Here is a 135,309-nt window from a genome sequence, read left to right as displayed (position 1 = left end):
AAAAACATCACTATGATTTCATCCGTGATGGTATTTTAGATTCACGTATTGACACAGTGGAAAGTTTAGTACTAAGAATAAAATGCAGAGACCATATTGAGGAAATAATTGCGATCCGAGTCCAGCAATAGTCACGAAGGTGGGCATGCGCACTGAATGTACATAAGGGTTAGAATTTAAGGAGTGTAACTTAGTTTCTGAAAAGGAGGTTACCTTATTGTTTACATTGTCATGTGCCGGTCTGCATGGTTTTCGTATCCATTGAAACTCTTTTTTTAACTTTTTGTTTGTAAAGTAGAAACTAAAATAATGTTGCAAAATTTTAAATACTTTACACAAATTCCTCAAATTGTAGAAATGCGACAAAATAATTTCTAACCGAAAACATTATGTTTGAAATTATTTTACATTTTATGCAAATATTCTGTCTAATATTAAATAAAGAAATAGATATGTCAAAGAAGGTGAGAACTTACCAACATTGATAATAATTTTTTTATCCAATAGTAAAAGGATTAAAACCGAAGAGGAAATCGCAAAGAGAAATAAAAACCACACAGGGAAGAATTGCCTGATTCGGAATATTCGCAACTTCCGGCTGTTCATCGTATTGCAACTATGTCGAGATATTCTTTCACCTTTCGTAATAAAAAAAAGAAAAGAATAAAAAAACCAAACTGACTTATGCTTTATCAAGAAAGACACAAGTTAAGATCAAGAGTATAAAGTAATATCTTTACTGCTCCGGATTCCAAACGAGAATTAGTAAATTTATCCCAAAATGTGAAACAATAAAGAAGCAGTGACAAAAGATCCCTTGTAAGTAGAATACGCAAGACCCAGTTACCTCCGGCTTGTTACGGTTTCATAAGGATTCGCAAGACCCAGTTATCTCCGGCTTGTTACGGTTTCATAAGGATTCGCAAGACCCAGTTATCTCCGGCTTGTTACGGTTTCATAAGGATTCGCAAGACCCAGTTAACTCTGGCTTGCTACGGTTTTCAACGGTTAACAGCAAACCGACGATAATTTACTTACATGGACATCCTATGTAAGTTCTTTTGTGAGCAATGTTTGTCTCAATATACAACATGTGCTACTGCAAAACATAAACTTGCACTCTTCAGATAAAACGGAGAAATTAAACAAAATGTCTTCGTGTGAATGTAAAGCCAATCGTAAAATGACCATAATTTGTATTTCTATCAGATTATAAATGAAAGTAACCTTAAAGCCAAATAATATTATTACAATTATGCATTAGGCGACCGCGAATATAAAGGATTGATATATTTTATTATGGTCGTATATTTAAAGTAGTGTAGATTTTGCATGGGGATGGAATACATCGGTACAGGATAGAGTTTACTTCAGCTGAAATCATATTTCCGTTAAAAAAAAATCCACCGTTATTCGTCGCTTTTCATATTGAAATAATAACGCCTTTGCGAATAGATGTATGTCTTTTTTTTCTTATCGATTGTAGATCAGATGGTCTTTATACATGAAAAGTCGAGGAAAACTTACCGTCATCCACAGTCCTTTACGTAGAAAAATACAAAACCAGATTAAACTTGAAATCGTGTATTCAATTCACAAGAGGTTTACATTACCAGCATCGGTCGGCAGTTGCGATGTCAGCAATGTAAATCAAGGAAGGAGAGAACAGGTAAACTACCAAGCAACGTTACAAATATGATGTGGCAAAAACAAATCACCGAATATACAACAGGGTCATTTACAACAGTCATAATATCAAACTCTTCATCCATAACTAAAACAGTTTGCCCTGCGGTAAATTGTGTTTAGATATATGACACTATATGCTTCCTAGTTATTATATACATCTTTCCAGAAGGAAGTGAACAAGATAAATAAAAACCGAGTGTGAACTATTACTAGATATGTGCTGATCGTTTGAATACTTTTGAAAAGAAGTAGTATACACATCCTCGCCCGTTTTAAAAATACTTGAATTAACATTTTTAATTGCAATTACAATAGTGGCAGTGCCGGATTAGCCATTAAGCACACTCACCAGTTAATTGTTGAAATTGTTGAAGATCTGAATGAATGAATTATATAGGACTATTTCGATCTTCGTGTATGAGTATTTTTGATTTGGAATGATGACAACACTGGCATTTCCATACCTCTTTAGCTTTTACTACTTATTTTTAGTTTCACTTCTTTTTGGGGGGGGGGGGGCGACATAGTATTTTCAGTGCTTAAGACCGGAGACATCTTACCTAGCCAAGGTTTTGACATGATAACCCTACCTACACCTTGGCGAATCGAACAGATATACTGGAGCTTTGTCCTAGCGTCATCTATTGGATTTCATGTGTTGCCTCCCTTAGCATGTGATGCCAACTAACAAATAGCATGTGGCATTATGCATTGGCAGAAAATGGTGTGTGTGTGTGTGGGGGGGGGGGGGGCTATTGAAATAAAAGGATACTTTGGAAGTTTAACTCCGAAAGTATGACTATGTACGAGAGGGAAGCCATTACAGGTCTATTTGAGTGAAAGGTATTTGTGGAAGCACGGACCGGCACTGGAAAAGTACTTATTTATCAGTCCATTCAAGTTATGTGCTCCACTTGTCTCGATCATGTAGCAACAGTGTTCAAATTTTACTTAATTTTGATTGGATACGGTGGCTTGTGCTCCACCGCATCCAATACAATTCACAGACCCGAAGCACGTAAATATCTGCTCGATACGCTAACATATGGAGAAGTATTTCACACACAGTAGATTTTTCACTAATGACACAAATGCCAGGCATGATCTATAATTCTATACAACAGGATTCGTTCTATACGTCTTCATAATCTATGCAGGTAGACTGGTTCATATTGTGCAGAAGATATAACAGGAAACCACTCTAATGAGAGATTCAATCTAGAATCATCACAGGATGATTACTAAGTCTGGAGATTCGACGAACACAGTGGGGAGCTTTCTCTTGCTCTATAAGTTTTCATAATCTATGCAGGTAGACTGGTTTGTACGTTGTAGAAGATATAACAGGGATCCACTCTAGTGAGAGATTCAGTCTTGAATCATTACAGAATTAATATTGAAATTTCACATTCTGATGCCGGACATGACCTATAACTTGATAGCAGCAAGAGAATTGTATTCAAACGAAAACCCAGTGAACAATGTACACGGTTTTTAGCTACAACGTCTCCTCCCCTACACAAGATGTTTTTTTTTTTACCATTGCCAGAAATACATGAGGAGTGTACCCGTATTTTATAGGAATATTTAATATAGCTGATATGGTACCTCGACAAGTTCATGTTCAAGAAATTGTTACACTTTTTTCAAATTAAATGGATAACAAGAGATGTAAATATTTGGATATATGTTTTAAAGAATCAATTTCGAGAACTCTCCTAGGAGATTTTTTATAATACATAGAATGAGCTCACCCCACCTCCATAAATCCCCCAACAAAATCCATTAAATTTGTTGAGAAAGAAAGAAAGTAGCAGAATTTTGTAGCATTTTGAAAATGAGCTCATTTCGCAATAAAGTAACCTCATCAAATAATAGACGGGTTCACATGCTACTTCTGCGATTTTCATCATCGTTGAGAGAGAGAGAGAGAGAGAGAGAGAGTACAGAACATTGAAGTTTAGTCAGCAAAAGCACACAAAGTAAACGATTTATTTTAAAAAACCCAGACAAAAACAATCTTTACATAAAACTGAATGTTAAGTAAACAGAGACAGTGAATAAAAGCGACGAATATAAACAATCTTATCGCAGTTTGAATATACCCAGAAGAGGCTGATTACTCGATTTACCTAGATCCCTGCGACATCAGGTAAACACAAATACACAATCGCAATTATAATAATATTTTTTCTCTAGGACAGGAATGGTCATTTCCAATTAATAATTAATTCATAATATTGAAATTAAGCCATATGCGCACGAGAATTCTGATCATCTAGAAAACTGAAGAATTTAATGTTAAGCAAATAGTAGTAAATATGAAAGACTAGCGTTGAACTAAGCGATAATAACAGTAATGGTTTCGGTAAGGTAAACCGTTTATTAATAGGGCCCACTGCTTATGTTGTCTACATATGACAGCCAGAATTACTGCTGGTCTGTGAGGCTGCAGACAATTATAGTTGCCGATTTTAAATATAATGGTCTTCTTTAGTGCTAAAGTTAACACACATAGACCATAAATTACTGTTTATTTTTTATTTTGTAATAAGAAAATAAACAACTAAATTTATAAAGACTGCATTAGTCGTGTGGAGTAACCCCTTCTCCAAACACACAGGAACGCGCGAGCGTATTAACACATACCCCTTCTGGTGACGTCCCAGTTAATTTACTGTTTTTTGTTGTTGTGTTTTTAGTTCTTTAGGGAGGGGTATACACGCAGAGAAATCTGTTTAATTGCTATTATTTCACTCTATAACACCATACAATTTTGTTGTAAATAACAATGGGGGGATTCTCATTTCACTTTAAATAATAACTTCAGAAATAGCTCACCAAGAACAAAGTACAGCACGGAATTCAAGTTATGGTATACCTTAGAACATTTGCTGATCATGTTTCCCTGAGGTGAATGTGATATGTAACATATCAACAATGATTTAAGACACCACTCAAATTAAATTTAGATGTTGAGTAGCATAACAACAGTTCCTGCGCATATAATAATGCAGGAACATAAAACATAAAACAAATTCCGTGTATGAAAAGGAATATATGAAGATACAGATTCTGCATGTCTTGTAGAAATGAAGTATATTTAGTTTACTGTTGTTTTGGGTTTTAACGCCATTTTTCAACGCACGATAAGCTAAACATGACGGTTAGTATAAATGGTGCGAGATAACCAGGAAAAAACCCAAGTAAGAACTATCGATGCTACTGGCAAGCTTTCTTTCATATCGCATTAGCTAAGCCCGAGATTGGAACCAGCACAGACGGAGGCAAGGTTGTACTGATCGGTAAAAGCGAGCAGCAGGGAGGGAAAACAGACCACTTGCTATAAGGGCCATTTATGAAGAAAAAAAACTTCATACGAAAAAAATGAAAAATATAAGGTCAATAACGCCAAACCGAAGCCTCTAACTAAAACCAAGAGTTTCACTAATTGGGTTAGCTCATTTTGTTACTTCATCTTTGTCGTTCGTGTTAGCTCGAAAGCGATTAGAGGCAATTAAAAAATATATTCTAGTCCGTGATTCTGTCAGACAAAATTAACAAGCTCGTCAGGAGTCTCATGTGGAATTTGCAGAAGGTACAAAACAGGTATTTAAACCAACTGTCGAACCAATAAAGAAAACGGTTACAGCAGCCGAGGCGGTTCAAAAAGCTCTTGAAACATATCCTGTTGATATTGCTGGCCGTCTTCACGCAGCTCACCCCCCCCCCCCCCAGCAATCTCCTCAACCACAACCTGAAGTTCAACCCCTTCAAAAAGTTACAACTAACATTATGGATAAAATTACGCCAGAAGGTATTGTCGATATCTTTGACCCAGATCAATTAATTAGTATTGCCGCGTTTGGATCTGGTGATAGAGATAAATATGTAAAACACGAATATGTTGAAACTTTAAAAGCTGCCGATTGGGTCAGGGATATATATCGCGTCGCAGATCAGATCTAAGGACGATATCAATAATTTTACTATTTTTAACCAGACAGTAGATGAGTATATTGAACAAGTAAGACAAGAAAGGAGACAAAAAGAAGAAGAAATGAAGTTGCATCTTAAAAAAACTAAACAAAAGCGGATATTACGCTTAGCAACAGGTAAGATAAAAGCAGACAAAACAACAAGTGAGGAAGAAGAAGCAACTGGAAGTGGTTTTGCTACTCAAGGAAGTGGTCTTATGCCCCATTAATGTTCTTGCAGATGTTGAGCGATTAGAAATTCTGATTAGCGGAAAACGAGCCGGTAATAATTCCCCAGAAAGTATTAATGAAGCAGCTGATATTTGTCAGAGATTATTTACAGGCCGTATTATGGACATTAAAGTTTATCGGTCCCTTATTAATGAAATCATTGATGATTACCACATTGATTGATGGTATGCAGTTAAAGACAATGACTAAAATAAGATAATGATACATAATGCACAGCGTGGACTGATCATGGTTAGGTTGATAAATTCGCGATTACCAACATACAAAGTTACCTACTGTGATGGACTCGGTGATGTTCAGGGTCTATTAGTGGAAGAGCTCCAAAAGCAATACCGATTGCAAAACAATTATCAATGAAAGTTATTGACGTTATTCGTGATAAAGGTATTGGTGCTGTTGGTGATGTTGCTAGTAAGCATTTTCAGAAATCAAGGATAAACTAGCACTATTAATACGACAAAAACCTGAGCCAGTAAAATTACCCAGCACTGAAGTTATGCCTGCAAACGTTAGTAAAATAATCAATCAAGCTGAAAATAAAAAACTAGCATAGCTGGCTCGTGTACCCATATCAGAAAAAGAAAAAAAAATTATAAACACAAGTCTGATAGCGGGAAGTGGTCATCGTTTTAGACGATATCAATTATAATAACATGTTTAAACGTGTATCAGATCCAGCATCTGACATGGATGCACCAGTTCTCTAAGATGAATCTGTGCGGATTATCAGTATTATTCTTGTAAAGCATGACAGCCAAATCAGAGTGGTCGAACTGAGCTGCAAGTTCAAGATACAAGCAGATAGCTCTTACCCGCTGAAGCGTTTATTGAAGTAGAAGGAGAACTTGCAACAGGCGTCGTCGCTAATACACCATGTGGAGGTGATATCAGAGTTAGTTTTGTTAATAATGACATCATGGCGTTATTCGCAAGTGCTATATACATGATTCATGGAAAAGAGATTGAATCAATTCAAGATAATGTTGAGGTTTCCTCAACGATATCGGGTCTAGCAAGATATATAAATGATTATACAAGATCAGCTGGTCCGTCAATGATGTTTTCCAAGGATAATTTTCATCAACCTGATGACAGACCGTATAATATAAGACGACCAAGAAACAATGCCGACAACGCTGACGCTGTTGTGTGACCGTTGGTTCATGGAGCCAACCCAAATTACAGCTTAAGATTCACAGCGCGTCGATTAATGCTGAAAGGTGGTCGTAAAAGATTTTCGTGTGTAATTCCATTGTCACATATCTTTGGATTTTGCAGAAATGTTAGAAAGGTTATTTTCGGAGCCAAGCATAAAATTGTACCTGTGAGAAAGAGTGATGATAATGATGCTATATGGCGGGAAGGTGGCGCTGCCGCTGCTGGTAAAGTAATATTATTTATACTTTCGTTGTGGATGATGGTAATGACTCCATCGCTTGCCGAAGAACACAAATTACTTTCTTTTATGGATTCAGGTGGTAAATCATTTTTTTTATCATGGTTGACGATGACCACAGTGTTCAAAGCGTAGGTGACCGTTTTATTTACATGGCATATATCATCACAGCAAGGTGTTTCTGCACCGCGATATATATTTATTGCCTTTAAAAATATTACACGACTAAACTCTCAGAACACAGTCCAATGATATTTGACAACTTGGAGTTAGTGAAGTTTCTTTAAGGATAAATGGACACTAAGAGCCTGAAGAAGTTTTATTAAATTTTGAGAATAATTATGTTGCACGAGTATTTCATCGTTTGGTGACATTCATGTGACCTGATCAAAATGTTTATTCCGGTTTAGAAATATCACAGCTGGATTTTACAACACTGCATCCGATTTATTACTCTTCGCTGGAACACCAGGATTTAATTAGACAATATGTCGTTGATATACATTTTCGAGCTCGCGTAAACACAGGTGGTGGTGTTAATTACAGAGCAATCGCTGTTATATTCTCAGACAAAACAATGATACTTGAAGGTAATGATGGACGAATGAGAGTTATTAATGCCCCAGTAGAAAACATGTAATTAAATCGCTCATGATATTATAATGTCATATCATCATGTTAGTGTCAGTCAGACTACTGATGAGATTAAAAAGTTACAATCAGTATCAAAAAGGATCTGTGGAATAAAAATATCACTAAAAAAAAGATCAGAGCACAGGTGGTCAAATAAAACTATAATTATCAGAACGTTAACTCAGGCATTTCAATGACGAAAAACAATCGAAAACAGGCATTAGCTAGATCTTACTGCGGGTGCTATTAAAGACACAGTCAAAACGGGTGGTATATTTCCATTTCTTGCAGCTATACCACCGTTAATAGCCGCTGCAGCCCCAGCTGTTGCAAAAGCTGCTGCACTTGGTGCTGTTGGAACTGCTGCTGGAATGGCATTAAAGAAAGCAACAGCAAAAGGAATAAAGACTTCTAAAAAAAAGTCTAAGAATACTAGAAACTCTCCACTCGTGGTACGGAAAAAGTTTGAGACTTCCCAGGAAACTTCGTTAGACGCAAAGCATATCCTTCCCATGTCAAATTTTGATTTAATTGATGATGCTAAATATTAAATATAAAAAACTTCAGACGTGTTTTTATGCGTGACCAATTACCAAAACAACCAAACAGTATTGAAACCGATATCATAAATCTCGATAAATGTTCTGGTCCAGGTACTTATTGGGTTACATATCAGTAAGCTCAACTAATCCAGAATTTAGCGTCAACATTCCAATTGTAATTCCAGTGAAAGAAAGAGCGTTATCACAATTACGAGTATATTACAGCTGGTCAAATATCAGATCAAGATCATTCGACTCATTCGACTGTTTACCAGGAAATAATTCACCAGTATTCGCTTATAAAAATAAACAAGATGGAACTTTCGATTGGCAAATTGTTGGAATTCCCAAGGGTAACTATCAAATTCAACAAAGCAATGATGAATTGCAACGCAGAATTAAATCCATGATAGAAAGAGAATCAAAAATTGACATCACTGTTCACGAACCAACATTATCAGCGTCATAGAAGTGAATTTGCAAGATTACGCTGAATATATATGCTGAATATATATATATATATATATATATATATATATATATATATATATATATATATATATATATATATATATATATATATATATATATATATATATATATATATATAATCGATTACATCCGTATTAGGATGGCCTGTGGTTCCATCAGAATATAATGGACCACCAGAACCAAAACGAGATGATTTTATCACAGACGAGAAAATGTTTATAACAACTCCAGAATCTCAGAATAGGTATCCATGGCGTTACACGGATACTTATTTAAATTTCCTGATGGTAGAACATGTCCTAAAACACCGTTCTCAATAACAGCTGTTACTTGTGATAGTAATAAAGAAGTTGATGTTACTCCTGATAATAATGAAGAAATTGCTTATGAAAAGGAACTTAGATCAATGGCTGAAAAATTAAAAATGAACATAAAACTATGTTCACGACATTAGTACAGTTATTTAAAAATTGAATTCAGGAGTATCCTAATGACGATCTATAAAAAAAACATTGAAAGAATACAACATTTAAATCAAATTGTATCGACCTTGAGTGTTTTAATCGAATTATAGTTGAGATAATAAACGTTAGTACTATTAATATAGGTAGAAAAGGAAAAGAAACCACCATTAGGCGACTATTTGCTTATCATTATAAAATAGCTGAAAAATATGTATTAAACCTTATATTACCAGGATTTTACACCGACGGATTAAAAATGATCACTTAATGATCTTACCAATGAACACTTTCCAAAAATTGTCAAGTCATGGAGAAAAAAAAGCTCCTCCTCCGAATATTCTCAAGCATACCAATGATTTTCGTACGGTGGAGGTCGTCATATTTCGCCAGGAATTGTTAGTACAACATCAACGATCGCTGTCAATCTTGTATGTGACGTAATTGACGGCAGTTATCAAACGGGTCTTGAAAAATCAAATCAGGCTCAGCAAGGATATATTTTATACACATTTACACCTCAAGTACCTCCTGGATATTTGATCGTACAAGAACCAATTTTTTTGGTCTATTTGCGATGTCATGATCCGCTATTATCAAGAATACATTTCAATCGTACTGACCAATCCGGACATTTACTTGATTTACGGCATAAAGTTTTCAGATTATCAAACAATTTCATCAGATTTATGGGTATATTACCCAAACTAAATCAGATTATCAAACAATTTTATCAAATTGATTGGGTAAAAAAAAAAAAAATAATAAAAAGATCTAATCGAAAATCGAAAAAAAAATATTCAATAATAATGTCACCCTTGACTTTATTAAGGAACAAATAAATATATTAAAATATATTTTTTTTACTGATTATCGTCCAGATTTAGGTTAATGGTACTTAAAATCATGAAAATCAGTCAGATTTTTATAATTCGATGGGGTGATTAGTACTAAAAAACTGTGAAAATCCTATTGAAAACAGAAAATTAGGTAATAAATATTATAATTTGAATAAATATTACTCTCAGAATAAATCTCATTATCGGAATGAATATTATAATCTTATTCTTTACTGATTCTCGAATTTGGTGGGGTAAATGATACTCGAAATTGTTAAAATTAGTTAAAATTTTATAATTTGATGAGGTAAATGTTACTCGAAATTGTGAAATCCGACTGAGAAAAACAGAAAATTACAAAATAAACATTATTATCAGAAAAAATATCGTTATGAGAAAGAAATGTTATCAGAATAAATATTATTATCAGAACAATTATCATTATCAGAATAATATTTTTTTATTCTTCACTAATTATTAAATATGCTGTGGTAAATAGTACTCACAGCTGCGAAAATCAATCAGATTTTTTAATTTGATGGGGTAAATGATACTGAAAATAAAATTATAGGACTGAATAAATATTATCAGAATAAAAAATAAATTTGAATTTTAGAATCTGAATAAATATTATCATCAGAATAAATATTATTATCAGAAATTTTTATCTCTTCCCTGATTATTGAATATGCTGCGGTAAATGATATTAAAAATTATAAAAATCGTTCAGATTTTATAATTTGATGGGGTAAATGTTACTAAAAATAATATTATGGGATTGATTTTATAACTTGATGGGGAAAATGATACTAAAAAAAATAGTATAGTACTGATTTCATAATTTGCTGGGGTAAATGATATTAAAAATTATAAAAATCATTCAGATTTTATCATTCGATGGGGTAAACTATGCTATAAAAAATATTATAGGACTGTTTTCATTATTTGTTGGGGTAAAGGCTACAAAAAATAATATTATATGACTGATTTCATAATTTGATGGGGTAAATAGTACTAAAAATAATATTATTGGACTGATTTCGTAATTTTATGGGGGTAAATGATATTAAAAATTTTAAAATTCATTCAGATTTCATAATTTGACGGGATAAACTATACTGAAAATAATATTATGGGATTGATTTCATAATTTGTTACGGTAAATTATGCAAAAAAATATTATAGGACTAATTCTTAATTTGTTGAGGTAAATTATACTAAAAATAATATTATAGAACCGATTTCATAATCTGTTGAGGTAAGGTATACTAAATGATATTACAGGACTGATTTCATAATTTGATGGGATAAATGTTATTATAAATAATATTATAGGACTGTTTTCATAATTTGTTGGGATAATGATATTAAAAATAATATTTTAGGACTGATTTCATAATTTTTTGATGGGTAAATGCTACTAAAATAAAATTATAGGACCGATTTCATAATTTGATGGGGTAAATGATGCCAAAAAATATTGTAGGACTGATTTCATAATTTGATGGGTAAATGATACTAAAAATATTGTAGGACTGATTTCATAATTTGATGGGGTAAATGATGCCAAAAAATATTGTAGGACTGATTTCATAATTTGATGGGTAAATGATACTAAAAATATTATTATAGTACTGAGTCAGAATAAATATTATTATCAGAATTAAAAACATCTGAATCCCTTGTCAAAGTCAAGGATAAATATTATAATCTCAAAAAAAGTCAATCTGAATCCCTTGGCATAGTCATGGATAAATATTATTAACAGAATAAATATTATAAACAGAATAAATATTATAATCAGAATAAATATTATAATCTGTTATTATTCGGTATTAACACTTTCATAATCACTAATAACTTTGTTATTGTTTTAATTTAGAATCCTTTATCCCAGACGAAGCTGAAACGTTTGCAAATGCCATAACTTTCACTTTCACAAACCCTTTTAGTGACATTTTCACAAACACTACGGTCACTGGTGACAGCGCTATTTTTGCGATTTGACATAATCTTTCTCAATTGTCTTACTCGTGTATTAATAATATTTTTGTTTCGTATTCGTGAGATAATTCTCATATAACTTGTTCAAATATGCATGACAGAGATACGAATTTTTCAACTTCTGTATCTTTCACTGTCGCCAAGGATTGAAACAGATTGTTGAATCAGCTTAATGAACGGACATTTTGCTGGTAGTATATATCTTCAAATTTTCGTTGTCGTAATGATTCAAAATCACAAATAATTTTATCAGGATTTAATTCATCACATATTTATATACCGTTATGTTTTAATTCTTAATTGAATACATAATAGCATTAATATTTTCATAGTTCATTATACAATAAATATATATTTAAATTGTATTCCTCAACCAAGACGATATACACTTGGATAGTATAGTGCAAACACAATCCTTCGATTACTAATGAATATTTTACTTACCCGTTGACACCCACGAATGCAATTCCAGAAAGACTGGAAGAAAAACTCTGAGTGTCTTTTATAGTCACGATAACACCTACCCAGAATGTTCCAGAATAATTGACAGAATAACCGACATCATTTCCAGAAAAATTGACTGAGTTTCCAGAATTATGGACAAAATAAAAAACACAATTTCCAGAATAATTGACAGAATAACCAACATAATTTCCACGATAATTGACTGAAATTCCAGAATAATAGAATAATTGACTGAGTTTCCAGAATAACTAACAGAATTTCCAAAAAAATTGAATGAGTTTCCAGAATAATTGACAGAATAACCAACATAATTTCCAGAATAATAGAATAATTGACTGAGTTTCCAGAATAATTGACAGAAAAACCAACATAATTTCCAGAATAATAGAATAATATACTGAATTTCCAGAATAATTAAATCACGTGATTTTCTGGAACATTCTGCGTAGGCGTTATCATGACTATTAAAGACACCCAGAATTTTTCTCCCAGTCAGTCTGGAAGTGAATTGATGGGAGTGAACAGGTAAGTAAAACATTTTTTGAACTGTGTTATGTTAATTGCCACACATACATTTAAATTACTGTATATTAGTTACTGAATGACACAAAAAATAAATAATCGCGTTAATTAGTCATATATTACGCAGTAACAAGCGGGGTAACTACTTAATTACTCTACCGGAGAGAGCTTTACTTGATATAATTATCTCCCTTCATCTGTTTGTATCTAACACATTTGGGAGATATTGAAATATTATTTGTTGTTCATATTTCTTCGAAAACGCCGATCTGGTTATATTATATGCGACACGTTGTATGGAAATGTTTGCCAGCTGGGTTCATTGATTGAAATATTATTTCTTCAACAGTCTCTGTATTTACGGATTTAATAGCTCTCAGAAATTTACTGTGTTTACCAGTGCCACCAGTGGCTCTGTGTAATGACTCGAAATTTATTACTCAAGAAATTATTTTTTGGATCTGAATCAATATTAGTATTAGTTACAGAACCGACTGGTTTATTTAGTAGACAGTGCCTAATTACACCATCACGAGATGCTTCATAATTCTTGATGATAGGAATGTTTTACATATTCATTTTGTTCCATTTATATAGTATTATTAGTCTAAATTGTTATTTTAAAAATCTAGTGAGATAATCTTCAGCATTTTGTATGACTTGTCATTATTGTCGGCGTTATCTTTCAGCTCTCTGTATTTTTTACCACCACGTTGCACACACAACTGCGTTTGCCTCTAACACAAACACCACACTTCAAACACGGCTTTGGTATTAGACTTCTACGGCGCACACGTTGTAGGTGAAGTCCATAAAATTCGTTTTCGCAGGCTTTGTTATAGGGAGTTGCAGAACCTATCATAAGCCATTTGCATTTATTCTTTGTTAGAATCATTATATTTATATAATTATATTTCACTTTAAATTTATATTTGCCTTAATTATAATATGGAAGAATTTGAGAGATTATCTACAATCAAGCCTTCTAATTCTAGATTTGATCTTGACAGGAGAACCCCTGACTTGCTGAGGCGAGCTCTGGTTGATCCGTCAGAAACTCTAATTAAAAGTATTCGTGGCGCTAAGAAAGATTTCCGCGTCGATGGTGCAGCTCATGTGTGATCAAGATTTAGAATCATGCATTATTGTGTTGTCGATGCTACAATGAAGGTGTTGTCGATTATACAATGAATGACCGACGAACAGCGACGATTATTAATTATCTTGACAATCAAAGATATTTCTTTAGAATAAAAATTTTTGAGGAAGTAGAAGATACTTGGATTATTGGTGACAAACGTGACCCTTGTTCGATTACATCACACTGAAAATTTTGTTACGTTAAATAAAAATTCCAAACCAGGAATGTTGACTGGTATTGATAAATCGTATTATGAACGAGTGTATCCTGTAACTGCAGTTATTTATGCAATATACCCAATAAATGATTAACCTAGCGTTGATGATCTGAAACCAATGAATTTTCGAAAATAAATTTTGTAGCCGAGCAAATTACAGAACACTTCAAAAACGCGATACGTGGAAATAAACTAACGGATCTAAGACGTAAAAAAATAAATGATTGGGCAGAAACAGTTAAAGATACCGGAGCGTCTACCAAAGTCGTTACTGAACTGGTAAAAACAATAACCCGATAGATTCTGTACGAATCGAAATATAAATCGAAAGGAGCTCCGATAAATATTATTGATCATAATGAGCATGCATGGGCGGTGACAATATTTCCTCGAGAGAGAACAGTCAAATTTTATCAAGGAAATATTTTTGATTTTACTAATCAGATTAGTAAAAGTGATCCTCTATCAGTGTGGTTGTTCTAAAGCGACTGAAGATGATGGTGATCTGATAAGGCCTGACTGAAGTCTTTGTATCGAAGAAAAATTAAAATTTGATCAGTTTGTAAGACCTAATGGTGATATTTATCGAACAGTCTCTTCATACGAAAATGAAAGATCTTGCATTAAAATATACCATCAACTATGAACAGTTACTTTGTAATTGTTTTATTGTTCCATCTGTCGCAGCTCATTTCGACAGAGAGAAAAATTCGTGGTAGCCGACTCGGTTTGAATTTCTCGTTGATGTAATATCAAGTTGTCTCGAATATGGACATGGTGGAGTATGGACTACGTTATTAGATTTTACAAATATGATATCATATGATATAGCAGCGTGTTATCCTGGAAGTTTTCTTGGAATGGGAGAATGTTTGGAACATTTTAAGAGATTTGGACATCCAACCCATGAAATGATTTCTGTAAACAGACCTCTACCAGATTTTGACAACATAACGGGTTTTGCATGAATTAAATCATTCGAGTTTGCTGAAAATCTTCATCCAATTTGTTATGTCTGGTTTGGCAAACATTTTTCAGAAAAAATTTGGGCTCCAACAGTATTGTTACTATATATGCTTGATGAAGGAATTGTATTGTTGTTAACAGTGAGTGAAATATTAATGTCATATCGTCCACAAAAACAGGTTTGTTTACGAAAAGAAAGAAAAAATCTTTGAATCCATTTGAGGATGAAGGTAAGATTGACTATGCAAATAAACAAACAATGAATCTCGGTAGAAAGATAACTGGAAAGTTTACGCAAAGTGGTTCACATAATTATAGACGAAGATGTTGTAGTTTTTTTTTATTGACGATACTGAATTAGATGTTATCATCGCCGATACACTAAATGAAATACCAGATGGAACTAAATTAGGTACAGTTTTGAGTTAGACTGATGGCGGCTCACCACAGTATACTCATTTAAAATCTTCGATGCTCGCGTATGTTACAATAAATATATTTTCGATGACGAATCGATTCCCTGAATTAGCCATTAGAGTAGCGACGGATTCATTTTATATCGATAAGAAACATGCAGATTTGTTAAAACAACTAAATATCGGTAATGAATCACCATGAAGTGGATGGAGATTGAAAAAAAAGAACAACTACACGGTTATGATGAAACGGCTGATGTCGAATGAAAAATACTTATTGTAAAAATATTCAAGAGACAGTGTCATCCTCACCATCGGTATATGATCATGTTGCCAAACATAAACAGTTTATCTATACGGACCAGTTTGTGATGGAATTATTTCGGGGACTTTTTATGGTTGTATTGACACCTACACATAGACTCGCCAGGGAAATGAAAGAGCGAGGGGTAAAATCTAATATTTATCATAGCTTCTTTGAGTGGAAGGGTGATGAATGGACACCTGAACGAATGGTTGAAAAATATATTCAAGGATTATTATCTGGGATGAAATATGTACCGTTTCATTATAAACGTTAAAAAATATTTCTTGATTGGTTGTTGACGAAAAATACTGCTTCAATAATGTGTGGCGATCATGGTCAGCCGCCACCTTTTGTTGGATTGTCTCCACATGTAGATTATTATGAAGAAATAACTGATGATCATACAGCGCTTGATCCAGAATTAAGAGAGTTTAAGAAATTAATCAGACTACAACCAGATAAGATTCAGTGTGAAATAATGCGTGAAATGATTTCATAAACACCTATGAAATAGTTTTGGAATTTATGGAGACCTGGCGATCTGTCAGTTGCAAGTGGAAAGATAGCGCGTGGTACACCTCAGCAACAATTATTTGTTACATAAATTAAAAGATTCAAATGTACCCGTATCATTGTGTTATCGCCCAGCAGATACTCGACGGCAAAATATCGACGTTGAACTTCTAGGTGGAGGACGACAAAATCTTGTAGTTAATGATATTGTTTTAGTTCCTGTCAGTGTTGTTGAGAGCGCGTTAACGATGGACAAAACTCCGTGGACTCTAGGATATGCTATAATGATTCATTCGTCACAAGGATTAACTGTTTCGGATACAAATAATTGGATTGTTGATAATCGTATCAAATGGTCAAATTTAGTTTATCTCGCCGTGTCTCGAGTCAGAAAAATATGTCAGCTGCGGAGGATTATTATAGACTTCACAGAAAAGAATAATCAACTGCTATCAATAGCGATGATGTAGTAAGAGAAAATTAACAGGTTATAAGCAGTGTGACAACAAAAAAAAAAAATAAAAAAATAAACGCGACTTTGATCTCGAAGCTGAATTTATCATGACATTGAAACAACGACTGAATAATCATTGTGCAAACTGTAACACAGCAATGTTGTGGCATTATTCGAATAATAATTAAGAACAGTTAACAGTAGATAGAATTATTAGTAGTCTTGGTCACACACGCGCAAATGTGATGCTGACCTGTCTTGAATGTAATCGACGTCGAGGAGCTAGTTCACAAAAGTGAATGCGGTGGTAATTGTGTGTCTTCAGGAATTGCTTGTAAGTGTTCACGTACGAATCCAAGTTGAAGAGCAGTTGAATCTAGTCTGCAGATTGCAGGTCTACCTGTGGATCTTACCACACTGGAAATGTATGTGTCCTCACACTCCAGATATGATCAGTCGCTCTTGTTTAAACCATCTTCAAGTTCACCAGGTTCATATTAATACCTCATACTCACATTACCTAGTACTGGTTGTTTTGAAAAGTCATGTTGTTGTATTGGTATATGTTTTGTGATTGCATTGGTAGGTTTCATTGAAATTGCACGAGCAATTTCATTATTTAATGCAACTATCACACTATTGGTAGTCTTGTAACCCATTCACGAGATCTCTCGTCTTTCTGAATTATTTCCTTCGCATACTGATATCTAAACAATCTCTCAACAAGTGTTCGATTAAATCGTTCAACAATAGCCTGATCGCGATGAATTGCGATATGTCCTCGTCTGATTTTGACCTTATGTTTTTTCATCAGAGATGGTACTGCACCAAGAAGTTCTATGCCAGGATCGACCTGTAGTAAATGTGGCCATCGCAAGGGTCCTCGTTGATAAATTCGTTCAAACGCAGATGCAATTTCAGCTGCTGCTTTAGTTGATAGTGGTTCTACTTCCTCATACTTACTTGCAACGTCAACGACAGTAAACGCGTATTTGCATGTACGTGATTGACGTCTACCAGTTTTAAGGGTATCATGAGATAAAAATAAAATATCTGCTTGATGAACTTCATTATGACTGCTGACATCAAATTGTGCATATTGAATTTGTTGAGGTGGTGGTAGTTAAATTTGGCTTATTGCCTGTCGTGCTAACCATTTTGCAGCAACATGAAAGTGTGACATTTGCTGCATCAGCAAGTTTACTAATCGCTGCTCTACATCTCCAATATTTTCTTAGGCTATAATAAATCGATTCCATTATTTTAATAATCGGCTGATTAATTACCGGCCCCTAATACTAGTTTACCTTTCATCGCAGATCTTACTAGCAAGCTATCAAGTTTCTCTCTGAGATATTTATTTCTTATGGAATTTAACGAGTGAATCAACTTGACATCTGCAATATGTCGTTGTTGTAAATCCTTATTTGTATACGCTACATCATGAACGTGACAAGATTGATCAATCGCATTTATTGGATACTCTCCAGGTCTTGGTTGATCTCGTTCATCAAGTCGAGTTCCAGGATCTCACAAATTATTTCCTGGAAGATGTTTTTCTCCTGGGTATTTAGCCCATGGAGCTCCTGGTAATTTTCCAAGTGAAGTAGCGATATCACTATCTGTCTTCATACGAGACGAAATAAATTTGTATTTGCTTGTACCACATTTCACACATTGAACGCTTTTTATTTTTTTTATTATTGATGTTAATCCACGTGTGAAAGTGGGTGCTTTGCATCAAACGCAATATAAATTCATTTTATTTATTATATTTCTACAACATGGATGTCATTGATTTTTCAGCGACACGAAAGCAAGAGATAGTAAAACATCATCCAGCGCTACAAAATTATATCAGTGTAATTATCATAGGTCCATCTGGGCCTGGTAAATACGCAATTATTGCTTAATCTGATAATGAGAAGGCTCAAGTGGGATAAGTTATATTTAGTGGCACCATCTGTAGATGATAAGTGTTGCTACGATGTGCTTAACGATTTTAATGAAAATGCAAATTGTTGAACGAGGATGGTAATGATTTTATTGATTTTATCACTGATATTGATGAAGCTCAATCTGTGGATGATCTTGATGGATTTATTAATAATTTAGTGGTTTATGATGAAGTGATGAGGTGGACAAACAATCAAATCCAGCTCGGATATTTTCTCGAGGCAGGCATGAAAATACAGCTGTGATTTATGCTACTGAACGATATACAAATACCTAAAGTGATCAGAGATAACTACAATATTTTAGTTGTGTTTAATGGAATTAATACACATACTCTGCGAAACATTCATCAGACTTTGTATTCAGGGGACATGGATATGATTAAGTTCAAAAACTTCTTTTAAAAGCGAAAGCTACCCCACACGGATTTATCACAATAAATTTACATGATCCTCGGTCGCGATATCATATAGGTCTTCATAAAATCTTTGGATAAAAAGACAGCAGCAGGGAGTGTGCGACCAGCAATGAGTGTCCGACGGGTAAACAAAAACACGCATAAAAATTTGAAAACACGAGCGACACAAGATGAAGTAACAATGAGCAAACCCAATTAGAGAAACCCTCAGTTTTAGTTAGAGGGATCGGTTTGGCGTTACTGACCTTGTATTTTTCATTTTTTTGTATCAAGTATTATTTTTCATAAATGGCCCTTCTAGCAAGTGGTCTGTTTACCCTCCCTGCTGCTAAGCGACTCAATTCGGCCAATTGTGGTCCCGAAATGCAGTAGAAAATTGTATGCAAAATATTTATAGTTTATGCAAGAATATTGCAAAATCCAGAGTTCGTAAGATCAATAAATTGTATAGCATTATTATTTTTAATGTACATATCTGGAATGCACACGTCTGAAAAAAAGAGAAAACAATATTTACAATGATAATGGAATTCATAATATAAAATCATCCAAGCTACGTTATAAAGATTAGCTCTCTAGCTCTCTTAATGTTAAAAGAATTCCGTATTCAGTATTTAGTATGTGATTGATACACTACATGGCTGGATCATAAGCTATGTGACTGGCATTACAACAATAAAAATATCTCTCAGCTTCCATACGCCCCGGAAGAAACTATCGGCGTGCCAGCAAGCGACGATTCAGGAGAGATAATTAAAAAACCACGGATTACAGAAGTTCATTCAGGAGAGCTACAGGATGGTGTACAGTCAGCAAAAGTCACTACCAAAGCGGTATGACGGACGCAAAAACAAAACCAGGTAGTCATTCTGAAACATTTTTCCAGAGAAAAGAAGAATAAGAGCTGCCTTACAAGTGAATATGTCATATGTAGAAACATGGACGCAAAGCCTAATAATTCTGAAAGAAGCTATTGCAAATGTAAAATTTATTCATGAACTTATAAAAATGTAAGAAAACTTTTTTTTATATTACTTGTTATGACAACCTGTTATAATATAAGACTTTATTGTGATTGAAAACTGTTGGAAGAATATTGCTGTTCATTAAAAGTGTCAGTTCCAATTCAGGTTTTAGAGATAACTTAAAAATAATACCTGAATTCGTAAAGAAGTTGGATGACAATGAACCTTTATATTTAATTTAGTGTACATTGGAATGCATTATTTTTATTAGCTTTGGTTGCCATCTTAGAAATTGCTCATAAGAGAAATATATTTTAAGCTGACATCTCGATTATAATGTGATTGATTAGCTGGTTGATATAGGACACATTACTTTATTCGTTGTGTTCTTTTTGTTTCTCATTGTAAAGAAAATAAATACACTGCTTCATTTTGATATCTTTTCGCATAAATAAATATAAATACTTTTTATATCACTTTCCCTACAGCCTTCAAACGTAAAATTATTCAATAAAATTGGAACATCTGGGCTATTCTCTAACAAGCTAAGCGACAGAAGTTCAGTATTAATCAAAGCACGATAAAGCTATAAAGACAACGACGTTCGATTAATTTATTGGAGATTTAAATGATGAAACTAAAAGGATTCAAGAGGTGTCAATTGCTGAGTTTTGCAACATATTGCATTCTGAGACTGTGCAATCAGAAACAGATAGAAAACTATGCTTATCAAAAGCTGTTTGTATTACCAGTGTAGTATTGACAAAACAGACCGAAAAAGATGCAACGAATGAGAAGATTTAAATAGATTGGTACAAAACTTCACGACTGAAAAGACATAGATTCTACCATTGCGTGATGGGATTCATACAGTTAAAAACAAAACAATAAATAAAACTACAGAGACATTTAAAACGAAATGGAACATGGAACCGGGCATGAAGAATCAAGCATTGGTTAGTGTAATGGATATATTGCAAAATGAAATCTGAAATAACAAAAATAACTTTGAAAAATAATTTTGTTCACCCACCCGAACAAACTATTGTCTGGATATGTATGGCTTAACAGGTTTTATACCACACTATTATGGTGCATCCAAATGGCACTTAACTAACTGTATTATATAAAGAAGAAATTCAAAGTTTTTATAAAAAAAATGCAAATATCATCTTATAGCTTATAGTAGTTATTTAGTCAGTCAAATTGGTTGCTAGACCTTATTAAGTCTGAAGTTAGATCTAAAAGATGATTGAACCTTGAGGAAATAAACACTTACTGAATATAATGGCATATATTATTGGCAAGACATAATTCAAATTATAAAAAATACAATAAAAAAGACAGAATTATATAAATTGTTTTCACCCTGACCGTTGCAAATTATAATGTTCCATTGATGTATTTTATGTTTGGGATTAAAGATAAACAAACAACGCATTAAGTATGAAAGAAATCTACAACAGGAATCTATACTTTTAAAAATGGATTATGGGAGACAAATGTGTGCTATGTGGAAGATACATTCGTAAGTTCTCATAAACAACAGAAATTAACGCAAGGAAACAACTACCTTAATCCAACGCATTGTTTCACATACATTCCGACTAAGATTATACCTGAAAAAATTACTTTACCTACAGCAATTATAAACATAATCTCCTTTACTGATTGTATCAGTTTTTCCATTTTGTTTGATATCTAGGTAAAGGGAGATATTAACGATATATTTTAAAACAGCGCTTGAAAAAAGAGATCACCAGATTCTGCGAGTGCGATGATCATTTATGATTGCAATATTTTCACGATGCACAAAGATCTATGGTATCTCAGTTTTCTGAAAGTAAATACAATCGAACACAGCTTTATGAGAGCTAAATTTAGAATGTTGAGATCAGGATATGTAAATCACAAGATACTGGTACGGAAGTTAGTCCGTTCGTGATCTAGGATAAAAGGTTTAGAAGACCACTCGATATCCAGATACTAACAGATCATTGTCTACTGTATCACTGTTCTTTCACGGTATGTTAGATATAACATAACAACTTGCAAAATCCTCTGAAGTTACAGAAGATGGTAACCAAGAATGAGGACTCGAAAATATTTATCTTCAGTATGATATAATACGTCAGAATCAATTACGCAATAACTTAACCATAATTAAAATAAGGACTTGCTTCCTTTTATTACTCAATTACATGGGAAAGAATTGTTGACATAGGGGCTAATATAGCATTCACAAATATCACGCGTAATTCTTCCAGAATGAATTTAAAGGCTGCTCTGATGCCGTGCAAAAGAAGTGGACAAAGTAATCTGGAAATGTTTAAAACTCACAAATAAAACTACAAATCTTAGTGATATAAAACTTCTGCCAAATATGTTCTCTTCTCAAGGTTTTCGATTCTGGCAATAGTTTGCAGAAGCCACAAAGTAGGCCTTTAAATAACCAGAAAAGAGCTCATAAAATAGTAAAGTGAGCCCACAAAGTAGGCCTTTAAATAACAACAAAATTGCTCATAAAATAGTAATGTGAGCCCACAGAGTATGTCTTTAAATAACAACAAAAGTGCTCATGACATAGGAAAGTGAGCCCACGAAGAAGGCCATTAAATAACAACAAAAGTGCTCATAAAATAGTAAAGTGAGCCCACAAGGTAGGCTTTTAAATAACAACAAAAGTGCTCATGACATAGGAAAGTGAGCCCACAAAGTAGGCCATTAAATAATAACAAAAGCGCTCATAAAATAGTAAAGTGAGCCCACAAGGTAGGCCTTTAAATATCAAAACAAGTGCTCATAAAATAGTAACGTGAGCCCACAAAGTAGGCCTTTAAATAACAACAAAAGTGCTCATAAAATAGTAAAGTGAGCCCCCAAAGTAGGCCTTTAAATAACAACAAAAGTGCTCATAAAATAGTAGCGTGAGCCCACAAAGCATGCCTTTAAATAACAACAAAGTGCTCATAAAATAGTAACGTGAGCCCACAAAGTAGGCCTTTAAATAACAACAAAGTGCTCATAAAGTGAGCCCACAATGTAGACCTTTAAATAACAACAAAAGTGCTCATAAAATAGTAACGTGAGCCCACAAAGTAGGCCTTTAAATAACAACAAAAGTGCTCATAAAACAGTAACGTGAGCCCACAAAGTAGGCCTTTAAATAACAACAAAAGTGCTCATAAAACAGTAACGTGAGCCCACAAAGTAGGCTTTTAAATAACAACAAAGTGCTCATAATATAATAACGGGAGCGCACATAGTAGGCTTTTAAATAACAACAAAGTACTCATAAAAATAACATGGATGTTAACAAATATTACATTGACAGCCAGTGTCTGACATGATTTGAGAAGTACACATGACATGAAATAGCATATTTACGTCATAAACTGGCTAACGTTAAAGCATGTAATCGTTTTCAAATTAACAGAAAATGAAAAGGTAATAATTACACGCATATTCATTTATCTCTGATCGTAAGATAAACATTCTACGTAATCAACTAAAATCAAATATGCTTTGGGCTGGATTACAAGTGTAGTTTTACTTAAGAGAAAATTCATTTGAAAGAGCATCAGAACATGATAGTCTGTGGTGTTGCAAACCGTGGTGAAATATATGTACACTAAATCTGATAAGAGACCGAATACAGGAACTGTTGTATTATATTGGTATCATCTGCTCAAGCTGTGTGTGCAACAAGAGTTACAACTGCTAGTTGTTGCCAATAGATGAAAGGTGATTATTATAGGTCACGAAGATAAAAGAGGTAATGGCTTAGAGTGACTAGTTGATGTCTTTCAATGTACAAATACTTTCTTTGATTTAAATCTTGACAATGTTATAAGAGAAAGCAAGACGCTTAAGCAACAAACGTTCAGTAATAGAGGTTTTTAAATATCCGAATGAGTGATTATAAAAAGTACATTTCTGTGAAGTCTGCCTAATTGTACATTTTTCTTCGGTTGCATACTTTATATTTGTCTTGTCCAATTAAGAATGAATAACGTTTTGACCTTGACCCACAAAACTATCCACCATTTAATTGATCCGTACAATATCTTCAAACGTTCTTATTCATTGGTGGATCATTAAATATGCTGTCCTTTTGGATCATAAGTTTCCTTAGTTTATATCATAATTCTTTTTAATGTAAAATATTTCTGTCGCAACACATATGCCCAATGACTTGATAGAAGTCATGAATAGTCTTACTTAATCACGGATTTTCATAATTTTGTTGGAGTAAACTTTATCCATTTGGTTTCGTTAAATTTCTTGATTTTCAAATTGACCAGCAAAAAGCAAATAATAGATCTTTCTGGTATTTTAATATGTTTGTCATCTATACGTTTATTATCGGTTCTTCTCTTTCTGATATGTTTTATTTTGTCAACTACAACTCTTTGAATCAATTTGAAGAGTTAATTTCACAATGGCTTGCTACTTTTAGTTTCAAGTTTGTATTGAGTTCATTCTTCCATTTTAAAATGAGTCGTATGTAAATCAAGTTTTGTAATTAACGTCATCTCTTTTCTTTAGTTTTCAATGTAAATAACAGTTTAGAAACAGTATTTCACCTTTAAATCATTTATCAACTTCTGCAACATTGATAAATCATTTTCATGAGAAATTAATTTCCATGGATTTATGAGTAGTCCATGAAATAGTCACACAGATGTAATGAACTCTACATATCAATACAATTACAATCATTCTGATCAGGTACTTACAACAAATTTATTGAACTCATCTAATTTGTCCATCAGTTTTACATGTGACTCTTCATGGAGACAGGTATTGACTTACGGCTGGGATATAGGCAAATAATGAACGCTCCTGACCTTGACATTTCGTACTCACCAAGAGGTTTTTTCTCTGTCCATCTTTGTTTCAGTAGCATTCATGATTTGCTTAGGCGTATATGTGCGGCAGCATACTAACTCCACCTCTTATTCCGCTCTGAATCACCGAGAACATATAATTGTCTTTATAAGTTCAAGCTATAAATTTATACTTGCTCCTCGTGTATGATAATTATGGGCGTGTAATTGATCACAGACTTTCCTAAAATCCTCATAAATATAACATAATATGAATCTGGCTTCCTTTACGCAATATTCATATTAGTCTCCAAGTCTTCTTAGGTGAAACTGTTTCGAAATACATAATACCATGAACATTCTGCTGATTGCCATTTGACATGATCGAATCGTTAAGTTATGATTAAAACGTTTGTAGTTATGGTACAGCTGTTTCATTACACGTTTTAAATCTATCAAATTTTTATATTTGTAACTATATTCCTCAGATATTTAGGCGCGGTGTCTTTGTCTTCGAACTTTTTTCATCGCTTAAATATTAATTAGTTGTTAAATAGACTGCCCCATGAATCTAACGCGAACAAATTGTCCTTTTTACCGTCATTTCTTCCCCATCATCATGGATCTATGCTATTATATTATCGAACTATAAACACTGTAACATAGTCTTTTTCTTCTGGTAATTTTGCTAGCGTATTGTTAAAAATCAGGCATATATTTTGTAAAAAGTATTGGTGTGTACGTTTAGAAACTTTGCTCTATAAGAAATAGTTCTGTACTCAACGAGTTTACCTTCGTGAGTGGGTCGTTTCTTAAATTTGATCTTTATGTCTATTTGAGTCTTTGAAGATCCTTCCTAGATTTTTAGAAAGGTAATTTTGTTCAAACTGGTTCAGTGGCATCGCATCGAAACATTCATACAAATTTTGATTTTTGTCACCCAAAACTCTATACACATTTATTTTCCTTTAATGAAATCTAAGTCCTTTCCAATTATCTTTCTGTTTTAGTTCCGTCTATTTCTTCTCCCTAATTAGTTACCTATTTCGCTAGTGTCTTTAACGTATCAGCATCTGGTAATATCATATACCTTACCAGCTATATGTGGATTATGCCCTGGGGTTGGGGCGCTATATAGAGAATGTGCCACTTGCTACCCTCAGGGGATATCCCATCCTTATATCAGCTCTTTATCTACTCATTGTGATTGGACTTTGTGCCCAACGAATTATAATTTCTTTTAGGCCCTTGGGAGAGGATTTCGTAAATATAGTGTCTGGCACGACTCAGAGAGAAACCATTTGATGTGGAATCATGCCGAGACAGAAGGATTTCAGTGACAAAACTCTGTAAAATAAACTATTTAAATTTTCACATATAACGACATTCAGCTAGGACGGTCTCATTCCAATTGTATCTGTTAATAGTTAGAAACCTTTAAGAATTACTTCTAATGGTCAAAATATCCCTTTAAATAACTCATACATGCAAGACTTAGAATTTTCGGTCAGGTTGTAATTGGCTGTTACTTCAACCCATATTACAGGTGACCTAATCATCTGACTGTCCAGGAGCAAATTATTCCAAAAGATTCGGTAATTGGTTCTGTATGGTAGTTAATGACGATTTCTTTTAAAATAATATCATCAAATTTTAATGCCAGCTAACGCACTAATCTTATGTTTGTGTTTTTACACACACACACACACACACACACACACACATATATATATATATATATATATATATATATATATATATATATATATATATATATATATATATATATATATATATATATATATATATATATATATATATATATATATATATATATATATATATATATATATGAGTGTGTTGGTGTGTTCTGCTTGTAATGACGTATTATCATCCGCTTTAATCAGACTGGTCCGCCGAGTTTAGTAAATATATTAGGACAGAACGTTTAAGAAAAAGTATTAAGATTGAAATTTTCTCTAAATTGTATTAAAAGTAATTTTTCAGTAAATTATATCGAAAACAATTTTCCACTAAAATATATTGAAATAATTTTTTTATATTTGTGTAATACAACTGAATATATCTTTATAAAGATAGCGCTTTACGAGCAGGTGCAGAAATCCATAAAATACATTTCACTCGTATCTAAATGTCAGCAATTGTCAGCATAAAATACATTTCGCTCGTATCTAAATGTCAGCAATTTAGATTTGGGGGGAAGTTCCTGAACAGACAAATTATTATATCAATAATGGATGAGTTACGTAGATGGTTCACACGATGGCCCTGGGAAAGTTCAAGAGTCTTGTTCTGACTGGTCTGAGCGAAACCAAAAACTGTATAAATAGAGAAGCGGGCTTACGAAGGATTAGTTCGTTCCTCGAGTCAGAACAGCTGTCTTTTCCTTACAGGTAAGAATAGTCTGTGTTCGCAAAATTCTTTAAAGAATGAGCACTTTTAAAATATTTGAGACTTTAACGGTAAAATTCATAATTTTCCAACATTTTTGTGGTTTCTTTATATTTTATATTATAATGTAATGGAATGTTTAACTGTATTTGTGGTATGTGTTATTGTAAAAGATAAATTCGCTACCAACTTCATATTTAGATTTAATTTGGAAATAAACGATTGTTTAAGTAATAATGAGTAACGTTAAGTAACCTATTCCAAAATGATTGTTGCATTAATTGCAACTATTGATTTTTATACTTATTGACTATCATGAAGTTAATCGAGTTTTAACTATCTGTATTACGTTCTAAAAGGCAGAAATTATACAATGAAGTTGGTAAGCTCGATGGGAAAGTGTTATTTGATATGTATTTCTTGTATTTTAGATATAAAGGCTTTATAAATATATCAATAAAAAGTTCGTTCCTCGCGTCAGAACAACTCTCTTTTCCTTACAGCGATTCCGTACCTCATTCCTCAAGATGTAGCCGTATCTACACGGTTATTGGAGATACCCTTGTTAGAGAGCCTTAACTCCTTCTCTCTCTCTCTCTCTCTCTCTCTCTCTCTCTCTCTCTCTCTCTCTCTCTCTCTCACGATTGGCAAAGACATTTCTTAACTTATGAATAATCTCTTCTCATAGCAAGAGATGAGAAGAAGGTTATGATGCGAACCGTATCATAACAAATATTTAAAATAGCATAGCAGAAAAATATAGGTATACTAAAGAAATGAACAGAAATGATATTCCCGACATTCGAATGTTTCAATTTTTTCCATGCAATGAAAATCCTGTTATTTTCTTTGTCACTCTAGTCGAGTAATTGTCTATTTTTTAATTTTTAATGATACTACACAAAAACATAAGTGGTCTTGCCAATGTAATGATTCTGAGAAAATTTCCAAGTTTAGCTGGTCCATCTTTTTCATATTATTTTTATTTTCTCGTATGTGGGTGTTAAAAGTATCTTTTTAAAAAACAAATTATGATAGTCGTGTTATTTATTAAAGTGCGAACAGCCAACGCTTAACGCAGTCAAAATATCAAAGAAGAGGCAAACTAAATAAAATTAATCCACCAACATTTCACAGGGTGTCTAATCGGTGTCGCGTTTAAGCTATAATGTTTGAATGCCTGTTGAAGGAATACGTATTACTGCCCTCCGTCATGTTATGCCTTTGCCAGGAATTAATTATTCGCATAATTTCAATTTAAATCGACTTGACAAAACCTAATTTTCTGCTGTAAAACTTTGCTCTCCTTTTCAAATATCTTCAGGTCACGAATTCTTATGTTTCTGTCTTGATTCTTGTTTGAAAAAGAAACCGCATACATGCTTCAAAGGACCAGAAACGATCATCCTTTTATGGCCGAAAACAATTATTCTTCAGGTAAAACCTGATTTTTTCATATTTAACCTATACCGTTAGTATTCAAGTTTACTCTGTCGGATAAGGTATCATTAAGTAATTTTGGAAGGATGTAAAAGATGGAAACGTTCCAGAGAGGAAAAGCTGTTAAATGAGATGAACAGAAAGAATCTCAACTCTGTTCGGTACTTCATGTTAATGAACTTAAGCTCTTCAATGATCATTACACAAATTCTAATAAACATGATGGCGTTTTAAGACCAATAAGTCTTGAGAAAAAAGGGTATGACCGATTTCACATAAATCAAATTGGCAGACTTTATTTTAGCTTGTATATTATTTTTCATTTAGACAATACATCATTAGAATAAAAACGATATGGAACTGCACAAAGCTTAAGTGGCACGGCATTTGTCAAACGAAGTTATTATGCATTTTTTAAAGTCATTACGGTCTTATCCCATAGTTCTTTTGCCTGTTACAAACGGAAGAGTCATACAGACCCGTCTATTATATAGATAGTTGGAGAGATATAGAGTCCCGCGCGAGATAATGTTTTTGTCAGCAAGGGACTTAGGCTAAGATCATTCTGTGAAAAAGAATTTACTCCAGTCACATAATATTGTTGGCGTTAAGCCAACTTTAATAGGAAGCGAGATATAAGTCGTATTTTCTGGTCAGCGTCTTAAGAATTAAAAAAAAGGTAGCAGACACAAAACATAGGTAAAAGGTCATTAATTTCTTCTTTATACTTATATTAATATGTGTTTCTGCTCTGTGCAAACATGTAGAATTTTATTCGATGCAAATACAAAGAGTGTGAAATTGTCCATTACGTCATCATCTGGTTTTATTGTTGACTCATATCTAGTCGAAGTTTCTTCTGGCCATCCCCATCCGCAAATTTAGCTGCCCAACTGAAGGTGAGGCTACCGTCCAAACCGATGCGAGAGGTCGTGGGTTCGATCCCCGGCCGAGTCATACCAAAGACTTACAAAAATGGTACTAGCAGATGCCTCGCTTGGCGCTCAGCATTAAGAGGTTAGTGTTAGGACTGGTCGGCCTGGTGTCAGGATAATGTGACTGGGTGGGACAGCATGCTACATGTCTGCGGCATGATGCCCCAGTGCTAGACATCACTATAAACTGTCACACTGCATAAATCGTAGCGATATGACTGAAAAATTGTTAAAGCTACGCTAAAAATCCAAATCACACACACACACACACACACACACCGTCCAAACCGTAGAGAGCTGCATTTCCAATCTGAAGTCTCGTACAAAGAGACGCATTTCCAATGTGAATTCTCATGCAGAGGTGCATTTCCAATGTGAAGTCATGGATGACATGTGATGCCCTTAAACTCACATATTTGGACAACAAGAACAGACTTAAAGATTTAATAATGCTTACTTCCTTAATTATTGTCAGCATGTTTTTGCTTTGTAATTTCATTTAGTTTGTTTTTGTAATTTTGCCATTGCATATGTTTTTTTATATGTTATCTAATATTGAAACACTTCTAAAGATTAGGCGCTGTACTAAGTCCACTTTATTATTATTATTATTATTATTATTACTATTATTATTATTATTATTATAGTATTATCCCATTTTCGATATTTTCACATTTATGTTGGGTGTCAAAATATCAAAACAGGGATGGGAAGGGTAAGAGAATCTCGGATGAACTAATATCCAGTTATCTTGCTTACATCTTATTCGTTAAACATTTAAAAATAACAAACTCGCAGATATATGACATGCGTAACGCACTACAATGTTCAAATGTAAATACGTTTATAAGAAATTCCCTTAAATATAACGACATTATCTGGAATTTTAATAAATTCGAGTACTGTAAATATACTGACAATTTTCCTAAATAGAGCGTAATACGGTATTTGTTTAAATATTCCTATATGCAGCGTTATACGGTATTTATTGATATTCTCCTATATACAACACATATACGGCATTTCTTCTTCTTCTCTTATATACAGCTAATATACAGTGTTTGTTGAAATTTTCCTATATATGGAGTGCATACAGTATTTGTTGTTGGAATTGCCTTATATGTTCCTAGTTTATGTGGTATTTGTTTTTGAAACTTTTACTAGTATTGGTTTGGACCACGATTGCTGTTGTTGTTGGGTTTAACGCCATTTCTCAGCACACGATAGGCTATACATGGCGGCCAGTTTTAATGGTGGAGGAAGAATCCGGGAAAACCCCGGAAAGAACCACCGACCCTCGAGAAGCTACTGGCAAGCTTTCTCACATACCCACATTGGTCGAATCCGAGACTCGAACCCACGCAAACTGAGGTGGGAGCAGTAATCCGTAACGGAGAGCGCTTTAGACTACTCAGCCACTCGGGGCCCTGGTCGGGGCCATGAACTTATGAACATTTTGAATCATTTGTTTGTATTCAATGTTCAGGAACGAGAGAATTTGTTTGCTAGAAATATACCAACTGCAAAGCCTATTGGCCCAAGCTGTGATTTTCTTTCGCTTCCAAAATGTGGCCTAAGTGGTTTGAGCATCCGCCTCAGATGCGGGAGGTCGTGGGTTAGATCCCCGGCCGAGTCATACCAAAGACTTACAAAAATGGTACTAGCAGCTGCCTCGCTTGGCGCTCAGCATTAAGGGGCTAGTGTTAGGACTGGTCGGCCTTGCGTCAGGATATTGTGACTGGGTCGGACATCATGCTACATGTATACGGCATGATGCCAGTGCTATATACCATTCTTAATGAAATCTTCATGAATATTAATGGTTCGCGAAAACGAGGCTAAGCTAGGCAGAGCGAGAAAAATCACGATAAAATGATGTTTTGGTATCCGTTCATATACGTCACTAGGGAGTAATGTAGCATTGCTCCAAGCACTGGCCTAAGGAGACTTACTCTTAAGACATGAATGGTTGTTACACTAAGTTTGATTGGCCATGGAATAAGCATTATGGCGTCGTTTGAACCTTCCATGAAGGAAGTTGTACAAATGCCTGTTTAAAATACGGGCCACCTTGCTTATGCCAAGTTAATAACGGATATAATTCACCGAGTTGGTGAAAATACGTTATTTGAAATACGTGTTTTGAGATATACTCCGCGTATAGTCAAGAGATTATAATGCGTTCTTCCTCTTAACCCATCACTGGATGATGGAGATTCACAATTGTTTACTGCCAGTTATCTGTGCACGAGATGAAAATTTACAAGTGTTTTCAGAGTGGTCTCGTGTGTACAAGTTTTATATTGTCAACCCCTGTCATTAACTAATTTCAATGATTTTATTGTCAGTCTATTTTTGGATGTAAGGAAACTTTTGTTTATTAATGTTGTCCCGTTATCACATTGAGTAGTATAGTTCAATTCCGTAGTAAATATAGTCTTATAAAATTCATCAACTGAGAGTTGTTTTGTTTTTGTGTAGTTTTGGATGCATTACAGTTGTCACGCTGAGTGATTTTCAAGTTTCAATTTGTACAATTTTAGTAATGGAAAAAAATCCTCGCTGTTTTCGAAATGGAAACAATCTGATACAACCAGACGACTGTCTGCAACTTAAGTCAGTATCACAGTGAAAATAAACAGAAATTATTTGTATACCGTACTTTTAGAAAGATTACTGTTAAAAATAAAAAGTACACGGGGCATTGTGGACGATATAAACTTCGTCTCCATTAACATATCAGCCGGTTGAATCTTTTATACTATGTCAAACATGATTGCACGAAGATAGAGTTTAAAACGTGCCTGAGTGACAAAAGACCATTCGTGTTCAGATAAAGTGCCATTGTAAGACAATCATTCGAGCGCATTGTGGATAATAGTACCTTCTCGGTGATAAATGTGGGGCAAATACTAGGACTTCAAATCACTATTCTGTGTCGATGGTAATCGCATTGGTACATAGAACCCTGAGGCCCCTAGTGGCCGAGTGGTCTAAAGCGCTTTCCGTCACGGATCACTGCCATCTCACCTCTGTCTGCGTGGGTTCGAGTCTCGGATTCGGCTAATGTGAGTATGTGAGAAAGCTTGCCAGTAGCTTCTCGTAGGTCGGTGGTTCTTTCCGGGGTTTTCCGGGTTCTTCCTCCACCATTAATACTGGTCGCCATGTAGAGCCTATCGTGTGCTGAAAAATATCGTTAAACCCTACAACAACAACAACATAGAACACTTTGACGAATTTTTGGTCAAGCTTGAAATACCCTCACGAAACAAGAATGGCACTCCGTTATGCCTCAAATGACCTAAACGCAAAACTTAACCAAGGCATAACAACACGTAGATACCCACTCCGGTGTCGTTGATGGCATTTAAAGAAAGCTGTATTAACAAGAAAGAAAACTGTAGTTTGAGCATTTCATCTTTGTAGGTGTGTGTTGGGAGGATTTTCTTTCGAAGTAGGATATTTTTCTTTCACCTCGGCATACTATTTTCCAACCAATATAGTGGATATAATTAGTTCTTTTTCTAAACGTCAGATCAAGAATATTTGTAATGCTATTTGGGGTCTGGAATTATTTTCTTTAGATAACACAGCCCCATCTCCCATTTAACGAGTAATTAAACACAGTTACATGATGTTATAACAAGTTCAAAGAAGTTGCTGTTCGCCTTGCAGTACTGAGATTGTTTGGGGAATATTTTACTACAAGATAAACATTATTCGGTATAAATGCAGAACCTCCACCCCCAGTATGTGGGCTTTGAGTTTGTTTCATAAAAGTCGACCGCTATTGAGCTTATTGGAAGTGTGTGTGTGTGTGTGTGTGTGTATGTTACGTTACGGATCACTGCCATCTCACCTCTGTTTGCGTGGGTTCGAGTCTCGGATTCGACCAATGTGGGTATGTGAGAAAGCTTGCCAGTAGCTTCTCGAGGGTCGGTGGTTCTTTCTGGGTTTTCCCGGATTCTTCCTCCACCATTAAAACTGGCCGCCATGTATAGCCTATCGTGTGCTGAGAAATGGCGTTAAACCCAACAACAACAACAATCATGGTCCAAACCAATACTAGTAAAACAACAAATACCACATAAACTAGGAACATATAAGACAATTCCAACAACAAATACTGTATGCACACCATATATAGGAAAATTTCAACAAACACTGTATATTAGCTGTATATAAGAGAAGAAGAAGAAATGCCGTATATGTGTTGTATATAGGAGAATATCAATAAATACCGTATAACGCTGCATATAGGAATATTTAAACAAATACCGTATTACGCTCTATTTAGGAAAATTGTCAGTATATTTACAGTATTCGAATTTATTAAAATTCCAGATAATGTCGAAGGGAATTTCTTATAGACGTATTTACAGTTGAACAATGTAGTGCGTTACGCATGTCATATATCTGCGAGTTTGTTATTTTTAAATGTTTAACGAATATGATGTAAGCAAGATAACTGGATATGAGTTCATCCGAGTTTCTCTTACCCTTCCCACCCCTGTTTTGATATTTTGACACCCAACATAAATGTGAAAATATCGAAAATGGGATAATACTATAATAATAATAATAATAATAATAATAATAATAATAAAGTGGACTTAGTACAGCGCCTAATCTTTAGAAGTGTTTCAGTATTAGATAACATATAAAAACATATGCAATGGCAAAATTACAAAAACAAACTAAATGAAATTACAAAGCAAAAGCATACTGACAACAATTAAGGAAGTAAGCATTATTAAGTCTTTAAGTCTGTTCTTGTTGTCCAGATATGTGAGTTTTAAGGGCATCACATGTCATCCATGACTTCACATTGGAAATGCACCTCTGCATGAGAATTCACATTGGAAATGCGTCTCTTTGCACGAGACTTCAGATTGGAAATGCAGCTCTCTACGGTTTGAACGGTAGCCTCACCTTCAGTTGGGCAGGTAAATTTGTGGATGGGGATGGCCAGAAGAAACTTCGACTAGATATGAGTCAACAATAAAACCAGATGATGACGTAATGGACAATTTCACACTCTTTGTATCTGCATCGAAATAAAATTCTACATGTTTGCACAGAGCAGAAACACATATTAATATACGTATAAAGAAGAAATTAATGACCTTTTACCTATGTTTTGTGTCTGCTATCTCTTTTTTAATTGTTAGTACGTAAAGAAATATAACTGCTGAAACTGAACCAGACTAAACACTCAACGTCGCATATCAAACACAGGTTTTAAGTCCATTGTCACGTGAGTTGGGTCAGAGTTCAATGCAGCTTTCACTTAAACAGTTCTCTAGAGAGGTCTTACGTTTGTTGTGTACTGTTTTAGTAACTGGCACAGGAAATAATGCACAAAGTTATTCTTTTGCTTCAAACTTCCGATCAAACATAAAAAAAATAGACTTACCTAGGCGTTACTTCAGCAGAGAACGCGCTATTTACTATGATCGTTTCGAGAAAATCGATACTTCATGGAAAGAATGAAGTATTTACAATACAGTGAACTGCAATCAAGTTTCTTCCTTTGCTTATTATGTGTAGCGAGACTGTAAGGCCATGTTGAAATGGGTTTATAGTACGGCACTCATTGTTTGGGCAATGCTGCCATTCGAAGACATTTAAAAATAGTAAACCTGATACTCTGTCTCTGTCTGTCTGTCTGTCTCACACAAAACACACACACACACACACACGCATAAAATTTGTCCCGCGTATGGCAGTACAAATAAGAGGTTTGCATTGCTAATTTTAAAAAAAAATCATGGCTTATGTCTCAAGAATTGAGAGAGAGAGAGAGAGAGGCGACGAGACAATCTTCAATGCAACAAGCAGCAATTTGTTTCCTCCTGAAAAATGATTTCATTGACAGTGTGTTATGAAAGAATTCGTAAATGATGCAATCGGACACATGATTTCACCAACTGTTTGTACCAGGCATCCAGCGTTCTGATTATCGTAAATATCAGCAATTTGTCCTGTTTGAAATGAAATACCTCAAGTAAATACAAGTTGTGAATTGGGGTGGGGGTGACTTCATTGCCATAGGACTACTGTATCAGTATGTGACGTGGAAAAGATCTCATCTTCATATACTGCCTGTTCTAAAAGACCCCAAAATTTAAACTTGATCGTTGAGTTCCGAAAAAACTCCAAAATTTTAACCCGACATGGCACATTCCGATCCATGTGAGTAGGGTAGTACCTCCTCTATGGTAGCTTCTCGTGGGTCGGTGGTTCTTTCCGGGGTTTTCCCGGGTTCTTCCTCCACCATTGATACTGGCCGCCATATATGGCCTATCGTGTGCTGAAAAATGGCGTTAAACCCTACAACAACAACAACAACAACCTCCTATATGTTACACGCATTCAGGCATGAATGATTAAAACAATGCACATGGACGAAATATTCGAGGGATTCATGTAATTTTCATTGCCTTTCCAAGGAATGGAGAAAGGCAAGGTAGATTGTAGTAATGAATATTTACTCACTTTTATGCGGGGACAAAAAGACTGTCCCGCTTATAGTAAACGATTCGAAGTGAAAACTTTGAAAAGGTCATGTTTTATTGTAAGTTACTGCTTGTCATCGATATTCCTTGTTCCCCTTTTACAACATTGCCTGATTCTATATTGGACTCTATTCCGTCATAAATCTTTACTCGACAAGTATAATAAACCCGGATTTATAGCTCTTCTTCCTTACTCACAATGTACAATGTAGCCTTTCGAATGGTGACATTCCACACACTGTACAATGTAGCCTTTCGAATGGTGACATTCCAGCAAGATCTGGAGTGGAGCAATTTTATATGACCAGAGAGGAGAGGTTCTCCATTGGGGGTTAATCCAGCTCAATGAGAGTCAGGGAACCAGACTACGTCAATGACATAATCGTGATGGCACAGTGGTTTGCGTGCAGTTCACGCAACCTGTCTGATTAAAGTCAGATCTCCGCTGTCCGACGTGAAAATATGACAGCGACTGCTTAGGGCCAATGGTCCGATGACCTTATGTTTTTACCATAAACGCCAATTTTGTCAGCCATTTAGATTAAGTCTTATACCTTCGTGTTTTGTAGACTGAGCAGTATGACTGAAGAGCATCGATGTTTGCCAAACGATTTGATTCACTTTAAAAATGTTGGAAAGCTGCATTTCCATTGGGCTAATACAAAGGTCACCAGAACATTACTCATAAGCGGTCGCTGTCAGAGCTTCACGTGGGGCAGTGAAGATCTGATTTTAACCAGATTACACGCAACCTGACTGGTGCGAGTTCAAATCCTACCATCGTATCGGTCAATATCGACAACCATGGTGTGTCACTGGGCAATCCACTTTACATGAATTGATTCGGTACTATATAACTTTCGTGTGTTACTGTACCATAACAACAAACAATACAAGAGACCATGAAGATCATTTATTGAAATTATGTATGCCATTTTTATCAACAGATGACCTAATATAGCCAGCATATGCGTAGTTTGTCCTGTACGTAACATTAAGGAACTTTCACACGTTTCTTGGTCGACCAACAAGAATAACAGCTCACATGTATAATTTTGTCGGGACCTCGACTATTTCCTAGGGGTCATTTACCGCACCATTTCGAAGTAGAACAGACACAGTCAAATAATCTAAGAAATGTTCGGTCTGTAAACACGGTTGTTTTCCTTACTGTGCACGAACGAGGTAATAAGTGTGTGTGTGTGTGTGTGATTTGGATTTTTAACGTAGTTTTACAAAAATTTCAGTCATATCGCTACGATGTTTGCAGTGTGGCAGTTTATAGTGATGTCTAACACTGGGGCACCATGTCGCAGTATGTAGCATGATGTCCCACCCAGTGGCATTTTCCTGACACCAGGCCAACCAGTCCTAGCTCTAACCTCTTAATGCGGAACGCCAAGCGAAGGTAGATGTTAGTGCCATTTTACAAGTCTTTCGTATGACTCGGCCGGGGATCGAACCCACGACCTCTTGCATCCGAGGCGGACGCTCTAACCACTAGGCCACTGGTAGCGGTTGAGGAAAATAATGTGTTATTTACTTACAATAACGTATATCTGACCAAAACTGGATGTTCATTTATTTCACATCAATTTATTTTTGTCGTGTGAACACAGTGAATAAACATATTCGTTGGGAGACCTGGGTTATTTTTAAAACAAACGTTCCAGCCCCCCCCCCCTCCGAATGAAAGAAATATAGTATGCTTATTCGAAAGAAAATTGTAGCCCCCTCCCCTCCGAAAATTAAATTGCCGGTCCATTATATTTGCTGTCGTGCTGTACTATCTCTCGTGCGAGTCTAGGCTAATCAACGAGGATCTAACCAGCAGAATGAGTGGTTAAAGGCAACTCCTTTTTATATATTTGACTGATTCGTTCCTGTCCCAAGGCAGTTTAATAAATCCAGTTGTGACGGATATTTAAACATTAAAATCTTTGTATAAGATTAGACACAAAAGCCCAGAAGTTCAAAATCAATGCGTAGCATATATATGTATTAACATTATATACTGTTTATTGTGGGTGGGGGAATGTACTAAATATTTCGCGTACAGGAAAGCGATAAGATATTCTGTGTTACTAAATGCGGGGTGGGGTGGGATGGGGTGGGCTGGAGTGTAGAAGATAATGTGTCGCTTTAAAACGACCCGGAATAATTTCAGCTGACCTGATCTTCCAAGAAAAGCATAGCGTCAAATCAATCCCAGGAAACAATATGGACCAAACTTTTCACGTATTAAAATGACTCAGCTTCCCTGAACTGGCATGCCGACGCAAGTATACACAAACATACATACACCACATTGCACAAGTTGCTAAAACAAACGGAAATTCAATCAGATCATAGGGCCACTCACTGGTATTAAGTGAATGTTGTTGTGGGGTTTAACGCTATTTTTCAGCACACGATAGGCTTTGCATGGCGGCCAGTATTAAAGGTGGAGGAAGAACCCGGGAAAACCCTGGGAAGAACCACCGACCCACGAGAAGCTACTGGCAAGCTTTCTCACATACCCACATTGGCCGAATCCGAGACTCGAACCCACGCAGACAGAGGTGAGATGGCAGTGATCCGTAACGGAGAGCGCTTTAGACCACTCGGCCACTCGGGGCCCCGTATTAAGTGAATGATTTTTCTTCTTCTTGTAAGTAGTATAAAACACAATGGTTTTATTCAGTGACTATTGCATTATTTGGTGGTTGGGGGCAGTGCGGTTCGTCTGAATTTTACAAGTTTTGAAGTGCACTAGATATCCAGCTAAAATACCATATTTTGAAAGATGTTCTAGCAACGTCGTTTCACTCCGCTGCAACACAAAATACGCTACTCTTCTTTATCACCCGAGACTACTTGTGCTGAGACTTCCTCGTTTTTCATGCACGAATCAACAAATATAAGTCATCAACGACACAATACAACAACAAAAGCTCCCATTTTATATATCGGTCAGTGACTGTGCTTGGAAGAAAAACTATTATTGTCTGATTCAAATTTCGTGAAAGGTTGCGTTGGCCACATTTGCGAAAAAAATTTACTTGCGTTCGCAGTTATTGGTTAAACAGGTTTATGTATATTCATGAGAAACAGGGAATCTTTACATCGGCGGCCACGGGCGATAAAATTGTGTAGCGGATTATCGTCCATGGCTTGCTATGATGGCAAAAGTATAGTTAGGAGCCACTTATGTTAAAGTATTGCTAACAACTATGACATAAATATTATGGCTGAGTCACAAATAAAGAGATATAGCCACTATGTTAGAAATTCGACCGTGGACTAAACGAATCAGAAAATGCTTATGCCACAATTATATTAGGCAATAAACCTACACTAATTAGGTCCTTGGTCAACTACGACACACCTGAGTTAACGAGAAAAAGATCTTATACAGCTCAGACAGACCTGAACTTATGAGAAAGTCCTTAATCAACTCAGACAAACCTGAGCTAATGAAAACGTCCTTAATCAGCTTTGACAAACCTAACTAATACGAAAAAGAGTCCTTACCTTAGACAAGCGTGAATTTAATCAGAAAGTCCTTATGCAGCTCAGAAAAACCTAATGAGAAAGTCATTTTGAGACAAACATGAACCAACCAGAAAGTCCTTTGTCAACTCAGACAAACCTGAACTAATTAAAAAGTCCTTAATCAGTTTAGACAAATATGAACTAATGAGAAAGTCCTAAGGTAAACTCAGAATAACCTGACCCAATAAGAAAGTCATCGAGTCAACTCAGACCAACCCGAGCTAATGAGAAAGTCATCGAGTCAACTCAGACCAACCCGAGCTAATGAGAAAGTCATCGAGTCAACTCAGACCAACCCGAGCTAATGAGAAAGTCATCGAGTCAACTCAGACCAACCCGAGCTAATGAGAAACTTCTTAGTCATCTCAGACAAACATGAAATAATGAGAAAGTCATTTAGTCATCTCAGACAAACATGAAATAATGAGAAAGTCATTTAGTCATCTCAGACAAACATGAAATAATGAGAAAGTCATTTAGTCATCTCAGACAAACATGAAATAATGAGAAAGTCATTTAGTCAACTCGTATAAAGATGAACTAAAGAGAAAGCCATTTAGTCAACTTAGACAAACATAAATTAGTGAGAGTCATTTAGTCAGCTCAAACAAGCATGATCTAATGAGAAAGTCATTTAGTCAACTCAGACAAACACGACTAAGGAGAAAATCATTTAGTCAACTTAGACAAACATAAATGAATGAGTCATTTAGTCAGCTCAGACAAGCATGATCTAATGAGAAAGTCATTTAGTCAACTAAGACGAACATGAACTAAGGAGAAAGTCATTTAGTCAACTAAGACAAATATGAACTAATGAGAAACTTACCATGGTAACAAAAACAAATTATCTTGAGATGAAAGAAATATAGCATGCTTATTCGAAAAAATTTTTTAGCCCCCAACCTCGATTTCTTAAATTAAATTGTCGGTCCATTATAGTTGTTATCGTGCTGTACTATTCTCTCCTGAAAGTATAGGCTAATAAACGAGAATCTAAACGGCAGAATGAATGGTTAATGGAACTCCTTTTGATCGAATTAATTGATTCTTTTCTGCCCCATGGCAGTTTTATAAATCCAGATGTGACAGATACTTATACACCTAAATAATTTTATTAGGTCAGACACAAAAGATCAGAAATTCATAGACAATACGTAGCATAGATACATGTAGAAATAATATATACCGCTAATTTGGGGGATGTACTAAGTGGTTCGCGTACAGGAAAGCGAAAAGAAATTATTAAATGCGAGGGTGGGGGCGGAATGTAGAAGATAATTTGTCGCATTAAAACAATTCGGAGTAATTTAATTGGACCTGATCCTCAAATCAAACCCAGGACGCAAATATGGACCAAGCTTTTCACGCACTAAAATGAGACCCGTGTCAGTTTACCTGTACTGGCAAGCCGACGTACGTACACACAAACATACACACACCACATTGCAGAAGTTGCGAAAACAAACAGAAATCCAGTCGGATCATAAACATAATACACAAGCTTTTATTGTTTTGGATCCACCGATTTAAATGCATGTGCACTTCGCTTATAGTCCTATAGGTAACTTACCGTGCTTCCAAATCTATCTTTGGTAACTTTTTAAACAAATCCGCTGCCTGTTTTAGACTACAATTATCGATTTAATCGAACGTATACACACCCTTTGTTGTTCAAAATGTCTTCATTTACACGTCCTTCTGCAGGGGCATCGGGTGGCCGAGTGGTCTTAAGCGCTCGATTTTACCGATCACAGCAATCTCACCTATTTGCGCGTGGGTTCGAGTCTCGGGCTCGGCCAATGTGGGTATCTGAGAAAGCTGCCAACAGCTTCCCATGGATCTATGGTTCTTACCTTGGCTTTCCAGGGTTCTTTCTCCACCAATTACACTGGCCGTCATGTATCTTTCACTGAGAAATGGCATTAACGCATAACAACAACAACAACAAAAGACCTTCTTCAGGTCAAGGGTAGATGGTAGGTTTGAAAGCAAAGGACACCCTCATTGGTGTTAAGTGAATGGACTATACTTTTCTGGTAAGTTGTATTAAACAGGATGGTTTTATTCAGTCGCTGTTGCATGGGGGGGTGGGGGGCAGTGCGGTCCTACCGATTTTTAAAAGTACAAAGTGCACTAGATAGCCAGCTAAAATGATACAATCTGAAAGATGTAGCAACGTCATTTCACTCCATTGCTACACAAAATATGCAACACTTCTTTATCATCCGTTGTTACTTGTGCTGAGATTTCAAAGTTTTCAGGAACGCATGACCGAAAGTAAGTCATCGACAACACAATGTCACAACAAAAGTGCCCATTTTATCTATCGATTAGTGACTTTGCTTGAAGAAAAACTTATTGTCTCATTCAAATAGCGTGAAAGGTTATGTTGGGCCACATTTGCGAGAAATATTTATTTGCGTTCGCAGTAATTGGTTAAGTATGTTTATGAAAAACGAGAGAATCTTTACATAGGCGGCCACGGGGCCCCGAGTGGCCGAGTGGTCTAAAGCGCTCTCCGTTATGGATCACTGCCATTTCATCTCTGTCTGCGTGGGTTCGAGTCTCGGATTCGGCCAATGTGGGTATGTGAGAAAGCTTGCCAGTAGCTTCTGGTGGGTCGGTGGTTCTTTCCAGGGTTTTCCCGGGTTCTTCCTCCACCATTAATACTGACCGCCATCCATGTATAGCCTATAGTGTGCTCAAAAATGGCGTTAAACCCTACAACAACATAGAGCGTAGCGGATTATCGTCCATGGCTTGCGACGATGGCAAAAGTATAACGAACAATCTATAGTTAAGAACCGCTTATGTTAAAGTATAGCTAACAACTGCCACATAAATATTATGGCTGAGTAACAAATAAAGATATATAGCCACAATGCTAGAAATTCGACTGTGGACTAAACAAATCAGAAAATACTTATGGCACAATTATATCAGGCCTAAACTAACGACAAATCTGAGCGGATGAGAAAGTCCTTAATCAGCTCAGACAGACCTGAGCGGATGAGAAAGTCCTTAATCAGCTCAGACAGACCTGAGCGGATGAGAAAGTCCTTAATCAGCTCAGACAAACCTAACTAGTGAGAAAGAGAGTCTTTAGTCAGCTTAGATAAATGTGACTTTTTGAGCAAGTCCTTAGGCAGCTCAGACAAATTTGAACTAATGAAAAATTCCCTAGTCAACTCAGACAAAATGAACCAATGAAAAAGTCCTTAGTCAGTCGGGACAAGCATGAACTAATGATACAGTTCTTTGGTCAACGCAAGCAAACGTGAACCAATGATAAAGTCCGTTGTCAACTCAAACATGAACAAATAACAAAGTCCTTTCGACAACTCAAACAAACCTGAACTAATCAGAAAGTCCTAAGTCCTCTCTGATAAATGCGAACGAATGAGAAAGTGATTGAATCAACTCAGACAAACATGAATTAATCAGAAAGTCCGCAGTCAACTCTGACAAACGTGATCAAATGAAAAATTCCTTAATCAGCTGAATCAAGCATGGACTAAAGAAAGAGTCCTTTGGTAAACTCAGAATAACCTGACCCAATGAGAAAGTAGTTTCGTCAAGTCAGAGAAACCTGAACTAACGAGAAGCTCTTAGTCATCTCAGATAAATGTAAACTAACCAGAAAGTCATTGAGTCAACTCAGACAAACATGAACTAATGAGAAAGACAAACATGAACTAATGAGAAAGTCATTGAGTCAACTCAGACAAACATGAACTATTGAGAAAGTCATTTAGCCAACTTAGACAAATATGAACTAAATGGAACGTCATTTAGTCAACTCAGACAAACATGAACTAATTGAACGTCATTTAGTCAACTCAGATAAACATGAACGAATGAGAAAGTCATCGAGTCACTTGAGACAAACATGAGGTAATGAGAAAGTCATTTAGTCGTTTCAGACAAACATGAACGAACGAGAAAGTCATTTAGTCAACTCAAACATGAACTAATGAGAAAGGCATTTAGTCAACTCGGACAATCATGAACTAATGGAAAGTCATTTAGTCAACTCAGATAAACATGAACGAATGAGAAAGTCATCGAGTCACTTGAGACAAACATGAGGTAATGAGAAAGTCATTTAGTCGTTTCAGACAAACATGAACGAACGAGAAAGTCATTTAGTCAACTCAAACATGAACTAATGAGAAAGGCATTTAGTCAACTCGGACAAACATGAACGAATGAGAAAGTCATTTAGTCAACCCAGACAAACATGAACTAATGAGAAAGTCATTTAGTCAACTCAGACAAATATGAACGAACGAAAAAGTCATTTGGTCCATTCAGACAGACACGAAGAATGAGAATTATACGGGCACAATTAGCTTTAATAAGTCATCAAATGTAAGTTTCCAGGAAGTTTGAACCTTAAAATCCAAAATATTGTTTAGCAACGCCCTGTATGAAAGGATGAAAACGATAATGAATATGAAGGTACAAAAGTGCACTCTGTCAGTTTTACAATTGATGTAATGGAAAACTGTAGGAGAACAATGTGCATATTTGCAACAAAGACCGTTCTTGTCCCACGTATGCTTTGTAACAAGATTTATACTGAACGATAGATCCTATTAAGAGAAGAGTGAACCATATGAAACTTTCAGCTACTTTTTGTTGACTTGTCTAACAAATATATCATTTCCAGATATCCAATATTTACTTTGGCAGCAATAATCCCATTTCTTGTATGCATTGCTTTGTGCACCGTAGCAATCTTCATTATGCATTGCTTTGTGTACCGCAGCAATCTTCATCAGATGGGGCCTTATCTTTTTTCTGGTAGATTACAAGTTTTAGCGGATCTTTGAACATTATTTGGGTCAAAAAGTATATTATCTAACTTTTCCGCTAATTTGTTGAACAGGTAGAACACTTATGGCATGACCCTGGTGACTACCTTCAGTGGATATGACGGGTTTGTTTTAACTTTCTTTCTTTTTTAAATGTCTGACCTGGAATATTTGAATGGTAATGGAATAATGTTCTGTCTCAAGTTTATGTTGTAAATGTTTCTTGGAACACGCATATTTTTTCAAGCTCTATATATGTGTTTGTCCTTCTGGAACCCTGAAAATTCGTTTATAACTTATCATAATATAAACTTTATTTTGTGAGATGTTGTTCACTCTAAATTTGACAGCTATCAGTCCAACACAACTCCTGAACAACGTGTGCATATATTATACAATTGTATAATATTTATATACGATTTTAAAGATGTTATTAGTTTAAACTGAACTACTTTAAATAGTCGTAAGCTAATGTATTTACAGTTTCAACAAGAATTATTTTATGACTGTACCAAGAGATGGATACTAAGTTCGCTTCTATAGTGTATATGAGACTGTATGATCCTCATAGATGTGTATGTTGATAATTTACCTTTACGACTGAATCACCACTCTTTATGTACGTCCTTCGAGATTGTTTGATCTAGCATGTTTGAAATTCACGTTGTACTCATTATGGGGATGCCCACGATATTCGCCGGTTACGTGATTGAGGTCCCTACTTGTGTAGCTCAAACAGAACGTGTTCACAAAAGTGCCGAATACAGATTCAATAAAAAAATATATCTTTTCTATGTCCGCTAAATCCATTTTTGTTTTGTATTTTCGGTTTTAATTCTTAATTCGTAGGTTCTGATACCATGCTTAAACATTTTTTTTATAAAACCTTTGCAGTCATTAACTTTGTAAATGACTGGCTCGTTATGTTTTGTTTTCAGATAAAGGCAAAATTATGAAAGCACGTGTCTAGATGTTTTGACGGTCCAACTTTCAGATGATGCTGACACGCGCTCATGATCGGCAGTTTTAACCTCAACACTTTCATCATCACATGAACACGTGTAACTTTTAATTGGTGACGTTAATTGTTCTAGTTTACAATAAAACTATCACCAGGCATAATGTCAGCAATATTTCCTACATCATATCATAAAGGTTTGCTTTCATTTAATTCGTTTAGGTATTATTAAATAATTACGGGTACACCACCGATTTTCCGGCAATGGATAGTCCGGCACCTGGACATAGGGCACAATTAATTTTACTATATGTTCTCTACATTTGTTTCTCAGTACTGACTTTTCCACTGTGTGACATTCAATACAAATCATATGTTAATCTAAAATACCTTCAAAGATGACTTCACGGTGAAGTTCTCGTCAAAGGTTGACCTGCTCTTTTTTTTAGATGCTGGACTGTCTACATAGCAGCATGTAAACAGAACACAGATTTCACTTCCGGATCATCACCAAGGCCTTATTACTCACTGTGCACTGTCGCCGAAATACACACAGACAACAACACCCTGAGCTCATATTATCCAGAATAAACAGTTACCTTTAAATCCCTACCAAAAATTCATAAATAAAACTCTTCTATCACCGCCAAAATGAGAGAGGAAAAAATGTTCTAAAATTAGACTAGAACTACATTCGTGGGTACTGAACTGGAAGTATTAATTGTGAACCGATTCCACCTCTTTTAGTCCGGACAAAATTACGAGAGGGCACTTGAAATTCTCGACACAGACAAATTAGATCACTGTGCGCGCACTCAGTTGGATTGTTTACACTGCAGTTGTTGGTGGTGGTACTTGTATTTTGTGTGATTCTTTGCTTATTTTACTTACATTTAACCCTAGCTATGGCTTCTAAGAAAAATTAAAGTGTCAGTGGTGGTGTCAAGCGTAAGCACCAGTCAATATCAATACAAGATAAAGTAGAACAATTGAAAAAACTGGACCGTGGTGTTTCCGTGTTAAAGCACGTGACACATATGGTATTGGTTTATCAACTAATTACAACATAAAGAAGCAGAGGGACATAATATTGAAATTCTATTCAGATAGTGATTCCAAGAAGCGAATGAACATAGAAAAACTATGAAAGATGGTAAGAGTACTGAGCATTACCGAATGATGATGGAATGGTTTCGACGACGTCGGAGTGACGGAGTGGACTTGTAGGGCAGGATGGTAATGGAGCAAGCTCAGCTGTTTCACAAAGAACTTAAATTTGAACATGAGTATGACTATAGTGAATGATGGATTTAGGTTCAAGAAGTGTCATGGAATTTCCATGCATAAAGTGTGTGGAGAAAAACCGTCTGCACACCACGATGGAGCTGCCGAGTACGTGGACAAAATTCTGAAGCTTGTAGTTGATGAGCACCTCAGTCCTGAGCAAGTGTATAATGCAGATGAAATTGCATTATATTGGCGATGCGTGACCTCAGTTGATCCGTCAAAACTGTTAATCCAGCAGGGCTTTGGAACCAAGGGTGCCTGAAAATCGGTGGTTTACCTGCAATATGGCCTGATACAAGTCTTGACAGATCTTTCATATCTACATTATGATGTATGTCTCATTCACGATCAACCAGTTCTGTGTGCTCGATTGTCACTCTGAAATTCTCTTAGGCCTAATATATTTGTCTTCCGCTGTTTTGTTAGGCGATAACTTTTGTTTTCAATCTCCTCTTCAAATTTAGTTATGTCCTGTATTTTAATACAAATTCTATAGAACAAAGGAAATTACTTAATGACGGTGTTTTGGAGGCCTCTGCGGATTTTTCCTTGGTGTGTTTAGAACCGACTCGATTATGCAGAAAAAAGCGCCAGTTCACGTCGAAATTTACATTTATGCAAGATGTTTTGCTCTTAATCTATTATTATGGTAACTTCGTATTACAGCTACTGTGTACAGGGCCGCCCTTAAGCTGATTGGACCGATCTGGCCCAATCAGGACTCGCACTCTCAGGGACCCCGGGCATTAGTAATTGTTAAAATAGAGAAAGTAATTTTAAAGCGATGGTAGAAAATTTTAAGTTCAATATCAGTTAAACTTGTTTAAAGGTTTATTTCCAAATGCCGTGATCACGGGGGGGTGGGGGGTGGCGTAAATTCAGTGGGCCCCGCCAAATAAATCCAAATCGGGGCCCGCGTTTGCGAAAGCCATTACTGACTGGTTAATGGGCCACACTTGTAGACTAACGTAGAAGCTCCTTAATTAAATAGAAAACTCACTTTTTGGTCTCCGAGAATGTTTTGTGCAAACTGAATTATTGGGTCGCCGAACCGTGCATTGAATGCTATATCCATTTTGTGTTCGTTCATTATAGCTCCTATGAGCGACATGAAAAACAGCATAACTATCATATATCATTCGGCAATCCTCCGGCGTGTTGTTAAACATATTTAGGAATATATAAAAATTGGGCCGCCCGACAAACTAACATTTGAAAAACTGTACCAATAGTTTTGTCTGAGTTGAGAATACCTCTGCATGATGAAGTTGGCAATGTGTGCAATTTCATGTCAAGTTAAGTTCCTTAAAACAATATGAAAATATATTTTTCTTAGCCGTGGGGTCGGGTTGGGATGGAAAGCTCGAACCAGCATAAGTTTATAATATGTTATGCATTTTTTTTATTGGACTTTAAGCGGGGACATAATCTCCGCCATATATGGCACATATGACTTTTAAGCAGCCAACATACACCTTGATAGTCCATTGTAAGATTAATTTTGCCTCGTTTTCACTTTTTTTTATTAAAAAAACGTTTTGCCCACTACAAATATTATGTAATCTAGACTACGTAATTTATAACAATTTAGCAATTTTTAGGTTATATATGGACAAATGTACAGACGCAGTAAGTCCGTTATGTACCAAGGCAACATCTGTCTGGAACACTGCTCTATTTGCTGTTTTACATAAGTAGTGAAGAAGAAAGGGTACCAGGCTAAAAATTTATAACGAATTCCATACAATATGTTGGATGGACCGCAATATTCTCCTTCAAGACCTTTGGAAACACTGATCTTACAAAATCAGTGACGTCAAGATTTCTGAAAATGCATGACCAAACCTATATTTCTCGGTCTAGAAGCCAGCTTCTGTGCAGACAAAACCCTATGAGACGTATTTGTTTGATCTATATTTGTTTGAAGCAAGTGTTGTCAATTCCGCACCAAATAACCAGCACTGTCAAATGTTCTGATCGTATTTAAAACAAGACAATTATACAGTTCCCTTTCGGAAAAATCAGGAATCTTGGTCACGTCGTCACTCCATTCATCCAGAGTGTCTGGCTTTGGTAACGTTTCGCCAAGAGGTTTTGTGTATTTTCCTATCTCACACGTCTCTTGTTCTCATCGATCGGAGTTCTTTAAAGTAGTTTCTGATTTGATTTCAAGACGCAGCACTCCAAAGCCACGTTCTCTAAACTCAAGTGCACAGTCTGGCACATTCTGTCCGTGTTCTTTAAGAAATATCTTCAGCCTTTTCACAGTATATCTGTTTATATCCTTCACTATCAAATTTTCTTGATCTACATCTTTTTTGATTGAACAATCCGGAAGTGAGCTGTACCGAGAAGCCCTCTGGTGTTTTCATGGGGGAGATAATAACCGTGAAATGGTCTATAGCAGGGGTCTCAAACTCAAACCACCGTGAGGGCCGCATGAGGGGATTTTCAATGGCCCAAGGGCCGCACCACCTTTGTTATCTCTCATGACACCTTGTGACGCCAATCGTTTTGCGGGCCACAGGATACGGCTTGGCGGGCCGCGTGTTTGAGATCCCTACTCTACAGTCTTATAGCGAAACTTGCTCTTACTGAATCTTCGTTGCACTGACTAACATTGGTAAAGAAACTTCTTTGTTTGCATAATGCTGATTTAAGTTGCATAACTTTATCCTCTCTAATTTTGCCCGCTTAAGGGTCATATTTCTCACGGTGCATTGTTTCGTAGTGCCGACGCACGTTATACTCCTTCGGAACAGCTATCGTTTGTTGACAAACGAGACATTGAATTTTATCACTGACCTCAGTGACAAAATATAAATCCTCCCATTTGACTTGAAAAACTCTTTTCGTCCGCGAGTTTTCTTTTTTTCGAAACAGAAGACATTTATACGGGCTTTTATGTTTATAAAAATGCAGCAAAATCAACTTTATAATTCAACATCAACTCGATCACTTTACTAAAACACCGGAACCGGAAGTCTGCATTAAGAGCGACAATTAATAGAAAGACTACGAATAAATAAGTAAGTCAGAGTTTCTTATGGTTAAAATGGCGCTAACGTTAAAGTTCAAAAGGCGGCGAGAGAAAAAGAAATAAATGAATAGTAAATTTTTTGAAAATCCCAAAATGCGTCGCGGGCCGCACAATATACCCTTGTGGGCCGCATGCGGCCCGCGGGCCGCGTGTTTGAGACCCCTGGTCTATAGGAACCCCAAGCAATCAAGACCCTCCCCCCAGCTGTAATTGTTATGTGTTTCAAGTTTTGCATGATAAGAGTCTTGAGCCACGTGCTTTTAATTGTAAACGCGCATTAATACGAATCTGTTAATGAACGCATGGAGTGCCCAGTCGACTCTACGCATTGGAAAATAGAAACATAATTTTTTTCATATTATATCTGTATCATCACATTTAATCGATGAATGTCATATGAAAATAAAAGAAGCAGTTAATGTATTTTATAATGATACCTTTAACTTTCATCAGTTTTATTTTGGAGAGAAAAAAATGTATATGGTAGGTATCGCTACTATACAGTACAATACTGCGTACAGTTCGAAAGTGTGTAGTGATGAAGGAGAGTTCTAATTCATGATTTTCTTGTAAATTTATCGTTTCCGTCCTGGAAATATGACCAGAGTTTCTATTACTAGTACAATGATACGCTACATCAGAGTTGCCAGATACGGTTTTTTTTTCCGCCCAATTGGGCTCCTTTCGAAATTTGGTTGTGTTAGAAATTTTGAGATTGCGGGTTGCGGTTTTTTGGGCTGGTTTCTGATTTGTGTCGCCGTAATTTGGGCTGCATCAAATTGCTATTAAATTCTCCGCATTCAATTTCAAATTTGCGCTAGTGACGATAATATCTAAAAAATCTTAATGAATCCATTATTCTGGATGTATCTCCATAGATGTTATCTCACATACTTAAATCTTTTTTAAAATTCCTGAACCGGAAGAACGAAGCGCGCTTCTAATTCCAACCACATTTCCTTCGTGGGGGGTTGGGGGGGGGGCAATAATAGCGTTTGATCTAGAGAACAGGTCTAACCATTTACCTTTAGCAGCGATCAACTTTGGCATTGAATTCAACTTGTTGCTGCACGACTCCAAAATTGAGTACTCTTTGGCAGACCAAATAAGAGAGCGCTGTCGTCATTATCTGTTGGAACTACTAAGGGAACTGCGTCAGAGACTGCCGGCAAATGTTGAGCAGCTTGAATCTGTGGCTGATCTCTCACCTTCTGTCGTCCTTGGAGCACAGAAGCCGCAGTTGTCTAAGTTGTCCTTTTTACCTCTGTACAAGGGAAATTTGGGAGACCTGGAGCAGCAGTGGATGCGAATAAGTTTAATCTCTTGGCCACACTATAGTGATAACGAAGTTGAGCAGTTTTGGATAAATGTAGCAAATCATACGGACGCTTGCGGAGTTTTTGACTTTCTACAACTGGGACATTTCGCCTTATGTGTGTTGGCGCTGCCTTACAGTAATGCAGCCGTCGAAAGAACTTTCTCTCAAATGAATCTGATTAAAACGAAAGTAAGAAACAGGATGGGGCAAGGCATGATGGAAGCTTTGTTACGCATTCGAGGCTATATGAAGAGCAACGGGATCTGTTGCAACGGATTTGTCCCATCTACAGCAATGCTGAGTAATTTCAATTCAAAAATGTATGCGACAACTGAATCTGCTGATCACGACGAGGACGTTTTACCTGAGGAATACTTTGAAGTTACAGATGAATAAATGTTTGTAGTGATACTTAATGTATGGCATTTGGTTCTTATTTACTCTTCAGATTTTAATATATAAATTTGGCAGCTTTTGGGCTGTTTTTTAAAGGTACACGTACAGAAATTGAAAAAAGTATCTGGCAACCCTGCGCTACATGGAAATCTTACGGAATAGCGCGTGGACTGATGAACGAACCACTCTGATTGGCAAGTGCAGGAATTTTCATTTGCTTACAGTGTCTGATTCAAATGGGGCTGATTGGGCGGGGGGGTTGGGGGTTGGGTTGAAGAACACACTATGGCATAACACATTTATGGTTGTCGTCTTTGCAGTATCTCATGCGAGAGTTTTTATTTTTGTAGGCAATGATGCGCAGAGTGTATGTTTGGAATAATGTCTTCTGTTATAGTTCGTTCCGCACAGCATTGCGAATTTTATTCCATCTGTAGCTCAGTAAATTTTCAGGTCAGCATCATTAAATGTAGCTAAAAGTATCTAATTCGTTGCACACGGAAGTACTTAAACTAACTAGGTACTTTTAGATACATTTACGGACGTTGACCTGAAATTTTACAAAGTTACAGACTGGGTAAAATTCACCATGCTCTTCATACCATAATACCAAATACTCGACTTCGTGTGCGTGTGTGTGTCTGTCTCATTCAACATGTTTTGTAAGGTGTGTTATCAAAGCTGGAGAGATGTTAATTGCATTATGGGTAATTTATTTTTCTTATTTAACTGTTGTTGCTGTTGTTTGGTTTTATAACAACTCCGTCAGGCACGTAGAAAACAAACACGTGCACGGGTTTCCTCCTTTTGATTCCAGGGTTATATAACGTTTTTGAGTCCAAAGATAGGGACGACTAGAAAAGAAAACATAACATTTAGAGTATGATTAAGGTTTTAACCTACCAAACTAAATGAATGTTGGAAAGATTGTTCAATAAATCGTATTTGGTGTATGAACAGTAACGTTACAAATAGTCAAATACGAGTCTCAGATGGGATTATGCTCGAGAGAATCTGAATTATGTCTTTAGCTTGTACTATCTCTCATCAATATTTACCTTTTAAAAGCAAATACACTGCCTTCATTTCAATAGTAGTATCCTGCTCTCTCGCCGACCGTGACTCAATATGTATGTGCAAAACCAGAGACGCGTTCAAACGCATAACATTAAAGACAAGAATAGAAACTGATTATATTTACCTGGCTGTTTATATCAAGTATAAATTTTAATTTCTCTTTTTCAAAGTTATTCGTGAAATTCGACTCAATCATAACGTGCGGATTCTTACATCAAACAAGCTTTGAAAAACAACATGTTAGGCTTAAAGTGAAATTTGAAAGTACCAACGTAGGTCCTAGCTTAGATTAAATACACATGACAAATCTTTTCGTACAGCGTTTTAATATTGCTAACGCCATATCTAGTGGAATATAATGGAGTTTACGCCATCAACAAATGGCCTCGTACACGCAATACCACGGCCTGCCGAGTTTAAAGTCTTTGGGAAACATTTCCAGAAATCCTGCAAGACGTGGCAAATACAATATCTGGTTCGATAATTCTAGCATGCACAGAGTTTGAGAAATAAACTAATTTCTTCTCAGCAAGTTTCATGATTAAAGTTATATCAGTATGGAAACATGGTGTGACAAGCCTGTAGTCATAAGATCATAAGCTAAGGTGAAAGCAACTATCAAAGTGTAAAATGAAGGCCACATCAACTTTCTTTTGTTACAAGGGCAGGGCGTGGTACTAACGGCTGTAAACCATTGTCTACTTTTGACTTTTCTAGTATGAATAGGTTTTGTTGTTGTTGTGGGCATAACGCCATTTGTCAGCACATGAGACATGGCAGCCAGTATATCTGATGGAGGAAAAGCACGGGAAGAATCACCGATCAACGGGAAGCTACTGACAAGCTATCCCAATAATTATCTTGGCCGAACCCAGAGGTGAGACCTGTGAAGGCGAGCACTTTAGACCACTCGGTCACACGGAGCCCATATAGAGCTTGACCAGTCCTAACACTAACCTGTTAATGCGCAAAGCTTGGCAGCTGCTAGTACCATTTACATAAGTCTTTGGTATGACTCGGCCGGGGTTCGAACCTGCTACCTTCCGCATCCGAGGCGGACACTATAATCAATTAGGCTACCGGAGCGGTGCGGAGGAAGAAATGCAATCTTTAAATAAATCAGCAACGTGTCTGGTAATCAGGCAAACTAATTTTGACACAATCCCTATAAATAAATATACATGAGAGAACACGCACAAAGGTCTCCACACCCCGACTGAGCTGGATACGACGAAATATTTTGTAGCGAGTACACCGCAGTATTTTTAAACATACCGAGATACGTACGACAGAATTTCGCGATTATATTGGGGACCAACAATTTAGTTTTCTCGGGCAGAGGGCCTGTGATTGCTTTGTTAATTTCCGGCTCTCGAACAGCTGGAAAATATCTTGTTCTGTTTCATGTCAAAATAACACCATATTATATTCATTAAATTATCTGACACAAAATTAATTATCTTGAGAAAAAGAAATCAAATGTCTCAGTTGGAACTAAAATCGCAGCCCGTTCCGACAATTAAATGGTCAGTACATTATATAGTACTTGAATTTGCTATATGTATACTAATCGTGGTTTAAGTTGTGATCTGTAAACTTAACTAAAGTGGAATGATAAAGCTTACATTATAGCCGGCACCATGTACAAGACATTGTGGTGACATCTGAGAGCTTGCATATAACAATGGAAAATTTTGACATAGCATACAGTTTACTGGCTACATTACTGATTTAATAGGTAGGGAAACTTTGAGTGGGATGCTGATATCCGGGCAAGATAATCATCAGAGAGGGCAACAAAACTTAAAACACACGAATCATAAAACAAGGAAATAATTGGTTGACTGAGCAAGTTACGTAAAATTCAAACTTAATACAACTGCTCTCAAGAAAATTTTATAATGATTGGCGGTTTTACAAAGGGAAACATTTACTTAACAGATTAATATACGCTTGTAAATAACCAAAAACAATGACATTTTATTTTCTTTCTTTTTTTCTTCGAATTTTTCTCCATTCGACTGCCATATTGATGTACGTAACACTTGTCAAAAATATAATTAAAAGTTCATAAATATAACTATGTCTGTAATATTCGAATTAAATTTGACAAAATTTTGTAAAAGAAATAATTTGCAATTATTTTGTTATGAAAAATTAAAACGTGTTTTTAATATTAAATTCTAGCAAGATTACTTGGTAATTTCCGTATCGGTACTACCGCTCTCTTCTACAATATAGCATTCATCTATTCAAACAATAGTAGTTACTGACGTTTTGGTTTAGTAACCTACAGTGTACAAGCTGCGTTTTTGTTCAAAACCAAAGTGCTTACTTAATTATTAACATCCTATCGGCGACTAGGTAAAACAGATATTGTTTATACAATCGCTGGTTAAAACATGGTCACCATACTTAGTTTTCCACGTACATGTTCACGTGATCAATTGATAACTTTAATATACCACTAGATAACCAATTGATAACTTTAATAAGCCACTAGAATTTGACCAGAGACTGATACACTAACACACCTCAAAATTTGCGTAGGTGAATCTGTATTATCACATAGAAGGTATAGTTTTCCTACAGTATGTGTAGTTTCATATTTGTGATATTATTATATGCTCATTTTTGTCTCCGTTAACTTTACATTGTCAGAATCGTTCAGTATTTTAAGATATTGCACACCTTCATATTGCATTCACGTGCATAAAGGAACTACTTTCTATTGTAAACAAACAATGGACGCAGACGCCAGCACTTTTGATTTGTAAACAAATCATGTACACTCGCGTAGTAGGCGTTTTACGTTGTGGGTGTTTAAATTTGTTTTTGAATGAAGTAAGGCAACTGTTTCGTGGACTACCACATACTAGTTGCTTTGGCACATTCCGCGTTAACTTTTTGATACAATGTTTCGGATTTAGGCTAGCTATACAAGAGACGTAAGAAAGGGTCCTTACAAATAACATACAAGTGTCAAGACATAAACTGTCTTCTTCTTTTTTTTTTTTTTTATTAACCCCGTAATAGGTTGACCATTGGGTCGGGGAACCATCCCAGGACCACCTTACAATCAAACATTTCTGTTTATCAGATAATCTAGGGATAATAAATATAATCTACAGAGAAAGTAAAAAAGAAAACACACACACACACACACGCATATACACATGCATATGGCACACAATCTAGGTGACATGGCCTTTGTGATATTACAATATTTTGTTCCTGTTTACCATCAAGTCAGAGACAAGTTAAATGTTCATTGTTGAGGTCCATTTTTGAAGAAATTGGTCCTCTTTTTTATTTACCTTAGCAGTGTATTTTTCAATGTTCTTATGCATTGCAACTATTGCAAAAATAGAAGGATTTTTTTTTTATATTGAATCTGCAAGTATAAATATAATATTTTGCCAAAATAAGCAGAAAATTACCCAAACTGTCCAGTTGTTCACTTCCTAAAAATGTTTCTTTTTTGGACAGAAGTACAATATTTGGGCAAAAAGGTGCAAAAACTTCAATAAAACGGTACCAAAACTGTGAAGTAATACTGCAGTCATAAAAGAGATGCTCAATACTTTCAGTTTCACTCTTACAGAAAGTACATTTGTTGTCATAAAATATGTTAATTCTTTAAAGAAAATCATTAGTAGCGATTATTCTATGGATTAATTTAAAGTTAAAAGAGATCAACTTGGTGTCCTTGGTACAGCATTTTGCCCGGCTATATATATCAGACCACTCCTCACTACTTATATTTTCATTAAATACTTGCATCCAAGTTTCTTGCTTCGCAGTGTGTTGCATTTTAGTTTCCTGTAAAAGATCTTTGTAAACAAACTTGAGTGAATCTTGTTTTCGCAAGTTCGTTATTTTATCCTCCTGCTTATCAAAATTATTATGTACTAGGTGGTTTTTTATGGCATCTTTCCATGCTTTAGGAATTCTGGATATTAAGGAGAAGTATTTCAAGAAATCATCGCTTCCAGTTTTTTGTTTTATTATCTCAAAAGGTATTAAATTACCGTGATCATCTACTAGATCGTTCAGAATTTCAAAACCAGCTTCTGTCCAGGATTTGTAATGATAAATCATTTTAGGGGGGACAAAATTTAAAATACTCATGGATAGATACTCGTTAGGACTTTGCGGTTCTTCTTTCCATTTAGATACTGCCAAAATTACATCTCTCCAAAAACTGTTTTTAATGAACTTACTAAATTCTTCTAATTTCCTTCTCCCTAAATTCCAAATATCCTTTTTATTTCTGAGTATAGTTGTATTGACTAAGTTCTGCCACGTTCCATTTTCCTTTTCCAGCAATCTTTTAACCCATCTTATCTTAATATACCTAATGAATGAAAATATGTGTATCATGTTTAGTCCTCCCTCGTTTTCTGGGGAAACTAGTATATCACGTTTTATTCTCTCTACTTTTCCACCCCATACAAATTTAAATAACGTGCGATTTAGTTCTGCTTCAACTTTTGCTGATGGGTTAGGAAGTACTGAAAAAAGATGTATGAATATGGGCAGAACAAAAGTCTTTACAACAATTACTTTACCAACTATTGACAGATGTCTTTGACTCCAGCTTGCCAGTATTCGTTTTGCCTTTGTTAGTTTCTTCATATAATTAATTTCCACCATCTGTTGTAAATCTGGAGAAAATTCTATGCCAAGGAGTGTAAAGTTAGAAGAGGACCAAATTAGGCCCATTTCGGGACATATTCTTTCATTAGAAAATTTCCTGTTTCCAATCCAAATAGCTTTTGTTTTTGTTATGTTACATTTAAGTCCCGATAATAGAGAGAAACCTTGCAAGATATTCATAGTTGCTTCAAGAGAAAAACTAGATCCATCAAGAAGAATAAAAGCGTCATCGGCATACTGACCCAATTTATATTCACTGGCATCAAAGATTACTCCCCGTACATCCGCGTTTTGCTTTAAAGTTATAGCTAAAATCTCAACCCCAATGATAAACAAATAAGGTGCAAGGGGATCTCCTTGACGACATTCTCTTTCAAGTCTAAAAAAAGATGACATATGTCCATTATTTATAACACAACTATCAGAGTCATTACAAAACAGTTTAAACCACTTACAAACGGAATCACCAAAATTAAAAGACTGTAGAGCTTCTTCCACAAAGATCCAGTTAATTGAGTCAAAGGCTTTTTCGAAATCTATTAATAATAATAAACCATATCTGTTTTCATTCTCAAGTTGGTCCATGATATCATATAATAGTCTGGTGTTTTCTCCAATGAATCTACCCTTCATATATCCTTTCTGAGTATCGCTGATTATTGATGGAAGAACCTTTTTAATCCTAGCTGCAATTGCTCCCGAAGCAATCTTATAATCAGTATTTAAAAGTAATATATATAGGTCTCCAGTTTTTAAAATATCTTCTGTCTTTTTCCTCCTTTGGTAGACATGTGATGACTCCTTGAGTCTGAAAATCTGAAAGTTTTCCTACAGTATATCCGTAATTTATTGATCTACATATAAATCCCCCCAGAGACTTCCAAAAGAATTTATAGAACTCTACAGTGAATCCATCCGAGCCAGGACTTTTTCCATTTTCCATCCGTTTTAGAGACATACCGAATTCATTAATTGTAAACAGACCTTCGCATGATTCTCTTTCCTCTCGACTAAGTTTAATATTGTGATTAAAAATTCTATTTCGAGTTTCTTGAGTAGCCTCGTCATCAAGCTGAGCAATTCTACTTTTGAACAATTCCATATAAAACTGTTTTTGTGCTTCTAAAAATCTATTTGGTCAGATATATTTGTCCCATCATCTAAAATAATTTCCTTTATTGTCCTATTAACATAGTTTCTTTTTTCAAGATTTAAAAAGTACTTTGTGCTTTTTTCCCCAAATTCATACCATCTAGCTTTAGATCTTAATATAACACCTTCTATGTATTTTTTCCTAGATTCCTCTAATTCTGCTTTTTTTCTCTCTAAATTTTCCAGAATTTCCCCATTTATGTTATTCGACAGTCCCCCCCCCCCAATTTCTATTATTTCCTGCTCAATTTTCTTTAATTTTTCCCGTTTCTCTTTTGATTTCCTGATAGAATAACATATAGTTTCAGATCTTATTTTCATTTTCAAAATTTCAAAGAACATTTGGTCGTTACAGGAAAGAGAAACATGGAGAGAGTCATCTTTATTTCCCCCTACATAATATTCATTTACAGTGTCAGTTATACACTTTTTGACCAAATCAGTATACTCAATGTTCCTCAACAGTTGGGTATTAAATTTCCAATATCCTTTTCCCCTTGGAAACGTTGAAAACGCCACATTCAAAACAATAGCTGAATGATCAGTCTTGTACCCTGGTAAGATACATGCATCAGCTGTATTCATATGAATGTCATCCGATACAAGAAAGTAATCTAGTCTACTTTGTTTCAAGGGAGATTTTTGCCTCCAGGTATACGTCTTTAAGTCTTGGTTGGAATTTCGCCAGGGATCAATTAATTCCAATTCGTTTTTCAGGTCTTGAATCGCTGCCCTACACTGTTGGTGTTTGTCATGTAAAATATTATAAGTATCCAAATCTAAGTCTTAAACAGTATTCCAGTCTCCGCACATTATAATTGATGAGTTCTCAAACAATAAAGTCTCCTACTTTAACTTTCTAAAAAAGCTAGGATTATCATCATTATAACCATACAAATTCACGAGGGTTATTCTGTTGCCATTAATTGTAATATCTAAAATAATAAATCTCGCTTGACTGTCACATCTTTCTCTATGAATTATAAATTCAAAAGTATTTCTAAAAAATATTGCAACCCCAGCACTCTTACTAAAGCAGTGGCTAAATATACATTTGTATCCCCATTCAGCTGCCCAATATATTTCATCGTTCTTTGTACTATGAGTTTCTTGCAAGCATATTATAGATACATTCTTTTGTTTTACCCAGTGGAAGATATCCCTTCGTTTTAAGACTGAACCTTGCAGGCCTCTAACATTAATAGATATAATTTTTATGTTATTATCCATGAAAACAGCAGAAATTTTACACATACATATTCTTGTTCAGGAATGTATGAAGTAATTATCACCTTGAGTTTATCATATGCATGGCTTTCACACTCACACTCACACAGAATACAAACATCCATAATAAAATCATCCATGGTGTTACAGTAAATGCTGTAGCTTTGGCTGCGTTTAACATTGATACAGCATACTATGGACAACAAGTGAAACAACTCCATTTGCGATAACTCTTATGCACCTCTGACAGACCTTTCCGGAGCTAAGACAGTTTTGTAAACCAAACGGCACAGATTAAAAAGAATATAAATTACAACTTAATGAATGAAAGAAGGGGTAAAAGGGAAGAGAAAGAAAGGGTGAAAGAGCGCATACATGGAAGTGGTGGGTGACTGAATGTATAAGCAAAAAATGTGAGACTGAGAGATTTATCGTGGAAGAGTAATGTTGAGAAAAGTGAGTAAACAACTGAGTAAATGTGTATATGAGAGTATAAGAGTGAAAGATGATTTATAAACTAGTGAGAGAATTTATTAGGGAGAGATATAACAGTGGACAAGCGAATAAACAAACATATTAATTAAGGATAAAATTGGTGAGGGAAAGAAATGTCTTATAAACAAAATATTAAAACAAATTAGAGTAGAAAAAGGAGTATAAAAACGAAAGTTCACATACCTATTCGGTCAATTTCATCATAAATGTCAAATTTTATCCTTTTTCCTGATTTGGTTTTACCATACACAGATCCATTAAAGTACCATGCACTGTCAATTTCTTGATGCCTAGATAATTTATTGATAAGTTCAGTATTCAGCCTGGTTACATCCTCTACCAGTCTAATTCCTTTGTACTGCAGAAAATCCTTCCGCTTCTTGATAATTGGAAGTTTACAATCCAGACTCCAAAATTTGACAATCACTGGCCTTGGTTGTCCCTGTCGACCTGGAATCCTATGCACAGCCACTATGTCCCTGTTATCTAAATTAATTTTTGTAACTTCCTTCACCAATTTCGGAATTCTCTCTCTCAGATTTTCATTTTCCTCCTCCTCCAGCCCTAAAGCTTTTATGTTCAGCTTCCTTGAATATTGTTCGAATTGGTTTGAAGCTGCACTTGCTTGCTCTGATCTCCTCTCATAATCTTTCATATCAATCCTCATTTCATCATTTTCCTTCTTTGCTTCCTGTAATTTTTCTAGTAATTGGTGGTTTTCAAATTCCAGTGAATCCACCCTATCCATCAACTCTCCTGTCCTCTCCTTTACTACCCTTTCACTTTCTGCTACTATCTCCTTTCTCAGAGCTTCCTTCACATTCTCTAACAATTTCCTCACAATAGTTGTAACAATTTCTGTTAGGTCATCTTTTTTCACCAAGTCAGCAATAGCAGATGTAAAATCTGCTTTTGAAATGCTCCCTCTGAGAATTTGCTTTATTTCATCCAAGTCCAGCTGAATTGTACTCAAGGTTGATTCACTCATACTTGTGTCAGATGTCTCCATTAGGGTGCCACTTTGTAATCTGGTTTTTATTTGTTGCTTGCCTTGATCTTTCTTTCCACTCATACTTGTCGATAATCTTGTTTGGACTAATTTTTTCTCACTACTCAGTTGTGACACTGACATTTATTACTCACCATGTGCCAAACAATTCTTACAATTGAAGGCAAACTACACTGAAGTAAGTAAATGAGTCAAACAGATCAGGTAGGGAATGTCTCAAAACTGCACCACTAAACTTCCATCTCTATTCCATCATATTTGAATTTTGAGTGGAAAAACACATTTTTTTCCAAATTGATTAAGATCTACCAATAATGTTGTATATCCTGCATTCCTTGAATATTCACACATAATCCCAACAAGTATGAACCATTTCACTGTAAAAATAACCACTTTTAACTGCCAAAATCTACACAGCCCACTTTACTAGCTTCCACCTATAGCCGCCATTACTGAACCCCTAAACTGTCTTCTTTAGCTGGTGATAAGAATGGCAAAATATATACCTACAGTTTTACATCCTGAATTTCCTCAAAATGTGCTTTCTTAGTTCTGCAAATCCGAATTACATGAACCATGTTATAGGTTCTCAATCTTGATTACACATTTCGAAATTATACTGTAATTTCGAAGTGCAATTACATCCTCCTTACTGCACTCAAAATGAAATAAGCATTAAATTCCATAGCGCCTTTTTGATAATTGCAATTGAAAGACTTCATATTTTCACCACATGATGATTTCAAACATTCAATGACAGAAACAGAAACACATATGCAGATGTCAACACGCTTTTCCCTCGCTTCTTCAATCAGATGTATTTCATGTGGAACTGTCACATATAAATCCAGTCCATAATCACGAAATTTCGTAGAATCGAAAAAATAAATAAATACAAAAATCTATTAATTCCAGATCAAATGGAAAAGTTGTTGCAATGCGCATTCATTCACAATATGACTCCAAATTTCAATTTTAACTAGATACGCCATTTTCTTTCGAAAGTTATGTCGAGCGCGCGACTAAGTTCAAATTTATCTGGGCGGAGTTATGTGCGCAGTAATAATGTTGATATTGTGTAACGATGAATCTGCGCTTGTGTATTTAGTTTGGAATACGGCATACATTCAGTTATTTTGTTTCTAGTTGTGTATTTTGTTAATTAAGTATTAGGTTGAATTAAAAAAGTTTTAGCATATAATAAAAAGGTTACTGTATTTGTATGGGAAACTGTGAACTCGTTGTGTCGGATGAATATACCGCACTACCAAGGTCGTTCAGTATTTTGCATCCGAAAAAACTAGTTCATAATTTTCCCATACAAATGCAGTAACCTATAATTATTATATGCTCATTTTTCCCCCGTTAACTTTACATGGTCAGAATCGTTCAATATTACCCGATACTGAACTCGCGCGACAATACACATATAACATTCACGTGCATAAAGGAACTACTTTCTATTGTAAACAAACAATGGACGCAGACGCCAGCACTTTTGATTTTGTACGCAAATCATGTACACTCGCGTAAGAGGCTCTTTACGTTGTGGTTATTTAAATTTGTTTCTGAATGAACTAAAACAGATGCTTCGTGGACTGCCCCATACCAGCTGCTTTGGCACATTCCGCGTTGATACAATGTTACGGATTTAGCCTAGCTACATTATATAACAGACGCAAGATAATGTCCTTACAAAGAACATACAAGTGACAAGTCATATACTGTCTTCTTTAGCTGGTGATAAGAATGGCGGCATATGGTCAGAGTACCGCCGAAATGCCCACTGTGTAAGAAATCCACTTTTAGTAAAACTCATACCATGTTATACTGCGAAAACAGAAAGACCAAACGACAAAAATTAATAAATGAAATTAAAAGTAAAGATACCTACAGGACACAAAACATACTATATTTAGACGGAAACTTCGACAAGATAACGTTATACCAGATTACAAATTACATAACTGACACTATGACAGCATGTGGGCAGGTTATAAAAATTGGACGAGACTAAACTGAAAGACTCTCTACTAAGCATTTATCTTACAAGAATAAATTTAAAGAAAGGGAAGGACAGGGATCTATATGGAGCAAGTACTATCGATGACGCCATGGGGCTATACCACAAGGCGCCACGCGAAGTGAGCAAGGCCCATGGAAGAGACTGGAAAACACTCCATATAGAAAATTGCATTCAACACAAAGGAACCCAAACACACACACATATACATAAACACAAGCATACACAAATACAAAATATTTATTTAACCCCTTCTATAGGATTCTCCTCTCTTCTTCTCACAAATCTCACTTTTATTTCCTCTTATATATATATATATATATATATATATATATATATATATATATATATATATATATATATATATATATATATATATTATTTTGGAACTTTGGCAACTAAATAAATTAAAGATAACCTGCTCGAGATGGGAGAAGTACATTTAAATAAAAACAGTATGGACCCCACTTCGAGCACAGTTAATCTCATGGAAAAGAAAGCGACAGCGAACACAAAAGAGCACACATATAAACCACTAGGGTTTTAATTTATATAACAGTACATCGCTGACTCGCCAAAATTAAAAATTGCTACAAATCTCCTATTGAGATCATTACTCATAGGAAAAGATAGGACAACTGGGTACTGAAATTTGATCAATATTTTGCTGTCCCAACATAAACACATATATAGCAATCATGCCATATAGTATACACATATAGCACACATGTGACATAGGGTGACCCCTAGCAAAGGTCAGCTTTAACGAACTAGGGAAGGAACTCCGAGGAGGTGATATAAACCACTCTCGGATGAACTTCCCTATAGATACACTAGGGACTTTTTAGAAATACCCCAACAAATTTCTAAATTTAAAAATATTTCATTTCAAAATTCTTTTTATAAAAATAACACATACAACACACCTTTGGGGGGAAACAATAACACATAAACAATTTTCACTTCTTTGGCTAGGTGTGTGTGCGTGTGTGTGTGTGTGGGGCATCTGGCTGGTGCCCCCCCCCCCCCAAAAAAAAGTGATAAGAATGGCAAAATAAAATATACTTACAGTTTTACATCCTGAATTTCCTCAAAATGTATTTTCTTAATTCTGCAAATCCGAATTGCATGGGCCATGTCATAGGTTTTCAATCTGGATTACACATTTCGAAACTGTGCTGTAATTTCGATAAGTGCAACTGCATCCTCCTTACTGCACTCAAAATGAAATAAGCATTAAATTCCATAGCGTCTTTTTGATAATTGCAATTGAAAGACTTCATATTTTTCCCACATTATGATTTCGGACATTCAATGACAGAAACAGAAACACATTTGCAGATGTCAACACGCTTTTCCCTAGCATATTAAATTTCATGTATTTCATGTGAAATCGTCACATACAAATCCAGTCAATAATCACGAAATTTCCTATAGTCGAGAAAAATACCAAAATCTATTCATTCCACATCAAATGGAAAAGTTGTTGCAATGCACATTCATTCACAATATGACTCCAAATTTCAATTTTAACTAGATACGCCATTTTCTTTCGAAAGTTATGTCGAGCGCGCGACTAAGTTCAAATTTATCTGGGCGGAGTTATGTGCGCAGTAATAATGTTGACTTGTGTAATGATGAATATGCGCTTGTGTATTTAGTTTGGAATGCGGCATACATTCATTTACGTTGTTTCTTGTAGTGTATTGTGTTTATATACTTAAACCTTAGGTAGAATAAAAAAAATGAGCATATAATAAAAAGGTTACTGCCTTTGTATGGGAAAATATGAACTCGTTTTGTCGGAAGGATACATTTCACTCCTAAGGTCGTGAAGTATTCCATCCCAAAACTCGTTCCTATTTTCCAATACAAATGCAGTAACCTATAATTACCACACGTTAATATATCACTTTATGTGATTCTGATGGTCCAAATAAGCCCATGAAATTATTGTGCAGTATTCTCTTTACTGATTGGCTGGGATCGTGGGAAAACATTTTTAACCCCGCCTTCTGGAATGTTCGGTCTTGAATGAACATTTTTGGCGGCCATTTTTGAACTCGACTCGCGAAAGGAAATTGAGGAAAATTATCTAGGCTGTCTGAATATGGATATGTTACCCACACAGGGGTTTGTTATGTCATGTATAACAATATCATAATGAGAAACAATGGCGTAAAACTGCGAGAAAAGAACAACAATAAGAAGTAAAACTAAAGGTATTTTTATTTGATGGCGGGATAGGGGAAGGGAGCGGTATATTCGTAACATATAGAATCCACCGTATATACAAGCGTGCTTTAAATGTAAACGTACAGAAGTAAATAAACTCACCTCTTTTCATAAAAGAATTTGGACATAAATGGGTCTCCTAAGTGACAGAACTTTATCCAACCACCAGCATCTTTACGCAGTATATATGGGATGCAAATCCAACTAAAAAAGAAATTTGTTTACGTCTTCTGTACAGTCTATTGTTCCAGTCAAATACTGCAAATATCCGGTCACAAATGTATTGCAGTAAATGTGGGAATTTCCGCATCCAGTAATCCTATTTCACATTAAAAATTGCAACAATGTAATGTTTAGTTCTGAAAGTGACAATTTAGGGTAAACATGTTTTCTAGGCCTACTGTTTACCGTATCAAACAATATGGCATCATATCGCAGTGAGCATTCTGTTTTGAAAAAATGATTTTGCCGTTATAAAATGTTATGTTTATTCAGATGGAAGCTTTTTCTTTGATGTATAGTTTGTAAAAAAAAAAAAAGTACAATCTACTTTTACTAGTTAAACCTTTTTTGAGACTATATTTTATGCACAACAAATGAAAGGTGCACCGTCTGTCAGAATGAACGAAATTATTCGTTCTTCTTTCTATCTAAATAATTTTCACTGAAATGAAAGCTATGTGATAAAAAGAATCTCAAATGGGTAATGTTTTAATATTAAATTTATGAAACTCGTTGAATACTGTCCAGCTTTTGCTCGCCAAGGCTCACAAAAGCTGGATATTATTCAACTCGTTTCATAAAATTGATATTAAATCGTTACCCATTCGTTATCCTCTATTTATCCGACTGACTGTATTTTCAATTGATTTTTCGAATTTCCTTTTTTTTAAACAGATTATTTCCGGATTATAAATACAAGTTTTAAAGTAATTTTACACTTTGATCACCGATTTTGATTTCCGGATCCGGAACGCGGATTTCTTGATTAACGGAGCAAATAAACGTTTAGAAATTCCGTTCCCGTTGAATTATGTCCGGATAAACGGAGTCCGGATTAACGAGGCTCCACTGTATATCAGTAATATTCGAGTTAAAGTTGACAAATAACATTTTGTAAAAAAATAATTTGCAATTATTTTGTTATGAAAAATTAAAACGCGCTTTTAATATTAAATTTTAGCAAGATTACTCGGGAATTTCCGTATCGGTCATACCGCTCACTTCTACAATACAGCATTCATCTGTTCAAACAAAAGTGGTTACTGACGTTATGGTTTAATAACCTCTACTGTACAAGCTACGTTTTAGATCAAAGCTAATTCTGGATCTTTTGGATTTCGTCATTTTTTGGTGACGCGTAAAATCCAACAGAGCCAAAGGAACAAACCTTTTATAAAGTATGCAACTTCTCTTATAACTTACCCAACCCGTTCTTAATTTTCATATATTTACGATATTTCTTGCCTGAACCAAATTCTTGCATTGCGGAAGTAAAATAAGCGAAACACATTTTACAACTTCAGTAGTTCTCATAGTTGCAAGCCAAATCATTAGATGTACAATTGATTAGGATTAATATTATGCACTGGAAAATCGTTATACTGCAGGAGTTTACATGGGCCTACAACATGAGCGTCATCCCGTAAAAAAACACTCTTGCCAACGTGTTTATCTCCTCCCCGGGACAATACTCGCATGTATATAGAAACTTTTATAGCTATCGGGTACGTATACCTGTGTAATTGGTTTCTCATTCATGGGACTGTATTGAGAACAAAGAAAATATGCCGTATACATGAGGCCCCAGGTGTATATTAAGGATAACGCTCCCTAGATAATATAAATAAAATCATTTGTTTATTCTATCTCTAAAATGTTGTAAGTTCGTGATGCATCGTTTCTCATCTGTGTTTGTAACCTGCCCTGTTGTACGTCAAGTGTCTAGTTTACCTTTTACAAATAAATGTACCTTTTCTGCCAAACAGGTTTTACTATGCTCCTTTAATTGAGAGTTTTGTAATTAAATAATACAGCAGTTCCATAACTCCTTTTCTTTATAAGATATTTTGCAGTAAAATACGCACCCACCATATGAAGCCTGACGACGTCACCAAAATGCTCGTAACACATTATATTACTATCCGTGGACCAGGTATGGATTAATCCGGATGTGGGGTGGGGCGGGGATCTTAAAGATCTGCAAATTTGCCATGAAAGCAACTTTAAACTGTCCTTTACGTGTGTATACTTATTATAGCTAGACTAGGCGGTTTAGACCAGTGCCGGATCACCAAACAGGCTGAGTATGCACCGGCCTAGGGGCCCCGCGACAACGGATCAAAATAATATTAATAAAACGTATTAGGAGATAATTTGGAGGGGGGGTGGGGTGGCGGGGCAAGATTTCGAGTGCCTAAGGGCCTCCACAGGGTTGAATCCGGCACTGGTTTATACCTATATAAGGTTTATTTAAATACAGGCGTCACTAGGGGGTTGCGGACCGCACCGGCTGACACCAATATGACTGTCTATAAAATGTTTGAATTTTTGTGCAGAAAGGAGGTCCTTGGGGGTGACACCGTGAGTTACCGCACTGGGTGACACCAACCCTAGTGACACCACTGTTTAAACACGTGCAATTTTAACGGGTGGGTGAATGGGTTGTGCCCCACCACCTTAATCCGGTCCTCTGGTCACAAATAATTATTGCAAGATATTGGCAGGTGTTGAAGAAGAGAGAGAGAGAGAGAGCAGTGGCGGGCGGGCACCGTTTGGAAATTTTTATATTTAATTAATAATAATTGATTTTTAGAACATCATCATAGGTTTAAGTGACAGCAGCAACAACCATGCATAAAATACGCTACAGTATGTGTCTCGTAACCGACAAATTTCAGTTCTAGTGTCGTCAGGCTATTGCAACTACGTATCATTGATATTATGAACACTGTAGATAGATCCCTAGGAAAGTGTAAACATACCGCTACGACGAACCATATTCGTGTGGGTTACTTGGTACAAGTTCAGTTTTAAAGTTTTCATCCAGCCCAGCTGAGTATATGCTTGGTTTACCTGGTTGCTTATATGAAGTATAAATTTTAATTTCTTTTTAAAAAAGCTATTCGTGAAATTCAACTCAATCTTAACATGCGAACTCTTACATCAAGCAAGATTTGAAAAAGAACGTTAGACTAAAGTGAAATTCGAAAATACCAAAGTAGGTCCTAGCTTAGTTTAAATGCACATGACATATCTTTTCGTATAGCGTTTTAACATTGCTAATAACCATATCTAGTGGAATAGCAATTTGGTCAAACGGTAATTCTATGGCTGAGTTTCTGTTTTCCCATGAAATATAATGGAGTTTACGCCATCTACAAATGGCCTCGTACACACAATACCACGGCCTGCCGACTTTAAAGTCTTTGGGAAACATTTCCAGAACTCCTGCATGACGTGGCAAATACATTGTATGTGACATCCCAGCACCATGCATTCCAACAAGGATGTCAGTGGTACTAATTATAGAAAGCTGTTCTCCCATCGGATAGACTTCCAACAAAGGGGCACGGATGTAAACATTCGGAATGACACTTTTGATGGCGGACACAATTTCGGCTTCATTCAAAATTTTTCGACCAACATTTCCTTCAATATTTCCCAAATGATAAACTTTATTCCTTCGAAATATGACTGTAACGTGAGGTTGCGTGCAGTTCAAGGGGTAGTTTGGATTTAAGCCATGCTGCTGTATAAAAAAAGATCGAAATTCTTCCAAATAATATACCTCACTCTCCTTGTATTGTGCTATTGGACTGAATGGTTCTGGAATATTCCAAGCCACGTTTTTGAACAGAACTGGACTTTTGAGATGACCAGCATGAATAGTTGGACCATAAGCTCTCTCCCATGCTTGATCAAAAGCGAAAGTTTCCGGCGCGTCATCCACTATCAACAGAGTAATCTCCCTTGGTTGTTTTCTGAGGGCAACCATCAAAAGAAACATATTGAATGTATTCATCGTGTATTGGTGCATATTTGCATAGTCACCACGTCTAAAAGCGATGGTGAAATTCGAAAAGACGGTTATGTTCTGACCATTTGTACCCGACAGCAGCAGTTTGGACCATTCCTCTTTGGAAATAAATGACGTCAGCCCATAGAACGGCACATGAACTGGGTTCCATCCTCCAGGTTGAGCATTACAGTTAATTTTCCAGAGACCTTTACCAGGCTCGTATTTACCAAAATCTGGTTTAATCTGGTTCACTTTTGGAATAAGGTCCTTTAAGGGTATTCCTCCTGTCGCCTCAGGACGGTACATTCCCCTTGGGTCAAAGACGATGTCACGTGCCACTGCATAATGTTCACCATATATCATCAACTTGTCGTCACACACTCGCTTCAAGTTATCAGGTTTCGACCACGTGACAAGTGGCTCTTTGTCTGTTGGATATGCAGAAGTGAAATATACATAGTCTCTTTCTGGGAATGCAGGGAAGCTTTTATTTAAAGTTAGGTTTGCCTGAGTGAATGTATCATCTACTTCTGTTGCACCGTCTAATGAACGCACACTGCTTGAGAAGATACGTGGAATCGAAATTCCGCCAACATTGAAAATATAAGCTGCCGATACAATCAAAGTAATCACAAGAATCACACAGAAAATCAATGCTTTTTTTGGTATGCTGGATGCCATTTTGGATTCTTCGTACAGATGCCTCTTTAGCGTAGAACCGCTTCCCAAACTTTCGGAAAATTTTATTAATCTAAGAGTGTCATATGCCAGAACTACAACACCGCGCACGTGTAATAAGAAATTTGTATCTATTGATTCTCGCTAGTATTCTAACATGTTCCTAAGTTCATTCTGGTAAATATTTAGTTGTCCTTGTTGAAAGCAATTGATCTGGTAGATAATCGTCAGTTTATCCGTTAGAATTCAGTACTAGATGAATGCAATGGTATGGCGTTACTTCGAATCAATTAACTGCATGCTACCGGACTGAAACCTGAAATACATGAAATATAGAACATTCTGTAAGATCAATAAACAGGTAGGTGTATAGTAACTTACAAGCATGATTCGTGGTTTTAATAACATGTGTATTGGGTGACAACAATACTTGTGGTCATGACGTGAACGTATAAACTGAACCGAGGGGTGTCAACTATAGATCACATTCACCATTTATTCATAGGATGTGGTACTTACAGAGATGCGTAAAATTATCTGGTTTGATAATTCTAGAATGCACAGAGCTTGAGAAATAAACTTATTTCTTCTCAGCAAGTTTCATGATTAAAGTTATAACAGTATGGAAACATGGTGCAACCAGCCTGTAGTCTTAACCTAAGGTAAAAACAACAGTAAAGTGTAAAATGTAGGCCACATCGACTTTATTTTGTTGCAAGGGCAGGGCGTGGTACTAACGGCTGAAAACCATTGTCTACCATTGTCTACTTTGACTTTTTTTAAAGTATGAATAGGTTTTGTTGTTGTGGGCTTAACGCCATTTGTCAGCACATGAGACATGGCAGCCAGTATATCTGATGGAGGAACAGCACGGGAAGAATCACCGATCAACGGGAAGCTACTGACAAGCTATCTCACATAGTTATGTTGGCCGAAACCGAGACTCGAACCCAGAGGTGAGATCTGTAAAGGCGAGCACCTTAGACCACTCGACCACACGGAGCCCCAAATAGCGCTTGACCAGTCCTAACACTAACCTCTTAATGCGCAAAGCGAGGCGGCTGCTAGTATCATTTTTATAAATCTTTGGTACGAATCGACCGGGTTTAGAACCTGCTACCTTCCGCATCTGAGACGGACACTCTAATCACTTAAGCCACCAGAGTGGTGCGGAGGAAAAAATGCAATCTCTAAATAAATCCGGCACGTGCTTGGTAATCAGGCAAACGAGTTGCGATATGTAAACGGTAACTAAAGCGGAAAGATAAATCCCACACTATAGCCGGCACCATGTACAAGACATTGTTCTGACATATGAGAGCATGCAGATAACAATGGAAAGTTTTGACATAGCATACAATTTACTGGCTACATTACTGATTTCATAGGTAGGGAAACGTTGAGTGGGATGCTGATATCCGGGCAAAATAATTATCAGAGAGGGCAACTAAACTTAAAACACACGAATCATAAAACAAGGAAATAATTGGTTGACTGAGCAAGTTACGTAAAATTCAAACATAATACAACTGCTCTCAAGAAAATGTTATGATGATTGGCGGTTTTACAAAGGGATACATTTACTTAACAGATTAATATACGCTAGTAAATAACCAAAAACAATGACATTTTGTTTTCTTTTTTTTTTCTTCTTCGAATTTTTCTCCATTTGACTGCCATATATGTGTACGTATAATTAAAAGTTCATAAATATAACTATATCTGTAATATTCGAATTAAATTTGACAAATAAAATTTTGTAAAAGAAATAATTTGCAATTATTTTGTTATGAAAAATTAAAACGTGCTTTTAATATTAAATTCTAGCAAGATTACTTGGGAATTTCCGTATCGGTACTACCGCTCTCTTCTACAATATAGCATTCATCTATTCAAACAATAGTGGTTACTGACGTTATGGTTTAGTAACCTATAGTATACAAGCTGCGTTTTTTGTTAAACCAATTCCGGATCTTTTGTACTTTGTCATTTTTTGGTGAGTCGTAAAATCTAACAAAGCAAAAGGAACAAACTTTTTATAAAGGATGCAACTTCTCGTATAACTTACCTGATCCGTTCTTAATTTTCATATATTTACTATAGTTCCCGCCTGAACCACATTCTTACATTGCGGAAATACAATAAGCGAAACACATTTTACAACTTCAGTAGTTCTCATAGTTGCAAGCCAAATCATTACATGTACAATTTATTAGAATTAATAGTATGCGCTGGAAAATCTTTATACTGCAGGAGTTTACATGGGCCTACAACAGGAGCGTCAACCCGTAAAAAAATCTTGCCAGCGTGTTTATCCCACCCCCCCCCCCCAAACCGGGACGATACTCGCATGTATAAAAAAACTTTTATAGTTATCGGTACGTTTACCAGTGTAATTGGATTTTCATTCTTGTGACTGTGTTCAGAATAAAGGAAATATGCGGTATACACGAGGCCCCAGGTGTATATTAAGGATAACGCTCCCTAGATAATATAAATAAAATCATTCGTTTATTCTATCTCTAAAATGTTATAAGTTCGTGATGCATCGTTTCTCATCCGTATTTGTAACCTGCCCTGTTGCACGTCAAGTGTCTACCTTTTACAAATAAATGTATCTTTTCTGCCAAACAGGTTTTACCTGCATCTTTAATTGAGAGTTTTGTAATTAAATAATGTAGCATTTCCATCAATCCTATTCTTTATAAGATATTTTGCAGTAAAATACGCACCCACCATATGAAGCCCGACGACGTCACCAAAAAGCTCGTAACACATCCGTGTTGTATTACTGTCCGTGGACAAGGTACGGATTAATCCGGATGTGGTGTGGGGCGGCGATCTTATAGATCTGCAAAATTGCCACGAAAGCAACCGTAAACTGTCCTTTACATTTGTATACTTATTAGAGCTAGATTAGGCGGTTTAGACCAATGCCGGATTACCCAAACAGACAAAGTATGCAACGGCTTCGGGGCCCCGCGACAACGGATCAAAATAATACTGATAAAATGTATTAGGAGATAATTTGCGATGGGTGGGGGGGGAGAGAAAGATTTCGACTGCCTAAGGGCCTCCACAGGGTTTAATCCGGCACTGGTTTTGACATATACAAGGTTTATTTAAGCAAACCGGCGTCACTAGGGGTTGCTGACCGCACCAACTGACACCAGTAGACGGAGTGACACCAAAACGACTGTCTATACAAATTTTGATTTTTTTTTGTGCAAGAAGGAGGTCGATGGGGGTGACAACATGAGTTGTCGCACATTAGTGTCAATAAAAGTTTGAATTTTTGTGCAGGAAGGAGGTCCTTAGGGGGTGACACCATGAATTACCGCACTGGGTGACACCACTGTTTAAACACGTGCAATTGTAACGGGTGGGTGAGTGGGCTGTTCCCCACCCCCTTAATCCGGTCCTCTGGTGGACGAAAAATTATTGCAGCGGGCGGGCGCCGTTTGGAAATGTTCATATTTAATTAATACTAATCGAGTTTTAAAACATTATCATAGGTTTAAGTAACAGCAGTAACAGCAAAGCATTAAATACGTTACAGTATGTGTGTCTCGTAACCGACAAATTTCAGTTCTAGTGTCGACAGGTTATTGAAACAACGTATCATTGATATTATGAACACTGTAGACAGATTCCTAAGAAAGTGTAAACATACCGTTACGATGAACCATATTCGTGTGGGTTACTTGTTGCAAGTTCAGTTTTAAGGTTTTTATCCAGCCCAACTTGTTTTTCTCTCTCACTCCATATTTATATTGATGCATATGTAATCCCTTATTCACGATAGGAGAGGAACAGAAAAAAAAGAAAGGACTGCGACGATATTGTGTACCATGTTAAATTCATTTAGAAAACGGGGACTATTAATACTTTTTATCATTATTTTCATACGTCATTAATGATTAATGAGTGGAAATTCGTCATTGATCTATAGGCCTGCACCTTAAAGAAAATTTATATATTCGCATAATTGCACCATGCGCGGATCACAATGTGTTATACCAATATCATTGGTATATCAATTTGCTTTAAACCAACACTTCAAAAGCCATGTTATTTTCAATATATGTGGTATTTTATTAATATTTATTATTATGTATAATGTATTGTTTTTGATTTTTAATATATTATACCTTGATATAATATTGAAGATTGTTCAATATTCCATCAGAACTCAAATTATATAATATAAAGTTTGATCTGCATAATACTTACAATATTATAAGTAAATAAGTATTCCATAAATAATTATTATAATGTAGTAACAATTTATTTCGTAATGCCTCTTCTTTTTAAATTAATTAACTTATTTTTAATGATATAGTCTGACAATACAAACCCGTTTTTTGTTCCCCCTACCGATTTAAATAATGGAAACCTTTAATGTGATAAAAAGTGCAAGGAACTTAGTCAATTCATTCATTGATTTATAGTTTCTAACTGACTTTGAGCAGAGCGGCCATAACACCGTCATCTTTTGCGCGTTTCATGCTTAACGGAAGTTTTCAGTGTAATAGACGGACATGCTCGGATCCATTTCCAGTTTATGGACAAGTCCATTTTCAGCAAAGGGGTGTATTACGACTACATATGTACATACACAAGTCGTCTGCTTCCGATATTTACAATGTCGAATCAAGCAAAGGAAAATAATGACAACTACAAAAATTTGCTTTTCATGTGGATTTAACAAGCGGTTTAATTTATATGCTCATATAATCAGAGGGATATAATTCCAAACTCTCAACGTTATATAATTTACGGAATTACCCGGCAGTTGCTTAACAGGATGAACTACGTCATACTGTTGCCTGATGGAAATAAACTAGCTTATAGTTTACGCAATATGGCGCAGTGTTAGCATGGAAAGTCCGTTAAGCACGAAATGGTGAAGGGGATGCCAGCATTAGGGTCATTCTGGTGACAGTTTAGAAATTATAAGTCATTGATTTAATTGACTTAGTTCTGTGCACTTTTTATGACATTAAACATTCTCGTTTTTAAAATCGGTGGGGTGGGGTGTGGTACAAACAAACGGGGATGTAGAGTCTGACCATAGTTTATAACTTCCACTAAATAAGTTATTCTATAAATTATTAGTAAATAATTGTTAAAAGGGAGGCAATTCAAATGCCGATCCTTAACATAGTTTAAACAACATAACACATTATATTTATTTTAAAAAAATTAATGAATCCAGTATATAATTTCGGAATTTAGATATTTTGTTTATACCGTATTAAAACTGAATCCAATAGGTTTCCATTAACAGACGTTCCATCTCATAATCAGCTATATCAATAGGCACAAAAAAATGTTCCAACGTATGGGAACTGTCGTTAAAATGTGCGGCAACATGAGATGAAAAAGATTAATCGATATAATTTGTTATGTATGATCTATGTTGGTTCATAGGTTTAGATGTTTGTTGACTCGTTTGTCCAATTATTGGATGCTATATTTTTTGCACGTGATCAAATATAGAACATTTTATATTGCACAATTAGTATCACGATGCACATTAAATGTTTCTTTCGTATATATATATATATATATATATATATATATATATATATATATATATATATATATACACACACATAAAAACAGACACCATACCATTATAACCCAAGGTTATAATACGTTTTGAGTCAAAGAAAAGTTACGAGAAGACATTCTTAAATAAAATTTAGAATATGGTTAAGGTTTTAACATTGCAAAATAATACCTGTTGGAAAGATTTGTCCAAATATTTCAATATTATACAAGTATTATAAGCATATTATTAAGTACAATAAGTGAAACATATTTTACAACTACAGTAGTTCTCCTACTTCCAACCCAAATCAACAGATGTACAATTTACTAGAATTAATAGTATGCGCTGGAAAAGCGTTATGCTGCAGGAATGATGTCCATGTGGGTGTCACTAACAGTACCGGTGCTTGACTTTCCATGGTATATTTCCTTTATATTTGTATATTTGATATATGTAGATTCTGTCCTTGTTGAGATTTGGAATCAGTGCATCTATTTCACGTAGTGGACAGTAAAGATAGTCCTGTCGGGGGTCCCAGTACTTATAAACTGTTTGCTTTGTTCGCGCCATTGCTAAAACTGACTGTACTTCTCAAACAAGGAGTGTAAGAATTATTCGACTGCTTAAGGGCCTCCACAGGGTTTAATCCGCCAATGGATATCATGAGTTACCGCATATGACTGTCAATAAAAAAATAAATACACCAACCCTAGTGACGCCACTGTTTAAACATGTGCAACTTTCACGGGTGGGTGAGTGGGTTGTGCCACGTACCCTTAATCCGGTTCTCCGGTGGACAAATAATTATAGCCAGATATTGGCAGGTGTTGAACATCGATCGATCGATTGATCGAGAGAGAGAGAGAGAGAGAGAGCGGTATATTATTAAACGTATACTCACATTTTGTAGGAAAATATGTAAATTCATGACCTAGAGTCATCCTCAAAAGGGTAACCATTGAAAATAGTAACGAGGTTTATTGTTCCATTATTCTGTCCAATATTCTTTTGTTTGATATGTGCACAATAGTTCCTTCCGCTCAATTGTGTACCTTCTCTGCTATGCCAAGGTAACTTTAGCCGTTTGATCAAGTGGACTATATACAGGCCTCGTTTTCAGATATCCGTCAGCTAAATGAGCCATTAGTAGTTACGGGGGATGATATGGATTCAAATGGGACACTGGTGAGATGTTGATTTTTTCTAGGGTTTAACGCCATTTTTCAGCACAAGATAGGCTATACATGGCGGCCAGTATAACTGGTGGAGGAAGAACCCTGGAAAACCCAGGGAAGAACCACCGACACACGAGAAGCTACTGGCAGGCTTTCCCACGTACCCACGCTAGCCGAGGAGATGTTGATAGGGTGTATAAATATGTACTATCCGGTCATCTCGGACTGTAGGAGGACAAACGGGAATTTAACATGGTTGCGCAAATAGAGATACCCGTAGCGTCCCATAAAGATGTGTCATGAGGCGCCGCGCAAAATTTATATATGTTTAAAATAATCCTATTTATTTTTTTAAATTTCATAAAATTACTCGAAAATAGCTTTGAATTTTTTAATAGCAATTAAAAAATACAGAATTTAATAAATATTTTCTTTTTTTTATGGACAAATTTATTAGTACACGTACATGCAAAGAAATATCAATAGATTTGGGATGTGTAATATTGAGAAGCATTTGTATTTCTATAAAGTTATGAAGACTAGAAATGGGTGGGCCTTTGGTTAACCCTGAAAAGGAATTTTCTTAATTCAAAGCGGTTGAGTACCCTCACCTCCCAGTCCGGGCTACACATCCAGAACATCTCTGTCGGAAGTTGCATCCTATCGCCATGAATCTACAGAGAGGGAGCGTCGCTCTCCCAACACGACACCGTTTGTACTTATTTTTCTGGTTGTGATTGTTGCATTTCTTGCTACTGCTGCAACTGGTGCCGAAGAAGCTGCTGCTACTCCTTGGTGAGTTGTTGTTGATATCTATTTTGCTGTTCAAATAACTGCAGCAATTGAAGTTCTCTCAAAGTTTCCCACTCCCTTTTTCCATTTCCTTTTATTTATTGATGACTTCCATTACTAATTATTTGGCCATTCAAAAATGGAAGCCCGTGGTCTTCATTAATTTTCCTTTTCCTGGAAGTAGCTTCAGTACCTACGCACAGTCTAGGTGGTACTTGACATGTTCAAACTAGACCAATGCCACAGTTAATAGGCTTGTAATCTTGGAATTCGTCGAGAGAGTAGGCTGCCTATTTTTTTGGCGGCGTGTTGGCTAGTATATACAGATTTTTCTCCGGCTTGTAGTAGGTTGATTTTATGCAGCACAATCCAGCACGTGATTATAGCAGGTGATACTCTCCCCATCATCTACAACAGCAGCTCGAATATAGTGTTTCCTCTACGACTGCTGGCCGCTGACTATGAACAAATGAACAGGCAAGCCGTCTGACTGACCGAGTTTGAATTTGATTGTTATTTCATTCATTTAACCATGTGCGAGTATTAAAAGATGTACGTAGGGCATACTTTTTAATTATTTAAGGTGTTATTACAATGTTTGTAAGAGGCCAAGTTTGAAAAAGCTGTTCGGAGGCGCAAAGTGACAGCAAAATTATGAGTTAGAATGCCAGTGATGTATTTTAAATCAAACCCTGACCAGTTGTCTAAGTTGTGCTGTCTCTATCGGCCAGTTTGTGTTAGCTACGTATTTTTATTGTTAAGAAGATGCCCGTTATACTTTAATTTATTTATTATGATTTTAGAATGTAGTTTACTTAGGATTTTCAAAACAGTAGACCATTACATGCTGTAAGATGCCCATTAGAAGCTTTAGTAACTTTTTTTTTTTATGTGCGCGCGAACTAATAGAGATCTAGTTTAAGACGGTGGGCCAAAAGGATCGAATCTGTAAAGAGTTGTGGTGTTATCAATGGTTTTCTGAGTCCAAAAGCAAACCCGATGACACTTTGATTTTCTTTCTTTTAGCTAGTAAACTAACTGTTTGGCGTCCCTGACGGTTGGGTCAGGAATCTTCTCAGGTGGTCGAACCACGACTGATTTTATGCGGCTTCTGGTTATCTGAGATACGCGTATATGAGGCTGCTTATGGTGCCCAAATAGGAGAGTTTGTGGTGATGGTCTCTTAGACTGCATCTTGGTTTTGGCGCAGTGATGTCAGTTTCTAAAAATAGCCTTTCGGACAAGGCGAACCGGTGTAATGGCATTCAGTGTTCTTTTCCGTGATATTGTTCGTATTAATGTTCTTACTGAAAGCTGTGTATCAGACGTTAACTTTTTCAGTACACAATAGGCTATACATGGCGGCCAGTATTAGTGGTGGAGGAAGAATCCGGAAAACCCCGGAAAGAACCACCGACCCTCGAGAAGCTACTGGCAAGCTTTCTCACTTAGCCATTTGAATGACAGTTTAGAATATATAAGAATGGATTATGTTCATTAGAGTTATGTTGTTGAAGGGAACAGTACTGGTTGATTATATTTATACTATGTGAATAACACATTTCCTTAATTAAAGGATATATACAATTAAATTTTCCATAAAAACTGCCAGCCCCCAGGCCCCCCCCCCTAAATAATGTCAATGAAGTATTCTTATATGTGATTCATGTTTTAAATAGAGAGGGGTGTACATAGTAAGTGACCATTTCTTACATTTTGTTTGGCGCATAAAATCACACTCTGCTTATTTGATGTGATATGCTTGTATACTCTAGAAATGTTGCATAGATATTCCATATATTTAAAAACAATGCATCAATGTGTGTTTTGTGGTAATATTTGTTTGTTTGTTTGTTTTGCTGGTATTATGCATTAGTGATTTTATTAACCTTTTCTGATTCTGATGTGTTAATCTGTAATAAAGTTAAGAAAAGAAGAGAGTAAATTTAATTTAACTGTTTTACAAACAAATCGTAATTTTGAATGACAGTTTATAACAAATAAGAATGCATTATGTTCGTCAGAGTTATGGTGTAGAAAAGAGCAGGACTGGTTGATTATATTTATACTCTGTGGGTAATACATTTCTTAATTAAAGATATATACAAATCAATTTTGTAGGGAGGTATAATTTTCTGCATGTATTTATGGAAACAACAACACAAAAACTGCTGTCCTTAATGACAACAGCCAACCTTAAAATAATACACACAAACACTAATTGAAAAGAAAACAAAGTAGATATAAATAAATATTATTAGTTTCAACACATTCATTTGGGACACATACATACATACATACCGCTCAGGTGGCCTAGTGGTTAGAGCGTCCGTCTCGGATGCGGGAGGTCGTGGGTTCGAGTCCCCAGCCGAGTCATACAAAAGACTTATAAAATTGGTACTAACAGGCGCTCAGCATTAAGAGGTTAGTGTCAGGACTGGTCGGCCCCAGTGTAAGGATAATGTGACAGGGTGTGACATCATGTTACATGTCTGCGACATGATGCCCCAGTAAACTGCCACACTGCAGACATCGTAGCGATATGACTGAATTTTTTTGAAAGCTACGTTAAAACATCTAAGTCACATACATACATACATACATACATACATACATACATACATACATACATACATAATATGCGCATATGAGAGCTTTACTAAGCGAAGATTGGAAAACAATATTATAAACGGATGACAAAGAAATTAAATGTATAAAATTATTACTGTACACGCTCACATATTATAGTTTAATATATGAAAACATTACATAGTGAGGGAAGTCAATTTTTTTAAATACAAATTGCATATATGTTGTGATTTACTACGTGTTACTAAGCGTCTCTCGGTGCTTTGTCCGAAAACAGTATGGCGGCAGCCGGGCACAATGATGTTATGGTCTATTTTTAGCGCAAGGTAAATTTAAGTACAAGCGCCAATGGGGTCTAAGGCATACCTGTAAACTTTTCAAAATCCAAGTTGGGAGACTGAATATAAAAAAATAGGGGACTGGGACTTAAAATCGGTAGGATTTCCTTGGCATTTTTAAAACCTTGTTTTCACTAAATATTGACCGATCTTACGGGTCCAATATGCGTGAAATTCTCAAAGGACGCGCCGTTTTTCCCTGTGACGCCCCTTATTTTCCCCACGGTCATGCATCGTGGCATATTCAGATCAGCTGTGGCCAAACTGCACAATGCTAAAGGTTAGTCTGGAACAAACAAGCAACAAAGCCAGCGCGACTAATTACAAGTTAATCGTGCTTATGGATGCAACTATTACGTCATAACGACTGGCCCTCTGTCTTAATTCAAAGAAACCATGCTCTACACTGCTGTGGGTTATGCAAGCACCAACAATAGATTGGTAAATAAAGGATTCCCAACTTGGTGAACTAATTGAACCTAAATGGGCAGCGTAACGTTACCGTACATATGGCAACTATTTTCCCCTCGTTGTATATTTGACCTTATTTCCTTATTGTCAACTCGCAAGGCATTTCGAATTTTTTACTATAAACATATGTAGTCTGAATTAGTTTTTTTTTTATGCTGCGTGTTATGTATTTTCATTCCTTCTTTTAATTTAACGATGGTAATTAACATTCGTATATATGGTAGAAAAATGCCAGATGTTCACTCGTGTAAGTTTCTTTGGTGGAATGGAGTTACAGCATTCATAGCGATCATTCATGGGGTTGAAATAAATTGTCGACAGTTTTATTGTTGGGGCCGTCCACTTAGTACGTACGCATGGTGGGGGGAGGGGGTAACCCAAATGCATACTCTTGCGTATGGAGGGGGGATAGTCTACTGATAATGTACGTACGCATAGGAAACTGGGGGTGGGGTGGGTGGGTGAAACCTCGACAATAATTTGTGTAATACGTAACCAGAATTTTAGCGGACACTAGACAAACTGTTTAAAGTTACGTAGCTTATTTCTTTGACCCAGCCAGACTTTCAAGTCGGTGGACTATCTGTTTTATTTAACATGTTAATATTATTAATCCTTTATTGTTTCTGCGTGGATTAAATATAGTCCGTTCTATAGAATTTGGAGGGTGGGTGGGGTGGTCACATGAAGCGTACGTACACAGGTGGGGGGTGTAAACAAAAGTACGCATGTGTACAGTAAGGGTGGGTCAAGCTTTACCACATTTTTGCGTACCTACTAAATGGATTGCTCCTTGTGCTTTATTTTTTGTTCTGATCTATTTTTTAAATTATATTTGTATTCCTGTAGAGGTAAAAAAAATCGCAAATTTGCGTGAGTATTGTTTAAACTTAACATTCTATGTATTGAAGAAGCGAACTCTTTCTAGTTTAAGTAATTATTTCGTCACAACAATATCCACAGGTGATACAACCTAACATGGCTTCCATGGATTGCATACGATATATCTATTTATGTAAAATTTTTCTTTTTAAGGATAACTGAAAATCGAAGACATAGTGTAATACTCGAGAGTTCTTTGCATAAATCGGTGATATTATGAAATCGGGTGGTGGGCGTGGAACGACCCTAACAATCGGGAGGTTTTTGTTTCCTCCCCGCGTGAGAGTTGACAGATATGGTGCAAGGACGCTTACATCAAAGCAAATTACAACTCAGCTTTTACGGCATCAGCATAATTTTCGAAGCGTTATTTCTGAAACTTCTTATTGTATTTTGGAGATATCGTTAAAGTTTAGTGCAGTGGTGTCCACGATTCGACTCCAAGTGATGTATCTTATTCAGCGGAATGTACTTCATTCAGCGCATGTTTAAACACACAATGTACATGCCGTGGCGCCATATGTAACTACGTCATGTTACCTAATTGCGAGCGTTGCACCAAACCGTATTGCTGTTCGTTGTGTTGTCATTCTGTGATCACATTTGAATAACTTAGGTATTTATAATTTCAAGGCATAATAAAAAAAACGTAATTACTGGTGCACTGATATAAAATGTTCAGTGCAATAATGCATAAGCAAACAGCAACTGAGTAAAAAAAGAGAGAGGTAGTGTTGCAGCAATTCGCGAATGCTCAATTCTTGTCATCATTCGATGAAGTTATACTCAATTCTAAATGAGGCAGAAACAATAAGAAAACAGAAAATTAAAGAAATTACTTTTCAAACAAGTTTATACCATTTCTTTTAATAATTTTTGTTACGATAAGTTTGCCTAAATAAATGGATTTAGAACTACCGCGTGATGTCAGTATTGTGGGTCGGTCTATACGCGGGCCATGCACTTTTTTAGCGTTTATAACCTATTCAGTTTGGGAGGTCGGCTTATACTCGAACGGGCTTATACGTTAGTAAATACAGTAGTCGAGGTGTCAAGGAGGAATGGTTAAGTTCTCTCTTCTGCCTCTTGTTTTTTTTTAAAAAAGAATCTTTTTGTTTGTTGTTTATTCGAGTCTCCTTTTCCTCGTCCTTTTTCACTCCTTTCTTTCCAGACATTCTGATTCCGATGACTGTTTTTTTTTCTTCTTCTTCCTTTTCTTTCTAGGCGTTGGTGTTTGGTATCTTATGGGTTGCTCAGTAGTGGTAATATGCTTAAAGTCTCACGGGATAGTTTCGCATTTTGACATCTCCCTAATTTTTAAGGTAGAAGGCATGAACCAAATTATCATAAACCTAGCATTTATAAAATCACACAGAAGCTAAATATGTAATGTACTTTAGATTTACTTTGAGTTAGGCTTGAACATGGGCTGGCTTATATGGTGACTGCCTGTCACAGTTAGACCAACACGGGAAATGCATCACTTGGGCTGCAGATGAACAGCCGACTTGGCTGACGTATTAACGTATGTCTGATACAGATCTAAATATCTAAAAATCGAGATGGTTGAGGGGTGATGAAAATTATGATATTTTGTTATAATACTAGTGAACTTTATTCATGCAAAAGGCACATTCTTATTCTTTTAGCTGCCTTGTCACACGAAAATATTCAAAATAGCTTTTTGCTATAAACAAAAAATGAATGTAAAATAGAGGGGTTGTTGGCAGTGTTGGTTCAATATAAAAGCCACCAGTTGTATAAGGAATTAACCTGACTGGCGCAGTCAAAATCTCACATGCATGCTTTCTACAAAAATCGTTAGTTTGTTTTTATTTGCATCTTCAGTACAAAAATATTTTAATTTTTCTGCAATAGGTCATTGTCGGATGAAAATTCACCAGATAAACTGTCCAGTGAGACCTAAGCTGTGTGTGCAGTGTCGGATTCATCAATGCCTGCACTATTCTCTCCTGTCTCCCACTAAGTCCTAATACTGTTGTTTCTTCCTAGTTTCTAACATGATAGGAAAAATGGCAAACCAGTCCAATGCATCACTTCAAGGAAAACAATCATTGGTTTAGTATACAGAGAAAACAGAACACAAAATAAGATGGGCCACGCGGGCGTGAAGGAAAGCATACCCCAAGAAAGTAATAATAAAAGAAATCCAAAGAGACAAATTTAAAGATGTTAAAAAATGTGATTAAATAATAAAAGAGGTTTTTTTCTTCTTCTTAAATCAACACTTTAAAAAAAAACACTTAGTTAACCAATCAAAAACAAATATAATAAGACATAAATAATGAAAAGACAAGATAAGATCTTTCTGATATCCTGTATCGAATATAGTCTTATAAATATTTGGCTGGAGTTGAGAACCGGAATCCACAAATACATGATGAGGAAAAAATAACACCACAAAACAAGGAACACTTTTTATTCTTTTAAGTTTCGCAAAATTTATTTACGATAGTTGAAAATGCTAATGTTGAACGAGTATATAGAACTGAACATTCTCTGGTACATATGAAAACAGTCTTTCAAAAGAAGAAAAAAAAAACAGCAACAGAAAATGGAAATTCAATAATCCTTTACAAAGACCTAGAATATATCAAGAAAGTGAAAGACTATAAATACCGGTACATCCTAGTAGAATATCCCGTTAATTTGGTAAATATACCATCGTCCCTTCTTCAACCCACTTCTCTCTATCCCTAACATTTGACCTGGATTCCTTCCATTTCCTTCTTCCTAATCTCTTAAATTGAAATACTCTTCTTTGTTCATCTCATTTTGAAAATTTAGTTCTTCCAAAAGCTTTGTCTCTTTAAGCTGTCGATTTTGCTGACAATCTTGAGGTACTTTTCTTATAGGAAGAAAATAATGTTGCAATTCTTCTAATATCTATCAAAAGCACATTGTCATCGTGTTAAATCTATTAGACCCATGTAATGTCTCTCTGACTGACCCATCATGTTAAACTTATGCATACTTTTAACGTGCCACCCTAATGTTAGATTCACCATTGGACCATATTGTCCCCCAGTTATAGTCCTATGAACGTTTTGAACATCGATTCCCGTATATTCCTCCCCATTCTCTCTCTCTCTCTCTCTCTCTCTCTCTCTCTCTCTCTCTCTCTCTCTCCAATCCTTATTTATTAGAATGTGAATTATACCTGACCCATGTCACTATTTCATTCTGATATCACCGCGCCTTCTGTAGGGCTATCCGTAAAAGACGTCAAGCAATTTTAGATGATTTCCCCACCCCGGTCACATCTCGTCACAAACACTCAGACCCGACCCTCCGTATATAACGTTACAAACCTAATGTTTAAAACATATCTTGATCACTCTGGGTTAAGTCGTCTGGAAACCTGAAAGCCTTAAAATACAAGGAATAAAGATGCAGACATCTTATCTCATTAATTTTTTGTCACTGTTTTTTTTTTCTTCTTCTTCTTCTTCTCTTTCTCCCATAGCGATAATGTGATGCTGCATAGCTTTTATTTTCTCTGGACGACGGCGTTGGTGTGTTTTTTTGACATCACATTACCCCCCCCCCACCTTCGTCACACAAGTCGGTTTCCCATTCCCCCTTCGGTGAGTGACGTCATATATGGACAGACCTTTTTGTAATAATAGAACCTTAATTTCTTGTATCTTGTTTTAGTAGTGTGATACTTAAATCCTCAGTACACATTTATGTGCAAAATGTCGTATATGAATAATAATGAATCTTGAAAGACAATGGTCCTAAACATCGTCGGGTTCCATTAAAACTAATATACCCTGCCATTTTTCACGTGTGTACGAATTATTTCCATGTTGTTTGGCGACATCTGTGGTTCAAATGAGTCTTATGTTTATCTAATGCACGCTTTTTCTTCTCAGATCCGCTTTAAAAAAAAAAGCGAGCTTGCCTCTCTTCATTCCCTTTCGAATCAATTCGTGCACCACGTGCGATTGTTGTTATTTCATTAGTCACTAACCGAATTTGTCGAATGTATCACATCACTACTTTTGGAGCACTTCCGAAAAAGATCGGGATTACGAGCAACTTCTTTGACTGAATTAAGGGGTGGCACCTCGAAAAGTAGGTCCAATGAGAAAGTAGCAAGTGAAATTTAAATCTCACGCGTTGAGAATTCTAATTCACATGCTGAATCAAATTGCTAGCGTTGTAAGTTTCATATGATATGTCGAATCTTTCATTTTTATCAGTGTAATGGAACAGCGGTATTTGTAATTTTCGTTTTCTTTATTACATATCTATTTAATTATCAGGCGCCGTAGCGGACAAAAGCTGATCCAATGAGAAAGTTGCAGTTGAAATTTTGGTGTCTTATGTCGAGAAATCCAATATCAAGTGTTAAATGAAATTGCGTGTCCTTAAAGTTACATTTTCTATATTGAAATGTTAGATTTTATATGTTGAATTATACAATGGTGGTTTAAAGTTCTATTTCCTATGTCGACGTTTTACGGTGTATATTTTTAACTACACAGCGGTTGTTGAAATTTCATTATCATATGTTGAGAATCCGTAATTCACAAGTAGTGAAAAGGGTCACCCTAGCGACAATGGGAATTAGCATTACAGACCCCCCTGGGTCACTCTAGCGACAATGGAAATTTAACATGGGGAAAAATCATGGGTCACTCTAGCGACAAGGGAAATTAACATGGGAATAAATCGTGGGTCTGTTGAGCGACAAGGGAAATTAAGATGGGGAAAATTGTTGGGTCACTCTAGCGACAAGGGAAATTGAACATGGGGAATTGATCGTGGGACTGTTTAGGGACTAGGGGAAATGGAACAGGGTCGGGACCCTATTTTAAAAAAAATAAAAAAAATATAAGAAGGGGTAGGCAATTGAAAGTCTATCTCTTTTCGAGAAATGTGGGTGGCCCTGAAAAGGGCCTTTGGGTTTATATATGCCCTTAACATAAAGGGCATCTGTGACTTCTTCTTGTCCTTAGGCTTCGTCTCACTGTAGGACCGTAAATCAGGACTCTTTTGAGGCATCCTTGCCTCTCCACGTAAATCCAACGTATCCATAGGTTGCTGGCAGTCCTATGGACAACTGTCCATTCGGATCGGACATACATCGGCATGTCCGTCCTGAACATCATTGTTGAAACAAGGGTGGAAGATTCAACGTCAGTCCACATGCTGAGGCGACGAGAACAGGTAAATCAATGCAGTGAACTGCGCTTACTTATAGGTAGAGGAAGGATTGAAACGGATTGAGTTCATTGACCAGTCCAAACACGCGTTACACAATTCAGTCAGCTCGCATCCAATCCGAAGAGAACAGTCTGTGACGTCACGTGGTCTATATAGATTCGCTAGCGCCTGTGCGCTGTCAATCCATGCGAAAGTTATTCAACATGACGGAAACTCAGAAAACGATCCAATGGGGGTGCACCAGCAGTGGAGACTACACAAGGGAACCCGGACTTACTTTTAGAAGAGGTGAATTGGGATTTTGTGGATTTTCTTACTTCGCAAGAATTTGTTCCGGAACCTTCGTCACCTTCATTACCACACGTGGAGAATTTTAGACAGAGACAGAAAGAAAAATTGGAGTAATTTATACAACGACAAAAGGAAGCGGAACAAGCTTTTCTTTTACAGCAACAAAAGCAAGAAGAGGTAAGAAAAAAAAACAACAACAAGAAGCAGCAGCAGCAAAGAAACAAGAGGGTGAAAATCAAACGGTCACGGTACTGTTAGACATTTTAGCGGAGTTAAGAAGTCTGAAACAAATGTATCAGACTTCTTTATCACGACCGAAGAGAATACGACCTTCCCGAGCTAAACACGCCAACCCTGTGACTAAGCCTACCGTACCACCCTTAGTGATTTCAACCAAATCATCATCATCAGAAGTAGGCCTCGGCCGTGGCAAAGGCTTAAGGCAGTTAAAGTTGATTGTTTAAACTCACCCCTACACCAAAAACCAAAGGCCCTTTTCAGGGCCACCCACTTCTCTCGAAAAGAGGTAGACTTTCAATTGCCAATAACTCAAAAAAACCCCCAAAAAACCTATTTTACCCCTATAGTACGTGTATATGAGTGCCTGAGTGTAGCTTCTTATTTAAAATCAAAACTCAAAGACACTTACCTTATATAATTAATGTATTCTTTTATAAATAGTTACAATCCAATTCACAATTCACAACAGAGCACTTTAAAAATTACATTCACTTCTTCTGTCTCACCGTTTAGTCTCTCTGTTTTTTAAATTTCTTCACCGTCACAGTCTTTTCCTCCTTTTCCTCCTCACTTTCTTCCCTTCTTTTCTTCTCCTGTTTCTTTTTCTTCACCTGTCTGCTATCTTCCTCCTCTTCTTCTTCCTCTGAAGAATCCCTCTCTTCTTCTGACTCCTCTTGTTTCTTTTTTGGGCAATCTGGAGACCAATGTCATTTTTCTTGACAATAATAACAGGTATCTTGACTTTTGTCTCTTTTAACCCCTGTTTTTCTTTTTTGACGGTCTGGACACTCTGAAGACCAATGCCCTTTCTTCGGACAGATATAGCAAGTATCTTCACTTTTATCTCGAAAAGAAGGAGAGTAGTCCGAAGGCTGGTCTGAAGAAAATTTTCTAATGACCCCTCGCAAAGCTCTGATGAAACGTTCGATTTGGCTACTCTCTTCCATCGTTGTGCTCGGTTAGAGAGTGAAATGAATAGTGAAAGGACAAGACACACACCCTTTTATATACGCTGGTCTGCCATGACTATAAATTAGTCCATGCTGTTTAAATTTTAGTCATTTGACGTTTTTCACTCAAGATGAAACGATCCAATTCATTTGAGAAGAAAGAAGAAAGTAAGAGGCAGAAACGTGATCTATCGCCTCGTACCAGAGCTGAAGTCTTGGCACAAATTCATGCCAGTGATTTTGAAGAGGACATGAGTGAACCAGAATCCGAACCCTCTAAACAAAGTTCACCACCCTTAGTTAACCCTGAAAAGTACTATTCCATTCGAGAGACAGAAAAGCGCTCCTCTAGAAAATTTAGAACCACGGCTTACAAATACACTGTGAAGTTTAAAGATTTCAAGGCCGAAGTACCGTTAGAGAAAGCAGAAGGGTTCATCACCGGGGTGTGGGATTCTTTACTCACCACACTCAAGCGACAATGTCAACCCAAAGAAGACGATCGCTTGAGACTTTCCATACAACACGACGGTTTGAAATCCCATGTTTGGATCGAGTTTAGCAGCCCTGCAGAATTGACCGCTTCCAAAGTCATGGACAAGATTCAACACGTGCAACAATCCAATGACCAGTTTGACATCACCGATGGAAAAGCCACATTGGACATAACCCACGTCTCTCCCCCTCAAGGGACTGGCCGCAGAAAGATCTTATTGGTAAACGACCTTCGCAGCACCAAAACAAGTCTCGTCCGAATTTACAACCCTCAAGACCAGATGTGTTTAGCACGTGCCATCGTGGTGGGACGAACCTATGCTAACAAGAATGACACGGCAGAATGGAAAAGAGCCTGGAAAACTATTCAACGATCCGACCGAGCCAAACAACGAAGTGAAGCAGAACTCCTGTTACAACAAGCCGGTCTGTCCAAAGACACACCCTGTGGCATTCCTGAAATGCAAACATTGCAAGATGTCCTAGCTCCACGCTACACCTTGAAAGTGCACCCTCAAGAAATGCGTGGGCCTCTGTTGTTTCGAGGGAAAGACTTTAAGGATGGAAAATACATTCATGTCTATCATCACGATGACCATTTCGATACCATTACCAGTATTACCGGATTCCTGGGATATGTTTGTTATTGTGAGAAATGTGACCATGGCTATAACAATCGAGAACAACACAAACATTGCGGATTGAAATGCTCAGGATGTTTGGCCTCTCAACCCTGTCAGAGCGAAGGACAAAAACCAGTGCATTGACCAGCTTGTCAGCGCACGTTTGTCAGTCCTACCTGTTACCAATAACATTTGAAAACGCAAGGTTCACAGCAGAAATGTGCTTGTCAGCTGCTGAGATTGTGCCCTACGTGTGGACAAGGCATATGTACCAACAGTGCCAAGGCACACGCATGTTCAGGAAAGAAAAAATGTCACATTTGTTATCACATCGTGGACTTGGAACACAAATGCTACGTGCAAAAATACCAACCCCAACCAGAGAAAGAGGACGGTCACAAGAAGAAAGGCAATTTCATCTTTTTCGATTTCGAATGCATGCAAGAGACCGGTATTCACATTCCTAATTTCTGCGTAGTTCATCGAGCGTGCGAGAAGTGCATTCAAGAACATATCTTCAGTCATTGCCCTCACTGCAGCAAGATTCCTGGAGGACGGGAAAAACTCTTTCGGGGACCGAACACGCTAGCCGATTTCGCCCGATGGGTCTTAGACCCCATCGACAAGACGTGGAGCCAAGAGGACATCGAACGTTACGGAGATTGTCATCGTCATGCCACGGTGATGGCTCACAATTTCTCCGGATACGATGGACAGTTTCTTTTGAGATACTATACGGAACAAGGCACCGAGCGTCCTAAAGTCACTTTGAACGGAGCCAAAATCATTTTCACGCAAGTGGGACAAGTACAGTTTAAAGATTCGATGAGTTACTTGTCCATGCCTTTGAGTCGAATGCCTAAAACATTTGGAATGACAGAAATGGCTAAAGGGTACTTTCCACACTTTTTCAATATGGAAGCCAATCAACACGTCATTCTACCCCATTTACCTGAGGCTCACTATTACGACCCTGACAAAATGCGTACCGAACGAGAAGCTTTCTACGCTTGGTACCAGGCTCACGCCTCGGACCCTTTCGACTTTCAGGAAGAAATGTTAAAGTATTGTCGTTCCGACGTGGACATTTTACGACGTTGCTGTGGAAAATTTCGAGAACTGTTCATGGAACACGGAGGGGTCGATCCTTTGAAAGAAGCTTGCACCATTGCCAAAGCGTGTTCCTTAGTGTACCGGCAACGATTCATGCCTGAAAACACCGTGGCTGTCATCAGTCCTCAAACGACCAACTATGTCAAACGTCAATACTGGGTCAAAGCCCTACGCTGGTTACATTACTTGTGCGACAAGGAAGACAAATGGATTCAGCATGCCCGCAACGGAGGGGGCGAAAAGACCATCGGAACGCATTCGGTCGATGGCTGGGACTTAGAAAACCCTAAGATCGTGAACGAGTTTAACGGTTGCTTATTTCACGGATGTCACGTCTGTTACCCTGACCGCGGCACTAAAAATCAGTTTTTACAACGAACCATGCAAGACTCGTACCAGGTCACTTGTCAGCGACGCCTAAAGTTAGAACAGGAAGGATACCAAGTGGTGGAAATGTGGGAACACGAATACGATCACCGTTTGAAAACTGATCCCGAATTTAAACGCCTCGTGGAAAGTTACCAGTTCATGGACCCCCTGAACCCAAGGGATAGTTTGTACGGAGCAAGGACCAATGCCACCTGTTTGCTGTACCAAGCCGACGAACAGAAAGGAGAAGAAATCAAATACTTGGACGTGTGTTCGCTGTATCCCTACGTGTGCAAATATTGTCGCTTTCCTGCAGGGCACCCACAATTGTTCACGAAACACATCGACGTGAAAAACATTCGACAATACGAAGGCTTGATCAAGTGCAAAGTTTTGCCTCCCACGGACTTGTACCATCCCGTCTTACCTCACCATTGCCAAGGCAAACTGATGTTTACTTTGTGCCGTACTTGTGCCGAAACGTGCAACCAAGATCAGCCTTGTCAGCACACCCAGGAAGAACGGGTTTTGACGGGAACCTGGGTCAGCGTGGAATTGTTCAAAGCTCTGGACATGGGATAACAACTGTTAGAAGTGTACGAAATTTGTCACTTTCCCAAGACACAACAATACCACAAGGGTGACCCCTCTCAGAAAGGCATTTTCGCCGACTACGTGGATGCCTTTTCGAAACTGAAGCAAGAAGCCAGTGGCTATCCTTCCTGGTGTCACACTCCCGAAGACCAAATACATTTCAAAGAGAAATACCGGGCACAAGAAGGCATTACTTTAGATCACATCGAGAAAAACGAAGGCAGGCGATCGTTTGCCAAAGTGATGTTAAATTGCTTGTGGGGTAAAATGGCACAACGTCTGTGTTTACCCAAGACGGAGTATTTGACAGAACCTTCCCGCTACTTTCAGATGATTCACGACAAAACCAAATTCATGAAACACGTGGACGTCGTCCGCGAGGATTTGATCTTGATCAATTACGAAGAAGATCTGGACTTTGTACAAGACGACCCTTTTGGAAATGTCATCATTGCGGCTTACGTCACAGCTCATGCTCGCTTAAAATTGTACGAAGCTTTAGAACTGTTAGGGGAACGCGTCCTGTACTTTGACACGGACAGTTGCATTTACATCGATCACCCGAGTCAACAGCACCCTGACATCGAAGGAGACCGTTTAGGAGCCTGGACAGACGAGCATCCCGACGACAAGATTCTAAGTTTCGTCAGTGGCGGTCCCAAAAATTACGGCTACGAATACCGGGACCCACAAGGAGAAGTGCACACGAAGTGTAAAGTGAAAGGATTGACTCTGAATTATCGTACCAGTCGTGTGGTCAACTTTGGGGTATTGAAAGAAGCCTTGCAATCTGGAGAGGATGAACACTTTAAAGTGACCACCTATCAACCCAACAAGATTATACGTTTACCCACTCACCACATCGTCAGTCGACCCTTGGAAAAAGTCTATCAAATCGTGTACCAGAAGCGAGTGCGACTTCCCAATCATTTCACCTTGCCGTATGGACACGCCGGTATTGGTCTGTATATAAAAAAGGAACCCTAGGCAAGATCGATAGTTCATTGTGACTACCAAGACCAAGTGAACAAGATGAATACTTTCAGAGAAACACAAAACAAGTTTAGAAAAACACAATTCAAGTTTGGGGCTTCTGAAGTGGAATGCGATTGTGAGCCTTGCGACTTTTCAACCTGTGTTAGTGACAGTACCAGAAGAACCCGTCAGCCAGGACAGGACTGTCGTGGACAGGCCTGAAAGACCCTTTCGGGAGGACACATGTGTGACCTTACCCTCTATAGAACTGGTCAGAACATTACCCAAAACATGTTGTACAGACACTTGTTTTTATTCCACGTTGATGGTTATCATGTGCCTTTTATCGTTGTACTTAAGCTTTTGGCTTTTATGTATTTTTGTCTTTCGTGTTCATGTTTAAAACATTCAATAAACGTGTCCTGAAAAAAGTATCTAAACTCTCGTCTTGTTTGTTTTCGTGTCACAAGTGACATTCCTCACACTATGGCTACCTCTGCTGTCTCTGATCCCTCTTCCTCCACTGTCAAAGTCATCGACGAACACTTAGATCGTGCCAGTTGGGAGGCTTTGTATCTTTGCCAACCCTTTAACATGCTCATTGCTGGACCTAGCGGTTCAGGCAAAACCGAATTCGTCAAACGCTTGATCGAACATAAACATCATTTGATCGATCGACTACCTCAGCGCATCGTGTGGTGTTACAAAGAGTGGCAATCGGCGTACAGCCTCTTGCGAGAAAGTCAGGGCGGTTCCATCGTGTTTGTGGAAGGCATTCCTAAAGAAGACGACGGCATCGTCTCTGACTCCCGTCAAACCCATTTGGTCATTTTCGACGACATGTTAGGAGAAGATGAGGAAGAAATTAAACTGTGGTTCACGCGCAAAGGGCATCATCGTAATGCCAGTGTCGTTTACATCACTCAAAATTTGTTTCAACAAAGTAAAGCCCATCGCACCATCAGTCTCAATGCGCATTACGTGGTCTTGTTTAAAAGCCCTCGAGATAAATCGCAAGTGCAAGTCTTAGCCAAACAGTTAGGAACGCCTTGGCTGACTCAGGCGTACGACGATGCCACTCAAACTCCACACGCCTATTTACTTGTCGATTTGAAACCTACGACCCCCGATGATTTGCGATTTCGTACCCACTTGTTTCACCACTGGTGCCAAGACGGAGGGCCTGTCCTGTACACCTCTCCGTCCTCGACTTAATTTCACTCCACATAAAAAAATCTATAAAAACCTCAGACCCTTTTCGTCTGTCTCACACAACGTCAACATGACGTCCCTTCAGTCGCATCTTCCCGTCAAATTGATTCGTGCCTTGTATGGCATCAGTCGAGAAAAAAATCCACAAACACGAGCTCGTGTCTTAGAAGCTAGTCTCAAAGAAGTCTTACGATGGTTCACGGTGACGGCACGTCAATTACTACAAGGGATCATTCAGATTCCTCATCAAACCAAACGCTTTTTTGATCGAAACAAAGTCGCTTTGACCCAACTGGCTGATCCCCGCATCGACACTCAAACCGAAAAACAAATCATTTTGAAACCTGGAGGGAGCGGTACTCTAGGAAGGGGTCATCATTCGCTCTCTCTTAAGATGGGATCCTAATGCCCCCAAACTTCTCCCCAAGAAAAAAGTCAAACGAAGCCCCAAGAAGAAGAAAAAGACCAGGTCCCCAAGGAGAACTTCTCCAGTGGCGGGACCCTCCTCCTACCAGACACCACCCCGGAAAAAGAAAAGAAGCCCCCAGAAAAAGAAACAGACAAAAAGTCCCCAGAAAAAGAAAAGTCCACAGAAGAAAACTAGTCGCAAGAGAGGCACTTCGGCCAGGACGCAACCTTACACTCGCAAACCACTACCTGCAAAGGCGGTGACCGCGTCTCCGGCAGCCTCAGGTTCATTCACTTCTCCGTTGATGTTACCAAGAACTGAACAGTACTTGGAGACGTTGATCACACCAAGAACTTCTCCGTTGATGACCCCAAGAAGAACTTCCCCAGTGGCAGGACCCTCCAATTTAGTGGCAGTGGCTGCTGCTCACAAAGTACCTTCTCCCAAAATCAAAGTTCAAGAAAGATAGGGCATGTTACAAAGGTTACTGGATTTGTCCAAGCAAGAACTGGCTCTATTTAGTCCGTTGCGTACCCCTGCACGACGTGTCATGCCTGTCCTGAAGTTGATGCGATGTAAAGACAATCAGTGGCGACGCGTTCCAGTATAAAAAAGGTGTGTGACCAAGTCGGGGTATCAGTGTTTTGGTGCTCCTGAAGATTCAAAGATGTCACCTTCCAAAAAACATCCCTCTTCTAAACAACCCGAAGGAAAGAAAAGGAAAGGACTGCCACCACGTTTAGTCAAACATGAGGACATGTTATCTGTCCTGTCCAAAGCTTCTCCACCCCTACGAAAAAAACTCATTCAATCAGCTTCCAAAGAGGTCATCGATACCGTGTGCGAATGTTGTTTGAACGTCTTGGAAGGTACGATCCCTTTGTCCAAACACCAGAAACAATGCTTAGGCAAACATCGTCACGTTCTTCGCCAAATGGTTGAAAAGAAAATCCCCCTTCGTCAAAAGAAGATGATGTTGGTCCAACGTGGAGGCATTTTACCCCTCTTGTTAGGCCCCTTGCTGAAAGGAGTCTTGGGGACCATGTTGGGAGGACTGATGGGAGCAAGATAAAAAGGCCCTTTGAAGTCCCAAGATCTCAGAATCGACCCTTGACAACCCCATGGAAGGACGAAAACTAGCTTTACAAACGATGGATGGAATACCATCGTTGGCAAGAACAACGCACCCCGCATTTACCTCCTAATCCCCATTTGAGCGAAATGTCCCAGTTACAACACGAATTGCAGTCCTTGATGGATCGCCAAGATTTGTCCGAAACAGAAAAATCGCAAAAGTACGGTCAACTCTTGCAACGACTACAACTCTTTCACCAGAAAGCTTTAGACGAAACAGCTCTACCCACTCTGAAAGATTTTAAGACCTTGATGAAAAGTCCATCACCATCACCAGACCACCACCACCACTACCAGTCACCAAGACAGAAAAGAAGAAGAAGAAGAAGGGTTTCAAATTCCACCAGAAAAAGTACGCAAGTTAACAACACCACCAACCTCCAGAATTGGATGGATTAAAAAGATGATGACCACCCCTTCTTCATCACAAGAGAAAAAGAAAGTAAAGGCAGAAGTGAAGACAGAAGTGAAACAAGAACCGATATCCCCTGTTCCGACATCCTCCTCTGCGACACCTATTGCTGGTCGCACACGCAAATCATTGCAATCCAAGAAAGTACCCCAAGAGAAAAAGAGTAGCATCTTCCAAGAGTGGGTGCCTTATTAACACACAAACACAAAATGGAAAAAGTGTTAGCCAGCATTTACTACGATCCCTCGCATCCTGCAGGTTACGCAGGAGTTCAAAAATTGTATCGTGTCTCCGTTTACCTCAAGTGCAACGATAGTTACAAGAACAAGCTACCTACACTTTACACAAACCCATTCGACGCAAGTTTGCCAGAAGTCGCACCCAAGTGGAAGGCATCGACCATCAATGGCAAGCCGATTTAGCCGATGTCTCTTGGCCAGCTACAATCGTGGCTACAAATATTTGGTTTGTGTCATCGACGTCTTTTCCAAATTTGCCTGGGTCGTACCCTTGACTTCCCAATCGAGCAGCGAGTTAGTGCGAGCCCTGCAACGAGTGTTGAAACAAAGCGGTCGTCACCCTCTTCGATGGCAAACGGACAAAGGCACCGAATTTCTGAACCAAGCTTTCGAAAAAGAATTAAAGAAACGTGACATTCATTTTTTTACCACCGAGAATCCCGAAACCAGCCAGCATCGTGGAACGTTTTCAACGCACTTTGAAAGAACGCATGTGGAAATATTTTACGCATCACCACACTCTGAAGTACATCGACATCTTACCGCACCTGGTGCAAGCGTACAACCAAACTTACCATCGATGCATCGGACGTTCCCCGCAAGAAGTGACTCCCGAGAACGAAGTGCTGGTGTTTGAGCGCCTGTTTGGTACGTCCCCGACGAGGGCTGCCCCCAAGAAAAGTGGAGTGTTGACCGTAGGAGATTGGGTACGCATTGGCAAAACCAAACGCACTTTCGACAAAGGTTACTTACATAACTGGACGACCGAATTGTTTCGTGTCACTGGACGAGTGCATGGCCGTCATCCTGCCTTCTATAAATTGGAAGACATGAACGGAGAAGTGCTCAAAGGAACGTTTTACTTACCCGAGTTACAACGTGTCACCGAAAAAGAAGACGACGTGTACGACATCGAAAGCATTCTCGAACGCAGAACCCGTAAAGTGGGCAAACGACGTGTCAAAGAAGTCAAAGTACGTTGGAAAGGATATCCACCCAGTTTTGATTCTTGGATCGACGCTTCGCAAGTCATCGACTATAAAAAGAAGTGACCATCATGCCCTTTCACACAGACCCAGCTACGTCGACCACTCCTTCACCTAGTTCTTCTCTGCAAGATTTCCAGAAACAACCCTTGTGGGTGTGGTGTGGAGAACGTGTGTCTAAAACGCAAATCGTCTTTTTCTGCCAAATCTTCGTGGTGTATTGTGTCATCGGGGCAGCCATCGCCAATTTGAGTTTGCAACAAGGAGACAAACAATTGTGGACCATTTTATTGAGCAGCTGCATCGGTTACCTGCTTCCCAATCCCTCCCTGAAATTCTCCTCGAACGGGAACCACGGGAACCTTGTGTCCAGTGCCAGTGCCAGTCACCACTCCAACAACAACAATAACCCCATTTTGAGCGGAGACACGCCTCTGACGTCCACTAACCCCTCGGACAGCCACAGAACTCTGGAATTATGAGTCACCAAAACCAATTTTACTTAACCTTACCCAGTGACAGTTCCATGGAGGTGTTTCCCAAGAACACGTTGTGCTGTTACACGGCCAAATTACATCAGACCATCCCATTAGATCACGAAGCCCATTGGGAAGTGGCTTTAGTAGAAATCATTCACCCGACCCAAGTCCTCAATGTCCTTCCCAATCAAAATTTTTGTCATGTGGAAGTTCATGACGAACAATTGCAACAGTACTTGGATACCTATGGCAAATATGACAAGAAAACCCCTGGCATAAAAAATGAAAAGTACACCACCTATCACTTGTTCGTTCCCCCAGGCTATTATTTTAGTGGTCAACATTTGGTGAGCACCATAGCCTCCAGGTTTAATGTCGTGTTTCTGAAAGCTTTGGAAAGTGTCAAAAAAAAGTGTCACCATGGAATACCACAAAGCAGCTCGTCGCTTCTTGATGAAATTTGACGGGAGTAAAATCGTGTCCATTTTATTTTGTTCTGAATTGTTTGACATGTTGGGCGGAGACATGGACATGAGAATGGCCATGCTCAAGAAAAACGAATTGCCAATCATTTACGACAACGAGTCTTTTAGCAAGTTATTTCGTGCCCAGGTAGAACTGAACCAAGGACTGAATTTGATGTTTGTGTACTCCGATGTGGTGGAGTATAACGTGGTGGGACACACCTCCGCGCCGTTACTGCGTGTCATTCCTTCCAAAGTGGATTCTGCCACGGTCACTGACGAAAAAGGTGGAAACACTTACCACGTTCACCGCGAATTTGTACATCCTCAATATTTGCCTGTCAGCAAGTCGTATTTGGACACGGTCAACATTGCTATAAAAGGAGATCTGGGACAAAATATTCCATTCACCAAAGGAAAAGTCACGGTGAAACTCCATTTTCGAAAACGGTTCTCTCACGATTCGTAAGTCATGTATCCAGTGTACCGAGGGGTTGCTCGACAGCGAGGACACGGTTTAGGAGATATGTTAAAATCGGCCTTTCAATCGGTTGAAACCGATGGTGACACGCGGATTGCACGCCTTGAAAGATGCGGCACTGACACAAGGCAAAGAATTTCTCCAAAATGTCATCATCGACAAACAAAATCCTAAAGAAGCCTTCATGAGGGCAGGCAAAAATGTCTTGCTGCAAACGGGCAAAGACCTTTTGGGCCGACGAGACACACCTATAAATGCCCTGCACGCTACCGAGTCAAGCATTCAGCAAGGACAAGGCAGAAAGAGACGACGAAGAAAACACCCTTTCACCAGACTTCACACGTCTAAAGCTAGAAAGGCAAAGAAAAGAAGAACCGTTCGAGACTTAGACGTTTTCGATTATTGAGAAAGAGAAGAAAATGATGCACCGAGAGTCTTGCGCCTGTTCCAAGTCGGAACTGGATCTGTTTGCCATGCCCCCCCCCCCTCCCCATGATGACCATGCAAGAATCCCAGTGGGTGGAATTTCATCTCGTCTCCTCTTTGACGGATTCCGCTCCCATCGAGTTTGAAATCAAAGGACAATCCGAAGATTACATCGATCTGAATAGCAGTTACCTGTATTTGAAGGTGAAAGTGATCAAAACGGACAACACCAATCCAGGAGGCGATGCTAGAGTAGCTCCTGTCAACAATTTCATGCATTCCTTGTTCAGCGAAGTGGACTTGTACTTGAATAAAAAAATGGTCAGCAGCAGCATGGATACTTACCCATATCGTGCCTACCTGGAAAATCTCTTGACGACCGGAAAAGAAGCCAAGAATACTCATCTGGATGCTTGCGTGGTATGGAAACCTGACACGGCAGGTGTAGGCACGTTTAGCGACACAGTCCTGACAGAAGATGACAATCCTCACAATGTGGGGTTTAACGACCGTCGTAAGAAAATTCTGCAAGGGCGAAGTTTAGAACTGATGGATCGTTTGCATTTGGACATGTGGTTACAAGAAAAGTATTTGCTCAACGGGGTGGATATCCGTCTGAGACTGAATCGTAGCAGTGCCGCTTTCCATTTGATGGCCCATGCCAATGAATACAAAACTATCATTCAAGAAGCCCGACTTTACGTGCGTCGTGTGGAAGTGTTACCTAAAGTGGGAAACGACGTCAGTTAGACGTTGAGCAGAACGACCGCCAAGTATCGGATACGACGCGTAGAAGTGAAAACGTTCACCATTCCCGCTGGACAGCGATCTATGATCGAAGATCATCTGTTCCAAGGACAGTTACCCAAACGTTTGATTGTTGGTATCGTCAGGAATTCAGCCTTCAACGGAACCCACGATCAAAATCCTTTTGAGTTTCAACATTACAATGTGTCCAAGATCGAAGTTAGTCGCGACGGCAAGACCTTGTGTACCCGACCCTTTGAGCCCAACTTTGGTGTCGCAAAGAATTATTTGAGATCGTACTTGTCCCTGTACGAAGCCACCGGACAGTTAGGAACCAACACCAGTCACGGTATGTCGTACGACGATTATGCAGGAGGCTATGCTTTGGGGGGTTTTGATTTCACTCCAGACCAAGGCAGCGACGAGGGACATTTCCACTCTATAAAATCGGGTCAGATTCGTGTGGAACTTCAGTTTGCAAATCCACCTCCAGATCACACAGTGAACGTCCTCCTGTATGCAGAATTTGACAATACTATAGAAATCAACAGTTTGAGAGAAGGCATTCTAGATTATTAGAAGCCATGGAAGACTGTTATCCCTCTTTGCCTAGTGAAGAAACTTTGAAGATGGAATGTGAGGAGACCGTGGAAGAAGAAGAAGAAGAAGAATCCCAAGACGAAGAAGTTATCATGATAAAGTCAAGATGGCCAGATCAAGAAGCCCATTTAGTCTCCTGTTTTGCTACATTCCTGACAGATGTAATGAAAGAATTGATCAAGGAAGAGTGCTATGGATGTCACAACGATCATCCCAGTCAAATTCAACACGACAAATGTCTGATGTTGAGCCAAGAAGAAAAATTGGACGAATATCTGGACAAAGCTTGGGGTGTCATCGAGATAGAATTCGTGTTGAAGGAGTGGTATAAAGGCTTGGAAAAACATTCTTCTCCTCCATTAACGTCTCTGGAGCGCCGTCGCATCAAATCTCTCTTGGACCAGAGTAAGAAGTCGGAGCTAAACGCCTTTTACTTGTTGATTGATCGAGAGAATGAACACCAGACAAGCAAAACTGCTTGAACTTCATGTACACCTGGAATATGCCAGGCGTATAGTGAATGAGCTGGCTGCAGAGGCCATAGTAGAAGAGGGAAGAATGAAAGAGGAGGAGAGAAGAAACAAAGAAGAGGAGGAGAGAAGAAAGAAAGAAGAGGAAGAAAAGGAGAGAGGAAATTTCAGAATCCCAGAGACAGAAAATTGGGATTCTGAAGCCACTTATCCCGCCTCTGCTCTCCCCACAAAAAGAGTGAAAGGAGACTGGGGAAGAAGATGTGTGTGTGGTGCCAGGCCTGGAAGGTGCCATCATTAACCAGGTGTCATGGAGTTCAGAAACAAACAGCCCTTTTCAGGGCTACCCAAACCTTTAGAAAAGAAATAGTAATCGATTTGCCAATGTGTGTGTATGTAGAGTAGTGTGAATATAAACACTGACTCTTTTTTAAGTGTGTGTGTGTGTGTGTGTGTGTGTGTGTGTGTTTGTAAGCGATCACGTAGGTTTGTGTGGATAGTAGATTATTGGGTTATGTAAGAGCTTAAGTTGGTTTGTGTGATAGTAGATTAGGATTTCATTTTAATGCTTTGCGTGTGTGGATAGTAGATTTGGGGTTAGTTTATTGCTCCTTCACGTATGTGGATAGTAGATCATATGAAATGAGAAAAGTAGGGGATGTTTTCCTTCACGTCCGCGCGTTTTAAGTAATGATCTAGGTAATATCAATTTTATGTCTTATGGGGATGTTTTCCTTCATGTCCGCACTTTAACTATAAGAACCCACACAGTTTGATGTTCCAACCATTCTAAGGAATAATCAAAACGAAGATGGAGGTGACAAAATTATTCAACAATTTGAGAGATAGCTATTTTTTGGATCATGGATGGGACTTATGTAGTAGAAAGATTGAATAAGGTAGGAAGATTTGAAGGTAGCCTGAACAATGTGAAGAGTCTTGGAGTAGCAAAAGATCAAATAGGGGGAATGATTGAGGAAGAAGTAGAAAGAATCAGAGGATTCATTGACCCACCTTACGTGAGAGTAGGTACTTTAAAGGAAGCCTTGGATCATGTCATAGAAGTTAGGAGCTTCCTAGAAAATAGCTTTCATTGGACTGACTGGTGGTACGTAAAGTGGGGTTGTAACCAGTTGATAAAAGCAGAAGAACTAATTAGAGAGGTAATGAAAGTAGAAGTGATGAAGATAAAAGAAAAATGGAGCAAAGAGAGAAAGGAAGAAAAGAATAAGAAGAAGAAATTAGAGTTTGAAAGATTGAATAACAACTGGATGAAGATCCAACAGAAATTCAGAGAGATGGGCCATCCTGACTGGATAACAGAGAAGAAGAAGAAGAAGAAGAAGAAGAAGAAGAAAGGAATAATGAAAAAAGTGAGAACTTGGTGGAACAAGTGGAGGAGTTAGAAGAAGAAACCCAAAGGCCCTTTTCAGGGCCACCCACATTTCTCGAAAAGAGATAGACTTTCAATTGCCTACCCCTTCTTATATTTTTTTAAATTTTTTTTAAAATAGGGTCCCGACCCTGTTCCATTTCCCCTAGTCCCTAAACAGTCCCACGATCAATTCCCCATGTTCAATTTCCCTTGTCGCTAGAGTGACCCAACAATTTTCCCCATCTTAATTTCCCTTGTCGCTCAACAGACCCACGATTTATTCCCATGTTAATTTCCCTTGTCGCTAGAGTGACCCATGATTTTTCCCCATGTTAAATTTCCATTGTCGCTAGAGTGACCCAGGGGGGTCTGTAATGCTAATTCCCATTGTCGCTAGGGTGACCCTATTCACTACTTTCACACGCGAGTATTTGTTTTTCGTCTGTTGAATTTCACAGCAACGAGAAGCAGACTCCTTGTTTAAAAATAACGCGGTCCGTTCACTAGAACGACCTCTAGCGAAGAAATTCATTGTAATTCTCGACCTGTGAATGGTCACTTTCAAACTGTAAATGCATGAAATGTAATGGTGCCTCATAACTGAATACACGAATGATGTATCTTAATACTCGATATTATTTTGAATTGTTAAAGTGGACATTGTGTAATGTTACTTTTAACACCAACACATCATTTCACCATATAAAAAATTATACTGCTGACAAGAACTATAAAATGTCAAATCACCGCTGTGTAATTCAGCAGATATAGTCTAAAAACTCAACATACGAAATGGAACTTTCATCACAATCAATGTGATTCAGCATGGTAAATTGAAACTCTCGACATATTACATTAAAATTTCTACAACCGCGGGGGGCCCCGAGTGGCCGAGTGGTCTAAAGCGCTCACCGTTCCGGATCACTGCCATCTCACCTCTGTCTGCGTGTGTTCGAGTCCAAGGCTCGGCTAACGTGGGTAAGTGGGAAAGCCTGCCAGTAGCTTCTCGTGGGTCGGTGGTTCTTCCCTGGGTTTTCCAGGGTTTTTCCTCCACCAGATATACTGGCCGCCATGTATAGCCTATCTTGTGCTGAAAATGGCGTTAAACCCTAGAACAACAACAACAACAACAAAATCTACAACCGCCGTGTAATTTAGAAGATACAATCTAAAAACTCGATATTGGACATCGAATTTTCAACCAGCGCTGTGAAATTCAACAGATGAAATTTAATACTCATATATGAAATGGAACTTGCAACATAAACTCTTTGAACCAATACGTAAATTAAGAATTCTCGACATATGACATTGAAATTTCAACCACCGCCGTGTAATTCAAACGAAACAATCTGAAACCTCGATATAGAAAATATAATGTTCAACCACTACTGTTTAATTAAACAGATGCAATCTAAAATCTCGACCTAGAAAATGGAAATTGAAGGACAAGTATTTTTGATACAACACGTGAAATTGGAATTCTGGACATATGACATTAAATCTTCAACGGCAACGTTCTGATTGGACCAGCTTATATTTAATCTTACATGGCAGATCTGACGTTTGATACAGATCATAGCGCACATTCCGTATCACATATCTAAAGTTTCAGTGTCGCACACCCATCCTTGAACTACTTTTACAAGTTAAAATATTAAAAAATAGTCCACTTACAACATATCGGGAATGATTTATTGCTGTGCATTTGATATTGGTTCAAAATGCCAACACACGTTTGTAATTTTAGGAAATGCAGCTATATTTCTTTACATAACTCTGCCGGGATATGATTAGTTTTCCAAATCCGGTGAATGGCGTTGATCTCTCGCCACTATGCGTTTCTGTCCTTTGTTCACAACTTAGAATTTGGTTAAAACAGACTGGTTCTCTATTATGGAGGGGGTTACCGCCATAATTATATGCGTTTATTTCCTAATCTTCCTTGATGCATTATTGAAAATGGCTGCTTGCAAGCGCTACTTTCATAAGTCTATCAATGTATATTGTATTTTCATTGATGCAAATTGTACGTGGCAGTTTGCAAGTGCTACTTTCCTTCTGCATTATTGTATTTGTAAGTGCTCCATTCATAATTCTAGTCATGAATTTTTCATTGATCCAAGCTGTAAATGGTTGCATACAAGTTATTCAATCTACTTTCCTTCTGCGTCATTGTATCTTGCGATTTTCCAACTACTGAATTGATTCTGTAGTTTGTCGTATGACAAACTCTGTCTGTTATTACAAGTTTATAAACTTTACAATTACATCATTCCAACTGATGTTTTCATACAGATTTGACCTTGCAACAATGTAAATACTAAGTTTTATCAGTATCGTCTTTGCTGTCCAACTCATGTCGCCATCTGTTGTCATAATGGCATACTTGGGATTAACATGACATTATGACAACAGACGGCGCTCTAAATTTCAAAAGTTTTTGCTTTACCAGAAACAATGAATGCTCCCCACTTAGATTTACGGCATTCATTTTGTGTCGATAACTCTTTCAGTCCTTTTTTTTAAGGTGTACGTTACCAACAGAGTTTTAATCGTCTCAAAAACTATATGCTTTCTCGAAGATCTAAGTGATGTATAGCACCTTACGCAAACAATAACGCATACAGTACAGCAGGGTGGTCCATCTTTTTCATCCCCAGTTTTGACGCACTGAAGTATTTACCTTCACCGTTTAAGAAATCTACTTCTTAGCGATATCTCTCATTACTTTGGAAACATTATTTATTTTAGCAAAGTAAGGATCAGAAATGACAATAATATATTCCCTCGTATTCTTCTTAACGAGCTTTCAATGATAGATACGAACACCCTCAAACAGATCAAAATCGACTTGGTCGTTCTCTTCCAAAACCATCAATGACACTGATTACAGGATCATCTCTCCTGAAAGGTATCAACACCAGAGGACTTCCACGTGAGGTACATGTGAAGTCATACCCTGGTGCCACCATTGACAGTCTCAAATGAGAACTGAACAAACTTGACCTAAATAATTACCATACGATTATTGTACAAGTAGGTGAAAATGACGCCGATAGAGATCTGGAAATAACCAATTTGAAGTCAAATACATGTCCCTCATTAACAGTTGCTAGCCCAGGTAGACAATGTCGTTATATCTGGTCTTATTCCAAGACGTAACGTCGATATGACGCAATATGATGACATCCTCATAAATATTGGCAGATCCTTCAACCTGCCATACCTATCAAACCATGACAACTTTTTGCTAGCGTCGGGTCAGCTACCATCTACTTTCTTTCACTCTGACCTGATCCACCTGAAAGATGCGGGCACAGCAAACCTATTGAAATATATACATAGTGTTACTCCTGTACTCAGAACAACACCTACCAACGTGAGTAAGCACTACCCAACTGCTCAATACCAACATAAGCAACAGAAAAGCCACAGACTTGCAATGCAAGCCCGAAATGGATGGGAACAGAATCATCAACATAATACACAGAATACATGGCATGGTTATCGAGGCAGACTCGAACGTTATACAAGGCCTTGGAAAAGTGACACTTCGATCATACAACAGTACACACATGACAGACGTGACGTACCAAACTATAATTATAACCATTAGGTATGTTCATCTAGATACAATGATTATTATACATACACCTCACCCATAATAAGTATCATGTTTTTGGAGATATTTGTTCCGACTGCATCTCTGTCCAAAGTACAAATTCTAATTGTACATGCCAAGGTTATGAGGTTTCTCCCACGGACTCGGGAATAACTAATAAATCTGTCTTCATTCCTATAAAGACTGAGAAAAATTTAAACTGTACATCCTTTGGTTTGAAAAAGAAAGGTTTGCAACTTATCAATATCAGTGTAAGACACATCTTACCAAAGATCGATGAACTAAGACTAACGATACAAAATGAATCCAACCTTGCAGTAATTGGACTATGCGAAACGTTTCTAGATTGTAATGTACTTGACAGTGCTATCTCTATTAGCGACTTTTCTTTGGAAAGACGAGATGGACCACAAGGCATAGGAGGAGGGATAGTCATGTATGTTTCAAATAACTTAACATACAAGAGAAGAACAGATTTTGAAAATTCTACTATCGAATCAATATGGATCGAGTTAAGTTTCCTCAATAGCAAATCACTCTGTATCTGCTCAGGATACCGACCCCCAAACTCCCTCTCCTCATGGACTGACCAATGTGAACACGAGTTAGAGGCTGCTTTATCTTCCAACAATGAAGTAATTATCATGGGAGACTTTAATATTGACCTCATCTCTGATACTAGCACTAAATGGCTACATATGATACAACTGCACGACCTTACACAGGTAATAGATGCTCCAACAAGAGTAACAGCCTGTACTTCTACTCTGATCGACCACATCTATTCTACCCATCCAACCAATCTCTACGAGAGAAACGTACCATGTTTCCCTATTAGTGATCACTATCCTATTTGTGCAACTCGTAAACAACAGAGCGCAAAGAAAAACAACTTACACTCCTACATGCAGTACAGATGTTTCAAAAACTTTTCTGACAATGAATTTCTCTCCGAACTATCACAAAACATTAACGCATATATATATATATATATATATATATATATATATATATATATATATATATATATATATATATATATATATATATATATCCCTAACATAGACCCAGATTATGACTTGTCTAACTGGAATCACTGTTTTCTTACTATCCTAAATAAACACGCCCCCATACGCATCAAGAGAATTAAACGATCAAAACAACCAGAATGGTATACTAATGAAATCGCAGAGGCACAACGCAAACGTAACTACTACCATAAACATAAAGACTTCACAAACTATCGTTTATGGCGAAACAAAGTCAAATCAATCATTGTAAAACACAAAAGCTCCTTTTTCAAAGAAGCCATCATATCAAACTCCGATAACAAATCCATCTGGAATCACTTATGAAATCTAACTTCAACGAAACCTACGCCTCTAGCTCCATGTGAAATTATAGTTGATGGCACTAAATATACTGAAGAGCTCGATATTGCAAACCAGCTGAACCATTTTGTTTTTACTGATATCTCCCAAACGCTTGACAGGTCTAAGAATACAGAGCCTAATTTAGACAAACTTATTAAATTCGTAAATGAAAGGGTACCCGATCATATTAGTTTCAACATTCCCTTAATAACAATAAATGACACTTTTGATATTATAAATAAACTTGACACAAACAAATCAGCTGGTCCAGATGGAATTTATCCCAAAACTCTGAAAATGTCGGCTTTATCAATCTCAGAGTCGTTGAAAGAAATAATTAACTGTAGTATCACTTCCAATAAATTCCCTGAGTCATTGAAGTTAGCAAAAGTATTCGCAATTGATAAGGGAAATGAAAAGAATGACCCATCCAACTATCGACCCATATCTGTTCTATCCGTACTTTAAAAAATTATGGAAAAACATGTCAGCAAGCATATTTTCAGATATCTTGACAAGTACCAATTCCTCCATAAATCACAATCAGAATCATTCATGTCAGACTGCAATGACAAAACTTATAGACCAATGGCTACTAGCAGTAGAATCAGGTGAACTTACTGGTGCAATCTTCATTGATTTTAAAAAGCATTCGATTTGGTTGACCATTCGGTGCTCATTAAAAAACTTTCAGCCTACAAGTTTTCTCCAAACCCAGTTGCCTGGTTCACGTCGTATCTCACAAACAGAAACCAGGTTTTTTGCACGGGTAAACATATATCCGAACCAAGTCATATCTTAAGTGGTGTTCCTCAAGGATCTATTTTAGGGTCTCTTCTTCTTCTACTATTTATCAATGACTTAGCCTTGTATCCAGCGCACGCTAACACAGATCTTTTCGCTGACAATTCGACATTGCATTTATCTGATAAATCTCTAGACTCTATTAAAAACAAACTTCAAACCGACCTCAACAATATATCAGTTTGGTGTCATCAAAACAAAATGCATATTAATATCTCTAAAACAAAATGTATGACAATTGGAACAAGGCAGCGTCTATCTACTAACATGGACTTACTTCTAATTCAAAATGGCTTAGACGTATTTATTGTCAAAAATCAAAAACTCCTTGGTATCTACATTGATCAACACCTCAGCTGGAATGCGCATATCGATCACTTATGTGCAGTGGTAGTCAAAAGAATAATTTTATTAAAATTGCTTTCAAAATTTCTACGTCCACATTCACTTGAAATTTATTTTTCGGGTTATATACTACCACTGATAGATTACGGCTGTACCATATGGGGAAACACATCAAATTATAATCTGTCCAGAATTGATAGACTCCAGAAAAGGGCAGCCCGAATAATACTGAAACTTCCTGTTATGACTCCCTCAAATATTTTGTTTTCACTTCTGAAATGGTTACCTATACAAAAACGTATTCTTTATTTTAAAAGAATCATGACATACATTTTTTAAGCGGTCTTTCTCCAGATTATATCTCTAACATAACTGAACTAAGATCATCGAATACTGAGCGTAATCTCCGATTGACGACAAACAACGATCTCCAGATTCCTTGGTCGAAAACCAATCATTACAAAAGCTCATTTTCTGTATCAACACCTACTGTATGGAATTCCTTACCAATGAGGATACGTAATTCAACTTCCCTTGCTTCTTTTAAAATATTATTAAAGAAATTCCTTCTTGACCAGCTGGAATGACATATTAAAAGCTCTGAATAGAAAACATTAAAATCATATCCATAATTGATATATATTTTTATGTTTCCCAGTATAGTCACACGTAGTCATTCATGTCAAATATGTACGAATGAGTGTGCGACGATACATGGTTATGTGCATGAACTTCTATTTTTATTTTTTTATTACAAAATCTGAGGACCACATGGCAGATAGGTCAGCCATGACCAAATGTGTTATCCTCGTTAAAGATAGTTTATTATTATAATTATTATTATTATTATTATCATCAGACGACCCCTGGCTATAAGGATTGAATTGTACGTCACCTATTTTGATCCACCTCACAGACTTCTCTTTTCCTGTGATACTCTTGTATATAAGCTCCGCGAAAATAAAATATTTCAGAACAACATCAATAGTACATACAAAGTTTATAGGTAAAATGACATTACAAAAATTAGGAATTCCTTAAAGGTGTTCTTATTCTTATCACGATCTTCATTTTGGAAAATATTTTGCCCAAAAACCAAAATAATCAAACTGGAAAATCATGTTTGAATCAAGAGAAAAATGTTTACTTGCGATTAGAAGTATTAGATTTAGTGTGCGATTGTTTTCCAATACTTAATTTGCATTGTTAATGTACAGAACCTCAACCTTTGAATGTATTTATATATAAAACAACCAAAAACCAGCTTTAAAACTGGCTTGCATCCTTTAAAACTTTTGTCTCTAAAAGTGGAAATATTCAGAGACAAAAGATGTTACAGGAGATTTTACTTTTATTTATTGTAATTCTTACCATTATCAAACCAATTAAAATGAAGAATTTGGTTCAAGAATTTTAAAAATATAAATATAGCACCTTAGGTTCTAATTATTCAGCTGCTCTTTGTCACATTAAAGATTTTTAAAAAAGCTTTAAAGAAATTTTGAAATATGAATGTAGTGACGCATGATTCTGACTTGTTAACTGTGCTGCTCTTTGCAATATGAAAGTAGTTTAGTGAGTTATATTTGATCAAAGAAAAAGAGAGAAAGAAAGAAAGAAAGAGAGAGAGAATGTACCAAAACTGCATATTTCATTAAGTTATTGTAATTGTATACATGTATCCTGGGTCGATGAGTGTGTTTTAGGACAGGCCTCAGCAAGTATCAACAAAAGAATAAACTCTACTGATCTTACTCGATAATTATGCAGGGTAGAATTTTACAGCTGACTGTCTTTTTATTTGGTTTTATTCTATTTAATTGCCTACATGTATCCTGGGTAGTTGAGGGTGTTTTGGGACAGTCTTTTGTTGTTTTAGGGTAGTCAAGGGGTCTTTCATTTGGTGATAAATACCAATATGGGGAAAAATAAACTCTCCTAATCTTACTTGATAATTATAAAATGCAGGATTTTACTAATCACTCTCTTTTTTTAAGGTTTGATTCAATATAATGGTATACATGTATCCTGGGTGGGTGAGAGTGTTTTCGGACAGTCTTGAGCTAGCCCCATTACTTTCAGGGTGACAGATAGAAAAATTAAACTGTTGGATGTCCAATTCATGCATAAGTTGTTGGAAATAATCAAAGATAAAATTTGCTGGACAGATTTGCGGAGGCAAACAAGTGTTAAAGACATTGCCTAAACATTTAGAACAGTTTTTGCTTTAATATTCTTCAAAGGAATAGACTATGGAAATCTTGAGGACGCACACATTATGGTCAACAAGTGTTGGTTGCTTGACTTGGTATTAGGTAAAGAACCAACAGTTTACCATTTTACTGTTAAATGGCTTGTCAAATGGTCAAATGAAGGAATAGGTCCCACATGTGCCTTAGATATATTCTGATTGGGATTTCCTACCATTTGGCAAGTGTGGGAAGATCTATGGTACTTATAAACATCACTTTTAATTTTCGGCAAATAAAAATGATTGAGGATCTTGTGATATGTCTTACTGACACCAAAATGACCCGCTTATGGGGTTTTATGGGCTAGGAACAACATTTTGATTGATCACTGACCACTCATCACCAGCAGGTACACCAGGTGTCTCCATTTTCTCATAATAACCCCATTTTTCACAAACTGGTACTTGTGTGGCTTTAATTTCTTGTGTCTTCTCTGAGGAATAGTACTTGGGGGCCTCTAACTCACATTAAAATGGCTTGCATGCTTATAAAGTAGCTGTTACTTTCTGCTCAGATATCTCACAACTGCAGTCAGAAATTGGCTAGTAGTTTCTATTATTCTGTGGAGAAACTAACTTACTTATGAATCTCTCTCTCTCTCTCTCTCTTTCGCTCTCTCTCTTTCTCTCTCTCTCTCTCTCTCTCTCTCTCTCTCTGCTGAGTGATTAAGACATTTAAATTATGGAATTTACCTTATCCATTGTTCCAAGGCAAATACATCAGGATAAAGGGCCAAATTTAAAATTTCATCTCAGGTTCTTAAATATAATAGTTTTGTGAAGGTCAAAGTGTCAGAAATAACGAATTAGCAAATAACATAGTCCTTTTCATGGTTGTTTGCTCATAACAAGTGCAAACAACTTTTTTTTTATTGCCCGCAAAATAAATTCTCCAAACAGTGAGAATTTTTGTACAGTGTATGTATTGAATACAGACCCAGTAATGGAATGTTTTTGGGAATTAATTCTTGAAACAGACTCTAGGGAATATAACCTGGCTGTTCTTGAGTCATTATTTACAAATGTATGTGGTATACAAAAGGTAATGTGTCTTGGCCAATCCAGAATTTGCAGTTTTAATTCCTCAGAATTTACAATGATGAGTGTATGTCCAATCCAAAAGCCAGATTGTGTGAAAAGCTTGTCTTCATTCATGTTTTATTCATGTGAAAGTGAAAAACAAAAGAGATTGGCAAATAAATATTTTAGAACAATGTAACAAGACAATCCAGGTATTTGTTCCTTATAATTGCCTACCTGTATGATAATTTTTGTTTCAGACTAACTCATCTAATAATATTGTTTTTATGAATGCCGGTTTAAATTAAACTTTTCTTTCTCTTATATTTTCTATGAAAAGTTAAATATAGGACTGTAATTTGTTTTTATTTATTTATTTTGCTTTATTGCATAGTTGCATTGTGTTGACATTTTTTGTGTCATGACAATATTAACTTATATTATAAACAGGACAAAATAATGATAAAATCACAGACAAATGAAGATGTTTATGTTGAGTGGCGGGGGTGGTGGATGCTACAACAGCCCGAGCTGTGAATAGCTTTAAAAACTGTACAAGATTTTTTAGAAAAGTATGTGTGTGTGTGGGGGCGGGTGTGTCTTAGTCTTCTAACAGAAAACAATCACATCTGTAGAAGATACATGTAAAAATTTGTATTAATCTTTTTAACTACTACATTCATTTCATATCCAAATGTATAAAGCACTTTTAGTACTGTACTGTAGCAGTAACAATACAAACAAATTGAGCTGGTTACTAGTAGCAGTAGCAACGTTATTTATATTCATTATATTATATGTTTATAATTTCAACCAAAGGAGTCTGATGTTTTATCAGCGAGGTACCAAACAGTCATTTTATCTGTACTATAAATATCGCTTCATATATGGATGAATACGGTTTTAAATATGTAAAAAAATGTAGTTTCCAGTTTGATATCTGTCGAAATAAAGCATCTCATACTTTTATGGAAGTGTTCTTTATGTTTACATATAGAAAATAGATTTCATACTCTTAGAATTTCTTTTCTTATATAATGAAATAAGTTCATATTTTTGTAGCATATATACTTTGTATGTGATGTCCTTGTTTCAAGTCATTTGCCTCTTGCTATTGTATTGGAATTGGAGATTTAAAATGAAATGGGAGATATGAAATACTTGTCACAGACAACTAGTGACAATACTTGATGGCTATTGCATACTCATCCATGCCATACATATATAGGAATTCTATATAATTAAACTGTCACTGTAAAATGCAGTCAAATTTAATTACATAGGGTTAAGAGAATAAACAGAATCCTCATCTCTGTAATGTACTCTCTCTCTCTCTCTCTCTCGTGAATAAAGAAGAAATGAAAGTATGGCCTCTAGGTGGATATGCAACTTCTAAAATCCGAAAGTGACTCTAATCGTTCGGCACACATTGATGATCTTCAGCCACACTGCTCATTCTCCAAACGCAAAGATATAAGACTTTATTTGACTGGCTAATACAATTAGCGATTATAGTATTAATAAATGTCACAAGAACATGACCCTGAAGCGGTCGATGTCAGATGCTCACGTAGGTCAGTAATACGAGTTTATTCCGAGTGCACAGAGAGCGACAGCTGTTTTGGCATCCGTTATATAGTGTTAGCAAGATCCGTTTCACCCGCTGAGGTACAATAAGGGAAATGTATGTTAACATTTTAAATTCTTGTGACTCTCCAAGTAGAGAATAATAATAAGAGAACAGATCAATATTGTTAAGAATCTTCTTGTTCAAATATATCCAAAGGAATATTACAAATTTTCTTGTTAAAATATATCTAAACGAATATTAAACATCTAGTCCGCCTGTCAGAAACTGAACGAATATTTGATTTCTTAATTTTAATCTGAAATTATACCTTTAAGTTCAATGCAGCAATAATGTCTTGTATTAACTGAAAACACGAGAACAGAGAAAATGAATGAGCTTCAAAGTTGATCTGGAATGTATTTAATTACCGTTAGTCTGTAAAATTTGTCCTGAAATTTGTTTCGATGTAGAGTGTCTCTTCAGTAGGTAGAGTGTAAGAAAAGGGGCCACTTACTGATCCGAACCTAAAGTAGAGTGTAAGAAAAGGGACCACTTACTGGTCCAAAACCTATGCTCCATTCAAGGAAAAATTTAAATACCCGTGACTACAGATTAAATCCATTTATATGTCCCACACAACATTTTTTAAAAATTTCAAATCTAATTAGTAAATAAATATCTCTAATACAGACAGACTTATTACGCAACGGTGTAATACATACAGAGACAGCCGCGGCTGCGTACATGTACATGTTGAGGGCTGTAAAATACCTTTAATAAAACACACAATGCCTAATTAATCTTTTAAAGTATATATTAAAATTGTTAAAAGAATGAGGGAATAAAAGAGGGATATATAATAAATACAAAACCCAAAAAAGTGTTTTGTTTATAGTCTGAGAAAGAACTCATTTGATACGGCGCAGGAACATACTCTCGTCCTGACGGCCTCGACATTCCTACACCGTATCAAACTTGTTCTTTCCGTGCGCTCGGAACAAAACACATAGAAGATATCAAAAGCTGGACATTATTCAACGAGTTTATGTTGAATTTATGAAACTCGTTGAATAATTAAAAAATTGAATATGAAATCATTACCCAGTTGAGATTCTTTTGATCACATATTTTTTATTTCAATGGAAATTATTTAGCTAGAAAGAAGAACGAATAATTTCGATCATTCTGACAGACGTTGTACCTTTCATTTTTTTTGTGCATAAGAAATAGTTCCAAACAAAGTTGAACTAGTATTAACGTTTAAAAGTTGATTATATTTTTCTTACAATCTATAAGTATAAGAACAAGCGTCCTTCCGAATAAACAGAACATTTTACACAGACAACATCATTTTTCAACACAGAATGTTCAGAACTCGTGATGTCACATTGATACACTACCGGTTAAAATGCAGCAGACGGTCCATCTTTAAGTAACCTAACATGTCACTTTCACAACTAAACAATTCCAGTGTTTCCCTTTACCCTCATTTGCGCTTCAGAGACCCCAAAATGTTTAATTTGACCCTCATTTTTGATACCAAAGTTGTTTTTTTTATATATAAATTTTACTGAGTCTGACCCCCAGTTTTTTCACCCAGGAGATTTTGTTTACTCTCAGCCTTGCACCCTTTTGGGATACACTAATTACGTTGTTGCAATATTCGTTTGAAATGTTACCTGGATGCTGAAATTTCCATATTTACTGTACTGTATTTGTGACCGGATATTTACAATATCTAACTTGGGACAACAGACTACATAATATGTAAGTTAAACAAATTTCATTCTGAGTCGGAATTGCATCCCATATTTACCGCGTAAATATGCAGTGGTTGCATACATTTCTGTCAATTTGGAGACCGGTTTATATCTTCGTTCTTCTTTGAACAGAGGTGAATTTATTTACTTTTGTAAGCTAACATTTAAACCACTCTTGTATATAGGGTTAATTCCGTGCTTCGTGTTTACCGCTCCCTCCAACCCCATCGTACAGATTCCCTATGAACCGAGCAATACCCTTAGTGTTACTTTTTTGTTGTTGTTCATGTCTCGGGGTTGTATCCATTAATCATGTTATGTTATGCATGACATAACAAGTCCCTGCACTGGTAAACTGGATATATTCGGACAGACGAGACCATTCCCCTCCACCTCCAATTACTTTTCTGGCTAGAATAAAAAAAAATGGCGGCCAAACTGTTCCGCTATCTGCTGAGTTACACAGCGGTAGTTTACAGTTCCATTTCCTACGTCGCGAATTCCATTTTCACACGCTGAAATGAATTGTTTGTGTTGATATTGGCTGTCTTCCATATATATATATATATATATATATATATATATATATATATATATATATATATATATATATATATATATATATATATATATATATATATATATATATATATATATATTGCTTCACGACTCATTATTATTTTGTCCAAAGTTGTGAAAATAAAACAAAAACTGCATATATTTTAGAAATAGCAAACCACAAGTAAATATTACAAGAGTAAGCACACTTAATTTTTAACATCGTCCTCCAGTGTTTCACCAAACAAAATTTCTTCCATTGGTTTCCATGATGTTCACACTTTCATCGTGCCGCAATTTTCAAGGTTCATTTTATGTCCTTGCATAGTTAAAATGCGCCACGAGGACTATATCTATTTGTATACATTCAAATCAAAGTGTTCTATTGATGTGTATTGATTGTAGCATAATGTTGTAAAAGTGCTCAAATTAATTTTCTGGCATGCGATTGGTCAAGATTTTTATTTTGTCGCACGCTTCTAGCAAGAAAAACAAACTCATGTGCCTCAAAAGTATTTCCCCCCGGACTTAATACGGGCAATGTAATTATCTTCCGAAAAAGGGCACTTTACAAGTGTATCTCTCGGTCAAAAGGGCATATCGTATTATCATGAATAGGAAGGGCAGATTGAGAAATACAGTTCAGATGAGCTTCTGATTTCTAAGCGTTTCCATGGCAACAATTTTAACCCTTTAATTGTAAAGAACACTTGCTGTAAGAACCATTCTGGTTGCTTCTCGCTCATAACTTTTTTTGTTGGGGGGGGGGGGCAGGATATGTTCCCCTCTCAACATCAGTGTTGCTGTCGTTTATTATTATTATTATTATTATTATTATTATTATTAACATTTACGGTCGTAAGAAATGAAATCGACATTTTGCAACGCAACAAAGGGCGCACATTGTGGGCGAAAAACAGAAACAACGTCTGGCACCATGTAAAAAAATTTGACACAGGAAAAAGGGCAAAGTAAAGCCTGCTTAGAAGCCGTTCTAAAATGGATTGGCCGTAGGCGGGGTGGGGGCGTTACTCAAGAAAGACAGAGGTGTGTCGCTCATGGCACGCTCATGTGCACTTTTCCAGTGCAATGGCTTATGTGTCGCATTGTTCCTAGATCCTTTCATTACGAGGTCATATTTGGTCTTTGTGTATTGTACTCACAACGACGTATCGCAGAACCAAGTAGGTTATACTTAGTGGTGATGTATTGTACTCACAAAGACGCATCGCAACACCAAGTAGGTTATACTTAGTGGTGATGTATTGTACTCACAAAGACGCATCGCAACACCAAGTAGGTTATATACTCACAAAGACGCATCGCAACACCAAGTAGGTTATACTTAGTGGTGATGTATTGTACTCACAAAGACGCATCGCAACACCAAGTAGGTTATACTTAGTGGTGATGTATTGTACTCACAAAGACGTATCGCAACACCAATTATAATGCGTGTAATCCTTGACAAACTAAACTAAACACAAGATGGTCAGGACATGCATGTCAAGACCACAATCAACACAATAATGAAAAACGTATGACCATTTCCCCAAATCCCACAAACTTCATATAGATATATATGCTCTTTATTTTCTCCTTTAACTCTACATTGACATGCCCTAGCGGACGAACACGACTTTAATCCAACTAAGTAAGTTGTCAAAATCGCACAGTATTTTTCCACGGGACTTCATATTGCACGACACGTGTCTAGTTCTGTTTGTGAAAAAGTTACGAGAAAATTTTATAATTTCCTAAATAGCTGTTTAAATGATCAGAATGATATTTTCATTACTACACATCTCGTGTTTCTTGTCGACATTGCGAATATCACGCTCGTTCATTCATTTGTTCGTTTTATAGTTTCATTTGAGACTCAGTAAACTCGTCCACGTTGTTAACTTTATCATCTCTGCTTTCAAATGGATGAAATATCTTGTGTAGTTCATCCATTCACTAATCTAATAAACGAAACGATAAAACATCCGCTAATTTGATCGTATATTGTTTCTTTTTTCTTTTACAAAGCAGTTCACCATACTATATTTAGGCACACGTCGTGTATTGTGTAGTCGAGGAGTATGTAAACGTACTACAACGATTTTAAAAAAGTTAATGGAGTAAAAAAGTTAATACAGAGTTAAAAATATACACCATTCAGAGTGGAAGTGCTATCCCTGGATTATACAGGAGGATGCCTGATAGTACGAAGTGAAATTTAATATGGAACCAGAATATACAGGTTAGGTAATTCCTCACATAATTATATATATATATATATATATATATATATATATATATATATATATATATATATATATATATATATATATATATATATATATATATATATATATATATATATATATATATATATATACTTTGCTACCCCTTTGTTGGCAAAAGATTTCAATTGTTCAACCTGTTATATAAATTTCCTCTGCTAGATTTTTAGTAGGACATGACGGAAAACATTTATTCAATAAAAAAAGCAAGAAATTATCAGCAAAACTGGTTTTCAACAAAAATGTTCATTTTTGGACGAATTATATATCATTCTTATTTTACTTGTGTACTCGCTTATAAGTCAACTCAAATTGCACACAACAAAGATCCTGATCTGCCATAGTATAACGCGCATGTAGACCAGGTATATGTTGTTTGTTCTACTGATTACCCCTAACAAACTGTACAGACCCAGATATGCCGGCGCATTAAGGATCTGTGAATTTTTTTTTCAGTTGGATTCGACTTTTATGTGAGCACATACAGTACATGTACCTTTCATGTTCCAATCGATCATAGTTATCGATTGATCAAATACACTTGGATAGTAATACTGCAGCAAAAAAAAAAAGAACCAAAAAAAGAAAGAAAAGACACTAATGTTTGCAAAGGACAGAATCTGGTTCTAATCAATAGTGTGGTTAAGGGCGTTACTAGCAATCGTTACCTACTATGTACAGCTTGTAATTATTCCAGTACCCGGCAGGAGAGCTGTGTGTCCATCTGACGTCACGCATGGAAACGTATAGCACTGAGAGAGAGATAATACAACGACAGTTTAGTTGAATCAATATTTGATTACATGAACAAATTTTCTCAACTGTACAAGTGAATACAAATGTCGGACGTCAGAATGTTTTTAATGGTTTTCAGTATTTAAAAAAAATAAAATTCTAACTTCAAACTTTATCATAATCTTGCTAGTAAGTCCGTAGAAAAAGAGAACATCTAAACTTAAGCTAAACTGACATTAAGATGCCTAACGTTTCTCAACAAGGACGTATATTTACAGTATGTATGTCATATACTTTAGCAGTTATAGAAATACATACCGAACCATTCCTCTCTTGTTTTTTTTTTTAAATGTAGATGAACATTAAGAAACTGTAAAACAACAATAAAAAAATAAAATAAAAAACAACGAAATTTCAGCACGGCTTGTTACTCCAATTTCCAAAGTGATTTCGTCAAACTTTGAGGATGTATGTAAGAAAATGGCTACTGGCAAGCTTTCTCACATTCCCACATTATCTGAGCCAAAACTCAAAGCCTCGCGGACAGAGATGAAATGTCAGCGATCTGTAAAGACAAGCGCCTTAGACGACTCGACCAATCGGCATCCCAGAAAAGAGCCTGAAGGAACATCAGCATACACTCGACCAATCGGTATCCCAGAAAAGAGCTTGTAGGCACAATAGCATACACTTGGCCAATCGATGACCCAGAAAAGAGCCTGTAGGCACAATAGCATACACTTGGCCAATCGATGACCCAGAAAAGAGCCTGTAGGCACAATAGCATACACTTGGCCAATCGATGACCAAGAAAAGGGCCTCAAGGAACATCAGCATACACCTGGCCATAAAGGGTCTAGTAAGTTTAGTTGTTACAATATATTTGCTGAAAATTACAATATATTTGCTGATGCAATAAAACCGTTCTCAAAGTGAATATCATTGCGGAACGCGTATCAGGGCAGTATTGAGTACAGTATACATATTCTACGGAAACGGGGGGGGGGGGGCTTGTTGTTGTTGTTCTTGTTGTTTAATGCCATTTTTCAGCACACGATAGGCTATACATGGCGACCAGTATTAATGGTGGAGGAAGAACCCGGGAATACCCCGGAAAGAACCACCGACCCACGAGAAGCTACTGGCAAGCTTTCTCATATACCCACATTGGCCGAATCCGAGACTGGAACTCACGCAGACAGAGGTGAGATGGCAGTGATCCGTAACGGAGAGCGCTTTAGACCACTCGGCCACTCAGAGACCCGGGGGAGGGGGGCGGCACTAAACATTAGGGAGCCTTTAGGGTTAAGGCTGAGGAGAATATCTTTTAAGCCCATTAATGCAAAGAAATAATTGTTGTAATGATGTAAATGATCATTGATGTAAGAGTTGCCCTTCATGATTTTACATCGGTTAGGTCATTATTCAGTATGCCTATATGGAAGGTGGGTGGGTCACCGGAAACAGCACATGTTTTCCACATGATTGAGACTCCAGCATGTAATAATTATAGGTTACTGCATTTGTAGGGACAAATATGAACGAGTTTCTTGGATGGATATAATGCACGACCTTGGGAGTGCAGTATATCCATCCGACAAAACGAGTTCTTATTTTCCCATACAAATTCAGTAACCTTTTGATTATATGCTCATTTTCTAATTCTACCTAAGGCTTAATTATATAAATAAAAATACACTACAAGAAACAAAGTAACCGAATTTATGCTGTATTCCAAACTAAATACACAAGCGCAGATTCATCAGTACAAAACAACACCATTATTAATGCGTACATAACTCCGTCGAGATAAATTTGAACTTAGTCGCGCGCTAGAAATCACTTTCGAAAGAAAATGGCCTTTTGGTCTACTTAAAATTGAAATTTATAGTCATATTGTGATTGAATGAATGCGCATTGCAACAACTTTTCCATTTGGTCTGGAATGAATAGATTTTGGTATTTGGTATTTTAGTCGATTCTTCGAAATTTCGTGATTATTGACTGGATTTATCTTTGCCAATTCTGCATGAAGTACATCTGATTTCAGCAGTAGCGAGGGTGCAGCGTGTCGACATCTGCAATTGTTTATCTTCTGTCATTGAATGTTTGTAATCATAATGTGGGAAAAAATATGAGGTCTTTCAATTGTAAATATCAAAAAGACGCTATGGAATATAATGTTCATTTGATTTTGAGTGTGGTAAGGCGGATGTAATTGCACTTGGTTTGTAGTCGAAATCAAAGGGGTTCGTTACAAAGAAAATTAGGAGTATCCGTCAATGAATCAAGGGATGGGAGGTCTAACCTGTGTTATATTGTGACAGGTTAGATCTCCCATCCCTTGATTCATTGACGGATACTCCTAATTTTCTTTGTAACGAACCCTTTGGCGAAATTACTTTACAATTTTGAAATGTGTAATAAAGCTTTGGAACCTGTGATATGGTTCATGCAATTCGGATTTGCAGAACTTGGAAATTACATTTTGAGAAAATGCAGGATGTGAAACTGTAAGTATATTTTTGCCATTCTTATTTCCAGCTAAAGAAGACAGTTTGTGCCTTGTAATTTGCATGTTATTTATAGGGACCAAGCAATTTTATGACCTGTCTGGCGTCTACCGCTAGCCTAAATCTGAAACATTGTATCAAAAAAGTTAACGCGGAACATTGCACAGCAGCTGGTATGTGGCAGTCCACGAAACATCTGCTTTAGTTCATTCAGAAACAAAATTTAATCAACCAAAACGTAAAGCGTCTACTGCATGAGTGTACATGATTTGCTAAAAAAAAGTAGTTCCTAATACACTATTAGGCACACGTGTCATGCACGTGAGTGCAATATGAATGTGTGCAATATCGTATAATATTGCACGATTCTGATAATGTAAAGTTACGGAGACAAAACATCAAGATATAGTTTTGCAAACTGAGGGTTGATGATGGTAAACTAGAGATTCTAGCGGCAGGTCTTTTACCTCTGATAGCACTGTCATGCAACATTAGATCATATTTAATTACAGCACATCACATTAAATCACGTCACATCACATCACATATTTTAACACGTCGAAATAATCTTGGTTTTTTTACGATTTGGCAATAAAGTGACCCATTCGTCTGTGTTGAAGTATCTGGAAAGATTTACTTTTTAGATTAAAACAAAGCACACTAGCTATCTAAAGTAAACTAATACTGGTGAAATGGTACAAAATTTTGTAGCGATAAATTCACAGTACATTCTGTCGTGGTCAGCGTGACCTATAAACATTACGTTTTGACGTATGGGCTAAACTCGCAATAAATTGCTGACCGCGATGGATGGAACCCGCTCTGTAGCATGAACCGAATTTTAGTTAGAATCCGTTCGATAACGGTCCGACAGATATGTAAGTGTAAGGTTTTATAGCGGAAAATTGCAGAGTTGAGACAAACCAGAGTAAAAGTTTTGGGAAATCTCGGGCCATTTGAAACAGGTGTCAAGGAATTATATTTTTCAAAATAGTTATTAATAAAGGCGGACTAGACAGCATTATTCTGACTTTGGTGGGAGTGTTAAAGGCTTTTGGCGGTTAGAAAATGTAATCCCGATTTGCTAATCTAAAGGTTTTAAGAAATTCCCCTCACGAAATTAGACAGTCTAAGTTTCTATAGCAAGCCAGAATTTAGCTCCGAGAAATATCAAGTATTTTCGTTGGATTGTTCGAGGGACGTATGTCGGAAAGTTGAGGTCACGAAATCAAGAGATTCAGCTGCATAATAAAAGCGAGTCTCAGTAAAGTACAAGGTTAGTTTCAGCTGCATACACCATGTTCATTAATGTAAAATTGTAATTATTTGTTGAATGTTTTCGTTTTAAATTCATACTTAAATTTTCCTTGACTTCAGAAGTTAGTTGTTTGCATGCATTTTGTCTCAGATGTTATATGACTCGTGTATTATATGATTTTTTTTCGAATTACATCGTTCAGATGTAATGGACATTATGTAGTGTGGGACTTTCATGCATTACTCTCATATGCATTGTGAAAATTTATTTATTTGTTCCGAATGTTACAGAAATCATGCACTTTTTTTGATACGAAGTGTGAGAAATAAATTATTCGTCTTAAATGATTTGTATCATGTACGTTGAGAACTGATTTTTCTGTACATGGAAATGTATGTTAATGAATCACTAATTAGCAAGGTAACGTAGACGTAGACAAGGAGTGAAGTCCATCAGTTCGTTTGTGTAATGAGGGTTCTTAGCTAGTTATTTTTTCAATAGGTGGTGACACAGAAAAACTCGGCCCCGATATTTGGTCACCCTCTGAGTTGATCCTTAGCCAGAACAGTCTATTTCTTGAGCAGTCCAGCGATAAACTGCAAAAACTACAATAATGCACTTACCAGTCAGAAGGAATCATTTATCCGTCCACACGTTATTCCACAAGCAGATTTCCCTGTAGCATATCATTCCACTACTAATAGCAACACTTGCCATAATTCTAAGACAGAAAATATAAATTTTCCAAGAAACAATAAACTTAATAAGATCCGCACATTGTTATCCGATAGGGTCTGTAATTGGATGGTGTTTCATACACAATTTTGCAATCAATATTAATTGCAACACCAGTATATCACAGTTTCACCTCCTCCAAAGAAAAGGAGAGTTATATACAGTAGTGACACATATATCTAATTACCCATGAATTATCCAATCATGGTCACTCAGTCTACATGTAACTCTTCGTTATGGTATATACAGAGCTGTGTACCCATCATAGTTTCATTATTTACAATGTAACTTTTCTAAATTGAAACTGATGAAATGGAAACATTTTATTGTTATAAATATTAATTATTTATTGTTAATTTCATACAACAGCCATATATTAAATAGTATACTACCTCACGTTTTATGTTGATATTTTTTTATTTTTTGGTCACGCGTAAAAATTGTGTAATTCGGATGGAACAATCACGCAACAGCCCTCATTAACGCATCTGTATTAATGCGCCGCATGTACATATTTGCGCGTAAACTATATTGAAAAAGTGAAGAATTCTTTTCACTTATGAGGAAATTATTGGGTGAGAAAAACAATCTACTTTAGGGTTTGCACCGAGACAAGGAAATCCCAGTCGCGTGGTTACATTATATTGTAACGTATATCTGATTTAATCATGTTTATTTTTAATTTAATTGTTTGTCAGTTTTAATTTTTTTATTCTATTATAATGTAAATTTTTTCACTAGAGATGATACTTTTTCTGAAAATCGTTTGACTTTGACTGTCAGTTTACAAACACCTGGTGTTGATCTAAATTCTGACCTGGATTCAAAATTCTTAAATATAGTTCTATTTTATTTTAAAATGATTGGTTGTTGTCAAGGCCATGATGGGACTACGTGGGTTAAGAAGTAAACACTTTTTTTATTCTGGGAATGAAATCATTGGTCTAATCGAGATCATATTCTGTGTACGTGATATAAACATGATCATGTGACCCCCCTCTGATTTCGCAACTTGGGGGAATTTCGAAAATGCGTCTTATGATACAACGTAATCTTTGTTTTGAGAGAGATTTCTCAGTTTTGGGGCTTTTAATACTGATGTCAAGTTCATTTGTTGTAGCCAGATTTGAGCAATAATAATTCTTCAGATCAGTTGGATTTCACAAGGATTAATTCTGTATTCTCTGGAAATATTTTGAGGAGTGTTCACAGAAATTTTGGAAAGACATTGCTTACATCAGGATTCGAACTTGAAATTATTAGAACATTTATTACTAGGACTTTTGCAATTTAATTCGTGGATTATTCTTAGATTATTTTTGGATTTGATTCTTGAAACTGTAAGTTCTTGTTTTTTTCTTCTTCATTTTTACATAATTTTCCAGAAAAATAAAGTATTTGTTAAATTTGAAAAGCTTGTTGTTTTCACTCTTTCTGTGTTACTGTTTATTCGAGCCTAAACACGTAACAGTATGTCTTCCCAGGAGGCATGCCTCGTCCATGTCTCGTGGTGAGACTAATGTAACCCCTTGACTGTAATTACCTCGTCTCGGTGCAAACCCCAGGCATAGATTCTATTAATCTGAGCGAGAGTAACTGTGAGGTGAAAATTAAACCGGGTTGTCATCTAACAGACGGAGCTCTCTATCCCGTTCGTAAAAATCGTTTGTAGTTGTATAAGACCTAAAATATTCTGGACTATATGGGATAGGTTTTGTTGCATCGCGTAAACTATAGTCAGTAACGGCCTAAACAAACGCGGGGCCCGATTGAAATCATTTCAGTGAGGCCCCCCCCCCCCCGGATTTATGTGCGGGCCCAGCTGTGAGCACGTCATTTTGAAATAAACGTTTAAACAAGTTTTATATGATATTGAACAACGCGCTGAATGGAATACTACCTTCTCACTGGCTTTCTTTTAACCAGTGAGAGGAGAGTCTTCCATTCAGCGGGATTTCACTTGTATATTAAGCGGGTCCTATCACAGCCATATCGAGCAGTAGCGTGGGAAAATGGTCTGGCATTCCTTACAGGTATGATAGTAAGCCAAACTTTGGATGTGCAGAAAAAGTCGAATGCCCGAGCTAAACATCGGTACCAAATTTATTGCGCAACGCGAAATGTAGCTTGAAAAAAAAAACAACAGCGTTTATTCTTAAATGGGTCGCGCGAGAAAGGAGCGATATGTTCTGCCTTGTAATTATTATATAGCAAATGTATGACAGGTCAATTGTAAGCAACGATATGAGCCCGTGTGCTAATACCCTCAGCACCCAAACACGGCCATTTTCATAGAAGATAACCGCGAAAGTCCGTTAAAAAAACGAGCATGGCGGATTTTCACCCATCATGCGACGAAGTCTTTGGACCTATTAATGATGGAAAAATCTAGTCACACAAAGCAATGGAAAAGCGAAACTTAGAAACGGAGGATAGAAAGAATGATATCGTTGGTAGCAATGTTATTCAGATCAAAATAATTACTTAAATTAACTGCAAAAACGATGAATTGTAAATGTATTTTAATGTTTAAATTACCTTTTTGAGGTTCATCACTTTGTTTAGTTTATATTTCCAACTTCTTTCAATATGCAAGCCTCATTTGATTTTAATGAAAAATTTGTACATGTGGTATATATATATATATATATATATATATATATATATATATATATATATATATATATATATATATATATATATATATATATATATATATATATATATATACGTGTGTTTGTGTCTGTGTCTGTGTGACTCTTTATTTAGAATGATGACCACGGTAGCCATAGAGTCTAAAACATTGAAACGACCTTATCATGCAGTGCATAAAAGACAGAATTTTTACTACGATATCATAAAATGGGATCAATAACCTTATCAGCCTTATAACATTTTATAATAAAGGGGCTCAGAGTGAGGGAGTACTTTACCTACCCATATCAAAAGGTGAACGTGTAAAATTATTTCAATATATTTTGGCTAACACTGCAAATGTCAAAACGTTTTTACACGAATTCGATTCGTTCAATTTCAAATGTTTTTATTGATTACATGTAAGTTTCTCTTGCGTATCTTCTTTCATCATTCTCATGCTCCGAGGGGTGCTGTGGGTGTAATAATGTGTAGCCTTGATCTTTTCGGTAGATATCCTGGTCCTCCTCAACAGCAAAAATTATAAGTACAACAACGAAAATGATAAGTACTGTAAAACACCACATGTACAAAGATCGTTTTCCTTGTATGGTGTTATCAAGACCTCTTTGCAGTAGTTCTGAAGAGAGAGAGAGAGAGAGAGAAGTGGGGTGTGCGAATGTTTAGCTGCTCTCTTGTCAGTAAACATCATATGCCGACAATTTAGTCAATTTTAATTATTCAACCTAATTATGAGTAGATAGATTGACAGCTAAATAGATGCATTACTCAAAATAATAGAATACTCACTATTTGGTTCCTAGTCTCATCCGTCTGTGTCGCACATTATGATTCGTACGTGGTTTGCGCGTGAGTGGTGCATTGCATATGATCCTTTATCAAATACTTTGATAACCTTATAGTGTGAGATTCAGAATGGCCCTCAAATGTATTTTTCCCCATGAATATTGTACGATAAGAATTTAGCCCATCAACACTAATATTCGGCCACATCATTGCATTGTTTTATGCAGTAAATTGATAAGAAGGTTTCGTTTCAATCAGATTACTGTGTGGATGGTTCATGTCATTATTTATTGACATATGTGCGGCCACTGTTGACTCGTGTGCATGCAAATATCTGGTCTGAACTACTTGGTTGACCTTTGTCACTGTAGTATTGTATATCCGACCTTGACACAGTTGATTCGTTCATTTGTTTTTAGATTACTACCTGCACGTTATGCAAAATAATTTTTTCTTCTTCTTCAAATCAACACACACACACACACACACACACACACACACACATTACACTGGCTTGTGATCGCCAAGTGTAGTATGGCAGAGAATTTGTTTTACAAATTTTTTTAATTTTTTATTGACACGCGTTCATGCAGATGTGTGGGAACGAAATGTTCTTCTTCCTCTTCCTATTGGCTGGGAACTCTTTTTTTTAAAAGTGGTCTAAAGCACTCACCATTACAGATCACTGGTATCTTACCTCTGTCCGCGTAGGTTCGAGTCTCGGTCTCGGTCAATGTAGGTATGTAAGAGAGCTTGCCAGTAGTTTCCCGTGGGTTGGTGGTTCTCCCCAAGGTTTTCCCTGGTTATTTCTAAACCAAATATATCGGCCTCCATGTCTAGCATATCCTGTGCTGAAAAATGGCGTAAAACATGTACAACAACAACAACAATAACAACAACAACAATAACAATCTTTTCAAAATAATATGCTATAATCCGTCCCTGTATACCACAAGGACAAAGACGTGTGCAGAACGTGCAGAGAACAATCCGTGGTCTTAAGGACTATTGGTAATGCACAATTCAGTACGGGGGGGGGGGAAGGGCATCATGCCCTCATTATGGAGAAATGACTTAAAGGTATAGTAATGGTGATGACCCGTTTCTTTCAAGTATCCTGCAACATCAAGCAAATACAGAGAAATGTCACTAAATCTCAACTAATATGTACGTAACTAACTGTACAAAATAAGCGTCAACTCTTTCCATATACGTGGCCTATTCGACATACCGTACTGACAGTCGTAACAGCCAACAGAACTGAACGACGTACATTCTTTTAATGTATGCAACTGCTCCTATATCTTACCTGATCAGTTTGTAATTTTGTTAAAATATGTCCTTTACCAACACGGATGCGGGAAGTCGTGGGTTAGATCACCGGCCGAGTCATACCAACGACTTACAAAACTGGTACTAACAGCTGCCTCGCTTGGCGCTCATTATTAAGAGGTTAGTGTTAGGACTGGTCGGCCTGGTGTCAGGATAATGTGACTGGGTGGGGAATCGTGCTACTGTTACAAAATACCTGATATGGCTTGTTTAGACCACCATAAATTCTAGTATTTGACGTGTTTCGCGCGCCATAGTTTCTTGTAAATATACTTTTTCTTTGCATCGCGTGACGCCTTCATTGCTTGCGCGGCACGTGCGTAATATATGTTAACGCGCGCGACTATATATATTACTTAGGGATATCGACTAACACAGCCATTACAGGGAAGCTCTTTATGTATTTAGCTGTCGGGGCGGGATCGCCAATATATCTTAGTTTGAGCCAACGAGTTGGGTGAGTTATATTTTTAATCAACGTTCTTTATAATGAATGTTCAGTTTCGCAAAACACGTTCAATGTTGTATTTATACGTTTGCGTTGTTTTATCGTACTTGTAGTTTAATTCATCAAGAGTGTATGGCTTGTGTAATTTGGTAGCGAGAGATGGTACGATTCGGATTATTAACAGGGATTTGAACATATATGCAATACTCCTGTTGGTAGGTCATCTTATAACTAATATTGAAGACGTATTACATATGTATTAGAGTTTTAGTATATCATATTTGTATGCCATTCGTACGTCATAGTCGTACATAAGGAATATTTCAGGTGTTAGTGTTAATCCATTTGAAATGCACAGATATTTTAATCTAGATACACACAAAGCAGACTATTTGGAAAGTTATTTCTTTTCATATTCAGCCAACTAGGTGTGGATAACTAGGTGCGGATCACTAGTTGTGGATAACTAGGTATGAGTATCTAGGTGTGGATAACAGTGTGCGGACTGACTAGGTGTAGCCAGAGGCCGCAGCAATAGTGATGCAAAACCGCCATGAAAGTGCCAACGTACATGTGCATGAGAAGTCTGGATGATTGAAGTGACCGAGCCCGGGAGCGGGTCAAAGGGCATGTGAAATGTCAAGTAAACATTGGACATATAAGAGGAATTTCATTATAGTGTTTGACTATAAGAATTTCATTAGTGTTTGACTATAAGAATGCCATTAGTGTTCAATTATCTGAGACAATTTTATAATTATTGAATATTTCAAATAAGTATCTGTCCTTATCATAGTTTTCCATTGGATCCATATTATATACCTTTGTATTTATTTTGATGTCGTGTTACTTCATCATTAGTGTGAGAGAATAATACATCTTTTTATTGTCACTTGCATACGTGTTTGTTATTTCTTAAATACCAATTCCGCCTCAAAGGGTGTTAGCTCGATTACGTTACAGCTACATGACTGCGGCTAGTCCGATAAATGAACCGCACAAATCTGTGTTGATACTGATGGACGATGTTGTGGGTATGTCACCTGTTCATTAAAATATGCAATTTTGCTGCATGCAGATCATTTCGGAACAAAACCGTGAACACTTTAGACACATACCGGTAATTGGTAACAGCCATATCAAACGCGAAATTCAAAATGGCCACAGGACATATGGTTGTGCTATTCCAGGTGTATTTACAAGTCACCAAACACATGATTTGCTCAGGAAATATAATCTACATATCACCAAAAGAACCCTTCAGCCGATGGTAGCTGCACAGCCACGATACATACCAGTAAGTGTATAAAATATACACCGAGGTGTGCAGCCAAATTTGCATGCAGGTAATTGCAGCTTGTAATGAATAGGTGATATCAACCCCTCACCCGAAAATCAATATCATCACGGGTGAAGGACTGATTTATCGTCCTAATCTGCGGCATGATGACCCAGTGCTATAAATCACGATAAACTGCCACACTGCAGACATCGTAGTGATACGAGTGAAAAATTGTTAAAGCTTCGTTCAAAATCCAAATCTCACATCTCTCTCCTTTACCTACATGGCCTCGTGATGATTATTAGGTGCACTGTGCGCAAGGCCCAGTATATATGAAAAATGTCACGCTCGTGGTATCTTGCTTGATCTTCATGCAGTAAGATAAGTATAGCGCAATAGCTCAGTATGTATCAACACGGTGATCTATTGCGCGTGAAATGCAATATCAAGTTGCCGAGTACATCTCGTATAAATACAATTTCCGCTAAATGCAATAGTATCTGAACATTTTATGACTTTTCACTTATTACTTACTGTGCGTGATATTTGGCTGCCCTACACCCACCCACCTTCTTCGTATTACCAATAGCCCTTACTGCGAGAACAGTGGTTTCATTTTCTATTTATTTTAAACAAATGGAAGAACGCACCGTATGATGCCACCCTCCACCGTTTCTGCTTTAAAGTCAAGCAATCGGGGGGAGATTAGGTATTGCCAATTGTAGATTTGTTCCCCATTTAAATAGTTATCTAATTTTCTATACGTAACAGGAAAAACACAATGACGTAGCGTCTGCACAAAAATATTGTTAATCGTGAAACTTTAACACAAACTGAATGAGTATCTAAAATGGGCACGCACTGCCCACGGTTGTATTGATACATTCCAACCAGCTACAGAGGGCATTATAAATACGTTTAATTTCATCACACGAAGAGTACTGATTGCCTTGACAGCAGAGATGGTGTATTTTACCGGAAGAAAATAAAAGGAATGAGCTACACCTGTCGGTAGCAATCAATTGTGCAAACCTTAAGTTGGCATAAATCTGCTGGCGTCACGCGAGAGTCCCATTGAATGAGACTCGAGTCAAGGAAGCCTTCATGCTATACATAACAGGAAAGGGCAATCAAAGTAAATTTGTGGCGACGACCAGGATTCACATTCTGATCTTCACGACTGTCAGTTGCCTGTCATTGGATTGAAAGGTTCGGGCCCAAACGAGTTTAGATATGAGAACATGATTGCGATGTAGATGTACAAGGTTCGATTATTCTTGATGTAAACAGTGGATTCGTCCGTTCGAGTTACATTTGGTGACGTCATCTGTACTTCATGGTTTGTGGTGATGAAGAAATCCTTATAAAGTAGTAGATGGGAGGCCATAATGTTTACAAGCTTGCAATAAACTTTTAATTTAGGTAATGTGATAGGGAGTCTTTATGCATTTTTTTGACATTGTACATATAGAAAGAATTTACAGCGTACGTTTTTTTTTTCGTTTTTTTTTTTAATTACGCTTGCAGTTGCACTTCAACACTCGTATGATATGAATAGTTCGACTTATTTCTGTCTTGCCAGTAGCTTCTCGTGGGCCGGTGTTTTTTTTCCAGGGTTTTTTCCGGGTCTTCCTCCACCATTAATACTGGCCGCCATGTATAGCTATCGTGTGCTGAAAAATGGCGTTAAACCCAACAACAATTTCTGTCAGGACATAATGTTCGGGCGTTTGTTGTTGCCATGGGTTACGAGAAAATTAAACAAACTAGCATATAACCGTGCATACAAACGATATTAACTTGTTCAACGAGAAACTAAAGAATAAGTAACTTCAACAGATTGAATTACTTGGAAAAAAGTATGTAGATTACGTTTTTGGCCCGAAGTAACCATTTTCTCCACACAAAAGTTTTGCTTGATGCAGTTTACAATTGTATAATTAACAGAAAGTTTATATCTTTATAGGATTTAGTTCAAAATAACATTTTACCATCAATCTTTCTGTCAGATTTATTTAAATACGTGAACAATACCATGAACAATTTTCTGAAATAACTTGCCCTTTCAAGATACGGATATTTTGTTTTCCTTAGATACGAGAGATCACTGATAAACCTTAGATGGAGGACGTATACTTCTTCTGTAGCTCCCTTCGGTTCTTACTGGAGACTTGAGGAAATGTCGCTTGGCTTTTAACCGTTAGATGAACACTACCATAACTGTATCTATTGATTTACAATTTCTAACGAATGTTTAAAGTAACAAATGGCACCCGAAAGGTAGATCTAAACTTCTATTTGCCATTGATACGTAGCATTTAAGCACAAATATGCAGTTACTATTTTTCCCGTCATTTTGTCTTTTCATCCACAAATTCATAAGAAACCAATGCTTTTTCAGCCTATGTTTATCGGCTTAAGTAATCCCTAAGCAGGGGTCAAATTCATCGTTCAAGGCTATTCAATAAAGAATCGCTTTTATCGTTGTTTCAAAACCTTAAAAATTTTCTAACAACTCTCAAGGCATGCCGATAGCAGTAGTATAAGAACTAATAAAAACGTACTAGATATCAAGTTGATTTTAGTACCATGCTCTGAAAAATGAGGAACTATTGACTTTAGGTTAGCAACCTACACCAGTAAAAAGCTCGACTTATGGAAACGGAAGCGAGAGAAAACCCCGCAACAACAGGAAAGAGATGGATCAGGAAACTTGATCTATGACGAAAAGAAACCAAATGCTCTACCCTAATAGCAGATCCTCTAGTGCCCCAAACTACCATCCACGTACGGTGCTAGAACGCGAGCACTTTGTATCAGACTGGACAATTAGCACACGTTCTCCAGGAAATGCACCAGTACGAGTTCAGTGCATAATGCATCACATAAACAATGCAGTCAGTAGTAGCGAAAATAACATTGGTCGCAGGAGACACCATACTATGGTCAAGCAGTCAAGACGACCAACACAGAGAAGGTGTAACCGTAGTCAAGAAGACGAAAAAAAACGAGCGCAATTCTAAAATGAAAACGCATCCACGAATTAATGATGCATGTCAGATTCAACTCAAAACTCGTCAAGATGTCAACAATCGACTGCAGTGCCCCCACAGAAGACTCTGGTGAAAGGGACAAAAAAAACAACACATTGTTACGCCCTCATGTACTCAACTGTTAGGCTGCACTAAACTGCTACTCGTATTTCACGATTTTAACGGACAAATATGCTCAGACAACACTGACAGGGAACGGTTCATGGAGACACATAGTAGGACCAATGACATAGGTGAAAGACTTTGTAACGTCTGCGAAGACAATGACCATGTTAAAGTATGTACTCTTTTTCAGCATAGCAAATCCACAAAATGACATGGAAGTCTCCGTGCCGCAAGAAAGAAAGCTGGATATACCGTGTGCTGATCATCAGCAAGTGGGGACATTCCTTGCAAGATGTAGGAGTCAAGAGACATGCTGATGTAGACAGCGATCATAGTTTGCTGATAGCCAAACTTACCCTGAAGCTGAGAAAAGACCAATTGGAGAGAAGAAAAAAATGAGAAGAAAAAAAAAACGTTTAAACGTTGCCTAACCAGAAGATCCCAAGGTTCGGCAAGAGTTCAACATTTCCCTCATGAACATGTTCAGCAAACACCGCGATGAGGCAGAAACGACTATTAATTCTTTCGACACTCTCGTGAAAGAAATTGGACAGAATGTTCATGGCTGCACAAAAGCAGAACGGATCTTATAGTCGGCCTAAAATGCGAGTGAAGATGAAAAACAGATTAAGAAACGCCAACTAGAGGCAAATGTACAAAGGCCGAAAGACAGGTCTTCATGTCAGTACTCTGACAAGGACAGAGAAGTGAAAAACGGGGAAAGAAGCGAGAGGTGGCGCTACACTGAAAAGCTCAATGCAAAAGTGGAAGAAACAGTAGAAGGACAGGACATGAAGAGGCAAGGTCAAAATTAAGCTTAAAAGTCACAACTTACTCTGAAGGTGCAGTTGGGGATATCCTATCCGATGAAACGAGTATATAAAAAAAGGCAAAATGTATGAAACACTTTCAAAAGGTACAGAGCAGACAGAACGCCTTGTTACAGCCTTGATTCAAAAAGCAGTAGAGGACCTTGACGTCCGTCTGGATGACATCACTGAGACCAAAGTCAGAGAGGTCATCAAACCCGGATGGATGCAGAATACAGAAACCCCAACTAGCTGCAGATAAATATTCCAACAAGATATGGGGTAGTGCAGAAAATCCCAATTAATGGAAATTGAAATCATCGTCAAGTTACCAAACGTAACCTTGAGAACTGTAACAAATGGAGGGGCATTACCCTGCTTTACCAACGGGGTCTTCAGCAGCAGCATCCTCAAAAGGACCATAACCTCAATTGACGACCCTGTTCGAAAGAAATAAGCTGATTTCAGGAAAATAAACTTATGCATTGACCCGAATTTACCCCTCGACAGGTATTAGAGCAGACAAATGGAACAATACATCAGTTTCTAGTACGTTGAAAAGTCATTTGACAGTCTTTACCGTGGCTCACTCTGGAAAATACTCCGATTCTATGGTATTCCAATGAAGATTGTAAACATCATCAAATATCTCCAACAAAAAGTCCAGTGTAAAGACATCTGCAAAAACCATTTCACTGACCTTTTCATCGTAAACACAGGCGTAAAAGCAAGAAGCATCCTTGCAGCCGGGGAAATGATTGTGTAGAAAGCGACGACGGTCATAGTACACCATCATCCCAAGGACTGCAGACCGTTGGTCGTATTGCTGTCTCGTAGTATCCTTATGTGTCACATGAAGCACAACGAAGGATGACCGCTCCGGTGGCCAAGTACTTAGAGCGTTCGCCTCGAATGTGGGAGGTCGCGGGTTCGAACCCCGGCCGAGTCATACCAAAGACTTATAAAAATGGTACTAACAGATGCCTCTCTAGGCATTAAGAGGTTAGTGTTAGGACTGGTTGGCCTGGTGTCAGGATAATGTGACTGGGTGGGACATCGCGCTACATATCTGCGGCATGATGACCCAATCCTAGGCATCACTATTAACTGTCACACTGCAGACATCGTAGCGATATGACTGAAATTTTTGTAAAGCATCGTTAAAAATCCAAATTACACACACACACACACGCACGCACGTACACACACACACGACGAAGGATAAGTGAGTA

The 135,309-nt window shown here is 37.0% G+C and overlaps 1 protein-coding gene and 1 long non-coding RNA gene across 4 annotated transcripts; one reads left to right on the top strand and one right to left on the bottom strand.

The window, feature by feature from the left end:
* Positions 1-65,965: 65,965 nt before the first annotated feature.
* Positions 65,966-127,346, bottom strand: LOC149791372 (uncharacterized). 3 transcript variants are annotated; one of them, XM_089969927.1, is made up of 3 exons: positions 127,052-127,346; positions 119,039-119,118; positions 65,966-71,004 (listed from the first exon to the last, which is right to left on the bottom strand). In XM_089969927.1, the coding sequence occupies exon 3, from the start codon at positions 70,689-70,691 to the stop codon at positions 69,222-69,224; it is 1,470 nt and encodes a 489-aa protein (XP_089826053.1). In that variant the 5' UTR covers positions 70,692-71,004; positions 119,039-119,118; positions 127,052-127,346; the 3' UTR covers positions 65,966-69,221. The 3 variants fall into 3 exon arrangements, with proteins under 3 accessions (XP_089826053.1, XP_089826055.1, XP_089826054.1); XM_089969929.1 differs by lacking the exon at positions 119,039-119,118; XM_089969928.1 differs by lacking the exons at positions 119,039-119,118; positions 127,052-127,346 and adding an exon at positions 77,147-77,306.
* A 1,203-nt stretch (positions 127,347-128,549) lies between these two features.
* Positions 128,550-129,724, top strand: LOC149791371 (uncharacterized). The gene is made up of 2 exons (XR_016423348.1): positions 128,550-128,837; positions 129,249-129,724. It is a non-coding gene; the product is annotated as an uncharacterized LOC149791371 (long non-coding RNA).
* Positions 129,725-135,309: the final 5,585 nt, after the last annotated feature.

The sequence above is a fragment of the Sinohyriopsis cumingii genome, chromosome 9, assembly GCF_028554795.1.
Source record: "Sinohyriopsis cumingii isolate HCF-2022 chromosome 9, ASM2855479v2, whole genome shotgun sequence".
NCBI lineage: Eukaryota > Metazoa > Mollusca > Bivalvia > Unionida > Unionidae > Sinohyriopsis > Sinohyriopsis cumingii.
This window is presented reverse-complemented; position numbering and strand designations above follow the sequence as displayed.

What these genes read in the sequence shown, in the direction of transcription:
- LOC149791372 (XM_089969927.1), bottom strand. Translation starts at nt 70,691, where the DNA reads ATGGCATCCAGCATACCAAAAAAAGCATTGATTTTCTGTGTGATTCTT.